The 144,179-nt window shown below is 46.6% G+C and overlaps 3 protein-coding genes across 5 annotated transcripts in view; 2 read left to right on the forward strand and 1 right to left on the reverse strand.

The window, feature by feature from the left end:
• Positions 1 to 9,023: 9,023 nt before the first annotated feature.
• Positions 9,024 to 18,098, forward strand: LOC140735841 (relaxin-3 receptor 1-like). Of its 2 annotated transcripts, none has more exons than XM_073061356.1 (2): positions 9,024 to 11,317; positions 16,045 to 18,098. In XM_073061356.1, the coding sequence occupies exon 1, from the start codon at positions 9,696 to 9,698 to the stop codon at positions 10,866 to 10,868; it is 1,173 nt and encodes a 390-aa protein (XP_072917457.1). In that variant the 5' UTR covers positions 9,024 to 9,695; the 3' UTR covers positions 10,869 to 11,317; positions 16,045 to 18,098. The 2 variants fall into 2 exon arrangements, with proteins under 2 accessions (XP_072917457.1, XP_072917458.1); XM_073061357.1 differs by having other exon boundaries at positions 17,703 to 18,098.
• Positions 18,099 to 20,671: 2,573 nt separating this feature from the next.
• On the reverse strand, positions 20,672 to 99,818 carry smg5 (SMG5 nonsense mediated mRNA decay factor). Its single transcript, XM_073061358.1, has 22 exons — positions 99,635 to 99,818; positions 86,464 to 86,562; positions 80,833 to 80,956; positions 79,656 to 79,812; positions 75,795 to 75,884; positions 74,993 to 75,082; positions 71,909 to 71,987; positions 70,395 to 70,520; positions 68,825 to 68,893; positions 64,699 to 64,910; positions 59,755 to 59,892; positions 58,908 to 59,546; positions 53,669 to 53,838; positions 52,225 to 52,300; positions 48,921 to 49,096; positions 43,617 to 43,775; positions 39,638 to 39,697; positions 37,635 to 37,794; positions 36,242 to 36,332; positions 35,326 to 35,400; positions 33,759 to 33,897; positions 20,672 to 22,638 (listed from the first exon to the last, which is right to left on the reverse strand). Exons 1-22 carry the CDS (start codon positions 99,709 to 99,711, stop codon positions 22,555 to 22,557), a joined length of 3,090 nt encoding a protein of 1,029 aa, XP_072917459.1. The 5' UTR covers positions 99,712 to 99,818; the 3' UTR covers positions 20,672 to 22,554.
• Positions 99,819 to 121,863: 22,045 nt separating this feature from the next.
• tmem79b (transmembrane protein 79b) overlaps positions 121,864 to 144,179 on the forward strand; it is a 23,829-nt gene continuing 1,513 nt past the window's right edge. Inside the window, exons 1-3 of one of the 2 annotated variants that reach the window (XM_073061360.1) lie at positions 121,864 to 122,013; positions 138,227 to 138,956; positions 140,305 to 140,518. In XM_073061360.1, the coding sequence (XP_072917461.1) occupies positions 138,242 to 138,956; positions 140,305 to 140,518 (929 nt within the window). In that variant the 5' untranslated portion in view covers positions 121,864 to 122,013; positions 138,227 to 138,241. The remainder of the gene's footprint in view (positions 122,014 to 138,226; positions 138,957 to 140,304; positions 140,519 to 144,179) is intronic. The other variant, XM_073061361.1, reaches the window with a different exon arrangement.

A 144,179-nucleotide genomic window follows, 5' to 3' on the forward strand; every position in this document is an offset into this window, starting at 1 on the left:
GTCACAGTGAGAGTTGTGGGTGTATCAGTGTCACAGTGAGGGGTGTGGGTGTATCAGTGACACAGTGAGGGGTGTGGGTGCATCAGTGTCACAGTGATAGGTGTCGGTGTATCAGTGTCACAGTGAGGTGTGTGGAGTGTATCAGTGTCACAGTGAGAGGTGTGGATGTATCAGTGTCACAGTGAGAGGTGTGAAGTCTATCAGTGTCACAGTGAGGGGTGTGCGTGTATCAGTGTCACAGTCAGGGGTGTGGGTGTATCAGTGTTACAGTGAGGGGTGTGGGTGTATCAGTGTCACAGTGAGAGGTGTGGAGTGGATCAGTGTCACAGTGTGGTGTGTGGGTGTATCAGTGTCACAGTGAGAGGTGTGGAGTGGATCAGTGTCACAGTGAAATATGTGGGTGTATCAGTGTCACAGTGAGGGGTGTGGTGTGGATCAGTGTCACAGTGAGGTGTGTGGAGTGTGTCAGTGTCACAGTGAGAGGTGTGGGTGTATCAGTGTCACAGTTAGGGGTGTGGTTGTATCAGTGTCACAGTGAGGAGTATGGAGTGGATACGTGTCACAGTGAGAGTTGTGGAGTGTATCAGTGTCACAGTGTGAGGTGTGGAGTGGATCAGTGTCACTGTGAGAGGTGTGGGTGTATCACTGTCACAGTGAGGAGTGTGGAGTGGATCAGTGTCACAGTGAGAGGTGTGGGTGTATCAGTGTCACAGTGAGGGGTGTGGGTGTATCAGTGTCACAGTGAGAGGTGTGTGTGTATCAGTGTCACAGTGAGGGGTGTGGAGTGGATCAGTGTCACAGTGAGAGGTGAGGGTGTATCAGTGTCACAGTGAGAGGTGAGGGTGTATCAGTGTCACAGTGAGAGGTGTGGAGTAGATCAGTGTCACAGTGAGGGTTGTGGGTGGATCAGTGTCACAGTAAGAGTTGTTCGTGTATCAGTGTCACAGTGAGGGGTGTGGGTGTATCAGTGTTACAGTGAGGGGTGTGGGTGTATCAGTGTCATAGTGAGAGGTGTGGGTGTATCAGTGTCACAGTTAGGGGTGTGGGGGTATCAGTGTCACAGTGAGGAGTGTGGAGTGGATCAGTGTCACAGTGAGAGGTGTGGGTGTATCAGTGTCACAGTGAGGGGTGTGGATTGGATCAGTGTCACAGTGAGAGGTGTGGGTGTATCAGTGTCACAGTGAGGGGTGTGGGTGTATCAGTGTCACAGTGAGAGGTGTGGGTGTATCAGTGTCACAGTGAGGGGTGTGGAGTGGATCAGTGTCACAGTGAGAGGTGTGGAGTGTATCAGTGTCACAGTGAGGGGTGTGGGTGTATCAGTGTCACAGTGAGGGGTGTGGAGTGGATCAGTGTCACAGTGAGGGGTGTGGGTGTATCAGTGTCACAGTGAGGGGTGTGGAGTGGATCAGTGTCACAGTCAGGGGTGTGGGTGTATCAGTGTTACAGTGAGGGGTGTGGAGTGGATCAGTGTCACAGTGAGAGTTGTGGGTGTATCAGTGTCACAGTGAGGGGTGTGGGTGTATCAGTGTCACAGTGAGAGGTGTCGGTGTATCAGTGTCACAGTGAGGGATGTGGGTGTGTCAGTGTCACAGTGAGAGGTGTCGGTGTATCAGTGTCACAGTGAGGGATGTGGGTGTGTCAGTGTCACACTGAGGGTTGTGGGTGGATCAGTGTCACAGTGAGGGGTGTGGGTGTATCAATGTCACAGTGGGGGGTGTGGGGTGTTATCAGTGTCACAGTGAGGGGTGTGGTGTGGATCTGTGTCACAGTGAGGGGTGAGGGTGTTTCAGTGTCACAGTGAGGGGTGTGGAGTGTATCAGTGTCACAGTGAGGGGTGTGGGTGTATCAATGTCACAGTGGGGGGTGTGGGGTGTTATCAGTGTCACAGTGAGGGGTGTGGGTGTATCAGTGTCACAGTGAGGGTTGTGGGTGTATCAGTGTCACAGTGAGGGGTGTGGAGTGGATCAGTGTCACAGTGAGAGTTGTGGTTGTATCAGTGTCACAGTGAGTGGTGTGGGTGTATCAGTGACACAGTGAGGTGTGTGGGTGTATCAGTGTCACAGTGAGAGGTGTGCAGTGTATCAGTGTCACAGTGAGAGGTGTGGGTGTATCAGTGTCACAGTGAGGTGTGTGGGTGTATCAGTGTCGTAGTGAGAGGTGTGGGTGTATCAGTGTCACAGTTAGGGGTGTGGGGGTATCAGTGTCACAGTGAGAGGTGTGGGTGTATCAGTGACACAGTGAGGGGTGTGGAGTGGTTCAGTGTCACAGTGAGGGGTGTGGAGTGTATCTGTGTCACAGTGAGAGGTGTGGGTGTATCAGTGACACAGTGAGGGGTGTGGGTGTATCAGTGACACAGTGAGGGGTGTGGAGTGTATCAGTGTCACAGTGAGAGGTGAGGGTGTATCAGTGTCACAGTGAGAGGTGTTCGTGTATCAGTGTCACTGTGAGGGGTGTGGGTGTATCAGTGTTACAGTGAGGGGTGTGGGTGTATCAGTGTCACAGTGAGAGGTGTGGAGTGGATCAGTGTTACAGTGAGGGGTGCGGGTGTATCAGTGTCACAGTGAGGGGTGTGGGGTGGATCAGTGTCACAGTGAGGGGTGCGGGTGTATCAGTGTCACAGTGAGGGGTGTGGAGTGTATCAGTGTCACAGTGAGGGGTGTGGAGTGGATCAGTGTCACAGTGAGGGGTGCGGGTGTATCAGTGTCACAGTGAGGGGTGTGGAGTGTATCAGTGTCACAGTGAGAGGTGTGGGTGTGTCAGTGTCACTGTGAGAGGTGTGGGTGTATCAGTGTCACAGTGAGAGGTGTTGGTGTATCAGTGTCACCGTGAGGGGTGTGGAGTGTATCAGTGTCACAGTGAGGGGTGTGGAGTGTATCAGTGTCACAGTGAGGGTTGTGGGTGTATCAGTGTTACAGTGAGGGGTGTGGGTGTATCAGTGTCACAGTGAGAGGTGTTCGTGTATCAGTGTCACAGTGAGGGGTGTGGGTGTATCAGTGTTACAGTGAGGGGTGTGGGTGTATCAGTGTCACAGTGAGAGGTGTTCGTGTATCAGTGTCACAGTGAGGGTTGTGGGTGGATCAGTGTCACAGTGAGAGGTGTGGATGTATCAGTGTCACAGTGAGGGTTGTGGGTGGATCAGTGTCACAGTGAGAGGTGTGGATGTATCAGTGTCACAGTGAGGGTTGTGGGTGTATCAGTGTCACAGTGAGGGGTGTGGGTGTATCAGTGTCACAGTGAGGGTTGTGGAGTGGATCAGTGTCACTGTGAGAGGTATGGGTGTATCTGTGTTACAGTTAGAGGTGTGGATTGGATCAGTGTCACAGTGAGGGGTGTGGAGTGGATCAGTGACACAGTGTGGGGTGCGGGTGTATCAGTGTCACAGTGTGGGGTGCGGGTGTATCAGTGTCACAGTGAGGGGTGTGGGTGTATCAGTGTTACAGTGAGGGGTGTGGGTGTATCAGTGTCACAGTGTGGGGTGCGGGGGTATCAGTGTCACAGTGAGGGGTGTGGGGTGGATCAGTGTCTCAGTGAGAAGTGTGGGTGTATCAGTGTCACAGTGAGAGGTGTGGAGTGGATCAGTGTCACAGTGAGGGGTGTGGGGTGGATCAGTGTCTCAGTGAGAAGTGTGGGTGTATCAGTGTTACAGTGAGAGGTGTGGAGTGGATAAGTGTCACAGTGAGGGGTGTGTGTGTATCAGTGTCACAGTGAGAGGTGTTCGTGTATCCGTGTCACAGTGAGGGGTGTGGGTGTATCAGTGTCACAGTGAGAAGTGAGGGTGTAACAGTATCACAGTGAGAGTTGTGGAGTGGATCAGTGTCACAGTGAGAGGTGTGGGTGGGTCAGTGTCACAGTGAGAGGTGTCGAGTGGATCAGTGTCACAGTGAGGGGTGTGGAGTGTATCAGTGTCACAGTGAGAGGTGTGGGTGTATCAGTGTCACAGTGAGTGGTGAGGGTGTATCTGTGTCACAGTGAAATATGTGGGTGTATCAGTGTCACAGTGAGAGGTGTGGAGTGGATCAGTGTCACAGTGAAATATGTGGGTGTATCAGTGTCACAGTGAGGGGTGTGGTGTGGATCAGTGTCACAGTGAGGTGTGTGGAGTGTGTCAGTGTCACAGTGAGAGGTGTGGGTGTATCAGTGTCACAGTTAGGGGTGTGGGTGTATCAGTGTCACAGTGAGGAGTGTGGAGTGGATCAGTGTCACAGTGAGAGTTGTGGAGTGTATCAGTGTCACAGTGAGAGGTGTGGGTGTATCACTGTCACAGTGAGGAGTGTGGAGTGGATCAGTGTCACAGTGAGAGGTGTGGGTGTATCAGTGTCACAGTGAGGGATGTGGGTGTATCAGTGTCACAGTGAGAGGTGTGTGTGTATCAGTGTCAGAGTGAGGGGTGTGGAGTGGATCAGTGTCACAGTGAGAGGTGAGGGTGTATCAGTGTCACAGTGAGAGGTGTGGAGTAGATCAGTGTCACAGTGAGGGTTGTGGGTGGATCAGTGTCACAGTAAGAGTTGTTCGTGTATCAGTGTCACAGTGAGGGGTGTGGGTGTATCAGTGTTACAGTGAGGGGTGTGGGTGTATCAGTGTCATAGTGAGAGGTGTGGGTGTATCAGTGTCACAGTTAGGGGTGTGGGGGTATCAGTGTCACAGTGAGGAGTGTGGAGTGGATCAGTGTCACAGTGAGAGGTGTGGGTGTATCAGTGTCACAGTGAGGGGTGTGGATTGGATCAGTGTCACAGTGAGAGGTGTGGGTGTATCAGTGTCACAGTGAGGGGTGTGGGTGTATCAGTGTCACAGTGAGAGGTGTGGGTGTATCAGTGTCACAGTGAGGGGTGTGGAGTGGATCAGTGTCACAGTGAGAGGTGTGGAGTGTATCAGTGTCACAGTGAGGGGTGTGGGTGTATCAGTGTCACAGTGAGGGGTGTGGAGTGGATCAGTGTCACAGTGCGGGGTGTGGGTGTATCAGTGTCACAGTGAGGGGTGTGGAGTGGATCAGTGTCACAGTCAGGGGTGTGGGTGTATCAGTGTTACAGTGAGGGGTGTGGAGTGGATCAGTGTCACAGTGAGAGTTGTGGGTGTATCAGTGTCACAGTGAGGGGTGTGGGTGTATCAGTGTCACAGTGAGAGGTGTCGGTGTATCAGTGTCACAGTGAGGGATGTGGGTGTGTCAGTGTCACAGTGAGAGGTGTCGGTGTATCAGTGTCACAGTGAGGGATGTGGGTGTGTCAGTGTCACACTGAGGGTTGTGGGTGGATCAGTGTCACAGTGAGGGGTGTGGGTGTATCAATGTCACAGTGGGGGGTGTGGGGTGTTATCAGTGTCACAGTGAGGGGTGTGGTGTGGATCTGTGTCACAGTGAGGGGTGTGGGTGTTTCAGTGTCACAGTGAGGCGTGTGGAGTGTATCAGTGTCACAGTGAGGGGTGTGGGTGTATCAATGTCACAGTGGGGGGTGTGGGGTGTTATCAGTGTCACAGTGAGGGGTGTGGTGTGGATCTGTGTCACAGTGAGGAGTGTGGGTGTATCATTGTCACAGTGAGGGTTGTGGGTGTATCAGTGTCACAGTGAGGGGTGTGGAGTGGATCAGTGTCACAGTGAGAGTTGTGGTTGTATCAGTGTCACAGTGAGTGGTGTGGGTGTATCAGTGACACAGTGAGGTGTGTGGGTGTATCAGTGTCACAGTGAGAGGTGTGGAGTGTATTAGTGTCACAGTGAGAGGTGTGGGTGTATCAGTGTCACAGTGAGGTGTGTGGGTGTATCAGTGTCATAGTGAGAGGTGTGGGTGTATCAGTGTCACAGTTAGGGGTGTGGGGGTATCAGTGTCACAGTGAGAGGTGTGGGTGTATCAGTGACACAGTGAGGGGTGTGGAGTGTATCTGTGTCACAGTGAGAGGTGTGGGTGTATCAGTGACACAGTGAGGGGTGTGGGTGTATCAGTGACACAGTGAGGGGTGTGGAGTGTATCAGTCTCACAGTGAGAGGTGTGGGTGTATCAGTGACACAGTGAGAGGTGTGGGTGTATCAGTGACACAGTGAGGGGTGTGGGTGTATCAGTGACTCAGTGAGGGGTGTGGAGTGGATCAGTGTCACAGTGAGAGGTGTGGGTGTATCAGTGTCACAGTGAGAGGTGTGGGTGTATCATTGTCACAGTGAGGGGTGTGGAGTGTATCAGTGTCACAGTGAGGGGTGTGGGTGTATCAGTGTCACAGTGAGGGTTGTGGAGTGTATCAGTGTCACAGTGAGAGGTGTGGGTGTATCAGTGTCACAGTGAGGGGTGTGGAGGGGATCAGTGTCACAGTGAGGGGTGTGGAGTGTATCAGTGTCACAGTGAGAGGTGTGGGTGTATCAGTGTCACAGTGAGGGGTGTGGAGTGTATCAGTGTCACAGTGAGGGGTGTGGGTGTATCAGTGTCACAGTGAGGGGTGTGGAGTGTATCAGTGTCACAGTGTGGGGTGTGGGTGTATCAGTGTCACAGTGAGGGGTGTGGAGTGTATCAGTGTCACAGTGAGGGGTGTGGGTGTATCAGTGTCACTGTGAGGGGTGTGGAGTGGATCAGTGTCACAGTGAGGGGTGTGGGTGTATCAGTGTCACAGTGAGGGGTGTGGAGTGTATCAGTGTCACAGTGAGGGGTGTGGGTGTATCAGTGTCACAGTGAGGGGTGTGGAGTGTATCAGTGTCACAGTGAGGGGTGTGGGTGTATCAGTGTCACAGTGAGGGGTGTGGAGGGGATCAGTGTCACAGTGAGGGGTGTGGAGTGTATCAGTGTCACAGTGAGAGGTGTGGGTGTATCAGTGTCACAGTGAGGGGTGTGGAGTGTATCAGTGTCACAGTGAGGGGTGTGGGTGTATCAGTGTCACAGTGAGGGGTGTGGAGTGTATCAGTGTCACAGTGTGGGGTGTGGGTGTATCAGTGTCACAGTGAGGGGTGTGGAGTGTATCAGTGTCACAGTGAGGGGTGTGGGTGTATCAGTGTCACTGTGAGGGGTGTGGAGTGGATCAGTGTCACAGTGAGGGGTGTGGGTGTATCAGTGTCACAGTGAGGTGTGTGGGTGTATCAGTGTCACAGTGTGAGGTGTGGAGGGGATCAGTGTCACAGTGAGGGGTGTGGAGTGTATCAGTGTCACAGTGAGGGGTGTGGGTGTATCAGTGTCACAGTGAGGAGTGTGGAGTGGATCAGTGTCACAGTGAGGTGTGTGGGTGTATCAGTGTCACAGTGTGAGGTGTGGAGGGGATCAGTGTCACAGTGAGGGGTGTGGAGTGTATCAGTGTCACAGTGAGGGGTGTGGGTGTATCAGTGTCACAGTGAGGAGTGTGGATTGTATCAGTGTCACAGTGAGGGGTGTGGGTGTATCAGTGTCACAGTGAGGTGTGTGGGTGTATCAGTGTCACAGTGTGAGGTGTGGAGGGGATCAGTGTCACAGTGAGGGATGTGGAGTGTATCAGTGTCACAGTGAGAGGTGTGGGTGTATCAGTGTCACAGTGAGGAGTGTGGAGTGGATCAGTGTCTCAGTGAGAGGTGTGGAGTGTATCAGTGTCACAGTGAGGGGTGTGGAGTGTATCAGTGTCACAGTGAGGGGTGTGGAGTGGATCAGTGTCTCAGTGAGAGGTGTGGAGTGTATCAGTGTCACAGTGAGGGGTGTGGAGTGGATCAGTGTCTCAGTGAGAGGTGTGGAGTGTATCAGTGTCACAGTGAGGGGTGTGGAGTGTATCAGTGTCACAGTGTGAGGTGTGGAGGGGATCAGTGTCACAGTGGGGGGTGTGGAGTGTATCAGTGTCACAGTGAGGGGTGTGGGTGTATCAGTGTCACAGTGAGGGGTGTGGGTGTATCAGTGTCACAGTGAGGTGTGTGGGTGTATCAGTGTCACAGTGTGAGGTGTGGAGGGGATCAGTGTCACAGTGAGGGGTGTGGAGTGTATCAGTGTCACAGTGAGAGGTGTGGGTGTATCAGTGTCACAGTGAGGAGTGTGGAGTGGATCAGTGTCTCAGTGAGGGGTGTGTAGTGTATCAGTGTCACAGTGAGAGGTGTGGAGTGGATCAGTGTCTCAGTGAGGGGTGTGGGAGTATCAGTGTCACAGTGAGGGGTGTGGGTGTATCAGTGTCACAGTGAGAGGTGTGGGTGTATCAGTGTCACAGTGAGGGGTGTGGAGTGTATCAGTGTCACAGTGTGGCTGTGCCATGCCGTAGTGAGGGGGGTGTGGAACGTATCTCAGTAACCTGAAAGTGGAATTAGGTAGGGTAATTGTTTTCCCCCTCAGGGATATGTCATATATTTTTCATATATTTTTCTTATACTAATTTAAAAGTATTTTTCTTATTAATGGAAAGTTAACAGTTAATATATTGCCACTCTGTAGAATACACACATCTCACTGTAACACAAGATACTCTATTCTCATATTGTAGCTTTCTGATGTGACTGAAGTGACTGTTACTAACTTCGGCACGGTTCCTAACTCCATCTCTCATGTTTGGGCTCCATTTAGAGAACATGTGACCATTACATCTGAGATATTCCATTGCCATTTGCCTCTCATTCCTATAGCTCCACGGGTTTTGTCGGTGTTTCCCTTAACAAACTGTTCTTGTCTCTGTCACGCTGGGGCACTCGGACCCCTCTCGCGCATCCCCTCCCACCTCTGACACGCCTGGGGGGTCGGTGTTTTTCTATTATTATTTTTTTCTACAAAACGCTTAGAGTTCAAAATAATATTGTTTCCTGAATTAATGCTATCTTAGTCAACAGACCAGGACTCGCCTTCAGACGCCTATTTGCTTGGCGAGATTAGCGAGGCGGTTTCAGCCGCACAGCAAAGCCGGTGATGGAGTCGGGTTCAGCCTTGGAATCTCGCGTGTAGTCCGCCATTTCTAACCTGCCGACTAGGTAAGGCCGAGCAATTAAACTGCCCCATCGCTCAGCCGGCGGACGTCAGCACCCTGGAGAGCTCTCGGTTTGGGAGGGCGGTGAGAATACAATACTTGGGCACCCTCGTGACTTCAGCACCGTCGACAGCGACTCGAACCCCCCCCCCCCCAAGGTGGGCGCAGACTGAACCTTTAATGTTGTGATCGGCACAGCAAGAGGAGGAGAAACTCACAGATACACTGCATCCCGGTCGCTCTGATGCTAACCTACAGCACAGACAATGACATGAGGGACGGGATTACTAACTCCCAGTGCTATTTCGACCAGTGAGCGGACTCCTGGTGAGTAAGTCGATGTGGAGAGAGAGAATGTAAGTGAATGCCGAAGCCGCCTTTTGGCGCAGAATGCTGTACCGGGGGAATAGTTTGCGTGACATTCCTTGAAATTCTCCTGGGGAATCCAACGCGGGCGGGATGATGTCAGTAATTAACGGGAAGATTTTCCAAACCGCTCCTGATAAAGGAATTGGGGACTCGGATCCGAGGATTCATAGCCAGTAGAGGATTAAGCGTTGTTTACAAGACGCCGCGGTATTTACGACCAAGAATAAAGAGGCGGCATTACCAGAGTATTGGAAACCGTGTGAACGACGATGTGACACTGGCCAGTGCGGTTGTTTTGACCCGGCGACTGTGGGATAAATACTGAACCCGGAGCTCCGGGAAGGATTCCCTGCCCTTCCGTATATCCGACTGAGAGGACGAACAGGCGCTGGACCCGTATCATGAGAGTCAGACCATCGCAGCGTCTGCCCGTGGGTCCCGTGTAGTGCGCTACAGTGATGGACGACTGGGATCTGGAGCACGTTCGGAACAGCAGCTACTTGGAAGAATTGAACAACACATTCCCTTACGACCTGACTGAGCTGAGACCCGCCGGGCCGGTAGACGCCGCTTTGCGGATAGTGACAGTGCTTCTGTACTCGGTATTGTGCGCCGTCGGACTCTTGGGAAACGTTCTCGTCATGTACCTGGTGCGGGGAGGCAGCGGACGCTCCCAGCCCGCCATCCATGTCTTCGTCTTCAGCCTTGCTCTGACCGACTTCCAGTTCGTACTCGTGCTACCCCTGTGGGCGGCCGAAGTGGCCCTAGACCACCAGTGGCCCTTCGGTGACGGCATGTGCAAGATCGCTCTCTTCCTCACCTCCCTCAACATGTACGCCAGCGCCTTCTTTCTGGCCGCCATGAGTGTCAGCCGTTGCTGCTGGGTGTCGCAGACCGTCAGAGCCGGCAGGAAGCCGCAGCGAAGGCGCACTCTGAAGTGGGTGAGCCTGGGCCTGTGGGCGGCGGCCGCCCTCGCCAGTCTACCCCCTACCATTTACTCCCGGACTGTGGACTTCAACGGCGAGCATGTGTGCATCCAGAGATTCCCCGATGGACAATATTCTTTGGCGCTTTACCATATTCTGAAGGTCACTGTGGCCTTCCTATGTCCCCTGGTTATCATCTCCGTCTGCTACCTGTTAATCCTGAACTTTCTGCGGCGACATAATCTGCGGAGCAACAACTCCAGAAGACATTCCAAAGTCGCCAGGTCCGTCACGACACTGATCCTGGTTTTCTTCCTGTGCTGGCTCCCGAACCACTCCATAACCTTCTGGGGGGTTCTGGTGAAGCTGGACATGGCGCCGTGGGATGCGTCCTTCTACATCGCCCACATCTACATCCACCCCCTGAGTATCTTGCTGGCCAACACCAACAGCTGCCTGAACCCCATCATCTACTGCCTAGTGACCAGGCACTTCAGGAAGTCCCTGAAGACCCTCCTGCGGAGGATGTGCTCCGTCGGCCGCCCATGGCTGAACCCGGCCGCCGCCCGCAGAGCGGACCCGAGTGAGGATAGCCAGGTTGCAATCCCTCTGAACCAGGTGGACGCTCAACCGGTCTCCGGCCCGCAGGAGAGAAGAGGCGACACGCTGCCTGGAACCAGCACCAGTGTGGTGCAGAGGAACTGATCACAGGCTTTTCCGTCCCCCTTACCTCGCCCTCCTCTAAACTCGGCTACCCGAAGAACGCATGGTGCATTCTCCGGGCCAGAGAAGCAAGTGGTTCCAGCCTATGGTACTCCTCACTGGGCCTCTGCTGTATCCCACGGTTCACCCCTTCATTCCTCGCCAGTTTACTCAGCTTTTCCGGACATTTATGCCCCCTCTCCCCGCGGGAAAGGTTCTTGCCACCGGAGAGGGTTGGCAAGCCCGATTTCCCCATTGCATTTATCAGGAACTGCTTTATATTTGTTGAGCGGGACAGGTCACCCCCACTTCTGGGAGGATGATCCCCAAACACAGCCCGTCGAGGACTTTCATGGACTGTCAAGGATCGCGAGGCACGCCGGCGAGACCCGTGTTCGATCACCACTCCCGGCGCCGACCGCGTGCAGTTTGCACGTTCTCCCTGTGACTGGGTAGGTTTCATGATAGAGGTGTACAAAATGATAAGAGGCATAGATCAAAGCTTTTTGCCCAGGATAGAAATTGCCGAATCAAGTGGGCAATCAGGGTGTAGAACACCCTGCCAGGAGTGATGATAGAGGCAGATACATTAGGTACATTTAAGAATCCCTTAAATAGGCACATTATGGAGGACTCTGTGGGAGGGGAGGGTTAGATCTTGGAATGTGTTAAAAGTTCAGCACAACACCGTGGGCGGAAGGGCTGTAATGTTCTATGAATGTGTAGAGAATGGAGAGATATAGACATTGTTTCGGTAGAAAAGATTAGTTTCATTAGTTAACTAGATTTAATTGACTAGGCACAACATTGTGGGCCGAAGGGTCTTTTCCTGTGCTGTACTGTTCTACGTTATATGTCGAACTAAAGAGGTTCCCTTGAGATACCGCAGTGAAAGGACAAACAATATTTAAAACAAATAGATACCCCACTTAAGAAATTCTGTCCGAAAAATGTATAAAGAGAGTGCTTACGAGGCCATGACGTCACACAGTTCTAGGGCACAGTCACACGCCCTTCAGCCTATCGATTTGCGCCGACATCTAGCACTCGATGCCGCAGTCGCTAGCCTTATTTAGAAAACTTAAAAACATAGAAAAACCTACAGCACAATACAGGTCCTTCGGTCCACAAAGTTGTGCCGAACATGTCCCTCCCATAGAAATTACTAGGCTTACCTATAGCCCTCTATTTTACTAAGCTCCGTGTACCTATCCAGGAGTCTCTTAAAAGACCCTTTTGTATCCGCCTCCACCACCGTTGCCGGCAGCCCATTCCACCCACCCACCACCCTCAGTAAAAAAGCTACCCCTGACATTTCCTCTGTACCTACTCCCCAGAACCTTAAACCTGTGTCTTCAATCTGGCAACCATTTCAGCCCTGGGAAAAAGCCTTTGACTATCCACACGATCAATGCCTCTCATCATCTTATACACCTCTTTCAGGTCATCTCTCATCCTCCGTCGCTCCAAGGAGAAAAGGCCGAGTTCACTCAACCTATTCTCACAAGGCATGCTCCACAATCCAGGCAGCATCCTTGTAAATCTGCTCTGCACCCTTTCTATGGCTTCCACATCTTTCCCGTAGTGAGACGACCAGAACTGAGCACAGTACTCCAAGTGGGGTTTGACCAGGGTTAGCTCTTAAACTCAATCCCACAATTGATGAAGGCCAATGCAATGTATGCCTACTTAACCACAGAGTCAATCTGTGCAGCTGCTTTGAGCGTCCTATGGACTCGGACCCCAAGATCCTTCTGATCCTCCACACTGGCAAGAGTCTTACCATTAATACTACATTCTGCCATCATATTTGACCTACCAAAATGAACCACTTCACACTTATCTGGGTTGAACTCCATCTGCCACTTCTCAGCCCAGTTTTGCATCCTATCAACGTCCCGCTGTAACCTCTGACAACCCTCCACACTATCCACAACACCTCCAACCTTTGTGTCATCAGCAAACTTACTAACCCATCCCTCCACTTCGTCATCCAGGTCATTTATAAAAATTACGAAGAGTAAGGGTTCCAGAACAGATCCCTGAGGCACACCACTGGTGACTGACCTCCATGCAGAATATGATCCATCAACAACCATGTCTTTGCCTTTTGTGGGCAAGCCATTTCTGGATCCGCAAAGCAATGTCTCCTCGGATCCCATGCCTCCTTACTTTCTCAATAAGCCTTGTATGGGGTACCTTATGAAATGCCTTGCTGAAATCCATATTCACTACATCTACTGCTCTTCCTTCATCAATGTGTTTAGTCACATCCTCAAAAAATTATTATCAGGCTCGTAAGGCACGACCTGCTCTTGACAAAGCCAGGCTGACTACTCCTAATCATATTAAACCTCAACAAATTTTCATATATCCTGCCTCTCAGGATCTTCTCCATCAACTTACCAACCACTGAGGTAATACTCACTAGTCTATAATTTCGTGGGCTATCTCTACTCCCTTTCTTGAATAAAGGAACAACATCCACAACCCTCCAATCCTCCGAAACCTCTCCTCTCCCCATTGATGATGCAAAGATCATCGCCAGAGGCTCAGCAATCTCCTCCCTCGCCTCCCACAGTAGCCTGGGGTACATCTCATCCGGTCCCGGCGACTTACCCAATTTGATGCTTTCCAAAAGCTCCAGCACATCCTCTGTCTTAATATCTACATGCTCAAGCTTTTCGGTCTGCTGCAAGTCATCACTACAATCACCAAGATCCTTTCCATAGTGAATACTGAAGTACAGTATTCATTAAGTACCCTTGCTATTTCCTCCGGTTCCATACACACTTTCCCACTGACACACTTGATAGGTCTTATTCTTTCATGTCTTATCCTCGTGGTCTTCACATACTTGTGGAATGCCTTGGGGTTTTCTTAATCCTGCCCGCCAAGTCCTTCTCATGGCCCCTTTTGGCTCTCCTAATTTCCTTCTTAAGCTCCTTCCTATTAGCCTTATAATGTTCTAGATCTTTAACATTACCTAGCTCTCTGAACCTTTTTGTAAGCTTTTCTTTTCTTCTTGACTAGATTTATTACAGCCTTTGTACACCACCATTCCTGTACCCTACCATAACTTCCCTGTCTCATTGGAACGTACCTATACAGAACTCCACACAAATATTCCCTGAATATTTGCCACATTTCTTCTGTACTTTTCCCTGAGAACATCTATTTCCAATGTAAGCCTCCAGTTTTCTGCTTGATAGCCTCATAATTCCCCTTACTCCAATTAAACGCTTATCTAACTTGTCTGTTCCTATCTTTCTCCAATGCTATTGTAAAGGAGATAGAATTATGATCACTATCTCCAAAATGCTCTCCCACTGAGAGATCTGACATTTGACCAGGTTCATTTTCCAACACCAAATCAAGTATAGTCTCTCCTCTTGTAGGCTTATCTACATATTGTGTCAAGAAACCTTCCTAAGCACACCTAACAAACTCCACCCCATCTAAATCCCTTGCTCTAGGGAGATGCCAGTCTATATTTGGGAAATTAAAATCTCCCACCACGACAACCCTGCTATTATTACACCTTTCCAGGATATGTTTCCCTATCTGCTCCTCGATATCCTTGTTACTAATGGGCGGCCTATAAAAAACACCCAGTAAAGTCATTGACCCCTTCCTGTTCCTAACCTCCACCCACAGAGACTCTGTAGACAATCCCTCCATGGCGTCCACCTTTTCTGCAGCCATGACAATATCTCTGATCAACAGTGCCACGCCCCCACCTCTTTCGCCTCCTTCCCTGTCCTTTCTGAAACATCTAAAACCCGGCACTTGAAGTAACCATTCCTGTCCCTGAGTCATCCAAGTCTCTGTAATGGCCATCACATCATATCTCCAAGTACTGATCCACGCTCTGGGCTCATCTGCTTTGTTCACAACACTCCTTGTGTTAAAATAGACACATCTCAGACCTTTGGTCTGAGCGCGTCCCTTCTCTATCACCTGCCTATCCTCCTTCTCGCACTGTCTAAAAGCTTTCTCTATTTGTGAGCCAACCTCCTCTCCCCCAGTCTCTTCTGTTCGGTTCCCACCCCCCAACAATTCTAGTTTAAACTCTCCCCAATGTGTTATTCCCAACAATTCTTACCTCATAATTCTACGCACTGAGGCCCATGAACCTAAGTGCGGAATATAAAATATATATGGTACCGACTTTATAATCTACTCTAAGATCAAACTAATTCTCGCCTCCCACATAGCCCTCCATGTTTCTATCATCCATGTGTCTATCTAAGAATTCTTTAAATGCCTTAATGTATCTGCCTCTACCAGTGCCCCCGGCAGGGTGTTCCATGCACCTAACATACTGTGTAAATAACTTACCCCTGCCATCGCCCCTCCACACTTTCCACCAATCGCCTTAAAATTATGCCACTCCCATTAGCCATTTCCACCCTGGGGGGGAGGGAGTCTCTAGCTGCCCACTCTATCTATGCTTCTTATCACCTTGCACCTATCTATTAAGTCACCTCTCATCCTCCCTCGCTCCAAAGAGGAAAAACTCCTAGATTGCTCATTTTTTTCCTAATCGGATATGTTCTCTAATCCAGCCAGCATCCTGGCAAAGCTCCTCTGCATCCCCTCTAAAGCTTCCACAACCTTCCTACAATCTGGAAGAACTTTTTTTTTTAATTCCAAACACGAGGGATAAAGTATTAGAAAGACTCAACGTGGACAGGTCTCTAGAAGCCAATAGTTTTGAGGGAAGTACTAATGGAGGTTGTGCCTCAATATATTCCAAGAGGGTCACCCATTAGCTCACCAGCTCCAACGTGGGGCACGACACGTGAAACGTGGAAAGAGGAGAAGGTGATGAGATCAGTCACGTACAAACAGAAAAGTAAATGGAAAATGGGCCCAACCTCAATGCCTCTCTGAATTGAGGAAGGCGAGGTTTGGATTCGGCGACTGAGTCCCTTTGAACCCACTCACACTGGTAGATCACAGGAACTTCCATGCCATCCAAATTTTCCTTAGTCCGGGGAATGTGGACCTCGCAGGAGAGAAGCACTTCCTGCCATTCCCGACTTTTGGGTCATTTCCAAATCAAAGACATTTCCACGGGATTGACGTCACGCAGTCGCCCGCGTCTATTGGTGAGCCCGGTGTTTAAAATCAAGATTGCTTGCCTGCCATTATAGAAACTTTGGGTTTTGTTTAGTTCCAGATGTTCAGATAAGTGGATGTGAACGTTTCCGGTTGTCTCAATGGGGCGGTCGACTATCTCCAAACAATCATTCCACTGCCCTGGCGTTCTGTTCCGCAGCAAGTCCTCACCTTCGTGGTCTTCTGATTTACTGATATTAAATGTGGGACACCGACACCAATAAGAACTGCCTGGATTTTTTTACTAAAGTTAATTCGGATGGTGGGGAGGGGCAACGTAAATTCTTATAGGTATCGTCGTAGACGTTCCCCTACGACGATACAGGGCTCCGGACAGAGTGATGGAGGGTGTGTCCACCGGGTCACCCTTTTCCGAGATTCAGCCCCACGACCTCAAAGGTACAGACTGCCGAGCCGCTGAATGAAATGACCAGTGGAATTGTTATAGTTAGTTACCATGAGATGAAACGTTGTCAGAGAGTCGGAAGAGGACAGGTTTTTCGGCCCATGTGGCTATGCCCGGCAAGCGAATGACAGTGCCAAAATTGACAAAGTTGGTGATCCGAATCTTCGCAGGTTATCAGGCAGAGCAATTATTTTGTAGTTAGATCTCTTCTCCTGACCTGCCTATTACTCTCTCTGCCTCCCCTCCTCCTTCCCCTTCTCCTGTAGTTCACTTCTCTCTATCAGATTATTTCTTCTTCAGTCTTTTACTCTTCCACCAACCCCTTCACAGCTTCTCACTTAATTCCCCACCCCACTCCCACCCCCAACAAACATGGTGAATGAGGGAATAAAGACTAGGTGCGGACTGGGAACAATGTATCGGCGGTAACTGCATCCGAACTTCGAAGCAATCGGTATCTCTGAAGTATGTCGTGACACTGATATGTCGTCGGGTTACTGGTGAAGGGAAATGGATGAATATAATCATGGTTGCATTCTTCTAAAACTAATACAATATTTCAAAGTTCCACAGCGGCACTGCGCTCTCCCTTTAAGTAATAAAAACAATTTAAAATTAGGGCAAAGGGTTAATCTTATCTTAGTCTTAATTTGCAACCGGATAATGTATGCCTGAGCTTTCGATGAAGGTCTTTCATTTAAGTAGCGCCTACACAACATGGAGGAAAATTAATACACAGAAAGCTTCTACGAACTAGATATGATAGAACTAGATAACGTTAGAAGTGTTGATTGAAGGATACGCATTTGTTTGCTAATTATACTTATTTAGAAATTCAGCACAGGCGACGCCACCCAATTACCATACTAACCTGCAGATATTTGGAATCTGGGAGGAAACCCACGCGGTCGCAGGTAGAACGTACAGCCTGCGGTGGAATTGAACCCACGTCGCTGTGGCTGTAAAGTGTTTGCTACACTAAAGTGCCGCCCCCTAAACTCAAGCTCACGAGCGTGGAGACGCTGGGGAGTAAACGCACTGGCATTCCTGACTGTTCTAAAAGGGTCTAATCTCACTGACCTAGATGCCATGCACCACTCCCTCAGATACTGGAAAGAGACCAACCCATTGGCAAAGACCATAAGACATAGGAGCATAAGTAGGCCATTCTGCCCATCCATCATGGCTGATTCATTTTCCCTCTCACTCCCATCCTTCTGCTTATCCCATGAAACCTTTGACACCCTTACTAATCCAGAACCTATCAACCTCTGCTTTAAATATACCCAATGACTTGGTCTTCACAGCCGTTCGTAGCAATCAATTCCACAGATTCACCACCCTCTGGCTAAAGGAATCCCCCCTCATCTCTGTTCTAAAGATAGGAGTGACTCACACACCTAATGAGAACCGCTGCTTCAATGGGTTAGGAAGAAATCAATGCCAATACAGAGACACTCCGTCTTCCTTGGAAACTTCATGGACCAACCTCAACCCCACCTTGATGTCAGGATGAGTCAACATTAGAAATGATCACAGACGGGCAGTCTGGTGTAAGTGAACCATGTGGGGTTTAACAGGATGTGATGGGGTCAAAGTAAACTTATTGTTGAAGTACTGTACATAAATGTACATAGATCCATTTTCTTGAAGGTATTTACAGGAAAATAAATTCACAAAATATTACACATAAACAAGACCGACAAGCAACTGATGTACAAAAAATAACAAATTATGCAAATAAAAAATAAATAAATAATACTGAGAACATAGGTTGCAGAATCATTGAAAGAGTCCATAAGTTGTGAAGTCACGTTCACCATTGAGGTGAGTGAAGTTATCCCCACCGGTTCAGGAACCTGGTGGTTGAAAGGTAATAACCTCCTGAACCTGGTGGCATGGGACCTGTGTGTTGCATACCTCTTGCCTGATGTGAGTAGCAAGAGGAGGTCATGTCTTGGATGGAGGAGGTCTTTGATGATGGATGTCGCTTTCTTGTGGTCACACTCAGTATGGGTGGGTGCCAGAAGAGGTGTTGATGCAAATTCGCCATGCCTTCCACCTCTCACACTAAATGTTGAAATTTCATCGCAGAATATCCGATGAGATGAACATCACAGATCACGTTGGTATATGTGCATTTAGTCCTTGGTCCCACATCAAGGACCGCTTGGTAATGGAGTTGGTTCCAGGTTCTGCCCTGACAAACTGCCTAGCATGTTCACACCCATGTAATTCCAAACTCCAGCACTCGGCCGTAACTTTGTGCCGGGAGATCCGAGGCCTCTTTTTGACACTTCATAGCTGTTGTCATCTCCCCTGCTTCCACCTGTTTCTGTATTCCACGTACACACCACTCTCTGGGTGAAAACAGTCACCCCTCAGATGCATCTGAACCTTTCCCCTCTAAATGCTCTGTTCTTATTTACCTCAATGCACATAGGCTTGCTGCAGTCTACCCAACCTGTGCCCTGCAATTTTATACACACCAGTCTCAACCCCTCTGAGCCTCCTGCAGTCCCGGGAGAACACACCTAGCTTCTGCAGTTTCCCACCATATCTGAAACATTCCATCCAAGGGAACATCTCTGCACCCTCTCCAGCACTACCACATCCTCCATGCAGAGCTCCAGCTGAAGTTTGACCAATACTTGATATCGTCGGAGTATAACCCTCTCTTCTCATGTCCATCAATTCCACCTGACACCCTCCTACTCCCCCCGCAGTCCTCTTTCCTCTTATCAGAATTTTTTTTCAGCCTTTGACCTCTTCCACCCGTCACCTCCCGGCTTCTTCTCACTTAGACCATCCCCCACCCACCTACCAGCTTGTCCTCCTACCCCTCGCACCTTCTTCTCCCTTCCTTTCCAATCCTGGTTAAGGGTCTCTACCTTAAATGTTGACTGTTCATTCATTTCCATAGATGGTGCCTGACTTGCAGATATCCCCCTGCATTTTGCATGGTTTCTTTATTTATTTAGAGATACAGCACGGAACAGTCTGCTCCAGTCAACAAGCCATGCTGCACAGTGATCCCCAATTTGGGCCTAACCTCATCACAGGATAACTTAGAGTGACTCTGGAACCTACTAACTGGTACCACCTTTGGACTGTGGGATGAAACCGGAGCACCTAGAGGAAACCCACATTGGCACAGGAGACTTCTATCTTATAGAGGGGTATGCTTGCGTGAGTGTGCATGTGTGTGTGCTGTTGTGCATTTCCAGCATCTGCATGAGAGTGGCAGGAATTCAATCTGTTTATGATTCCTATATAGAAGGCCTGTGACTTTGCTCCTTGGGGAAACGTCTATCTTGATCGGCAAGGATAAACAGTTGAGCTGCTCCCCAAGGCTGTACCCAAACTAGCGAGTTTGTTCCCTGCAACACAGTGACCTCAAGGGCACAGGAGGTCAGGAACACCCCAACAGGCAGAAAACTTACTTTCTCCATGAAGTTCTGGCACGGGTGCCACGTTTGCCATCCTGAGTCACACAATCTTACAGACGCACAGACAGATGGCTCTAGTTGCCTGTCAACAATCCCATTAACAGAAATTTATTTTATGATATTTTTTCCTGCCTGGTCTCTCATTTCATTATCAGGAACTATCATTGCTTTGTTGCTGCTCAATTAAGACTTGATAAATATGAAGGGCCAAGGCAGATTAACATAATTTCATTCATCAGTCTGATAGACTAACACATTTAATGGAGAAGTGAGCATCGTCAGCACTAACAGCTGCTCCAGTGAAATCACACTGTTGCAAAGGTAGATCTAGCAGACATTTTGCACTCAGCAGTGTCCCACACTCAAGTGTTAGGACCCTAGCTCCTGTCTCACATTATTTTTAATTTTTGTTTTATTCAGAGATAGAGCGTGGAGTTTGCAGATGATATAAAAGCAGGTGGAGAGGCAGATAGTCTTAAGGAAGCAGGGAGTCTGCAGGACTTGAACAGATTAGGAGAATGGGCAAAGCAGCAGCAAATGGAATACAGTGTCAGCAAGTGTATGGTCACAGACATCGGTAGAAGAAATAAAGACAGTGAGCAAATTCAGAAATCAGAGGTGCAAGGAGTCTTGTGAGTCCTCACGCAGGAAGCTCTGAAGGTTGAGTCAGTGGGCAGGAAAGCAAATGTTAGCATTGATTTTGAGAACTAGAATACAAGCTAGGATGCAAAACCAACACTTTACAAGACATTGGGGAAACCTGTAATCGGGTCACAGGGCAACAGAATGTACACATTCTCATGAACAAACCACACAGGAGTCACGTGTTCCTTTCCCACAATAATTCCAAGACTTTATTGCCTTTTTTTTTTAAAAACTGGAATTGAAAGATTTCTTGAAATTTCTTTTTAAACTTACGCTTGAGAAACACTTTTTGGATCATCTTTTGTTTTCACAAGAGAAATGACGCTTCATAAGACAGTGAAAGCAGCGCAGCTTGGGGCGTGGGTACCTCCTGAACCAGTGCCCACCCTCAGCCTAGCACCACTTCAAGCTGCCAGCGCCCTGACACCAAACTCTCACAGTAAGCTCCCAAACATCAGCCACACTCCACATCACAACAGCAGGCAACACCAAGCAACAGAGCACAAAGAAACACAAACCAGGTAGGAGTAATACCAGAGGCCCCCTCTTCCCAGCAATCTACCCTTTTCCTCTCCCCCTGCCCCATCTAAAAACACTCCTCACTCAGCCTGAGATTTACAGAGCCTAGTTTCTAGGTTTCTATTGGCCCCACTCTCTGGACCAGCCCCAAGCTGTGAAAGGAGGAAGGTTATGCATGGGGCTGGCAACCCCATCCCATTAAAAAAACCCAGAGCCACAGAAATGCCAACAGAAGCTCCAAAGACCTCAACCCTGGGAGAGGAAGGATCTTAACCAAGATGATGAGCTACAGCTAGGGACAATTTGAAAGACTGGCCCAAGACAGAGGACTCTGGCGAGCTACTGTCAGTCACCTCTGCCCCAGTAGAGTATTCTCTGAACAGAGAGTGTGAAACACTCCTGAGTACAGGGTGAGGTGCTTCTCCCATCAGCAAATGGTGGCCCTTTTTCAGGTTGAGTTTGCTTCAGAGAACCAGAATCTTAAAAGTGCAGAACAATTGGCTTCGGGCCCAGATCACAGTAACGCCAATCAAATGAGACTCCCTTTACTAAACAGCGAACTCATCCCTGCCTCCTCCTCTTTCAGCGAGAAGCTGAGATACCTCCTCATCTCTGTCTAGGAGGAGGTGGCAGGGACGAGTTCTGGAGGAATTTTCACAGGGATCTAGGCTGCAGGAAGCTTCAAGGAAGTTCTTGGGCCAAGAGTGGTACTAGAGCTGGGTTGTTCCTCAGGATGGGAGGGGGAAATACTGTCAAAGGCAGAAGCAACAGAAAGGTGAAAGGACCCCCACCTCAATCACATTTCTCTTTCCTCTAAAACCCTCCCCTTACCCTTACACTCAGCCCTGCACTCTCCACCCACTATCAACTCCCCACACCTGAACTCCCCCAGGAAGTGGCTGCACTTGACCCTCAGTGAGCAGCATTGCAAGAGGGGTTTCAGGAGGAGGGGAAGGGGTCCAGCCAACAAGGCAACCCAAACGTGAGGGACAACCTACAGCAGTGCAGTGATCAATGAACACACTGACCGCAAATGGTTGGGATGTGGGATGAGACCAGGGTGTGGAGAGACACCCGGGTGAGGAGGGAGTGGACAGCGAGGTGGGGTTGGGGAAGAGCACCGGAAACAAAAGGGGCTCAGTCTACTGAGCCCAGTACCCTTATGGCTGGGACGCTGGAGAAGTTGCTTCCAGAGCCCAGGATGGGAGATGGCAGCACCATGTCAGCAGGGCAGAGGGGCCCCATTCTCCCTCCACTGTTTCTCTGCAGGGCTCTGTGTTTAAAACGAGGGGGCAGAGGTTTCCAGCCTTTACTACTCCACCCTTCACATCATGGATTTCTTTTTTTTTTAAAGTTTGTTTCCCCTCACGGGTGCACGGTCTCCGCTCGATTTTCGTGCCGCGTAGATCGGGCAGCGGGTGACGGTGAACGCCACAGCAGTTCCAGCGAGCTTCCCTCAGGCACCTTTGCTGTGTATGCGTGGTTTTAGATTTTGTCTGAAGACGATCTCCCGAGGTCGTGAGTCCCGAAGTTTGCCGTCTCTACTTCAGCCCATCTCCTTCCACTGCCTGTAGAAGTCCAGGACGTTCCTGACATCCACTCCGGAATTGTGTGCAGCTTGCAGGGCAGCCTGGTGGGGATCAGACAAGGAGACAATTATCAGATGGATTACATTAACAACATGCTCCTTTAGTCCTAACTCTATAAACCCTTGCCCTCTTCCTCAATGTTAACAAGACAACGGAGATGGTTATTGACTTCAGGAGAACAAGCAGTTTCAAACTCGTGGGAGTGTACATCTTACACAACCTCTCATGGTCCCAAACATAGACTGGACAATCAGAAAGGCTCATCAACTCAATTTCTGAGGAGGCTGAACAGAGCTGAACTACAGATAGATGCACAGTAGAGAGCATCCTAACATGCTGAATCACTGCATGGTATGGAAACTGCACTGTGATGAACAGGAAGACCAAACAATGGGGAGCCAAAACTGCCCAATGCACCATCAGTACCAGCCTAACTCTAACACGGACATATATACAGCACAATGTCGGAAAAGGACCAGTAACATCATGAAGGATCCCGCCCTGCTCATGGACTGATTTGTCCCACTCCCATTAGGGAGAAGGCTACATAGCATCCACGCCAGGACCACCAGAAGGCTGATCAACACTTCCTCCCATTAATCAACATCCCACCACACTATTTTATCATTTTCTGTCAGAGTCACCTTGGGTACAGACACTACTGGGCCTAATATCACATTATGGACATAGAATCAATCTATGTATATAAGCTATATTATGTATTTATTGCATTTTTATTAAGTTCTTTATCAATTATTTTGATTTTTTTGCGTTGCATCAGATTTGGACTAACAATTATTTACACTTGTGTACTGAAATGACATCAAACAATCTTGAATCCATGTTCAGACCCTTCCTATGCACAACCTCTTTTTCCATCCTACCACTTTCCTCCTTTTATCTGTCCATTTAAGGAACAGGCTCCTCTAACCTAACAAGCCACACCACCCAGGTATTTAACACTATCCTAATCACAGGACAATTTACAATGACCAAATAATCCATTAATACATCTTTGGACTGTGGAAGAAAACTGGAACCCAGAGAAAACACACACAAGTTCTCAGAGAGGACATACAAACCCCTTACAAACAGCGCTGGATTTGAACTCTTATCTCTGATGACCTAAGCTGTAATATCATCACACTAACCTCTACACTACCATGCACCCTGTATATCTTCGTTTTGGGCAGCACAATGGGTAGAGCTGTCACCTCATGGCTCCAGCAGCCTGGGGATGATCCCAGGTCTGTATGGAGTTTGCCACACTCTCTGTGGTTTCTCCCACGTGCTCTGATTTCTTCCCACATCCCCAACACATAGTGTGTGGGTTAATCGATCACTGGACCACTTTCGGTTGCCCCTGATGTGTGGGTGAAGGATTACATGGTTGTGTAAAGGTTAGTATAGCGTTTTACAGCACCAGCTGTGAATCAATTTTCTCCTGAGCTTTTCAACCTAATCGAGGGATCAGAAGTGGGAAGGGTGAGCAATTTCACATTCTTGGGTGTCAACATCTCTGAGGGCTCAACACACGGATGCAGTTACAAAGACATGACAGAGCCTATATTTCATTAAGAATTTGAAAAGATTTGGTATGTCGCACGCAAATTTCTACAGGTGTACCGTGGAGAGCACACACACACATATGCATACACACACACATATATACACACACACACACACACATATATACACACACACATACATACACACACACACACATACTCATTCAGTCCTTCACAGCCGGGGCCTGAAACCTTTCCTCAGCCCTACCATCAGCCCTTAACCACTGTCTGTCTTGTTCTTCAATTTAACATTATCCATGACCTCCATTGTCACCCACCAATTGTATCCCTCTGTATAACTGGGATAAACTCCTGCTACAGACCAGCTATCGAAAATCTGATACTGCTAACTACTGACATGTCCCAGTTCACCTTTGTGGCTGGTGTAACACTATTAAGGCACTAGCACCCTGGGTTCAATTCCCACCAATGTCTGTAAGGAGTTTGCATCTTCTCCCCATGACCAAGTGGGCTTCCTCTGGCTCCAGTTTCCTCTCATACTCACCAGTGGTTAGCATGATGCCATTACAGCTCGGGGCGTCAGAGTTCAGAGCTCAATTCCAGCATCTTCTGTAAGGAATCTCTTTGCGTCCTCTCCGTGAAATGCGCGAGTTTCTCCCAGGTGCTCCAGTTTCCTCCCACAGTCCAAAGACGTACGGGGGGAGGTTAACTGGTCATTGTAAATTGTCCAGTGTTTAAGTTAGGGTTAAATCGGGATTGCCGGGGCAGCAGGGCTCGAAGGGCTGTGAGGGCCAACTCTGCGCTGTATCTTTGAATTCCAAAGACGCACGGCTTAGGGGTAGCAAGCTGAGATCAAGCTGCTGCTTGTGATAATTGTGGGTCGTCACAATTTCAGTAAAGCAGCCTGAGACCTACTGTGTAATCGCGCTGTAGAGATGCAACTGCCAGAGCTGTAGCTCTTTAATGAAGTCTCCATTTAACATGGGAAGCAGTTTCTTTGTGTATCAGATTATACACATTAATTTAATGAACAGCCAGCACCTTTTTCCCCAGAACATCAATGTCCAATAAAATTGGGCTTATTTCAGTGTTCCTCACAAGTTCACTCAGTGGAAGACCAAGCTGGACCAGGGCAACGTCCCGTGCACCATCATCTTCAGCCGTGCCCCTCATGGTCTTGGGCTACATCATCATTGTTTGTGACATGTTTTTCTGCTATTATATCTGCTATGTGCTGTTGGTAGAGTGTTTTGCACCTCGGTCCCAGGGGAACACTGTTTCATTTGGCTATATTCATTTATAATTAAACCTGAACTTTTAAAGTGAGTGGAGGAAAGTCGAGGAGAGGGATCTCAGTTTTTTTTCTAACAGAGAATGACAGGTGGATAGAATGCACTGGTAGTGGAGGCAGATACATTCGGAACATTAATCATTTTTATTTAGAGTAGGGCTTCCCAACCTTTTTTTTAAAGCCATGATGCCTATCATTAACCGAGGGGTCCATGAACCCCAGATTGGGAATCCCTGATTTAGAGATACAGCATGTTAACAGGCCCTCCGGACCCGCACCGCCCAATTACCCCCATCTGACCAATTATCCTACTAATCCGTGCATGTTTGGAATCTGGGAGGAAATCAGAGGACGCGGAGGAAACCTACGTGATCACGGGGAGATCATACAGACTCTGTACTGACAACAGTGGGAATTGAACACGGGTCGCGTACCAAGATACAAAATTCTGCAGATCCTGGAAATCTTGAGCAATACACACAAACTGCTGGAGGAACTCAGTAAGTCATACAGCATCTATGGACTTCCATCAGGAATGGAAAGGAAGGGGGTAGAACTCAGAATAAGAAGGCAGAGGGAACAGAAGGAGGCTGGCTGGTGAGGGGAGAGGGGGGTAGACATTTAAGACTTAGATAGGCATCATGGGTGACGAGTTGGGAGGAAAGGGTTATATTGATATGATAGAGTCATAGAACACTAATCACAGAAATATGCCCTTCTGCCCAGCTGAATCTGCCAAGTCCCATAGACCTGCACCTGGACCACAAGCCTCCATACCCCCTCCCATTCATTTACCTATTCATATTTCAACATGCAAGAGAAATCGACCTCACCATTTGTGCTGGTAGCTCATTCCACACTCTCATATCTTTAGTGAAGCTCTCCTCTCATGTTCTCCTTAAACATTTCACTTTTCACACTTAACCCATGACCTCCAGCTCTAGTCTCACCCAACCTCAGTGGAAAAAGCCTGCTTGCATTTTCACTATCTACGTTTATCACTCATAATTTTGTATACCTCATCAAATCTCCCTCAATCTTCTACATACGATGGAATAAAGTCCTAATCTATTCAACCTTTCCATATAACTCAGGTCCTCAAGTCCCAGCAACATCTTTGTAGATTTTCTCTGCACTCTTTCAATCTTATTTACACCTTTCCTGTAGGTAGGTGACCAAAACTGCACACAATACTCCAAATTAAGATTCACCAGCATCTTATAGAATTTTTCAACATAACATCCCAATTCCTGCTCTCATGCATTAATTTATGAAGGCCAACAGTTTTCTTTACGACCCTATCTACCTGTGACGCCACTTTCAATGAATTAGGGATCTGTACTCTTTGTTCTACCGCACTCCCCTGTGCCCCACTGCTCACTATGCAAGTCCTACCCTGGTTGGCCCTCCCAGAGGGCAATACCTCACATTGGTCTTGTAGGAGTGTTGGCAAAATTTGACACGAGTGTAATTATTCCTTACACTTTATTCTACTTGCAAACAAATGGCATTTTATACAAGAGAAAAATCCACCTCCAAAACGTAATAACGTAGAACGTAACACGTAACATACACGGCAAATTTAACCCTTAACAGTCTGGGTGAAGGCTGCCGAATGAAATTAAGGAGTCCCTACACATGCTCTACCCACAACTCCTCCCCCCCCCCCCCCCCAGAATTCACCCTACAGACAAAATCAAACAAGCAGGGCCCCACAAAACCCAGCCGAACCTAATCCTTTGCACTGGCAGGTGCCAGGGAGGAAGAACAGTCAATGTCGGAAGGTCTGGAGGTGGGAGGCCAGCCGCTCCATGAGGCTGTCCACTGGAGAGTCCAAGTCCAAATGGGCAGGCTTAAGACGATCCACAGAAACGCTGTCGGGGATAACCCCAAAGTCCAGTGTAAAATAACTTACCGCAGCTTCTAACATGCGGAACGGGACGTCATAAGTCAGCAACAGGGGACCCGATGTCCATCATGACGCACAAACACATATTTCGCCTCCCGCAGACCCGGCAACAGGCCGTGCTGTGTCGTGGGCACCGGAGTGAAAGTTTTGGCACTCTCCATAAAGGCTGACCGCTGCTGTGAAGCGGACCATGGGACCGTGGATGTTGGGAGACACACTCCCGGCACCCGCAGGAGTTGCCTAAAAACGAGCTCCGTAGAAGAAGACTGAAGGTCTGCCTAAGGGGCTGTCATCAGGCCCATCATAACCTACCATAACCTGTCCACCCAACAACCATCACTGAGGCACGTATGGAGAGCGGCTGTCATTGAACAGTGGAACCGCACACACAGACCGTTGGCCTGACGGTGATAAGCCATGATCCAATGCAGTTTGACCCCCAGATCACGAGCAGCCACACACCAAAGCTCTGATGTTAACTGCGTCCCTCAGTCTGAAGAGATGTCCAATGGGACGCCAATGAACACTCGCGCCACCTCCGCAGCTGAAATGGACGACAGCGGCACTGACTCCGGTCAACGTGTGGTCCTATCACCAATGGTGATGAGCTGAGTAACCCGTGGGATGGGGGCAACAGGCCAACCAAATTCACAATCACGTGGTCAAAGCACCACTCAGGGACCGCGGTAGGGGCCAATGGAGTGTTGGTGTGTTGATGCACCATTGCACGCTGACACATCCAACAAGCACTAGCCCAGTCCCAGACATCATTAAGCCCGTGCCGCACAAACTTTTCTGTCACCAGTTTCTGCGATACACTCTGGCCCGTGGACCGCAGTGGAAATGCACTGCTGCCAGCTCGCTGGCACAACTGGCCTGGGTTGCCCCATTGACGCATCACACAGCAATGAAACGCTGCTGTCAACATCCACCAATTTCAACCGTGTCTGCCGAATGCAGCGCCTGCACGCTTGGGTCCGAATCCCAGTCCACGCCCAAATGGGCAGCACCAGTGAAGGACCGGGAAAGGCAGTGAGCCAGAGGTTATGCTCCCCCACAACATGCTGGACGTCTGTGGTGAACTCTGAAATAAAAGAAAGATGGCACTGCTGTTGAGCAGACCAAGATTCAGAGCCTTAGTCATGGTGAATGTGAGGGGCTTATGATCCACAAACGGACGGCTCTCTAGGAGAAAGTGAGAATGCTGCACTGCCAAGCACAGGCCGAGAAGCTCACCGTTGAACGTGCAGTACTTGTGCTCACAGGGACAAAGCTGACGACTAAAAAAGACGAGAGGCTGCCAAAAGCCGTTAAACAACTGCTCATGCACCGCGCAATCCAACGCATCCGTGGTGAGAGCGATCGGCTCATCTGTGCGCCAGAGCTGCATGAGACAATACTTGATTAGATTCTGAGAACGCCTTGGACCTTTCCTTCGTTCAGCCCACGACTTGCTTGGCTCCTTTGCCCTTAAGGGCCCCGTAGAGTGCGCACGAGGTGAGCCGCTTTGGGAACAAAACTATGATAAAAGTTCACCATGCCCAAAAGCTCCTGAAGGCCCTTGATAGTGGCCAGCTTAGTGGCCTCAACTTTAGCCAGCAGGGAACTGCCCCTGCTGCATTGACATGGTGTCTGAGGAAATCAAACACAGACAGTCCAAAGCTGGCACTTCGCTGGGTTGACGGCAAGACCGTGCTGACTAAGGAGTTCGAAAAGGGTTCTCAAGTGCAAGAGCTGCTCGTCTCTAGAAGAGTTGGCTACCAAAATGACATCTAGGCAAACATACAGGAATGGCAAATCCCTGAGGACACAGTCCATGAGGCGCTGAAAGGTCTGGGCCACCTTCTTCAGCCCAAATGGCATTCGAAGGAACTCAAGCAAACCAAACGGTGTAATAACAGCGGTTTTAGGAATGTCACTCAGGTGGATGGGAACCTGGTGATAACCGCGATCGAGGTCCACCTTCCAGAAAGTAATTTTCCCTGCCAGGCAGACAGGGAAATCCTGCATGTGCAACCGTGAACAGACCAGCCCAGTAGTGAGGATGTGGTGCTCCACCCCGTGTTTAGCAGTAAAGGAGGAGAAGGTGGGCTTGGTCAGGTCCGGGAACTCAGTGAGGAGGCAGAGGAAGTCAGAAGAGGAAGGGGCACTATAAAGGGAGTAGAAAATCTCTGCATTGACAAGACACCGGTTCTGTACTTCAACAAAAAATCTCACACTTACTAAAAGTCCAGATGGCGCTGCAATTTGCAGCCTCGCGAGACACTCCATATTCCCCAGTTCATATGTCCAATTTAGACATGGGCAGGACGCTCACCTGAGGGCCCATGTCACAGAGGAAACAGCGCCCAGAAACAGAGTCTGTAACGAACAACAAACTGTCTGATCTGCCAATGTCCATAGCAGCTAACGGGCACCAGCCATGACACACTGACCTCGCAGGGCGGATGCCAAGAGTGGTAGAAACACAAGATAGGAGCCTCGGTGATTGTCTCGTTCAGGTGGCAGCAAGACGGCAAAATCATCCAGCCACATGGTCGCCCAGACCCTCTTGGTGACGGAAAACACCTCATCAGCCTCTCTCGCTGGAGCCCAGATGTCTCTTAAGGGACAGCCAGCCAGAGCCGACTGCACCCCACCTAGTAGTTGCTGCAGGAGAAGCTCTCTGAAGATGAAACACGGCTGATGTCCGCCTACGAGGGACAACGTGTGGTCCATTAACTCCAACATGTGGTCCATCAATCCCCTGGAGTCGCCCAGGCTGGGCAGTAAGAGGAGCCAATGGGCGCGCTCAGACTCGGAAAGTTCGAAAATCTCTAGAAGGAGCTGCTTAGGAGTCTCTTATCTGCTGACCTCCAGGGCAGGGAGTTGCTGTACAATGCTCTTTACCCAGGCCACCACAGAGCTGTCTAACACTGCGACAACATAGTAATATTTTGTGGGGTCTTGTGAGACTCCCACACTGCAAATCGGGCCTCTGCCTGAGCAAACCAAACAGTGGCATGTTCCTACCAAGATTCAGGGAGTTTGAGAACAGCAGCGTTTGCAGTCAGGATTGTAAAATGAGCAAAATCACTCTGGAATCATCTGGAGTAGTGTCGGGGTCACCAATGTTTGAGTGTCGACAAAAATCAGCACAAGTGTAATTACTTCTAATGTATACATTATTCTACTTGCAAACAAATGGCAGTGTCGCATATACAAAAAAAAACCCCACCCCCCAAACGTAATAGCATACAATGCAACACGTAACATACACGGCGAACTTAACGCTTCACAGTCTGGGTGAATTCTGCCTAATGAAATTAAGGGGTCCCTACAGTCTGCACTAAATCCCATCTGCCCATTTCACCAGGTGGTCCAAATCAAATCTTCCTTGCACCACACCTCCAATCTTGGTGTCATCCACACATCTGCTGAACAAGATCACTGATATGGATGATGAACAACAACTGACCTAGTACTGAACCCTGAGGCACACCACTAGCCACAGGCCTCCAGTTACAGAGGCAGCCATCTATAACCTCTCTCTAGCTTCTTCCAAAAAAGCCAATATCAAATCCAATTTACTAACTCATCTTGAATGCCGAGCAACTAAACCTTGGCCAACCTCCCATGCGGGATCTTGTCAAATGCCTTGCTGAAGTCCATATTTACAATAGTCACTGCCTTGCCTTCATCAACTTTCCTGGTAACTTCCTCAAAAAACTCACAGACTGGTTTGACACGACGTACCATGCACAAAGCCACCTTGACTATCCCTACCTAATCAGCCAGTGTCTATATATCCGGTCCCTCACAATACCTTTCCCACTACTGATGTCAGGCTCACCGGCCTATAATCTTCTGGCATACTCTTAGAACCTTCCTTAAACAACAGAACATTAGCTACCCTCCAATCCTCTGACACCTCATCCGTGGCTAAGGACAATTTAAATACTCTGCTAGGGCCCCTGCAATTTCTACACTTGCCTTTCACAGGGTCCAAAGGAACAAACTGTCAAGCCCTAGGTATTTATCCACCTTAATTTGCCTCAAGACAGCAAACACCTCCTCCTCTGTAATCTGTACAGGGTCCATGACTTCACTGCTGCATTAACTCACATTTATAGACTTTTTCCATCTTCTGAATAAATACAGGTACAGATCAATTCAATTTAAGAACTCGCCCATCTCTTTCGGCACCACGCAGAGGACCAATTTTGCCCCTTGCTATCCTTTCGTTCTGAATATATCCGTAAAAGCCCTCAGGATTCTCCTTCATATCGATAGCTCTATTGTTTTCTAATGCCTTCCTATAGCCCTCCTGATATTGGAGGTTAGAAGGTCAGTAGAACATCACGGGCCACAGGGCCTGTAATGTTCGATGCTTCCACATTTGCTGCCATCTTCTGCGTGAAGATGAGCAACTGAACTGGCCTGCATACAATGCCTTCCATTCCGCTACCCATCTGTTAACAGGACTGGTGAACCTTACACTTGTAAAATCCCTTGTCAACACGCATTAACTATGTATCTCAATCAGTAAGGTACTGATGAAACCATACTAACACGCACTATGAAAACCTATATCAGCAGTGCCAACCAAGGAGCTCACAGGATTGTATAACTGAATGGTAAAAGTGAGGATGCCTTTATATGGGATATGAGATCCAACAGGTGAACTGACAAGGTGCTGAAGGAACTCAGCAAGTTGCAGCATTCATGGAGGGGAATACACAGTCAACTCTTCAGGCTGAGACCCTTCATAAACATCGACTGGCCATTTCCTTCCACGGACAGAGTTGGCCAGAAAGAACTGCAATCTACAAATCAGCAAACAGGAATGATGCAAGGGTAGTTCAAACAAACAAAGCTCTTTGTTCTGGCCAAGTGGTTACAGGAATGGAGGCGGTCATTTTGTCACACTGTCCTTGCAGCTGCTATTTTGTGAACTGTTTGGTGAACTGGCTCTTGGTCAGGGATAGCTTAAGCAAAGCAAGTGATGCGGACACAATAATTTTTCTGCTCATGATCTGCTAAACCTGAGGACCAATTTGAGAAAAGAAGCTGTTTATTATGTAAAATCGCAGGCTTGTAATCACAGCCTGCAATCTGGTTGTCTGGGCCCAGTGCTTGGCTAACCTGGCTGAACTGGTTTGAACCAGTCTGAGTTGGAAAAAACAAAAGAAATTACCTCAGAATCAGATTTAATATCGCCAGCATATGGCATGAAATTTAACTTACAGCAGCAGTACAATAAAATAAATCTTAAGTAAATAGAGGGGAAAATATGGGTGACATTAAGTATATATACATCTATTTAATAGTTAAATTAAGTAGTGCAAAATAACAGAAATTAAAAGTAGTGAGGTAGTGCTCATGGGTTCAATGTCCATTTAGAAACAGGATGGCAGTAGGGAGGAAGCTGTTCCTGAATCACTGAGTATGTGCCATCAGGCTTCTGTACCTCCTTCCCAACAGTAACAGGGTATGTACTGGGTGGTGGGGTCCTTAATGATGGACGCCGCCTTCCTAAGAAGCCACTCCTTAAAGATGTCTTGGATACTGCGAAGGCTGGTACCCACATACAGCTGACTAGTTTTACAAGTTTCTGTAACGTATTTTGATCTTGTGCAGTGCCCCCCCAACCCCCACCCCTGTACCAGACAGTGATACCTTGGGCAACACACACCAAATTCTTGAGGAAATCAGCAGGGCAAAGAGCATCTGCGGAAACGAATAAACACTCAATGTTTCAGGCCGAGACCCTTCGTCAGGACTGTTCATTCATTTCTATAGATGCTGCCTGACCTGCTGAGTTCCACCGGCATTTTGTGTGTTTCTCTGAACTTCCAGCATCTGCAGAATCTTGCGTTTAGAAATTACATCGGGGACAAGACTGAGCGAAAGTGCCTTAAAGCAGTGGTGCTTTTAACCTTGGGCCAAATCCAGTAACGTGGGTCAGTTTGATGACCTTGAGTAGGAAACCTGAGTAGGGGAACATCGCACAGAGCCCACTTTCCACTAAGAAAAGACTCAGAAGCACTTTATCTTGCTGCGACTTCCACACTCTACAATCCACAGAGATTCTAAGTATGGACCTAAAGCAGGCAAGAGAGTTAGTGTGGATGGGCAAAGAAAGAGCCAGCCTGGATGTGGTGGGCCGAAGGGCCTGCTCCTGTACGAACCTAGCACTTTGCTCTTTATACAAGCCACTCCAGAGGGCAAGGAGTTGTTCAGTTCCTGGAATGTCTGCCAGCAGACAGCGAGTTCACAATAGACCAATGTCAGCCACGCTCTGCCACAAACCTTCACCTTCTTCACAAGTAGAACACACACACCTCATTCTCTGACCAATAACAGCCCCATCCACCCAGCCCTATATCAGCAGCGCGAGGGGGTTGGGGCATGAGAGGAGGAGTGTGACAAGCCTCCTACGGGGCAGGTTACCTGCACATTGCTGGAGAGCGATCCGGGATCATCCGGAGAGAATTCCGTCAGGATGGTGACCATTCCTGCCACCTCTTCCTCACCACTGCCCTGAGACACCGTCAACTGTTTGCAGCTGTCCAGGATTTTATACAGGTGCCTGCAAAAGAAGATGCTTTACTGGACAAGCTCACCGACTTCGTGCAAGGCCTTTCAGTGGCAGTGATTGGGGTTCATTCCCTCCGGGTGCTCCAGATTCCCCTCACTTTACAAAGATCTACGAATTGCTCGTGGACATACTATATTGACACCAGAAGCATGGTGACACTTGTGAACACATCCTCAGACAGGTTGGTCATTGATGTAAACAACACACCACCATGTTTTGATGTACCTCTGACAAATAAAGCATACAAAGCTTAACTTTTCCTCAAAAAAAAAGGAATTTGTAGAATTTGCAGCGGGTTGATAAGAACATGGGGAGTATTTGAAAATGGCATTAATGTGGAGTTAGTTATAAATGGGTGGCTGAGGGTTGGGTAATTGTGGGTGGGTTAAAGACCACATTCAGGGATGTATGACTCTGCACTGTGCTGGGAGACAGTGAATGTCCCAGCTGGGATTCTGGGTCAGGTGATGTACATGGCTCGCTGGACGGCCCTAACTTCAGCAGTCTCTGGGACTGAATCTGCAGTGACTCTAACAGACATCACAGAGGGCCGGAGCCCCGTGGCAAGACAGTTACATGGTGAACATTCTCTATCCCATTCCTTGCCCAACCACATTCCGCTGGAGCTTCGCTCATATAGCTGGTATTGGTGGGTTAGAACATAGAATAGTACAGCACATTACAGGCCCTTCAGCCCACAATGTTGTGCCAACCCTCAAGCCCTGCCTCCCATATAACTCCCGTTATAAGAGTTCAGAGGAGTTTCACAACAATGATCCCAAGGATGAAAATGTTAACACGTGAGCCACATTGGATGGCTGTGGGTGTGTAGTTATTGGAGATTTGAAGAAAGATGAGGGGAACTCATTGAAATCTATTGAATATTAAAAGCCCTGGATAGAGTGGACATTGGGAAGATGTTTCTTATAGTGTTTGAGTCTATGACCAGAGGATACAGCCACAGAATAGAAAGATTATCAATTTCTTTGGCCTGAGGGTGGTGGATCTGTGAAATTTATTGCCATAGAAGGCTGAAGTCTAAATCATTGGGTTTATTTAACGCAGAGGTTGATGGGTTCAGTAAGGGCATCAAAGGCTATGAGGTGAAGGCAGGAGACAGGATTGAGAGGGATAATAAATCAGCCTTCCACATTCCAAAGATGTACGGGTTAGGGTTAGTGAGCTGTTGGTGCCAGAAACATGGTGACACTTGCAGGCTACCACCAGCACATCCTTGCATAGCGATGGTCCAACTCTCGGACTCCATTGGCACAACCAGGCTGGTCTAACAGGGCAGGGAGCCAGCTTTGTGTGGAAACTGGTCCCTTGCCAACTGCGGTGCAGGAGGTGGGCGTAGTGAACTGCTGCCCTCGTGGTTTGGGGAAGCAAGGACTAAAAACTCATTTGGCAGGGCCTTACCAGGCATCCAGATCCTGCCTCTTCAGCTTGTGCCTGTCCACGGTCTTGCCACTCTCCCGTTGGCAACGGATGTAACTGTGACAGAAATCCAGACAAAGGTGTCAATGGCTCACGTGTTCAAAAATAATCGACACCACCTTAATTCTGCCCACAGAAGACAATCATTTATCCCATTCTACCTTTCTACTTTAAATATTACAATGGGAAATAGACACAGAAAGCTCTGACTTGACCACAGAAATGGACGTGGTAAGGTCTTGACTACAGTCCTGCCACTCTCCCACTGGCAGTTTACATAACTACGACAGACACCCAGACAAAGGTGTCAACATGCATTCAAAAATTATCTTCTGCCCACAGAAGACAATTCTGACTCCCACCTCTATAATGGGAAATGGCAGCAAGGTCTCACTAAAGCTACAAGTGCTGCTTTAGCGCTATGGTTAGCTTTCCAGCCACTGCACTGCTCCAAAACTGTCAAATCATTTGCAGGGAGAAATACCTAAAAATGAATTACTTCAAGTAATAAATCACAGCTTTAAACCCTGATCTGATTACTGCTTCTCCCAAGAAGTAACTGGGGTGTGTCTTTGAGCTGAGGGGTGCAAATCACAACACACAAAATGCTGGATGAACTCAGCAGGTCAGGCAACATCTATGGAGAGGAATAAAACAGTCAACGTTTCAGGCTGAGACCCTTCATCAGGGCTGGAAAGGAAGAAGGTGGGAGGGGAGGGTATGGAAGTACAAGCTGGCAGGTGATAGGTGAGACCAGGTGAGGGGGTGGGAGGAGATGAAGTGAGAAGCTGGGTCCTGCTCAGCAGAGTTTCTGTGTCGAGGGAGAAGGGAAGGAGGACCCCTGACTAATACTGCACACCCCACCCAGCTCCAATCCACCCATGAAACAGCTCCATACCGGTTTCCCTTCTTGAACTCAGATTCCAGGAATCGGATGGCATCGCGCGCTCCTGAATTTTCTTTCTTCAGGAAATCCAATCCATCGATCACTGTAGAAAGGAGAAGAGGACAACAGTGAAGGTCACCCGTTCTCTGAACTCAATGGATCCACCATGTCAATAACACTCCAGTACATGGAATACACAGACTGAAGCTCCTTTCATACCGTCCCATCACACACTCCCAGGGTCAGGCACAGAATGAAGCTCCCTCCACACCGTCCCATCACACACTCCCGGGGTCAGACACAGAGTGAAGCTCCCTCCGCACAGCCCCATCACACACTCCCGGGGTCAGACACAGAGTGAAACTCCCTCTACACCATCCCATCACACACTCCTGGGGTCAGACACAGAGTGAAACTCCCTCCACACCGTCCCATCACACACTCCCGGGGTCAGACACAGAGTGAAGCTACCTCCGCACCGCCCCATCACACACTCCCGGGGTCAGACACAGAGTGAAACTCCCTTCACACCGTCCCATCACACACTCCCGGGGTCAGACACAGAGTGAAGCTCCCTCCACACTGTCCCATCACACACTCCCGGGGGCAGACACAGAGTGAAACTCCCTCCACACTGTCCCATCACACACTCCCGGGGTCAAACACAGAGTGAAGCTCCCTCCACACTGTCCCATCACACACTCCCGGGGTCAGACACAGAGTGAAACTCCCTCCACACTGTCCCATCACACACTCCCGGGGTCAGACACAGAGTGAAACTCCCTCCACACTGTCCCATCACACACTCCCGGGGTCAGACACAGAGTGAAGCTCCCTCCACACTGTCCCATCACACACTCCCGGGGTCAGACACAGAGTGAAGCTCCCTCCACACTGTCCCATCACACACTCCCGGGGTCAGACACAGAGTGAAGCTCCCTCCACACTGTCCCATCACACACTCCCGGGGTCAGACACAGAGTGAAGCTCCCTCCACACTGTCCCATCACACACTCCCGGGGTCAGACACAGAGTGAAGCTCCCTCCACACTGTCCCATCACACACTCCCAGGGTCAGGCACAGAATGAAGCTCCCTCTACACTGTCCCATCACACACTCCCAGGGTCAGGCACAGAATGAAGCTCCCTCTACACTGTCCCATCACACACTCCCGGGGTCAGTCACAGAGTGAAGCTCCCTCTGCATCATCCCCCTTACACACCCCTGGGGTCAGACACAGAATGAAGGACCCTTTACAAAACATCCAATTACACATTCTTGGGACCAGATGCAGAGTGAAGTTCCCTCTGCACTGTCCTGTCACACTCTCCCTGGATCAGGCACAAGATGAAGCTCTCTCTATATCATCCGATCAGACACACCCGAGGTCAGACGCAAACCCACCTGTGCGGGGAATGATGATGATGAACCGGCTGCTGTTTGCCAGCTGCCTGATGTTGGCCAGCTGTTGGCAGATGGCCTGTGTGTTGGGGATCAGGTATGGAGACATCGTGGACTGGCCCTTCGGCTGCTGTAGGCTTCCCTCCAACTGAGACACCTCCAGCTGGGGGTGGGGGGGGGGGGGGGGGGAGTGGAAAACGAACACAGGGAAAGGGGCGAGGGCAAGGTTAGGGGGGAAATACAGGACATGGAGAGGGAAGAGCAGCAAGGAGAAAAAAAAGTTAACAAGTTATTAAGGTGTCGTCCACTTTTGCCATCCAAGAGAGTTCAGCCCTAAAACACAAACTCAGCCTGTCTTTCCACTGATGCTGCTCGACCTGTTGAACGTCTCCAGCATTTGTTGAGTTCCACCCAGGCTTCTATACTTGTGCAATCTTGCTGTGCACAAACCAGCTCACAGATAACCCACTGTAAACCAAGGACGTGTCCACGAAGGCCCAAAAGTCATGAAGCATCCTCTGGGCAGGGACAATCCACTCCCATCTTCATGTATAAAGAGTGTTTGATGGCTCTGGGACCGCATCCGGAGTTCACAAGAATGAGGGGGATCTCACTGAAACCTATCGAATATTGAAAAGTCTAGATAGAGTGAACATGGAGAGGATGTTTCCTACAGTGTGTGGGTCAAAGACCAGAGGGCATAGCCTCAGAATAGGACATGCTGTTAGAACAGAGATGAAGAGGAACTTCTTTAGCCAGAAGCTGCTGTAAATCTGTGGAATTCACTGCCAGAGATGTTCTATTCTGAGGCTGTACATTCTGATCTTAGACTCTCACTCTCACTATTGTATACATCCTCTCCACATTCACTCTATCCAGGCCTTTCAATATTCGATAGGTTTGAATGAGATCTTCCCTTATTCTTCTAAACTCCAGCAACCACTGGCCCAGAGCCATCAAACACAGCTCATACATTAACACTTTCATTGCCAGGATCGTTCTCATAAGCCTCTTCTACACACTCTCCAATGCCAGCACATCCTTTCTTATATGCATATGGAGGCCAAAACTGCTCACAACACCCTTTGCCGTCACACCAATGCCTTATAAAACCTCAGCATTACATCCTTGCTCTTCTATTCTAGCCCTCCCAAAACGAACGCTAACATTGTATTTGCCTTCCTTACACTGACTCAACCTTTCGGAAATCCTCCACGAGGACTCCCAAGTTCTCCAAGTGCCAGCACAAGCTGCAGGAGAAACTCAGTAAGTCAGACAGCTGCCAGAGGGCAACAAACTGAATATTTTGGGTGGACAGTGAATATTTTCCCACTGTCCACCCCTCCCTCCTCACCCCCTACAACCTGCTGAGCTATCCAGCAGCCAGTGCACTGCTCCAGGAGCAACACTCAGTGACTCAGAGCTAAAGGGTGAGTGACAGACTTGGGTGCGAGATACACGGTTCTTGACTGCTCTCTGCTGGCTGACACACAGAACTGCAGTCGGCGGTACTAGCACTGGAGTGGGTCCAGAGGAGATTTATGGGAATGATCCCTGATTAACATGAGGCCCAGTACTCATTGGAGTTTAGAACAATGAGGGGAGATCTCAGTGAAATGTATCAAATATTAAAAAGACCTACACAAAATGGCTGTGCAGAGGATGTTTCCAATAGTGGGAAAGTCTAGGACCAGAGGACATCCCTTTAGAACAGAGATGAGGGGGAATTTCTTTAACCAGAGGGTTGCAAATCTGTGCAATTCACTGTCAGACAGCTGTGGAGTGCAAATCACTGGGCATATTTAAAGCGGAGATTAGTAGGTTCTTGATTAGTAAGAGCGTCAAAGGTTACAGGGAGAAGGCAGGAGAGGAATAATAAATCAGCCATGATGGAATGGTATAGCACAGTTGATGGGCCAAGTGGCCAAATTCTGTTCCTATACCTTAAAGGTCTTGTGTTTTATCCGCTTCACACCATCACCCTGGGCAGCAAAACCCTCACTTACCTGGAGACGGAGTTGAGCCATGTCCCTCATCAGACGATTCCTACGAGCCTCTTCCTCGGCCTAGGGTTCAATGCACACAAAGGCAAATCACTCTGCCTGTCAGTGCAGCATTGGGTAGTTTGCAGCGGGGAGCACGGCGCTACGTATAACGGAACGGGGGTGGGAGGAAACGGTGTTCAGGGCAGCGGCTATGATTACAGCCACAGGTTGTAGATTACCATTCGGAGCTGGACTTGCAGTGGAAAGCACAGTGCTGCGTACAACAGGAAGCTTGCAGTGGAAAGCACAGTGCTGCGTACAACAGGAAGCTTGCAGTGGAAAGCACAGTGCTGCGTACAACAGGAAGCTTGCAGTGGAAAGCACAGTGCTGCGTACAACAGGAAGCTTGCAGTGGAAAGCACAGTGCTGCGTACAACAGGAAGCTTGCAGTGGAAAGCACAGTGCTGCGTACAACAGGAAGCTTGCAGTGGAAAGCACAGTGCTGCGTACAACAGGAAGCTTGCAGTGGAAAGCACAGTGCTGCGTACAACAGGGAGCTTGCAGTGGAAAGCACAGTGCTGCGTACAACAGGAAGCTTGCAGTGGAAAGCACAGTGCTGCGTACAACAGGAAGCTTGCAGTGGAAAGCACAGTGCTGCGTACAACAGGAAGCTTGCAGTGGAAAGCACAGTGCTGCGTACAACAGGGAGCTTGCAGTGGAAAGCACAGTGCTGCGTACAACAGGGAGCTTGCAGTGGAAAGCACAGTGCTGCGTACAACAGGAAGCTTGTAGCAGGGAGTGCGGCACTGTGTACAACAAGGCAGGTATGGCATACCAGACATATTCTGTTATTACAGCATCAGGCAGCATCTCATCATTCAGAAAAAGTATTCTAAAGGCAAGATGACACAACTGTGGCTAACATGAGAAGTCAAAGCCAACATAAAAGCTAATGAGAGAATATAATAGAGCAAAAAATAGTGGGAAGTTAGTGGAATGGGAAGCTTTTAGAAACCAACAGAAGAAATCTTTAAAAAGTTATAAGGAAAAGATGGAATACAGAAGCTAGCTAGCCAGTAATATTAAAGAGGATACCAAAAGTTTCTTCAGATACATTAAGTGCAAAAGAGAGGCAAGAGTGGACATCAGACTGCTAGAAAACGATGCTGGAAATGTAGTAAAATTACATACAAGAGAAAATCTGCCGATGCTGGAAATCCAATGCAAAATGCTGGAGGAACTCCGCAGACCAGGCAGGATCTAATGAAAGGAATAAGCAGTCGATGTTTTGGGCCAAGACCCTTCATCAAGACTGGAAAAAAAAGATAAGTCAGAGTAAGAAAGTGGAGGGAGGGAAGGAAGAAATGCAAGGTAGTAGGTGATACCTGAAACCAGGAGAGGGGGAGGTGGGTGAGGTAAAGAACCAGGAAGTTGATTGGTAAAAGAAATATAGGGCTGGAGGAGTGGGATTCTGACAGAAGAGGGTTGAAGACCATGGAAGAAAAGGAAGGAGGAGAAGCACGAGAGGAGGAGTGATGTGTGAGGAAGGAGAAGTAGAGTCCAGTGTGGAACTCGATCTGCTTGCAAGGATGCTACCCCCATTCCCATCATTTCCATTTTACACAAGTCTGCCCTCACCCCATCTTCCCACAATACCAGGGATAGGGTTCCTCTTGTCCTCACCTACCACCCATTAGCCTCCATGTCCAACACAATTCTCTGTGACTTCTGCCATCTCCAACATGAGCCACCATCAAGCACATCTTCCCCTCACACCCCCCCCCAACTTTCCGCAGAGTTTGCTCTCTACACGACTCCTTTGTCCGTTCATCCCTCCTCACTGATCTCCCTCCTGGTATTTAGCCTTGTAAGTGGAACCAAGCGTCACATCTGCCCCTACACCTTCCTCACAACCACTCAGGGCCCTAAACAGTCCTTCCATGTGAGGCGACACTTCACCTGTGAGTCTATTGGGGTCATATACTGCATCTGGTGCTGCCGGTGTGGCCTCTTGTACATCGGTGAGACCCAACATAGATTGGGAGACCACTTCGCTGTCCACCAGAGGAAGTGGGATCTCCTGCTAGCCACCCATTTCAATTCTTCTGCTCATTTCCATTTCGACATGTCATTACATGACCTCCTCTACTGCCACGATGAGGCCACACTCTGCTTGGAGGAGTAACACCTTCTATTCCACCTGAGTAGCCTCCAACCTGCTGGCATGAACATAGAATTCTCGAACTTCCCGTAATTGCCCCCACCCCACCCCCACATTCCCCATTCCTGTTCTCACCTTTTCCCTTACCTGCTGATCAACCACTCTGGTGCTGCTCCTCCTCCCCTTTCTTCCATAATCTTCTACCCTCTCCTATCCAATTCCCCCTCCTCCAGCCCAATCAACTTCCCAGCTCTCTACTTCACCCCCTCACCTCAGTTTCACCTATCACCTACCACCTCTTCCTCTCCTCCCCTCCCTCATCTTCTTACTTCCTATCTTTTTTTTTCCCAGTCCTGATGAAGGGTCTTGGCCCAAAACATTGACTGTTTATTCCTTTCTGTAGATGCTGCCTGGCCAAGGAGGACAAGGAAATGGTGGAAGAACTGAATAAGTAGTTAGCATCAGTCTGCACTGTGAGACACCAGCAGCAGGCCGGAAGTTCGAGAGCGTCCAGAGTCAGAAGTGTATGATGTTGCTATTACTATGGAGAAGATTTTTGGGAAACAGAGGTCTGAAGCTCAATAGTCACGTGGACCACAACATTCACCAATGTGTACACCCTAGAGTTCTGAATGGAGTGGCTGAAGAGATTGTGGACACAATAGAAATGATCTTTCGAGAATCAAAAGATCCTGGAATGGTTCTGGAACATGAGAAAATTGCAATGTCACTCCACTAGGCAAGAAGGGAGAGAAGCAGAAGAAAGGAAGTTATCGGGCAGTAACTCTGACATCAGTGGTTCAGAAGATCTTGGAGTCGATTGTGAAGGATGTGGTTTCCAGGTACTTGGAGACACATGATAAAATAGGCTGTAGTCAGCAAGGTTTCCTCAAGGGAAAAACTTGCCTGACAAATCTGTTGGAATTATTTGATGAAATAACAAGCAAGATAGACAAAGGAGAATTGGTAGACGATTTTCAAAAGGCCTTTGGCAAAGTGCCACACACGAGGCTGCTTAACAAGAGCCCATGGTATTACAGGAAAGATGCTAGCATGGATAAAGCAGTGGCTGATTGGCAAAAGACAAAGAGTGGGAATAAAAGGAGCCTTTTCTGGTCGGCTGCCGGTGACTAGTGGTGTTCCACAAGGTCCGTGTTCAGACTGCTTCTTTTTACATTATATGTCAATGACTTGGATGATGGATTTGATGGCTTTGTTGCAAAGTTTGCGGACGATACGAAAATAGGTGGAGGGGCAGGTAGATATGAGGAAGCAGAGAGGCTATAGAAAGACTTGGATAGATTAGGAGAATGGGCAAAGAAGTGGCAGGTAGTGTCAGGAAGTATATGATCGTGCACTTTGGTAGAAGAAATAAAAGGGTAATGGGGAGCAGAGGAGAACAAAGAACTCTTTCCAACAGGCAGCTTGCAGAGGGCTGTGTGGACCGGCGTACAACAGACAACCTGCACGGTGTTGTTTGCAAGGGCAGCCTGCAGTGGGGAGCACAGTGCTGCTTTCAATAGGCAACTTGCATCGGAGTGCATGGCGCTTCCAGCAGAGAGCACGGCACCATGAACAACAAGCAGCACGGCATGTGTACAGCAGGACAGCTGCAGTGTACACGACACCAGCTGATAGTACAGCCTAGGCACCGGCTCATTATTCAGAACTGTGCTTGCAGCAAGGAGCATGGCATTGCATTAAACAGGCAGCTTGCAGGATAGTGCACGGAGCTATGTACGCTGGGCAGCTTGCAGCTAGGACCATGGCACTGCGCACAGCGGAACGGGGAAGTGTACAGGATACTGGCTGTGATTACAGCCTCAGGCGGCGGCTCACCATTCGAAACTGGGCTTGCGTCTGCTCCAGCAGCGTCTCCTCCTCACACTGACTGATGCTGATGAAGATCCCCAGTTCCCGGTTGTACTGCAGAACGTTCTTCTGGAGGCGTGTGAGGAAGTGGCCAAAGCTTCGGATGCAGCAGACACGGACCACGGACTGTAATGGATGGAGAGAGATGAGGGAGAAAGTGGGAGGTGGAAGGGAGACAACCGCACCCACCCAGCCCAACACAGTGTGACAATGGTTCCACTTCAGCTCAAAGGCTAACTCACTGGTTTTGGGGGTGCTGTCCAGCCTACATGGCGCAGACTGACTGCCACTGGGAACGGTAACACCCACATTGCAACCGAGAAAACACAGCATCCTGGAGTTCAGATCCAACAATAAACCAGGTCTGTGTGCATCCCCTGCTCTTCAATGATGTCAAAATATATTCAGCATTATATTCACTAACTACATTATCCTAAGTATATTCTATAATATATTCACCTAAATATAAAACTACGTTATGATTTAGTGAATATTTTGAAGGATGTTTAGTTTAAATTTATTTGGCGATATATTTGTTCAACATTACACTATATTCCACAGTATCTTTGCTAAATATTATACTATATTAACATATATTTCAGCAAATATATTATGTAATATATTTAGTATAAATATATTTTCCCAATATAGTCACTAAATATTACACTACACTATACTAGACTAAATATCAGGTGCCACAGTAGCGTAGATGTTAGCGTGCCACTATCCAGCTCACGGCATCAGAGTTCTGTTCTGACCTCATCTGTAAAGAGTCTGTACATCCTCCCTGTGGAATGTGTAGGTTTTCTCCACGTGCTCTGTTTTCCTCCCATAGTACAAAGACGTACCAGTTAGTAGATTAATTGGTCATTGTAAATTGTCCCACAATTAGGCCAGGATTAAATCTGGGGTTTTTGGGCAGCGCAGCTCGTTGGGCCAAAGGGCCTAATCCACAATGTATCTCAGTCAATAAATGCCATGGTACATTTGCTAATTACACTATATTTTCGTGTAATACATAACAAATAGTATGGATTACAGTTAAAGTATATTTGGCAAAATATTCACTAAAATTACACTGTACCGAACTATGCTAAAAGTATTTGGCAAATGCCCATCCCCCAGATTCCATGAGTTCTGCCCTGATCTCAGCCCTCAGATGTTGCCTCACACACAGAGTTCCACCAGCACTTCAATGACTGATCTAGACATTACCATCCTGCCATTTGTAGGAGTTTCAGTTTTCAACATAGGAGACTACAACTCAGCCCACTGGAACTCAGCGGAGTAATGTCTCCAGTCCTGGTCCCACAATCATCCTCTCCAATCCATCCTCTACTTTATCTTTGGCATATAATCCCTCTGTACCTCAGTGATATAAAGGAGTCTGCCATTAACTGTAGTATACTTTCTCCTTCCATTTGATCTCCCACAGTGCAATACCTCACAACACCTGGATTATTTTATATAAAGATACAACATGGAACAGGCCCCTCCAGCCCAACAAGCCTTGCCACCCAGCAACTCCCGATTTACCCCAGCCTAATCACAGGAAAATTTTAAATGACCAATTAACCTACTAACCGGTACATCTTTGGACTGTGGGAGGAAACCACATTACCTGAAGGAAACCCACACACTCACAGGAACAACATACAAAACTCCATTACAGATGGTGCCGGAATTGAACTCCAAACTCTGGGATGTCCCAAGCTGTAATAGCATTGTGCTAACCACTACACTACATCTGCCTCTTTTCTGCCCATATCTGAAACTAATCTACATACCACTGTATTCTTTGATAGTCCTTTACACTGTCCACAATTCCAACCTTATACTCAACGTAAGACCAAAGAATTGATTGTGGACTTCAGAAAGGGTAAGATGAGGAAACACACACCAGTCCTCATTGAGTGATCATCAGTGGAAAGAGTGAGCAAATTCATGTTCCTGGGTGTCAATATTTCTGAGGATCTATCCTGCGCCCAACAAAAAGGTGCAGCTACAAAGGTATGACAACGGCCATATTTCATTCGGAGTTTAAGAAAATTTGGTACATCACCAAAGACGCTTGCAAATTTCTACAGATGTACCATGGAGAGCATTCCAACTAGCTGCATCACTATCTGTTATGTGGGGGGGGGGGGGAGTGGAGGAGAGGGGGGCACTGCACAGGATCGAAATAAGCTTCAGAATGATCTGAACTTGCTCAACTCCATCATGGATATTAGCCTCCCCAGCATCCAGGACATTTCCAAGGAGCATTGCCTCAGAAAGGCAGCATCCATCACCAAGGACATGCCCTCTTCTCATTACAATCATCAGGGAGGTGGTACAGGACTGTCTGTGTAAATATACATGTTGCTGGTTGACCGTCGTTTCCAACGATGAAGTAACCTGTGTGGAAGAGTTCTATAGTGAAAAGGCCATTATTATAGGCATCCGTTAGTCTCAAGAGACCATGGATTTGCACCTTGGAAAGTTTCCAGGGCGCAGGCCTGGGCAGGGTTGTGTGGGAGACCGGCAGTTGCCCATGCTGCGTCTCCCCTCTCCACGCCACCGATGTCCAAGGGAAGGACAAGGGCTGATACAGCTTGGCACCGGTGCCGTCGCAGAGCATTGTGTGGTTAAGTGCCTCGCTCAAGGACACAACATGCTGCCTTAGCCGAGGCTCGAACTAGCAACCTTCAGATCACTAGACCAACGTCTGAACCACTTGGCCACACGCCAAAAGGCCATTACACACACATATACATGCTTCTTATGGTAATTTACAGTTTTTATTATATATTGCAATGTACTGCTGCCGCACAACAAATTTCACAAAGTATGCCAGTGATAATAAACCTGATGCTGATTCTCAACCTTGGTGTCATCCAGAAACATGCCAATCCTCCCATCTACATTTTCATCCAAATCACTGATATTTCAGCAAAGTAAAGGTTAAACTGTGTGATAACCAAACAGAGCCAAGGCATTCTGTATAGCGTTTCTCCGTGATAAGCTGACAGAGACAGTGTGCAGACATAGTGCAGTCATCCAGGTTGAACACAGGCCTTGAAAAATCAAACTCTGGTACAGCCCTTCTGCTCAAGCCTGGAAAACCAGCTCCTGAGACAAGGCAAAGAAGCAAACCAAGGATTCTAGGGCAACACTTACTATTGGACAGTTTATCTTACTAATTCTCAAGCATTATTTGCCTTTAACACAGACTTAATTGGTTATTAATGCCTGAATTATGATTGGTACTTAAATATGCAAATGCCAGGATTCAGAAGTACACAAACTTTCTCTATCAATACAGTAGATTTGGTTAATCAGGGAAGCTGCTGATATGGGACAACCCTTGAAGAACAAAAGCTAATTGAGAAAATAGCCAGGATTTATTTTATTTGGGACACTATGCCACTTAATTAGGACAGGAGACTGGTGCCAAACAGTTTCTAACTAGCATCAATTGTTGTGGCCATCAGACACTACACTATACTTAGAGCAGTTTTTAAATCGTGTCAGTTGTGTGTGCTTGCATTGCTACCCATTTGGGCCAACAGACACCGTTTCAAAAAGCAGTGATCTTTGATCATTTTGGGTTTTATTTTAAAGAAAATGGAGGAAAGTGATGAAGGTGAAACATCTGAACTTGAGCTAGCGACTACACAGGATGCCAGGAAATGTATTGATCAATTACAACACTATTTCATGCAGGAGGGCAACAGAGGCAGTCCATTATTTGCACTAGGTGTCCACACTGATTTTCCTCATTTATAGTCATGCCAGCATACAGTGGACAAATTCCTCCACTGATAACTATTAGGAACTAATACACAGTTTGATGGTACTATAGTAGAACTGATAGTGTTCCAATTCATTCTGTTTTTCATTTAAATACATAATTTGTTACTCAGTTAAATGTAAGTTTGTCATTTAAAGACCTTTTTAAATTTTGTCCATGAAAGGTTTGCTATTCAGGATAGCCACTTAATTGGGCCAAAATGTACTGGTCCCAAAGCATCCCAACTAATTGGAATCCACTGTATTTGTGTACAACTGATCAAGTTCTGTATAAAAATGACATTTCTTTGATCAATCTGCAGAGCAGTGTGGTGATAGGGTTAATGCTGTTCACTTTGTGAATTAAGTGTGATTGAGGAATGAATGCAAGTTGTCAGAGTCCAGTTAATCAATGACAACAATATACCATAACAACAGAGCCCGGCACTGATCCCCAGAGACCACCACTGGTCAGAGTAACCCTTCAACCCCTTCCCTGTCATCTATGGGGCAAGCCAGTTCAGAATCCAAACTTGCAATTCACACTGGATCCCATGCATCTTCAGCTCCTGAATCAAACTACCACGAGGAACCTTATCAAATGCTTTACTAAAGTCCACACAGATAATGCTCACTGTCTTACCCTCATCAAGCTCCTTTGTCACCTCTTCAAACACATCGATCAAGTTTATAAGGCCCTGTACAAAGTCCTGCCAACTGTCCCAAGCAGGTCGTGCCTTTGCAAATATGCATGGATTGTACCTCTCAGTATTCTCTCCGACAGCTTCCCTACTACTGACCTATATTTACCTGCATCAGCCCTACTTCCCTTCTTAAAACATAGAACTGCACAGCACAAGAACCGACCTTTTGGCCCATAATGTTGTGCTAACCCAATTAAATTAGTAATCAAATGGCCAACTAAACTAGTCCCTTATGCCTCCACAATGTCCATATCCTTCCACGTTCCTGTCATTCATGTACCTATCTAAATGCCTCTACCACAACAGGCACCCCATACCTTGTGTAAAAAACTTGCCCCTCACATCTCCTTTGAACTTACCTCCTCTCACCTTAAATGTGTGCCCTCTGGTAATCCTAGGAAATAAATATTATCTGCCTGCTCTATGCCTCAACCTTATGAACCTCCATCAGATCTCCCCTTGGCCTCCACCAAACAACCCACGTTTGTCCAACCTCTCATTATAGCAAATGCCTTCTAATCCAAGCAGCATCCTGGTAAACCTCTTCACCTTCTCCAAAGCATCCACATCCTTCTTACAACAAAACTGTATTCAGTACTCCAGATGGTCCAACTGGAGTTTTACAAAGCTGCAACATAACTTCCTTGAATGAAGGAACAACATTTGTTACTCTCTGGTCCTCTAGGACCTCACCTACTGCTGCTATTACAGATGCCCCCTAACCCATTTGGCATTGTCAGAGTTCAGTGTACATCAATAGAAGTATCTGCTGTGCCCACTTTCTCCACTCCCTCACCTCTTCCAGTGTGCCTGTGGCCAGGCTGATTTGCTCTGGCCCGAGCTTCCGATGCACAGTCCGGAGAACGGGAAGGTAGCGGAGTGCCATGTCTTCGGGAAGCAGCACGACCTGGGCCAGATCTGGCTCCTCGCAGTGGCTCAGCAGCTGGGCGACCTCATCACTGACGCATACACCTGGAGATCAGTATGGGTGAGGAAAAGCAGGAAGAGGACAGGGAGACCAGAAAAAGCAAGGAGAGGCTCGCTGAATATATTTGGGTAAATTGCGGTACAGTTACGCAGCAGCTGGCACAACTCTTTACAACGCCAGCAGCCAGGATTCAATTCCTGCCTCTGTCTGGAAGGAGCTTTTATGTTCTCCCCCTGACTGCGTGGGCTTCCTCCGGCTTCCTCCAATATTCCTAAGACATATGGGTAGGGCTTAGTAAGTTGTGAGCATGTTCTTTTTCCAATCTTTTTATTAAATTTCAAATTAATAAACATAACAATATTGATAATGGTATATAGAGATCAGGATTACATTAATGACAATTAACATATAAAAACACATATTTCAGTAACAAATGGAGTTGAACCGCCCAATCTCTTAGTAATTAACCATGAAAAAGATATTTATAAGAGAAAAAAAACCCTAAACTAAGAAAAACTAAACTAAAAAAAAACAAAGATTGGGCTGCCAGTTGTGAGCATGTTATGCTGGTGCCGGAAGTGGGGCTGCTCTTGCGGGCTGCCCCAGCACATATTGGGACTGTGTTAGCCATTCATGCAAACAATGAATTTCACTGTATGTTTCGATATACATGTGACAAATAAAGCTAATCTTAAAAAAAAATTTATATCAGAGAGGGGGGTAACCAGTGTCTGCAGCACCAGTGAATTCCACCTCAGTGTTTCTGACTGCCCCCCACTTTCAGTAACGCCATTGTGCTCCAGCCTGGTTATTGATCCTGTCGGTGGTCAACAGTCAGGTAACTGACCATGAGTTTAGTTTGGCTTAAACTTGTTAACTGATCCCATGCTCAGTTCAGTCCTCCACCTGGTAATTACCCCCACCCTCAGCCTGTGTGCTGATAGCCGTTCCCTGTTCATTGCTGCCCCCTTCACCCCACCTTAGTGTGAACTGATCCTGCGTGCAGTCCCACCTCCAGATTGACACTCAGTCTGGTACAGTTAATAACAAGTGGATAATCACTGCAAGTGCTCATTCTGAGAGAATGTGACATCTCCCACAGCAACCCTGTCACAGACCCCTGTGTGCAGACCCCCTTCTTAGCCTCCACTGGTTGATCATGGATGTTGCATCCTAGCTGTCAATACGTGAGCCAGCACACAAGCCAGCGCAGTAGGACACGGAGAATAAGCTGTTTCCCATGCAGCAGACTCCCCCTCTCTACACAGCTGATTAACGGCAGAGACCAATACAGTTTGGCACCAGCGGCGTTACAAGAGTTGCTGGTCAGCATTGACAACCTTAGAGACTCCAGCTCCAGACTTTTCCCCTCTGGGTTTACTCCCGAAGATTTCCCCATGAGTGTGTGTAGCCACACGGCAGCAGAGGTTTAAAAGCAGTTTTCCTTCCCCTAGATGAGCTGCCATCCTTGGTTGAGGAGCCCCATCTGCCCGAAGCGACTGGTTTTAAGGCACCAGTAACCCATCTTTGCCCCTTCTCCTGTCAGTAGAAATGGTTCTGCAGTTCAATGCTGATTGGCAACTCTTGCTAAGCCACACATGAATGCTAGGGGCTGCACTTGGCTGTCAGAGGCTATTTGGAATGCATGCCATTGAGAGCATTTAATAGGTAGTGGAACCTATTATCACCACTATGCCCTCTCAGCTATGATAATCCCACACTGTGTATTAAGACTGTTTTCATGTGCAGTTCCATTCCTTACGGTGCACAAGAATCTTGCCTTTATGTGCTTTTCTATAGACGTTCATTGCATTTCTAGAACAAGACCTTAATAAATTAAAGGTCTTAGTTTTAAAAGAAAAAGAGCCACCCTTCTCTGATGGAAGGATGGAACACAGGCGGAGAACTTTTGGCTCTCAACATCTGTGCTTAACATGATGCCAAATTAAACTAAACCTGCCTACACAAGATCCGTATCCCTCATATTCATATGTCAATCTAGAAGCCACAAACTTCACTATCTTATCTGCTTCTACCACTGCCCTGACAAGCATTTCCACGCACCCACAAAGAGCAGAAGATCAAGAGATGCTGGAAATCCTGAGCAACATAAAATGCTGGAGGAATTCAGCAGGTCAGACAGCATTTATGGAGAGGAAAAAAAAGGCTTAGGTTTCAGGTCGAGACTTTTCACCAGCCATGATGGTTCCACCTACCTGTCTTTTCTACTTAACCCTCAATTCCCCTGCTATGCAAAAATCTATCTAACCGTGTCGTAAATATATTTAATGAGGTGGCCTCTATTGCTTCCTAGGCAGAAAATGCCACAGATTCACCAGTCTCTGGAAAAAGTTTCTCCATCCTAAATCTATTCCCCTGAATCTTGATGCTACGTCCCCGGTTGTAGTCCCACTTGCCAGTGGAAACAACTTTCTTGCCTCTATTTCTATAAGATCCCCATCTATAAGCTCTCCTTTCAGCTTCCCCCCTCACCTTAAATGCTCTGTTATTTGACATTTCTACCCTGGGAGAAAGATTCCAAGCACCTATCACATTATGCCTCCCTGAAGTTTATAAACATCTGGTTTAAGTTCATTTATCATTCAATCACACATGAAAACCCATCAATAAAACCAAATGAAACAGTTACTCCAAGGTGTAAACCATAGTACCAATAATCACACACAACACTAGGCACATATAAGCACATACAAGATATCAGTAAAATACAACCACACAACAAAAATATAGTCTATGAATGTTGCTGGTGTCTGCAATCGAACACAATACAGCTTGTCTTCTGCCAAGCGAACACTGGGAGGCAGCACCAACTCCAGCTATCAAGTCTCCCTATCAGTCTTTGCCACTCCACGGTAAATACCCCAAGTTTGTCCAACCTGTCTTTGTTCCTCACACCCTGTAATCCAGGCAGCAAACTGCATCCTCCCCAAAGCTTTGACAACCAGAACTATACAAATCCATGGCTTTAAAATCCCTGCCCAGGAAATCTGTAGAGGCTGAACCCTCATGTGCATTCAAAGCTCAGAGAAACCACTGATTAGTCATGGAACTAAGGGTTATGAAGCACATGGAGCCATGGATAAGGGGAAGTTGAAATAGACACAACCTCACTGAATAGCAGAGCGAGTTAAGCGAGCTGAAGGATACACACCTGGCTCTCTCATCTTCCTTCCTTCAGGCAACATGTTCAACAGCATGGACAAGCGATTCCACAGACTCTGAGAGCTCTGCAAAAGAAGGAGTCAGATCACACACACGGAACTAAAGTAACTCTAGTCTGGTGTCACAATTGGGAGACTGGGCAAAACGACTTGCAGGAAAAATACAAAGTTAAATGCAGGATTCTTAACAGTGTGGAGGAAACAAAGGATCTTGGGGTTCACAGCTATAGATCCAAGTTGCTGGGCAAGTAATAGGGTAGTTAAGGAAGTGTATGGTGTGTTGGCCATCATTACTCAGGGACTGAGTTCAAGAGATGGGAGGTAATGTTGTGGCTTTATAAAATTCTATTTAGCCCACACTTAGACCATAGGACAACAGAGCAGTTAGAACATTTGGCCATTGGAACTTGAAGTACTGTGTTCAGTTCAGGTCGCCACAGTATAGGAAGGAAGTGGAAGTTTAAGAAAAGGTGCAGAGCAGATGTACCAGGATGATGTATGGATTACAGAGCATGTCTTGAGGATAGGATAAATGAGCTAGGGTTTTTCTCTTTGGAGCGAAGAAAGTGAGAGGTGACTTGATAGACGAGTACAAGATAATAAAAGGCTTCGAAGAGCCAGAGACCTTTTCCCAGGGTGGAAATGGCTAATAAGAGGGGACAGAACTTTGGGCTTGGAGGAGATGTCAAGAAGCGATGTCAGAGGTAGAAAGCTGTGAATGTGTGGAACATCCTGCCAGGGGTCACGGTGGATATATTAGGGACATTTAAGACCCTCTTTAATAGGCTTAATAACAAAAGAAAAATAGAGGGCTATGTGGGAGGGAAGAGTTAGATTGATAGTACAGTAGGTTAAAGGGTTGGCACATTATCATGGGCCGAAAGGCCTGTAATGTCATGTACTGCTCTATGTAGAGCGAGTAAGTGACTGCACATTTTATTAACCCCGCCGGAGACTTCTATTGCTCACTTCATCAGAGGGATGGTGCAGGAGACAAGACATGGGGTCAAGCAGGAAGGTGTCCTGCAAAGCCGGGGGTCTGGAGTATGGAGGGATTCCAGAGCTCAGGACCCAAGTAGCTGGAAGAAGGGAAAAGCATGGGAAGGATACCGGGGGAAGGAAACTGCAGAAATTGACAGCCAGGCGGAAGAAAGGAGAATGAGCTGATCTCCACTGGTAGTGATAGGGGGTGGACATCTCCATAAGGAGAGATTTCCACTAGAGGAAAGAGGAGGGAATTCTAAAGAACGTAACAAAAGGAGGTCACATTGAAAGCCTGTTCACAAGTGGTGGTTCTACCGACCATCAAGCCCTCGGCGCTAAGGAGGGGGTGGGTGGAGGGGAGCCGAAGGGGGAGAGCGGGGCAGAATTAGGAAGAGGGAGGATGGAGGTAGGGTAGGTTGGGGATGTCACACTGGCCCGGAGGTCCCACACCTGTGCACACATGAGGATGATGTCGGTGTTGTTGCGCAGCCAATCCAACAGGATCTTGACGGTGGTCAGCAGCCCCTCGTGGGATAGGATCTCCAGCTTCTCCAGGGGCGTCTTCTCCCTCCGAAGTGACTTGTTGCTGGCATCACTGGCCTCCGAGTCCGAGCCTGTGTCTGCAGGGGGAACAAAACATTAGCCAAGGTAAATCCAGTTTCCCGCTGCAGAGTCAGCAAGAACCACTCTCTCTACCAAGCAGGGGAACATGGTAACGCAGAGAGAGAAAGAGTATCCACATCAAGACCGTAAGACAACGGAGCAGAATTAGGATTACTCTCAATTCCATTGTCCTGCCTTCTCCCTGTCACCTTTAACATCCTGACTAATCAAGAACCTATTAACCTCTGCTTTAAGTATACCCAAATGACTTGGCCTCTACAGGTGTCTGTGGCAATTAATTCCAGATTCACCACCCTCTGGCTAAAGAAATATCTCATCTGTTCTGAATGGATGTCCCTCTATTCTCAGACTGTGGCTTCTGGTCCTAAATTTTCCCCACGATAGGAACATCCTTTCCAAATCCACTCTACCTTGACCTTTCAATATTCAATTGGTTTCAATGAGATCCCCCGCACCCCCCCATTCTCCTACACTCCAGTGAGTAGAGGCCCAAAGACATCAAATGCTCCTTGTACGTTAACCCTTTCATTCCTGGAATCATATCTTGAACCTCCTCTGGACCCTCCTCAATGCCAGAACATCTTTTCTTCGGCAAGGAGCCCAGAACAACTCACAATAATCCAAGTACGGTCTGACCAATGCCCATTAAATCCTCAGCATTACATCCTTGATCTTTTCAAAATGAATGTTGATACTGCATTTGCCTTCCTTATCACTCACTCAGACTGCAAAAACAACATTGAACAGCAACAGGCCAGCAGACCAGCATTGTCAGAGGACCCTGCCCTTCCCTGTCAAACATCCCAGAGCCCACGAATTTCTTTCAACAGCACATTCACTGGGAACGTAGTGGTGAATCACAAACAACAAGATCACAAATGACAACTTAATGACAACTGCTTTTTAAAGAGTAAAAATAGCTTTCTTTGTCACATGTACATGAAACAGACATTGAAATGCATTGCTTGCTTCATCAAGCAACAGTCCAAGGATGTGTAGGGACACAGTTCCGGCACCAACATAGCATACCCACAACTTACCAGCTCGAACCCTAGATTTGGAATGTGCAACTGTAACAGGCCCTTCTAGCCCAATAAGCCCACACCCAAGTGACAAATTAACCTACTAACCAATATGTCTTTGGACTGTGGGAGGAAACTGGAGAACCCAGAGGAAACCCATGCAGTTACGAGGAGAAGGTACAAACTCCTTACGGTCAGTAACAGGAACTGAACCCTGATTACTGGTGCAGCAAAGTGTTGCACTAACCGCTCAGCTACCCTGCTGCCTGTTGTTGAGGGCAGATATAAAGGACAAGATGTTAAGGAGACCACCACAGTTGTTCTCCAAAATGAGACTCCTGAAATCCTGTCTGAGCAGCTGAGAGAGAAGGGGTTTTACTTTAACTCCTCAGGTCAGCCACCATGAACCAAGTACAAAGGGTGGTACATTAGCATGTGCGTGTGTGTGCCCTTAACTCCTGGTGGAGCCGTCGGGGCGCTGTCATGACAAGCTTTTTGCACCGATCTTTTTGGTGACTGCTCATCATACGGTGTGTCTTGGGCATCTGAAACCTGGTGGAGCCCATCCCTCTCCAGGTTTTTTTTTTTACGAGGTCCAGTTGCTAGCTCGACACTCAACCCAGGCATGCAAGGGAGCTAGCCGGATTCGAACTCGGACCTCTCGCCCTGAAGTCCAACACTGATGCCACTACGCAACCAGCCCGCCAACAGTAGTGTAGCAGTTAGCATAATGCTTCGGAAGGTCCAACCAAGGTAGAACATACAAGGTAAATGGTAGGACACTGAGGAGTGCAGTAGAACAGAGGGATCTGGGAATACAGATACATCATTCCCTAAAAGTGGTGTCACAAGTAGATAGGGTTGTAAAGAGAGCTTTTGGTACATTGGCCTTTATAAATCAAAGTATTGAGTATAAGAGTTGGAATGTAAAGGTGAGGTTGTATAAGACATTGGTGAGACCGAATTTGGAGTATTGTGTGCAGTTTTGGTCACCGAATTACAGGAAGGATATTAATAAGGTTGAAAGAGTGCAGAGAAGGTTTACAAGGATGTTACCGGGACTTGAGAAACTGAGTTACAGAGAAAGGTTGAATAGGTTAGGACTTTATTCCCTGGAGCGTAGGAGAATGAGGGGTGATTTGATAGAGGTATATAAAATTATGATGGGTATAGATAGAGTGAATGCAAGCAGGCTTTTTCCACTGAGGCGAGGGGAGAAAAAAAACCAGAGGTCATGGGTTAAGAGTGAAGGGGGAAAAGTTTAAAGGGAACATTAGGGGAGGCTTCTTCACGCAGAGAGTGGTGGGAGTGTAGAATGAGCTGCCAGATGAAGTGGTAAATGCGGGCTCACTTTTGACATTTAAGAAAAACTTGGACAGGTACATGGATGAGAGGGGTTTGGAGGGATATGGCCCGGGTGCAGGTCAGTGGGACTAGGCAGAAAAATGGTTCAGCACAGCTAAGAAGGGCCAAAAGGCCTGTTTCTGTGCTGCAATGTTCAATGGTTCTATTGGGGTACACTTCCCACTGCCATCTGTAAGGAGTGTGTATGTTCCTTTGTGAACCTGAAGGTTTCTGCCGGGTGCTCTGTTTTCTTCCCACATTTCAAAGACGTAGGTTAGGGTTAGTAAATTGTGGGTATGCTATGTTGGTACCAGAAGCAGGGCAACACTCGTGGGCTGCCCCCAGCACTGTATTGCTGACGCAAGCAACGCATTTCACTGTTTTGATGATTTGATGTACATGTGATAACTAAAGCTAATCTTTAATCCAATTAGCTTATAAGTGGGGTATACTGCCCTGAAGGGATCAAATGTTAATTTAATAATCCACTTGGGGGTGGGGATCAAAGTGAAGGGCCTTCAGCAACAAATCAAACAGGGACCTGGGAATACAGATCCATAATTTCCTGAAAGTGGCATCAAAGGTCGACAGGATTGTAGAGAGCTTTTAGCACATTGGCTACTGGCCTTCATAAATCAGAGTACTGAGTACAGGAGTTGCAAACTTATGTTGAAGTTGTACAAAACATCAAAGAGGCAAAATTTGTATTGTATGCAGTTCTCGCCACTTACCTAATGGAAAGGTATCAATAAGCCAGGAAGAGTAGAGAAAATTTACAAGGATGTTGCTGGGACTTAAGGACCCGTTGTAGAGAAAGGTTGAATAGGTTAGGATTTGATTCCCTGGGGCATAGAATAATGAGGGGAGATTTGATAGAGGTATACAAAATTATGAGGGGTATAGATAAGGTAAATGCAAGCAGGCTTTTTCCACTGAGGTTAGGGAAAGGGAAAATACTTAAGAGGAACGAGTGTGGAATATGCTGCCAGTGAAAATGGTGGATGCAGGTTTGACTGCAACATTGAAGAGAAATTTAGATTGGAGGGGTGTGGAAGTCTATGGTCCAAGTGCTGGTCAACAGGACAGCAGAATAGACTTGGTACAGACTAGATGGGCCGAAAGACCTGTTTTGAAGCTGTTGTGCCACAGAACTCTAATTCATTGCTTCCATCACTTTGCACGTCAATGCCCATGATATCTCAAGGCCATCTATAGGCACTGAAGTAATTCTGGTGACCTCTGTAAAGCAGGACAAATGTACAACAGCAGGGTGGCAAGAGCAGCATTTGGCATGCTCCCCTTCAACTGTCGGGGTGCTGAGTGTAGAGCTCGGATATTATGCTGCAGTTGTATCCCATTTGTGAAGCCACACTTAAAGCATTGGTCACCTTGTTATAGGAAATATGTGGTTAAACTGGAAAGAGCGCTGCAAAGATTTACCAGAATGTTGTCTGGACTTGTGGAACTGAATTACAAGCAGTGGCTGCATACACTGGAACTTCATTCCCATGAGTATAGGAGACAGAGGGGTGAAATACACTGGAATTTAGAAGGATGAGAGGGGATCTGATTGAAACATATAAGATTATTAAGGGATTGGATACGTTAGTGGCAGGAAACATGTTCCCGATGTTGGGGGAGTCCAGTAACTGAGGCCACAGTTTAAGAATAAGGGCTAGGCCATTTAGAACGGAGTTGAGGAAACACTTTTTCACCCAGAGAGTTGTGGATCTGTGGAATGCTCTGCCCCAGAAAACAGTGGAGGCCAAGTCTCTGGATGCTTTCAAGGAGCTAGATAGGTATCTTATGGATAGGGGAATCAAGGGATATGGGGACAAGGCAGGAACCGGTTATTGATAGTAATTGATCAGCCATGATCTCAAAATGACGGTGCAGGCTCGAAGGGCCGAATGGTCTACTTCTGCACCTATTGTCTATTGTCTATCACATTGAATGGTGCTGCTGGCTCAAAGGGCCAAATGGCCTACTCCTACACCTATTGTCTATTGAAATTATAGAGGTATACAAGATCATGAGGGGCAGTGACAGTCTGAAAGCACAGTCTTTTTCAGAGGGGGATGCTAAAAAAAAAGCCAGTAATAAAAGAGCAGCGCAGCGATTAGCACAGCACTACTACAGCTTGGAAAGTCAGATATTGTACAATGGTGGCTTCCTCTGAAAGGAGTTTGTACATCCTCCCCATGGAATGCGTGGGTTTCCTCCGGGTGCTCCAGTTTCCTCCCACAATCCAAAGATGAACCGGCGAGTAAGTTAATTGGTCTTTGTAAATTACCCTATGATAAAGGCTAGGGGTTCAATCAGGGGTTTCTGGGCAGCATGGCTCAAAGGACCAGAAATGTGTGCATCTCTAAATAAATAAATCAGAGGTGAAAGGGCAGTGTCTTCACACAAAGGGTGGTATGTACTTGGAATGATCCGCTAGAAATAATGGTTGAGGCAGACACATTAGGAACATTTAAAAGCCATCTTGAAAAGTGCATGGATGGAAGAGGTCAAGATCAGAATCAGGTTTAATATCACTGATATGTTGTGGAATCTAGCTCACTGGGCAATACAGCCAGCATGCATGAGTTAGACTCTCAAACTCTGCTTGATTGTTATGGATTAAAGGAAAGACACTGGCAGGAGAGCACAGGACAGTGCCGGGGAGGTTTTAGCCCAGGCTGAGGTAAGCTTACCGTGTTCAGTGACCCCGGGGCTCTGGAGGACGCCGTTGGCACAGGGTTTCTCCTGCTGTGTGGCAGGGGCCTGGTTCTCCGCTGGAGCCCTAACCATCACATTGGTGAAGGTGGGGGCCAGGCGGAAGCACCTCTTGGGCTGGAACATCTGGGAGGACAGGGCCTGGAGGTTGCTGGCGATGGTGGCGTCGTTGGCAGTGCCCGGCCCATTGGCCGGCGGCTCGGAGACATCAGGGGAACGAGCAGGGAGGGGGCCAGTTTCGCCTCCCCTGCCGGGACCCCGGGGCCCTTCCTCGATGTCCTCCAGATCGGAGCGGGACTCCTGACTATTCATGTCAGAGTCAGACTCCAGATCGAAGGCAGCCTCAGCCTCCTCATCCTCCTCCTCCTCCTCCTCTTCATCCGTCTTGTCGGAGGCGGAGTCGGAATGCTCGCTCTCCTTGACTGAATCCTCGCTGGGGTCCGAATCAAAGCCCTCACTCAGGTCACTCTCGTCGGCCTTCTGCCGCAGCCGCCGCCGTCGCAGCTGCCACATCCGTGAATACTTCCGGCCCTTGGGCTTGCCATCAGGCTGCACCGGCCCGTTCAGTGCCTCGGGCTCCGGGCCCCTCAACGGCACCTCCTTCACCTCCGTTTCGTCTGGGGGTTGTGGGGGGAGAGAACAGAAAACACACGGTCAGACATATCATAGCCCCCTTGGCTGACATGAGGAACGTCACAGGAATGTGTTGAGAGGAAGGAGGAAGGGAGGAGTGGAGGGAGCAGGTGTGGGGTGGGGAGGGGGTTGTGTGGACCGATTGAACCAGGACTCCCTCGACAGAGACGGGAACAGATGAACACAAGTTACCTATGTGCTCAGGATGCAAGGAAGGAACGGCATTGTCACCGTCTTCCAACTCCGCCTGCAGCCGGATGTTGACGTGGTTCACCAGGTGGGAGAAGAGGGCGAGAGTGAAGGCGATGGCTGCACTGTACTGCTTCAGGCCTGCAATACATGAAAACAGTTGGTGAACTACTGCTGTCGCCCCCAACCCATGGAACAGAGGCAGCCAAGTACATGTAATACCCCACCTGCACAGGCACAGCTCAAATGTGAGTTATTCCAGCAATACTGACTAACGCTCTCCTGCAATCACTCATCCACAGAACCAAATAAAGCAGTGGCACATAGCCATGGTGGCAGGAATGCAAGGATTAGAGTTAGGTTTAATATCACTGGCACATGTCTTGAAATCTGTGGTTTTGCATCAGCAGTACATGGGAATACATAATAATAACCATAAATTACAAAAATATTTTTTTATTAAATAAATTAAATTAGTGCAAAAGAAAAGAGCAAAAAATATTGAGGGCGTATACATGGGTTCATTCAGAAATCTGATGATGGAGGGCAAGCAGTTTTTGTTAAAATGTTGAATGTGTGTCTTCAGGCTCCTGTACCTTCTCCTGGATGGTAGCAATGAGAAGAGGGCCTGTCCTGGGTGATGGGGAGTCCTTAACGATGGACACCGCCATTTTGAAACATCGCCTTTTCAAGGTATACTGGCTGCTGGGGAGGCGAGTGCCCGTGATGGGAGCTGGTTGAGTTTACAACTTCTTCTGATCCCGTGCAGTGATGACTTCATACCAGACGGTGATGCAACCAGTAAGAATGCTCTCCACAGTACAACTGTAGAAATTTGCAAGAGTCTTCGGTGTCATACCAAATCGCCTCAAACTTCTGATGAAATATAGCTGATGTCATGCCTTCTTTGTAACTGCATCAATATGTTGAGCCCAGGATAGATCTTCAAATGCTGAACCCCGGGAACTTGAAAATGCTCACCCTTTCCTCAATGAAACTGGTGTGTGTGTTCCCTTGACTTCCCCTTCTGAAGTCTCAGCTGCTGTAGACCATCGAATAGATCATGGCCAACACAACCCCTCCAGCCCCGATCTCAGTGAACAAGCAGCTGCCTATCCCAACCTTGAGAATACTCAACACTGACCTCAGTCCCAAGAGAAAGATTACTAAGGATTCTCAGCCGTCCACAAGAAGGAATTTCTTATCATTCTAAATATCAGCCTCTGCTCTATATTTATGCAAAATACATAACATAGTTATGATGCAAAATACTTATGCAGTCTATCTGCTAATTCTTTTCCCATTACTATCTCTCTAGCATCATTTTCCAGTGGTCCAATATCTACTCTAATCTCCCTTTTACTCTTTATATATTTGAAAAACTTCTGGAATCACTTTTGATATTATTGGCTAGTTTACCTTCATTATTTCATCTTTTCCTTCTTTAGAGTATTCTTAGTTGCCTTCTGCTGGTTTTTAAAATGTTCCCAATCCTCTAACTTCCCACTAATTTTTGCTCTATTATATGCCCTCTCTTTTGCTTTTATGTTGGCTTTCACTACCCTTTTAGAATACTTCCTCTTCTTTAGAATGTATCTATTCTGGGTCTTCCGAATTGCCCCCAGAAACTCCAGCTGAGGTCAGAAAGCAGCTCCTGTACTTCAGCGGTTCCCCCCCACCTCTCGATCCTCAAGACAGGGGGTTTAGAGAAGCAACATGGAAGATTGTAACATCGGAACAGCAAGTTGGCTGGTCTCTGCTCTCATTGTTGCAGGAGTGACCTCTCTCCCCCTCAGTGGACTGAGAGAGCTCTGCTGTCATCCCTGCTAGTATCCCCTTCCAATCAACTTTGGTCAGCTCCTCTCTCAGGCCTCTGTAATTCCCTTTACTCCACTATAACACTAAGCTTCTCCCTCTCAAACCACAGGGTGAATTCCATCATGTTAAGATCACTGCCTCCCAAGGGTTCCTTTGCCTTAAGCTCCCTAATTAAATCCAGTTAATTACACAATAGGAAGTGAGGAAAGCTGCCACTGGTGGAATCTGCAGTCTCGGGCAACTTCTCCCAGTTTGTCCACAAAACAGCACATTTCTGGTCTTTCTTTTCAAGGTGGTTGTGGTTCCTTTGAAGTCCGTGATCTGCGGTTCAAACTATAGTTATTCACAATTGGTGGACTGACTGTGCAGACTTGCTTCACACTCTCCAGGAATGGCCTGGAAGAGGCACACCCTCTGTTCTGGGAGGCTGCAAGTCAGGAAGCAGTCCTGTGGGCGACCTGGTTCCTCATCAATCCCACCAACTGAAGCATCGTGGGACATTGAAACATTGAGACAGCAGACAATGTGCTTGCTAATCACCGGCTGAGGTCAGAAGGCGGCTCCTGTACTTCAGCGGTTTCCCCTTCAAGACAGGGGGTTTAGAGAAGCGACATGGAAGAGCGGAACATCGGAACAGCGAGTTGGCTGGTCTCTGCTCTCGTTGTTGCAGGAGTGACCTCCCTCCCCCTTGCTGGACTGAGAGAGCCTGTCTGAGATACCAAAGTGCTGGCTTGTGGACTGTATGTAGTTTGATGGACTCTGGATCAATGGGCTCTGCTGTTGCTTGTGTGGTGAGGGATGGGGGAAGAGGATCGGTACTTCTGCAGGTGCAGGTGGGGTGGGGGGGGTTGATGTTTTTTGTTGTTGCTTCTGCAAAGGGAGGGGGAAGAGGGTATTCGCGGATTTGATGGTTCTCTCGTTCTAGGGGGTTTCTTTGTTTCGTGGAAGTCTGTGAAGAGGACAAATTTTAGGTTGTGTAGTTTTTAAAACTGCATACTGTAGTTTCTAACATACTTTGAACTTTGAAATATCCAATCCAGAATTGCTGGTACCCTAGTGAGCTCAACAACAAGCTGTCATCTCAGAGGCATTTCACAAATTATCTCTCTTGGAATCCAGCATCAAACTGATTTTCCCAATATACGAGGGGTGATTGATAAGTTCATGGCCTAAGGTAGAAGGAATCAATTTTAGAAAACCTAGCACATTTATTTTTCAACATAGTCCCCTCCTATATGTACACACTCAGTCCAGCGGTCGTGGAGCATACGGATCCCTTCTTTGTAGAAGTGGTCCACAGCAGGGGTGATTGATAAGTTCGTGCCCTAAGGGAGAAAGAGATGAGTTATTAACTTCAAACTTTCTGCATCATCACTCAAAGAGTTGAACTGCACATGCATGTAACAAGACCATTTTGGACCACCAGGTGGTCCACAGCAAGAGTGATTGATAAGTTTGTGGCCTAAGGTAGAAGGAGATGAGTTATACAGCTCTTGTTACATGCAAGTGCAGTTCAACTCTGAGTGATTATGCAGAAAGTTTAGAGTTAATAACTCATCTCCTTCTACCTTAGACCACGAACTTATCAATCACCCCATGCTGTGGACCACGTCTGGAGGTCCAAGACGCCGACTTCTACAAAGAAGGGATCCGTACGCTCCACGACCGCTGGACTAAGTGTAGGAAAAGTAAATGTGCTAGGTTTCTAACTGACGCCTTCTACCTGAGGCCACGAACTGATCAATCACCCCTCGTATCTGTATGTTGAAATTCCACATGAGTAATGTAACATTGCCATTTTTACGTACCTTTTCTATCTCCAGCTGTAATTTGTAGACAACATCCTAGCTCTCCTATATACAATTCCCATCAGGCTTATTACCCTTCCAGTTTCTCAACTCTACCCACAAGGATTCTACGTCATCTCTTTCTTTGAGGCTCTAATGCACAGAACCAGATAAAGCTGTAGGGGGTTGTAGACTCTGCCAGCTCCATCATGGGCACAACCCTCCTTGCCATCAAGGACTTCTTCAAAATAAGATGCCTGAAGATGATAAGGACCCTCACCATCCAGATCACACCCTCTTCTCATTACTACCATCCGGGGGGGGGGGGGTGGTACAGGATCATGAAGACCCACACTCAACATTTCAGGAACAGCTTTTTCCCCCTCTACCATTAGATTTCTGAACTAGGTGTTCTTGTACATCAGTCAATGAAAGCAAGCATGCAGGTACAGCAGGCAGTGAAGAAAGCTAATGGCATGCTGGCCTTTGTAACAAGAGGAATTGAGTATAGGAGTAAAGAGGTCCTTCTGCAGCTGTACAGGGCCATGGTGAGACCCCACCTGGAGTATTGTGTGCAGTTTTGGTCTCCAAATTTGAGGAAGGACATTCTTGCTATTGAGGGAGTGCAGCGTAGGTTCAGAAGGTTAATTCCCGGAATGGCGGGACTGTCATATGTTGAAAGATTGGAGCGACTGGGCTTGTATACACTGGAATTTAGAAGGATGAGAGGGGATCTGATTGAAACATATAAGATTATTAAGGGATTGGTCACGCTGGAGACAGGAAGCATGTTCCTGCTGATGGGTGAGTCCAAAACTAGAGGCCACAGTTTAAGAATAAGGGGAAGGCCATTTAGAACAGAGATGCGGAAAAACTTTTTCACCCAGAGAGTGGTGGATATGTGGAATGCTCTGCCCCAGAAGACAGTGGAGGCCAAGTCTCTGGATGCATTCAAGAGAGAGTTAGATAGCGGGGTCAAGGGATTATGGGGAGAGGGCAGGAACAGGGTACTGATTGTGTATGATCAGCCATGATCACAGTGAATGGTGGTGCAGGCTAGAAGGGCCGAAGGGCCTACTCCTGCACCTACTGTCTATTGAACTGTGATGAATCCATGAACACTACCTCACTACCTTCTCCTTGTGCAGTGAGAAATAAGAAATGCTTTAATATATTTCCCATTGTAAATAATAGTAATGTTTTTACATATTGCACTGTACTGCTGCCACAAAACAATAAATTCCATGACATATGTCAGTGATAATAAACCTGATACTGATTCTGTGTGAACCAATCACCTACCTTCCTTCCAATCCCACCAGGAAGGTAACCTTCTACCTACCGGTCTTTTTGAGACTGTGCACGCTCATTAAGCAGATGAGCGTCATCCGGAAGATGAGGAGGTCAGGCAGGAAGCTGCAACCCCGGTCATACTCCTCCTCCTCCTCGCTCGAGCCGCTGTGATTGAGGTTGGAGGGCAGGTAGAACAGGCACAGGTTGAAATCCTCCAGGACCGACTGGCAGATGGAGGTCACCTCCACATCTGCAGTGTTACTGCGGAAGGAGAGAATGGGGAGAAAGATTCAGAATCAGCAGAGTGGAGAACTGCATATCCAACCAGGACCAAGGAGCAGTCTCGGAATATTAAGCTGGCCGTCAGCCACCCTCATTTAGTTCCCACTGTTTCCCCACAGCATTCTGGACAGTGCTCCCTAGGCAAAACTGAGTACACCCAGCCACACTGTCACACCTAGGGAGGGGGAGAAAGGTTACATGTCTGATCTATTCACTAGGATGCCGGTATTCTAGGGCAGCATGGTAGCATGTGGTTTGCGTAAAGTTATTACAGTGTCAGCTGTAAAATCAGGGTTTAATTCTTTCTGCTGCTTGTAAACAGTTTGTACGTTCTCCCCATGACCGCTTGGAATTCCCCCGTGCTCCAGTTTCCTCCCACATTCTGCGACGTACAGGTTAGGGTAAGTTGTTGGCACCAGAATGTGGCATCAATTGCAGGCTGCCCAGCACAATCTTTGCTGATTTGATTTGATGAAAAATGACACATTTCACTGGATGTTTCAATGTCCGTATGACAATTAAAGCTAATCTTTCATTTTAATGCCCTTAACTGATGCTTTTTCTCTCTTAACCGTTCCTCCACACCCCATAAGTTCAATTTATTTATTTAAGAGATAGCACGAATAGGCCCTACCAGCCCTTTGAGCCATTCCACCCAGCAGCCCCTGACAACCCCAATTTAACCCTAACCTAATCATGGGACAATTGACAATGACCAATTAACCTACCTGGTACCTCTTTGGACTGTGAGGGAACCAGACCACCCAGAGTATTCTTCCCACGGGGAGAATGTACAGAGACTCCTTACAGAAGATGCCTGGATTGAATTCCAAACTTTTGACGCCACAAGCTTTCACTAACCACAATGTTACCGTGGCACCCAATGAATCCCCTACACTCCTCACACGGTGTTTAAAGCATAACAACAGGCCACTGGCCCAAGAACAGCTTTGCACAGTGACCACATGTCCCTCTCTATCACCATCCCAGTGAAAAGACAGCCCAAAATAGTGTGGAAGTTGTGGTTAAAGCAAGAGTTAACAAACTGTCCAAGCATGTAGACAGCTCAGGGAAGAAAGGCCATTTTAAAAGCATAGCTTGCCATTGCACCACAGGGGTCAGGAGACCAGAAAAGCAAACCAAGTGATAAATATCCTTCTGAGCAAAGGTCATCCTCCCTAGAAAATAGGTCAAAATCCTACAGCACAGGATCGGGGGGGTGACCTTTCAGCCTTGGAGCTGGTGACATGTTAAAGCCTGCTTCTGCTTTCTCGGACTAAAATATATCAGGAAGCATATAATGCTGAGGCTTTAAGGCATTGGTGAGACCACATTTGGACTGTTGTGAGCAGCTTTGGGCTCCATATACAAGAAAGGATGTGCTGCCATTGGACAGCACGTAGAAGAGGTTTTTGAGAAAGATCCTGGGAATAAAAGGGTTAATATATGAGGAGCTTTTAATGGCTCTGGGCATATACTGTCTGGAGTTTAAAAGAGTAAGTGGGTGGGGGGGAGGAGATTTCATTGAAACCTATCAAATATTAAAAGGCTTAAATCGAGTGGACATGGAGAAATCTTTTCTCCAGTTGGGGACACTAGGACTAGAGGCCATAGCCTCAAAGTAGATCATCTCTGGCCTCAGAATATAAGGATGTCATTTTCAAACAGAGACAAGGACAAAGTTTCTCCAGCAAGGTGATGGTGAACCTGTGGAATTCATTGCCACAGATGACTATGGAGGACATGTTGATGGGTATACTTAAAGCAGATTGATAGTTCTTGATTAGTCAGGGCATCAAAGGTTACATAGAGAAGGTGGAAGAGTGGGGTTGATAGGAATAATAAAACAGGCATGATGTGGTGGAGAAGACTCGATGGGCTGAATGACCTAATTCTGATCCTATGTCTTACTCTTACGTGCTGGGGGGTGGAGAGGCTACTCTGCAAGTTTTGCCACACGATCTGCTGTCAATATAGCACGGCCACAATGTTCAGCACATAATCAAACAACAGCAGGAAAACAAACCCTTTTCCCACCCACTCACTCACACCGACAGGCCTTTAAGCTCAGGGCAGACCACCTACAGACATCCAGTCGGGCCCATGGCCTCCAGTCCCTGGCCCATACCCTCAGACATCAGGCCCCTGACCTCTGGACAAGCTTCAACCTCTGGACACTTGCAGAGCTCTGGACTTTGACCTTTGCCCTCCAGTTTGCCGACCTCTGGGTACCTACCCCAAGACTTGCTGATCATGGGTTTGACCTTTAAGGCCTCTGCCTGATCACTGCTTAATTCCGCCACGGACAGATCCCAGCCTGGCTGCAAAAGGAGGTGTTGGGCATGGGGCTATCAACCTCATCTCATAAAAACCCAGAGTTACAGAAACACAAACAATAGTTCCAAAGACCTTATCCCTGGGAAAGGAAGGACCTTTGCCTAGATGATGTGTGGTGAAAGCCACAGGCTTATAAGTGAGGCCAGCCAAGTAATACATGGTGATGCAACCTGGAAGCTATCACCAAGGACATGGGCTACACGTGGGGACAACTTGAAGGACTGGCCCAGGATAGAAGACTCTGATGAGCTGCTGTTAGCAGCCTTTGCCCTGGTAGGGGTAATGGACTTAACACAATACAACACACTGGTGACACTTTCAAAGCACAGCAGTGGCATTGCCTCTTATTGTTGTTGTTTTACGGATAAACAACACGTAGCACAACATTTACAGCAGTTGTCAAAACAATATACAATGTATTCCACTTCGTTGGGTCATCAGTTAATCTGGGCCGCCGCTTATTTTGGACAAATCTTAAAGGACAAAAACTAATTGAGAAAGTAACCAGGATTCCCTTAGTTTACTTGGGACAACATGCCTACTAATTGGGACAGAAGAATGTTAATAAATAGGTTTTAACTGGAGACAGTCTCGTACACTTGTGTGGCCTTCAGACACTACACTGTGCTCAGAGTGAACAGTTTTTAAACAGCGTCAGTTGCATGTGCTTCTTTCAAAAAGCAATGATTTTTGTCACTAATAGTTGGCAAGAAATAAGCTGTAAAACAATTCAGAACTGTTTTTTGCTCACTGTAGTTTCAAGCATTCAGGCCTGGGAAGTTCACTACTTCAAGTCAGGAACTAATGAAGAATCTAAAGGCATCAACAATCACCTCCAATGTTACAATGAAAATGAAGATTTGGAGGATGCATGATGGCGGTCCACTATCTACGCAAGGCGCCTGCGCTGATTTTGTTCATTTTCAGTCAATCAGAAAGTACAATGCGTCATACACTGGATGAACTCCTCTGTTTTATAACCATTAGGAACTAATACAGTTTTATTGTACTGTAGTAGCATTGGTAATGTTCTAATTTGTTCTGTATTTCATAATGCGTTACTCGGTTAAACAGTAGTTTGACTTTTTTTTTAACTGGTCAAAATGTACTGGTCCCAATGTGCCCCAATTCACCCACTCTATATATCCAATTCCCCATTTTAAAAGTTATTGTTAAAAATACTTCTACATCCTTCCAGCCAGTGGGCTGCAGGTTACCATTCAACAGGTTATTGTACATTTAATGCCATTGCCTTGTACATGAATTCTCTGAACTGCAGAATGATGCTTCATAACTCAATCTTCACACACCTGCCCTGCTATGGATTGGACATCCCTTCTGGAGGGAATCGCAGACTGCACCATTTCCCATTCCCCTTTGTTGATAACCAGCAGCAAATCACAGTCTGTAACTCCCAACAGCAATTTGTCTTAGCAGCTCCTCGCTAACACAAAGCAGGAAACCCAGGCTGCGTGGCACTGAGCTGCTTTGTAAAGGAAATTCTGTCGCTCACAGACACACACTGCAAGAACCAATGAATGGGGTGAGAGACGTACCTGTTCTTGGGTTGAAGTAAACTCTGAAGGTACATGAAGCTCACTAACAAACGCTTGATGTCTCTCGTCCTGGTAGGAAACACAGAAGGTCAAAGTTACAGCCATAGCTGCTGCTCAAAACAAGTTCTAAACTTTAAACACAAGAGATTCTGCAGATGCTGGAAATCCAGAGTAACACACACAAAATGCTGGAGGAACTCAGCAGGCCAGGCAGCATCTATGGAGAGGAATAAGGAGCCAGCATTTTGAGGCGAGACCCTTCATCAGGAGTTATAACTTCTACATTTCTGCAGTACCAGTACATTCACCTCAGATCTATTTTTGTCAGATTATACTGCCTTGCTACAGGGTCCCAAAATCATGTCGTTCACAGGAAAGAGAGACATTGCCATCTACTACATCCACACGAAAAAGTAAATGCAGATGCAGAATTGGTTTAACATGATTTATGAGAAAAGGTTGAGCAAGATTGGGATTTTCTCTTTGGAGCAAAGAAGGTAGAAAGGTGACTTGATACATAAAGCATCAATCAAGTAAACAGTCAGAGACTTTTCCCAGGGCAGAAATGGCTATTATGAGGGGCTGAGTTTAAGGTTATTGAGTAAAGTACAAGGGGAATATGAGAGGCAATTTTTTTTTTTTTAACAACACAGAGAATGTATCTGCCTCTATCACCATTCTCTGCCAGTGGTGTTCATAGACACAGATACATTCCGGATATTTAGGAGAATCTTAAAGACAACAGGCATAAAGATGAAAGAAAAAGTGCAGGGCTACGTGGGAGAGAAGGGTTAGAATAAATCTTGGAGTAGATTAAAAGGTTGGCACAACATTGTGGGCCAAAGGACCTGTACTGTGCTGACTTTTCTATGTTCTAATAATATCTTGACCAAAGCAACACAGAGGGCAGAGGGTATATCAAATGAGCTGCCAGAGGAAGTGGTAGAGGAGGTATACAAAAGATACTTGGATAGGAAAGGTTTAAACGTACAATCCAAACATGGGCACTTAGGTCCAGCTTATGTGAGCATGCTAGCCAGCATGGACCAGTTGGGCTGCAGGACTTTTACCATGCTGAATATCCCTGTAACTACACACTGGCTCAAGAACCCAGGTTAAAGAGAGACATCAGGCTGTAATCCTTGGCTGACTGCAGGAAGACACTCCCAACATCAACACTACAGATTCTGCAGATGACTGGAAATCTTGAGCAACACACCATCACTCTGAAGGGTCTCAACCCAAAATATTGACTGTTTATTCCTCCCGATAGATGCTGCCTGTCTGTCTCTCTCAAGCTCAATGAAGGGGCAGGGGACTTCATGCCACATATTTGGTGGCACCTCCAAATAGGGAGTGATTTGGTTGAGGACACTGCATTAATAACCTGCTGAGATGCAGTGCCACTGCACAGGTATTAACTGACAACACTGATCCAAAACTACCTGTGGCATTACTAACATCACAGGAGGTATCAGCGTTAGTCCCATCACCAGGCACCAAAACAAGCTGGCTCCCAGCTTACTGATAAAATGAGTTCAGTGTTGGAACAAGCAGCAATATACCTCACCTTTGCCTACTCACTGACAGCTTCTTCGTGTCTGTCCTGCGGATCTGGTGGTAGGCCTTGGCAGCTTTCTCAAAGAGCCGGTTCAGGTTCCCATAGGCTCCTTCGAAAGGCATTTCGGAGTGGATGCTGTTGGTGGGATGGTGAGGAGTGCAAAAGAGATGCAACAGTAAGTCAAGGTGAACAAACAGAAGAGGAGATGCCCTTTAAATCACACACACACCAACTGCAATGCAGGCTCCCTGAGCGTAATGAGCAACTTGCTAAATGCTGTGTTCAGATTTCAGGTCCAGCACACGTACATCAAAACAAACTACTGAAATGCATTGTTTGCATTATCTCCACCATGGAGCCAGGTTGCACGAGGAGGGTAGGGAACAGGGATAGTAACCCCACCCCTAGAAACCCAGAGCTACACAATTGCCAACAGAAGCTCCAAAAACCATATCCCTGGCAGAGGAAGAATCTTCAAAACTGAGCTACACCCGGGGACAACTTGAAAGACTGACACAGGATAGAGGATTTCAGTGAGCTGTGGCCGGCAGCCTATGGCCAAGTAGGGGTGATGGTCTTAAGTATCGTTAGCATTAACAACCAACACATGCAAGGATGTGCTGGGGTCAGCCCACAAGTGTCGCCACACATTTCGGCGCCAACACAGCATGCTCACAATGTTAAGCAACAACAACAAAACAGTAACAGAACAAGCTTCCCACCCACCCTCAGTAAACAAACTATAGAAGTATAGACCAACACACAAACTGCTGGAGGAACCCAGCGGGCCAGGTATCATCCATGCAGGGAAATGCACAGTCAACGCCACGGGGCCAAGACCATCCATCAGCATGAGGGGAGGGTGTCTATGTGAAGCATTGACTGTTTCCTGCCACATATGCTACCCATCTGGCTGAGTTCCTCCAGCAGTCTTTATTCAACACAACCAGAAAGCAGTGTTTATTTAAACATGGATGTGTTCTGCTGTGAATTCCTGTAAGAAAATGAATCTCAGGGTAGGATATGGTAATGTATAAATTTTCTTTTAACTTCTAATATTTACTGTGCCAGAGGTACACATACTATAGAAAGCCTAACCACACTGTGGACAAGACAGCACTCCTTCCTTCCCAAACCCCTTTCACCCTTGGCCAATGTCGGTGTTTCGAGCCAAGCCCTTTATTAGGGCTGGAAAGGAAGCGGGGGAAAAGCCAGGAAAGGCCAGAATAAGGTGGCAACAGGGGTGAAGGAGCTGGCAACTAATAGATGAGACCGGGGAAGGGGTTAGGTGTGTGGTGGGGTACAGAGATTAAGAAAGAAGCTGGCAGGGTACAAGCAGAAGAGGCAATGGGATGAAGAAAGCAATCTGATAACAGAGGAGAGGAAGGAGGAGGCAGGAAACCAGAGGGAGGAGCTGCAAGGGGAGGAAATCACCTACACCTTCCTCCACACATCTACCCCAGACGTAACAGTAAATCAGAATTATGAGGGCTCTGCAGTTACAAACTCTCGGTACAACCTACCATCTGAGGTAGTAGTAAGTGGCCTCCACGTTGTAATATTTACTCCCAGCCAGTGTCCCAAGCTGGTTAAAGGGCATGCCTGGAAAGAAAGAGCACAAAATAAATTAGAGGCAATACTGAACCTAGAGCAGCTACACAATTCAGTAACAAAAGCAATCAGGGGCTCCAGATTCACCTTGCGTTTGCAGTAACCACAGAGACTGCCTGGGAAGCTGCATCATTCACTTCCTTTCACTGATATTACACACAGACTAATGCTGGTAGCAAATTATTCCTCCCTCATCCGAAAGCACTTGCCTTCTCTCCCAAAGCACTCGCAACCTTCTCCCTTTCACACTGACAAGCCGGGAGCCTGAAGCAATCTGCCCTCTCCGACTTCACGCTACGTGCTGGCACATTGTTCGCATAGGACAGCAGCCTCCAGTGCTTTCTTGTGTGTCAGTAGAAAGAGACAAGTGGCACAGTAGTGAGCAGCTATTACAGTGCCAGAGACCCAAGTTCAATTCCACCGCTTGTATATAAGGTGTTTGTACATTATCCCCATAACCATGTGTTTCCACCAGGACTTACAGTACGGGTTAGGGTTAGGGTATGCTGGCACCAGAAACATGGCGACACTTGCTGATTGCCCCCAGAACATCTTTGGACTGTGCTGTTGTTGATGCAAATGACGCATTTTACTGTATGGTTCAATGTAATGTGACAAATACAGCTTATCTTTCCAGCAGCAGTACAGAACTAAGACAGAAGTACTAGAAATTACAAAATAAATTGTGCAAAAGAAATAAGGGACAGTGTTCATGGACTGCTCAGAAGTCTGATTACAGAGGGGAAGAAGCTGTTTCTGAATGGAGTGTGGGAATTTAGTACCCACAAAGTATTTATTTGTTTTATTCACTACTCTAAAGCCTTTGACAGTGTGGACCATAATAAACTATGGCAAATCCTTAAAGAAATGGGGATACCTGGACATCTGCTCTGCCTTATGAGAAACTTGTACAAAGATCAAGAAACAACAGTTAGAACTGACCACGGAACAACAAACTGGTTCAAGATAGGGAAAGGAGTACAACAAGGCTGCATACTGTCATCCTACTTATTTAATCTATATGCTGAACACATAATGAGGAATGCTGGTCTAGAGACTCAAATGTTGGAATCAAAATTGTTGGACAAAATACAGGTTTCCCCCACTATCTGAAGGTAGAGTGCTCCTATGAAACCATTTGTAAGCCGAAATGTCGTAAAGCAAAAAAGCAATTACCATTAATTTATATGGAAAAAAGTTTTGTGCGTTCCCAGACCCAAAAAAACCTACCAAATCAAACCAAATAACACATAAAACCTAAAATAACACAAACATTTAGTAAAAGCAGGAATGATATGATAAATACACAGCCTATATAAAGTAGAAATATTGTTATAAAGTAGAAATATTGTATGTACGGTGTAGTTTCACTTATCAAAATCGGGAGGACAGCGAACCAAAATCCATTTGGAGAAAAAAAAATCGGCACGTACACGCATGCGCATGTACACACCAAAAAATAAAAGAAATACAATTAATAAATAAATAAGCAATATATATCAAGGACATGAGATGAAGAGTCCTTAAAAGTGAGTCTATAGGTTGTAGAAACAGTTCAGTCATGGGGCAAGAGTGAAGTTATCCCTTTGGTTCAAGAAGTTGATGGTTGAGGGGTTAATAACTGTTTCTGAACCTGGTGGTATATGTCCTGATGCTCCTGTTGGCAGCAGCGAGATGCTGAATGGTGCAGGGCCTTGATGATGAAAGCTGCTTTCCTGCAACAGTGCTCCATGTAGAAGTACTCTATGGTGGGGAGGGCTTTACCCATGATGGACTAGGCCATATCCACTACTTTTCGCAGGTTTTTCTGTTCAGGGACATTGTGTTTCCATACCAGACCACGATGAAACCAGTCAATATGCCATACATCTATAAAATTTTGTCTAAAGTTTTAGATGACGTTGAAACTTCGCAATCTTCTAAGAAATTAGAGGCACTGCTGTGCTTTCTTCGTAATGTCACTTAAGTGCTGGACCCTCTGTCTGCCGAAGCAAGAGGTTAAAGATATTGGCGAACACTCCAGCCAGTTGATCAGCACCCTGTCTAGTCCAAATGCTTTCCATGGGTTCAGCCTCATGAAGGATGTTCTCACATCAGCTTCAGAGACTGAAATCACAGGGTCATCGGGGCTGTGGGAGTTCGTGAAGGCATCACCACATTTTGGCAGTCAAAGTAAGGATAAAACCTGGGAGCAAAGTTGGTAGGAGCTGATAGCATTCAAGCCCCACCACAGTTGTCAAGCATTCTTCAGTGATTTACGTTTGGTCCAAAATTGGCTTTCCAAAGATTGTACTTGGACCCCTTGTATTTTACTTGGTTCCCAGACCTGAATGCTACTCATCTGGTCCTCAGCAGACTGCAGATCTCATGGTTTATCCAGGTCATCTGGTCAGGGAGAACTCTAAATGATTATTGTTGGGACACACTCATCTACGGCAACCATGGTGAATTGATACAGATGAGTCCATGAACACTGCCCAGTCCACTGACTCAAAACAATCCAAGAAGCCACTCCTTTGCCTCCTGCAACCACCTCTTTGTGGTCCTTAACTCTACAGCCTTGCTGCTTAGCCTCTGTCATATGCAGGTAGGAGTAACACAGCCAAGCAGTCAGATTTTTCAAAATGCAGTCTGGACATGGAACAGAAGGTGTCCCTTAGAATATATGGCAGTGGTCAGGTGTGTTGGGATTCCTTGTGCTGCAGGTTAAATGCTGATGATAATTGGGCCAAGAGTTATTTTCAAACAAGTCTGATTGAAGTTCCCAACAATAATTTGAAAGGCATCAAGGTAGGCTGTTTCTTGTTTACCTGTACTGTAGTAATGAGAAGAGGAAGACAAGTGTACCCCTAAGATCACCAGTTGGCAAAATTCAAGCTCGTGTCAAGGAAATGATTTGCTTCCCCCTCATGCTGGCCTGCTACTACGAACAGGCCTCTGCTGGAGACTCCCCGCACCACCGACAAGCCCATTCTCCCAGCCAGTATTGTACTCACCCACATGAGGTGCCACCGAGAGCGACTGGTAGTAAAACCGCTCGGCCAGCTGCTCAGTATCTACGCCCGCCAGCTCATTCTGGTACCGTGCTGAAAGGCAGGATGAAGTACACATGAAGGTATGGCAACGACCCTGCTATTCCACAGTCAGATTTAGTGGAGGCAGACAGTGATTGAGGAACAGTGGAGGATGGTGGGGGTTGAGGGAGGACGAGGGGAGGGTGGGGGGTTGAGGGAGGACGAGGGGAGGGTGGGGGGTTGAGGGAGGACGAGGGGAGGGTGGGGGGGTTGAGGGAGGACGAGGGGAGGGTGGGGGGTTGAGGGAGGACAAGGATGTACATCAAAACACAATCTTAGTAGAGAACCCTTAGTAAACAGGTGTCTCCAGGCCAGTAACTCACAATGTAATCCCTGACCGTTTGGCCTATTTCATTCTAAGCCCCACCCTTCATGCACTTGTTAATTGATACCATTATACCTGTATCAACCACTTCCTCTAGCACTCATTCCACATACTCTCCAAACTATTTCGAAAAAGTTACCCTTCATGTCTCTTTTAAATCTCTCCTGCCTCACCCTAAATCTATACCCCACTAACTTTGCACTCCCCTACCCTACAGAAAAGACTGGAACCATCCAAACTTGTTATTACATATTAACATATTATACAGCCACAGTGTAATAAAAATTTTGCCCCTCAGTCCTCCTTTAAAATTCCTTCCTCACACAGAGAACAGAACAAATTCAAATAGTATTCCTTTGTTGCAAGCAGATTGCAGGCTCATGCTCAGTCAGCACTTACCAAGGTCTCCCAGGTACATCAGGCATCTGTGACAAGCCATTTGAGCCCATTCCATTTCCTTGCCTGAGGCAGTAACCAGCTTCCTACGACCTGTCCAGGAGAGAGGGGCAAAACCTTTAAATCTTCAAGATGGAAGAGACACTCAAAGTGTTTTTAGACTCTCAGCATCAACAGGATAGGAAAGTAGAAAAGTTACTTGGAAATATCGTCACGCATTATAGGAAGAATGTCGAGGCTTTGGAGAGAGTACAGAAGAGCTTTAATAGAATGCTGCCAAGATTAGAGGATATGTGGTAACACGCGATGTTGGACAAACTTGGATTGTTATCAGTGGAACAGCAAGGCTGAGGGGAAATCTAAGGTTTGTAAAAATGAGAGGCATAGAGAGTAGACAGACGATATCTTTTTCCAAGGGTTGAAATTTTAAGACGAGAGGGAGTAATTTCAAGGGAAATGTGAGGGGCAGGTGTTTGCACAGGATGGAGGGTGTCTGGAAGGCGCAGCCTGAGGTGGTGGTACAGGCAGAAACATTGGAGACTTTTAAGAAACATTTAGATAGACATATGAATGCAAGGAAAAGGAAAATGGAAGGATACAGACATTGTGTAAGCAGGAGAGATTAGTTAGACATTTCATTACTAATTTAATTGGCTCAGCACAGCACTGTGGGCTAAAGTGCCTATCCTTACGATGTACTGTTCTATGTTCTATCAGCCCAGGGTGATAGACTTGCCACAGCAATAAGGCATGCAGTGTGACTAATGGAGTGCCAGGGGGATCTGTGTTAGGTCTGTTACTGTTTGTCATCTATATCAACGATCTGGATGATAATGTGGTTAACTGGATCAGCAGATTTACAGAAGACACCAAGATTGGGGGTACAGGTGGCCCCCGTTTTTTGAACGTTTGCTTTACGACAACTCGCTGTTACGAAAGACCTACATTAGTACCTGTTTTCACTAACCAAAGAGGATTTTTGCTTTTACGAAAAAAGACGCCTGCTTTATACGTGTGTTTACCCCGAGGAAGACTACAATGACCGTGAAGCCTTGTGCGGGCTGTTGTTTGCCCGTGTGTGTGCATGCCGAATTTTTTTTCTCAAAATCGATTTTGGCTCGCTGTTTTCCCGAGTTTCATAAGGTGAAACTACACCGTACCTACAATATTTCTACTTTATATAGGGTGTGTATTTATCATATCATTCCTGCTTTTACTATATGTTAGTGTTATTTTAGGTTTTGTGTTATTTGCTTTGATTTGGTAGGTTTTTTTTGGGTCTGGGAATGCTCAAAAAATTTTCCCATATAAATTAATGGTAACTGCTTCTTCAATTTATGACATTTCGGATCACAAATGGTTTCGTAGGAACGCTCTACCTTTGGATTGCGAGGGGAACCTGTATAGTGGACAGCAAGGCAGACTACCATGGCATGCAGCGGAAGCCAGGTCAGCTGGAAAAACAAGCTGGAAAATGGCAGGTGGAATTTAATGCAAACGTGAGGTATTTTACTTCAGTAGACCAACCAGGGTAGGTCTTACATAGTGAAGGGTAGGGCACTAGAACAAAGAGAAGGAGAAATAGTGCAGTAGAACAAAGAGATCTGGAAATACAAGTCTATAATCCATTGAAAGTGGTGTCGCAAGTAGATAGGGTCGTAAAAGACATTTTGGCTCATTGGCCTTCATAAATCAAAGTATTGAGTACAGTAGATGGGATGTTACATTGAATTTGTATGAAACATTGGTGTTGCTTAATTTAGAGCATTGTGTGCAGTTCTGGACCTGCCTACAGAAAGATGTACATAATGTTGAAAGAGTACAAAGAAATTTACAATGATGTTGCCGGGACTGGAGGACCTGAGTTATAAGAGAAGATTGAATGGGTTAGAACTTTATTCCTTGAGATGCAGAAGATTAAGGAGAGATTTGATAGAGGTATACCAAAATATGAGGGATATATGTCCACTGAGGCTGGGCGAGGTCATAGGTTAAGGGTGAAAGGTGAACATGAAGAGAAACTTCTTCACTTGCAGCGTGGAATGAGCTACAAATGCATGTGGTGCATGCAAGCTCGACTTCAACATTTAAGAGAAGTTTGGATGGTATAGGCATGGAGGGGCATAGTCCCTGCGCAGGTCGATGGGAGTAAGCGTTTTAAATGGCTCAGTACACACTAGAAGGGCAGAAGGGCCTGTTTCTGTTAATAATCTATGACTACGACTCTAGCGTACCCTGTGTTAACCTACTACTGTATAACACTATACCCTAATGTACTTCACACATCACTACTGTATAAATACACCTCAATATACTTCCTTAAGGTTGTTATAGCTAGGCGGGGAGCAGCATAATGGTAGTGGGATAAGCTCCCACTACTTATTAAATGCTCCCAATGGTGTGCATCTCAAATAGCCTCTGACAACTGAGTCCAGCTCCTGGTCTACACATGCGGCTCAGCTACCAAGTCCAGCGGTTATTGATGCCTCAGTACCAGTCACTTCAGGCAGCTCGTCTAGACGGAAAACTGATTTCAAATCTCTGCTGCCTTGGAGCTACACGCATTAGGGAAGGCTTAGGGAGTAAACCCCAAGTTAAAGTCCAGAGCTAGAGTCCTACATTGAATTCAACGCTGACTGGCAACTCCTGCAACACCACTGTTGCCAAACTGCATCGGCCTCAGCCGTTCCTTTGGCTTCATCAGCTACGTGGAGAGAGGAGCCTGCAGCATGAGTAACAGCTTGCTCCCCACATCATACTGCCCTGACTCGTATATCATGTAGACAGCTAGGATGCAAATCTTTAGTCAACTCCAACCAACAAAGGGCCTCAAACCTCAGTATTATTCAACAGATTGTTCCTATATAACAATCTTCTGGAGGGTACAAACACGTCCCCATCAGTACTGTACCCAAGATGGGTCATTGTACCAGTGTTGAACAATGACAGACCCATCAGCACCGGTACTGTACCCAGGTATTATACATCAACAGACCTACCTCCACTGTACCCAAGTATTATACACTGACAAATCCATCCCCACTGGTACTGTATGCCAGTGCTATACAACGACAGACCCATCCCCACCGGTGCTATACGCTGACAGACCCGCCCCCACCGGTACTGTACCCCAATGTTATAGTGACAGACCCATCCCACCGGTACTGTACTGTACCCAAGAGTTATACAGCAACAACAGCAACACACCTGTACTACGAACACAATTTTCAGGTAATTCACTTTGAGTGTACTTCAAGACCACCTCACATTCTACCAAATCACGGGAAAATCCTTGACTCCTTCAGACCCAACACTAATACTCCCACCAACCACCTACCATCCCCAGACACACAGCGTGAGTCACTGAGAGTCCACAAGTGTGATCAAACGCCTGGAGCCATTTGCACAGCCACTGTGGTTGCATTCAGAACCAAATCAAACAGCAGGGCTCCCTGATACCAGCACCAGGTGTCGATGGCATGGCAGCACAGGGATTAGCACAACTCTTCAGAGCACCAGCAAACGGGGTTCAATTCCTGCTGCTGTCTGTCAGCTGTTGTACATTTTCATCGAGAATGCACAGGTTTCCTCCCACATTGCAAAGACATACAGGTCATGGTCAGTGCCAGAGGTGTGGCGGCACTGCGGAAAACACCCAGCACATCCTCGGCCTGTGTTGGTCATTCACTCAAAACAACATATTTCGATTTACGTTTTGATGTTCCTGTGACAAACACAGCTAATCTTTAAAAAGTCCCAATGATAGAAGAGTAAGATACCCATCCCACCAACTCAGCCCACCACCTCTCCCCCCCCCCCCCCCAACTCCCTTCACCTACATTCTCAGTGGGTCAAAACACTGACCTATCAGGGGGTCGGTGACATGGGTCCAGTCAATGGAGCTGTGCAGTTCCAGTTGGTAGTGGGACTGGACGTACAGGAGGAGGTGCTGGTAGAAGCCAATGCCCGCAATCAGGTGGGTACGGTAGGCACACTCCAGGGCACTCCGACTGTGGATATGCTGCAAGAGAGAACACAAGACAGTGAGACCGGGACAGAGTCACAGTGAGGGTTTCAAAAGAGAACTGCAAGTGAAACCCTGGAAATTTCTGTGTTTTCCACAACCATTCCTTAGCTAACTTATGCTTGTAAAGTTCTGTGTTGTTGCTACAAAAAGCTAATCATTTGCAGCACATATATGTACATTCATTTACTTTGATCTAGAGCACAACAATTGGCCATTCTTGTCCAACAAGCCCACGACGCCCAATGTGACCAATTAAACTACTAACCCGTTGGTCTTTGGAAAGTGGGAGGAAACCAGAGCACCTGGAGGAAACCCACACAATCATGGGGAGAATGTACAAACTCCTTACTGACAGCAGCAGAAATTGAACCCGGGTCACTGGCACTGTAATATTGTTATGCTAACCACTACACTACTGTGCTGCCCACAATTTCTATGACAATGAATTTGAGCTAAAAATATCAAGACTTTGAAAAACTGCTTGATATAGAGTTAAATAAACAGTTCCAACAGATGAGTGAAAGCTCAGGAATCTGAGACACTCTTCCTAATAAGGTTATGGGGAGATTTAGTAGGTGCTCAAAGACATGGTGGTTTTAACAGAATGATAAACACAGTTTGAAACAGAATCTAAACACCCAGAAAGGAGAAGAAAATTGTTTATTCTGACACAGCAAGAAGTTGTGATTTGGGATTAGCTAGCTGATAGGCTAGCAGAAGTGCATTTGGCAAGAATCTTCAAATTGGTTAACTGCTTCAAGGGCAAGAATTGCAACAGGAGGCAAGATTATGGTATCAACTCCCCAGGCCGAGGGCCAGTCCCCTCAGCTTTTATGATATAGAACACTACAGCACAGTACAGGCCCTTTGAGGTGTGCTCCTCCAACCTGACAGTGGCCTCATTCATCATGGCAGTAGCAGAGGCCACGGACCAAAATGTCAGAATGGGAATTTAAATGGAGGGCTACCAGGAGATGCTGCCCTCTGCAGAGGACAGAGTGAAATCAGAACTACCTTCTTATTGGTTTTGACAAGCTGGATGACCTCGTAGTAAACCTTCCTCCACAGCAGCTCCTCCGCCTTGCGGCCGTACTCTGCCGGGTGCAGAAACATGAGCTTCACGCAGAGCTCCCTCAACCTGTGGGCGGAGAACACAAACACGGCTTTGTCAGCAGCACAGGATAGATGGGCCAAATGGCCTAATGCATTACCTCTTACGGTAGATACACTTTACTCTTCATTATTGTTTTACCTCAAAGCGCTATGTAATGATTTGATCTGTATAAGCAGTATACAAAAGTTTTTTTTTAAGTTTGGTAAATGTACTGTAGATGTAGATGTACTCAATAACGTACTGGTTAGACACAGGATTACATTCAGCCAGAGACTCATTCCACCGAGATGCAACACTGAGCGTCATAGGAAGTCATTCCTGCCTGTGGCCATCAAACTTTACAACTCCTCCCTCGGAGTGTCAGACACCCTGAGCCCTGAGCCAATAGGCTGGTCCTGGCATAATTTACCTATTACTATTTAATTATTTGTGTTATTTATTAATTAATTAATTGTAATTCATTGTTGGTTAATTAATTAATTATTAAATGGTTGATTATTGCTATATTTCTACACTATTCTTGGTTGGTGCGACTGTAACGAAACCCAATTTCCCTCAGGATCAATAAAGTCTGTCTGTCTGTGACAATAAACCAATACCAACAGCACTTACCCTCAGTGCCTGTAACTCTGACCCACCTCACCTTACATTCACAAGCCAAGAGGACAAAATGACCATGAGATAGAGAACTACATGGCAAGTTCTCTGGTGTAGCCTTGAGCAGAAAACTGTCGCATCTCCTGAGTATGGACTTCAAGAGCCAAAATAACAAGAGCAAGACAGCACTGGGGGATGCTGGGTACATGGAGAGAGATCAGTACTGACAACTGCGCTTCGCGGGATGCTCTGGACGACAACTCGGTTTTTTGGAGATAAAACATTTATCACAACATTTAAAAGATGTCTGGGTTAAGGACTTGGATCAGAAGGGTATGGAGGGCTATGGCCCAGGTGCTGGTCAATGGACTAGGCAGAATAACAGTTCAGCACAGACTAGGAGGGCTCAACAACTCTCTACAGCACAGTAGCAGGTCCTTCCGGCTCAAGGAGCCCACACTTACACTCATGTAACCAATTAACCTACTAACCTGCATGTCTTTAGAAAGTGAGAGGAAACCCATTGCAGTCACAGGGAGAATGCACAAACTCCTTACAGACAGCAATGAGAACTGAACGTGGGTCACTGGTGCTGTAAGAGCATTATGCTACCCGCTACGCCACCATGCTGTGCCTCTTTAGTAACTCCTTCGCCACCTCCATCAGAATTTCAATTCCCAGTGCAGACGGTGGCAAGGAGGCATACAGGAGTGAGCTAGATGAGCTGGTTGAGAGTGGTGTCACAACAACATTGCACTCAACAATAAGACCAAGGAACTGATTGTGGACTTCAAGAACAGCAAGTCAAGGAACAGGGGTCAGAAGTGAAAAGGGTGAGCAGTTTCAAGTTCCTGGGTGTCAACATCTCTGAGGATCTATCCTGGGCCCAACAAATTGATGCAATTACAAAGAAGGCATGATAGTGGCTATATTTCATTGGGACTTTCAGGAGACTTACTATGTCACCAAAGCCACTCCCAAATTTCTACAGATGGACCGTGGAGTGCATTCTAACTGGTTGCATCATTGCATAGGATCGGAAAAAGCTGAACAAAGTTGTGAACTCAGCCAGCTCCATCACAGGCAGTAGCCTCACCAGCACTGAGAACATCTTCAAAAGGCAATGCCTCTAAAAGGTGGCATCCATCACCCACTCAGGATATGCCCTCTTCTCATTGTTACCATCAAGGTGGTGGTACAGGAGCCTGAAGAAAATCACTGAACATTTCAGGAACAGCTTCTTCCCCTCCAGACTTCTGAATGGACAATGACCCATGAACACTTTCTCAGTATTTTTTCCTCTCTTTTTGCACTACTTATTTAATTTTTTAATATACATTTCATATTGTAATTATAGTTTTTATTATGTATTGTAATGCACTGGCTGTCCCTCAGTTTTGTGCAGCTTATCCAATGAGTTTAGAGGTGACTGTTGAAGCCAATTCTTGAACAGCATAGATGTTCACAGTGGAGAGGAGGGAGTTGCCCCAATCCACAGGCATGGATGTCGCTACTGCCTTCCTCTTCTGTCGGGCAGTCTCCAGCTTTACATGACGCCTATTTACCAAGTTGCTGTCAGCAAGTTTAACTAAGGCTCACCAACCAGTTGTCTCTTGCCCTCTGCTCCTGATGCGAGGGAGCAAGCCCACTATAAGCAATACGAGCTTTCATACAGTCTCTTACTAGATTCCATCACGGTTTCGGCTTCCCCGTGATAACTGGCCATAAAGCAGCTGCTTAGGGAATCTGGAGTCCTCCATGTGTATAATGTGTCCAATCCAACAAAGTTGTGCTTTCAGGATCACAGTTACTATAATGGTAGTCTTTGCCCTATTGAAGACTTCCAGGTTTGTGATATGGTCATGCCAGCGGATACCCAAATGGATATCAGGCAGTTTGAGTTACCTTTTGAATACAGTCCACGTTTCACAACCACCCAGGAGCCAGTGAGGACAACGGTCTTGTATAGATTGATCTTAGTGGACATCTGGATATTGTGCTGGCTTAGTGCACGTGATCACAGGCGGCCCAGGCTCTGACTAGCCTTACAAATCCTGGCATCAATTTCTTTCTGCAAGGAACCCTCACTGGAGATGACACTGCCGGAGTATTTAAATTCCTTTTCTACTCTCAGTTTTGTGCCTTCTATAGTGATGGAATGTGGCACAGCGACACCTCCAAGAGCAGGCTGAAATAAAGCCACTGTTTTGTCCAGACGAATAGTGAGGCCAACCAGACGTGAGGCTTCTGCGAACCTGTCAATAACAAGACTGGACTCCATGCAGGCCATTAGAGCGCGGTCATTGCGTAGAGTGCTTTGAGGATAACTCTTTACAGTCTTAGATTTGTATTTTAGGTGATGCAGATAAAAAATGATCCATCAAGTCTGTACTGTAAGTACACTACATGTTCAAGGTTACTGACCATGTGGTTATGTACATATGTGAAAGAGGCCAGCAAACACACTTGCTTTATGTCATTTGCGATATTTAACAGTTCTGAGGCTTCTCCATTTGAGAGAAAATGGCCATCATATTCATCTTGGAAGTGGCAAGTAAAATTGACAAAGTTGCGTGTCCAACTTTAATAAGATTGTCCAGAGAATATAGCACAGAACAGGCCCTTTGGCACACAATGTTGTGCCAAGTTAGCTAAAAAGTAAATCAAAAACATCCAAACACTAATCCCTCCTAACTACCCCATGTCCATATACGTCCATCTTCCTCACATTCATGTGCCTATCTAAACATCTCTTTAAAGCCTCTAACATATTTGCCTCAACCACCATACCAGGCAGCATATTCCAGGTATCCACGACTTTGAGTAAAAAAACTTACCCCCTCGCATCCCCTTTGAACATACCTCCTCTCACCTTCAATGGATGCCCTCTAGTATTAGACACTTGTACCCTGTGAAACAGATATTCCGCCTACTTTGTCAGATCTCCCCCTCAGCCTCTGCCGCTCCAGAGAAAACAACCCAAGTTTGTCCAGCCTCTCATGATGGCACATGCCCTCTAGCATCCTGGCAAACTTCTTCTGCAGCCTCTCCCAAGCCTCAACATCCTTCCTACAGTGAGGTGACCAGAACTGTATGCACGCCCCAGATGCGGAGTATCTAGAGTTAACCTCTGTTAACCATGTCAAAGGCCTTGGCTAAATCTATGAAGACAAGGTTCTACGCAACACTTTTTTTAAAACTTGATGGGTAGCGATCAGATAGATGGTGCATTTTCCAGGGCTGAAACAGCACTGTCTCGGGCAGGTTCTCTTCTGATTTGGTGGTGATTAGTCAATTAAGAATGACATGGACCAGGATCTTCCCAGCAATCAATAGCAGCAAGACGTTGCAGTAGTTACTGCAGTCAGCTTTGCTACCTTTCTTCCTGAAAAGAGGTACAAAGTGTCTCTGAGTTCATTGGGCATGTATTGCAGTGTACTGCTGTCACAAAACAACAAATTTCACAACATATGCCAGAGATTTTAAACCTGATTCTGATTCAGAAATTTGAGAAAGCAAACTGATAATCCGCAGCCAATCTACCCCAAGACCTACTCCTTAACTCTGTAAACTCTTTGCAACTTCTAACCAAGAGTTCTTACAGACCATTTGCCTCAGTGTCTACAACATCCGACAACCCCTCAGTACCCACCCTCCATTAACGGAAAGCATTAGTGAAACAGACTCTACCATGGATGGTCCCAATCCTGGCTATGACGAGGAGGAGGGTTGGGCATGCGGCTAGCAACCCCATCCCGTAAAAACCCAGAGATACAGAAGCTCGAAAGACCTCATTCCTGGGAGAGGAAGGATCTTTGCTTAAAAGACACTACTGTTATAGGCCAAAATGGTGAGGAATCTGCATACAAGAGGAGGATTGAAAATCTGGCTGAGAGGTGCTATAACAATAATCTCTTAATCAATGTCAGCAAGACCAAGGAGCTGATTAGTGACTTCAGCAGGAAACCAAAGATCCAGGAGACAGTCCTCATTGGAGGATCAGAGGTGGAGAGGGTCAGCAAGTGTCAATTTCCCAGTGTTATCATTTCAGAAGACCTGTCCTAGGCCCAGCATGCAAGTGCAATTACAAAGAAAGCATGGCAATGCCTCTACTCCCTTAGGAGTTTGCGAAGATTCAGCATGACATGTAAAACTTTGACAAATTTCTACAGATGTATTGTGTACAGTATATTGATTGGCTGCATCACAGCCTGGTAACGGAAACACCAACGTCCCTGAATGGAAAAATCCTACAAAAAGTAGTGGATACAGCCCAGACCATCGGGGTTAAAGCCCTCCCCACCATTGAACACATCTACGTGAAACATTATAGCAGGAGGCAGCATCCATCATTGGGAACCCCCACCAGGGCATGTTCTCTTCTTGTTGCTGCCATCAGGAAGAAGGTACAGGAGCTTCAGGATCTACAGCACCAGGTTCAGGAATCATTATTACACCCCAATCATCAGGCTCCTGAACCAGTGGAGAAAACATCAGTCAACTTCACTTTATCACTGAAATATTCCCACTACCTATGGATTCACTTTCAGGGACACCATCTCATTTTCTGAACATTAATTTATTTTTTTCTCTTTATATTGCACAGTTTGTGTATTTTTCACACTGGTTGAATGCCCAAGTTGGTACAGTCTTTCATTATGGTTATAATTCCATTATAATTATGCCCACCAGAAAATGAATCTCAGGGTTGTATATTTAGTCTGATAATAAATTTACTTTGAATTTTGAAGATGTATAAAGTTGTGTGGTGAAAGCAGAAGCCACGGGATCGATCGACCTCCAGGCAGGACAGAGAACTCTGACGAGCGATAGTTGGCAGCCTATGCCCCAGTAGGGGCAATGGGCTTAAGAGGTTGGTAAAACAAGCCACTGGATTGGACACAAAGACTGAACTGCTTCCTACTCACACTCACCTGTTCCTCAAACTGATGTTTTCAGGTTTGAATACCTCTCGGTACGCCATCTTGTTGCTAACAATCACGTCCAATCGATGAACTGCATCCACCACAGCCCTGCAACACAGGTCAGAACAGCTTAAAATAATGTATATTTCTACAAAATAACATGTAGATCTACTTGCACTCAGCAAACTCCCACCAACAGCCGGGTGACAAGTTCAAACTAAATTTACTATCAAAGTACATATGTTACAATATACTACCCTAAGAGTTAATTGCAGGCATTTACAGGATGAAAAAGCAACACAATAGAGTAATAGAGCACTTCAGCACAGAAACAGCTCTTCAATCCATCCAGTCTGTGCTGAACTATTATTCTGCCTAGTCCCATTGACCTGCAGTTGGACCAGAGCCTTCCATACCCCTCCCATCCACGTACTTATCCAATTCCTTTTTAAAGTGCTGAAATTGAACCCGCATGCACCGTTTTCACTGGCGGTTCGTTCCACACTCTCACCACTGCTAGCGATGGTTCCCCTTAAATATTTAATCTTTCTCCCTTAACCTCTAGTTTTAGTCACACCCACCCTCACTGGAAGAAGCCTGCTTGCATTTACAAACTTTACGAAAAACTATAATTCTACTGTACTTCTTTTTTCCCCTTGTAAGAAAATGAATCTCAAGGTAGTAATTGGATGGAGGACATAAGGGTGACCATGGAAATATTGAGTTGAAGTCCCAGACAAGCCTCAAGCCCAGAATCCAATTTGGCGTACTGTGTAGAAACCTGTGTAACATCTCATCTTGATGGGGTGAAATATTTGCCATGTCACCTTTCACAAATTTGTGGAGATTTCACTCCGGTGAACCAGGACCTATAATTCTTCCTGAGCTACAGTGAAATGATGACACGGGGTCTCAGACTGAATCAGCCGTCACTGTTGCTGCCTGATTTACTGAGTTCTTCCAGATTCTGCACCCAATGAAATTGAAATAACCTGGTGATCAGCACAAAGTGTGGTGGGGGGCTTACTGCCCACAATGTCTGTGCTGAACATGTCAAAGAGAGCTGAATATCTACTGTCTGCACGTAGTCTATATCCAGCCATTCCCTGCTTGTTCATCTGTCAGTGTAAATGTCCCAACCTCAATCATGTCTGTCCAATTTCCTCAAAGGTTCAAGTTCAAAATAAAATTTATTATCAAAGTATATATTCAAAATAGTTTAATATCATTTCCTATACACAAGTGTAAAGGCAAAGGAAATAATTGTTACTCCAATCCGATGCAGCACAAAAGCAAAAGATAAAGAACACTTAAGTATAAATAAATAAGATAGTTTATATACTTAGATTGTTTGTCCATAAAAGCACAGGAGTGTCTACACAGATAGTACCTGACAGGAAATTCTGAAGCAGTGGTGAAGGTGGGCTTACGGGGTGGAAGTGTTGAACAGCCTTACGGCTTGGGTTTTTGAGTCTGGTGGTCCTGGCGTGGATGTGATGCCTCCTTCCTGATGGGGAAGGAGGCAACACATATAGCACTGACAGTCATTTTCTCACAGGCATTTGCAGTAGAAATACAATAGAATCCATGAAAAACTACACACAGACTCACAAGCAACCAATGCACAAAAAAGACAACTGTGCAAATACAAAAAATAATAGGAATAATAAATACATAAATACTGGCCAGCATGAGTTATAGACTCATCCAAGCCTTTCAAGTTTATAAAACATAGCCTTCCCTGTACAAAGCAATGCTGGCAATCCCTAATAAGTCTGATCTTCCACATAAGAGTAGATCCCATTCCCAAGAACCTTTCCAATAACTTCCATCACTGACGTGAGATTTACCGATGATAATTTCCTGCCTTGTTTCATTTAAAGAAGGTAAAACCTCGGCTCTCTCCAGACTGTGGGACCATGTCAGAGGCTAAAGAAGATACAAAGATCTCTATTAAGGTCCCAGAGGTCATCAGTCTTAATAATTCTCCATTCAATACCACCACTGTCTGTAAAGAGATTGTGTGCTTTCCCTGTGACCATGTGGTTTTACTCCGGGTGCTCCAGTTCCTCTCCTTATTCAAAAGATATGCAGGCAAGACAAATTGGTTACATGGATGTAATTGGACTCCACAGGCTTATTGGGCCAAAAGGACCTGCTACCATGCTGTAACTCTGAATAAATAACATCTATCACTGCAACAACACTTCATTGGCTGTGGAGCAACACTCCGGTCACTGAAGGTGCCCGACATTGGTCCACCCTTTTTTTCCTGGTAAACAAAAAACAAAATCAGAAATGTAAGCTCATAAACACAAGAGATTCTGCAGATACTGGAAATTCAGCGAAACACACACACAAAATGTTGGAGAAATTCAGTAGTTCAGGCAGCATCTAGGGAAATTACTAAACAGTTGACGTTTCTGGTCAAGACTCTACTTCAGGACAGGAAAGGAAGTGGGTAAGACACCAGAATAAAAAGGAAGTGGAAGGGGGACTAGCTAGGTGGGTGGAAAAGGTCAAGGGCTAGAGAAGGAGGAATCTATAGAATTGTTACAGATTATTTTACTTATTTAGGTATTAAAATTACTAAAAAACATAAAGATTTATTTAAAATTAATTTTCTACCTTTAATCGATCAAATTAAGCAACTTGCTAATAGGTGGTCTCCACTATCTTTGTCTTTGGTAGGCAGAGTTAATGCCATTAAGATGATGATACTACCTAAATTTTTATATTTATCTCAAGCATTACCAATTTTTATTCCTAAATCTTTTTTTGATATGGTTGACTCTAAAATATCTTCTTATTTGTATAAAAGTCCTAGACTAGGCAAAAAATATTTACAGAAGCCTAAGAAGGAGGGCGGCTTGGCTCTACCAAACTTAAGATTTTACTATTGGGCAGTTAACATACGGTATTTAATATTCTGGACACAAGAATCGACTACAGCTGCTTGCCCACAATGGGTAAATTTGGAATGTAAATCTGTGCAAGATTTTTCACTGATCTCAATCTTAGGATCTTCACTTCCTTTTTTGTTATTCAAAATGAATAAACAGTCAAGTATACATTACGAATTTGGTTTCAATTTCGTAAATTTTTTGGCTTGAATAAGTTTATGCTGTCATGTCCTATAATATCTAACTACTTCTTTCGGCCTTCATCTATAGATCAAGCTTTTTTTTTATGGAAAACAAAAGGTATAACATGTTTTCGTGGTCTGTTTTTGGATGATAACATTATGTCCTTTGAACAGCTATCTAATAAATATAATTTACCTAAAACCCATTTTTTTTTAGATATTTGCAAGTCAGAAATTTTCTGTATAATGAATTAAAGTCTTTTTCGAAAGAATGTCCATTGGACATTACAGAAAGAATTTTAGCCCTCAATCCTTGTCAAAAGGGTTTAGTAGCTATCATTTATAATATGATTATGAGTGTACAGCCAGATGTATCAGAAAAAATTAAGAAGGAATGGCAAGAAGAATTGCATTGTCCTATATCTACTGAGCAATGGGAAAAAATTTTATCATTGGTAAATTCGTCCTCTATTTGTGCTAAACATGCCCTAATACAATTTAAGGTTGTACATAGAGCTCACATGTCTAAAGATAAACTTGCTCGATTTTATTCTTATGTTAATTCAACCTGTGACAGATGTCATTCTGATGTTGCTTCATTGACTCATATGTTTTGGTCTTGTCCTTGTTTACAAAATTATTGGAAAGATATTTTTAATATTATTTCAAGAGTTTTAAATATCAATTTCCAACCGCATCCTTTTACTGCAATTTTTGGTTTACCAATGATAGATAATAATCGTCTATCCACTTCATCTCAATGAATGATTGCATTTGTTACATTTTGGCTAGAAGATCTATTTTACTGAATTGGAAAGAAATTAACCCTCCAACTGTATTTCAGTGGTTTTCTCAAACTATTTCTTGTTTGAGTTTAGAAAAAATTAGAAGCGTGGTTTTTGATTCTTCAGTTAAATTTGAGGAAACTTGGAGACCATTTATTCAACATTTTCATATGAGTTAAATGGTCTGATCCTAAACCTTACTGTTATTATCCTTAAGTATTTGGATGGAGGTTCGGAGTTATCGGCACTACTGTATGTATTTAACATTATGCAATTGCCCATGTTGGTTAGTTTTTTTTAAGTTTTCTTTTAGTTTTTTGGGGGTTTTTTTTCTCTTTTTTGATTCTTTTACATTAATACTATGAGTTTGGGAGGCCTTGTATATTGATTATTACATATCTGATTGTCTATTTAAACTATTAATTATGTACTCAAACGTTTTGTATTCATATTTCACTTATGTTTTTCTTAAAATTAATAAAAAGATTTAAAAAGAAAAGAAAGAGAAGGAGGAATCTAATAGGAGAGTGGACCATGGGTAGAAGAGGAGGGGCACCAGGTGATAGGCAGGTGAGGTGAAGAAATAAGAGGTCTGAGTGGGGAAGAAGAGGGAAGGGGTGAGGGGAAAAAATCAATGTAAAGGGGCAGGTGTAGTTTTTCTGCTGCTTTCACTATTTGCCAGGAGGGAGATTAGTGAGGAAGGATGAAAAGTGAGGTACGGGGAGGTGTGGAGGAGTGACATCAGCTCATTACCAGCCAGTGAACAGCAGGAAAAGCACTTGGCCCCTACGTGACCACATCTATGGTGGAATGCCACACACTCTCAGGTTGTAGGAGCAACTCCTCATTCTATCTGGGTAGTCTCCAACCTGACAGCATGAACGTCAATTTATCTATCTGTAAATCCCCCCTCTCTCTTTTTCTATTCCCCATTCTGGTTCCCCGTTCTCTTCTCTTTCCTTTCCCCTACAGACCATTCTCCTCGCCTATTAGACTCCCCCTTCTTCTGCCCTTTACCTTTCCACCTATCACCTCCCAGCTTCTTAGGCTACGTCCACACTAGACCGGATAAATCCGTAACCAAAGCTTTTTTCCTTTATTTTGACCCTCCATCCACACTGAAACGGCATTTTCCTCCCCCAAAAACAGAGCGTTTCTAAAACGCCCTCCAGAGTGTGTAAATTTGAAAACGCTGCTTGGGCAAGAGTAGTGTGGACGGGATAACCAGAGATTTCTAGAAACGCTGTCATGACGTGCCAGAACAGATGGCAGCATTTCATTGCTTTCCTGAACGCAACCCCCCACACAACCTAACAATTTCAGAACAGACGGCAACAAGACTGAAGCCAGAAGAGTTAGAAATGTACTCACCAAACACTTTTACCCATAATTTACTGAATAAGTATAATCACTTTGCCCTGTTTTCTGTCCTTGCTTGTATGAAGGTGGTTTACCGATTTATGAAAGTACTTCTCTGACAATAGGTGTGTAACAGCCTAATGTACCATTGTATGGAAATACAAGATAACACTGATGCAGACATGTTTTATACATTTAACAAGGTGCTTTATTAATGCAACAGAGTTAGTCAGTTTTTCAATGTTCGTCGTCAGCCGAGTCATACTGTCCGTGATCTCCCTGTCGGTCGCCTCCATACACTCCTGTTTTGTTTTTTTTTGTTTTAAGTCCTCCTGCGCGAGAGCCAACAGCTGTCCATCGTTTGGCAATTTCCTTTTAAGTTTTTCCAGTCTGTAACTGCACAAACGCGCACTTTCACAGCGAGATTCGACACCAAACATGTCAGTTGTTTTCTGTAGATGTGTCCTGCGCATGCCCAGTAGGAGGGGAGCAAATCGCCCAAATACCCGTTTTAATGTGGACGGAGGTATTTTCAAAAATGGTTGGTGTGGACGCCCATTGTTTTTACACGAAACCAATGTTTTCAAAATTATCCGGTCTAGTGTGGACGTAGCCTTACTTCATGCCAGCTTGTAAACCTTCCCCTCCTCCCACCTTCTTATCCTGTCTTCAGCCCCCTTCCTTTCCAGTATGATGACCGGTCCCAGCCCAAAATGTCAACTGTTTATTTCCCTCCATAGATGCTGCCTGAGCTGCTGATGTTCTCCAGCACTTTGTGTTTGTGGCTGTTTAACAGATATTGGGTTCACCGATGAACAAACAACAGTGCACAGCAGTGCTGGCAAAAGAAACAAGCAGGGAGAAAACACAAATATTTCAATCTGCAAACTAATCTTCCTTCAAATAAATCCAACCCAACGCTAAACCTCACAGGGGTTTCCCTACCATATTGAATAATAAAACCAGCACATGCCCGGAACATCACTATGGAAACAGAAAGTTCCTGTTTCTCAAAAGAAAGCCTGATTTCTAAGAATACCACGACCACTTCTCATTGTTACACTCAAGGTGGTGGTACAGGAGCACTCAACATTTAGATAGATAGATAGATAGATAGATAGATACTTTATTCATCCCCATGGGGAAATTCAACTTTTTTTTCCAATGTCCCATACACTTGTTGTAGCAAAACTAATTACATACAATACTTAACTCAGTAAAAAATATGATATGCATCTAAATCACTATCTCAAAAAGCATTAATAATAGCTTTTAAAAAGTTCTTAAGTCCTGGCGGTAGAATTGTAAAGCCTAATGGCATTGGGGAGTATTGACCTCTTCATCCTGTCTGAGGAGCATTGCATCGATAGTAACCTGTCGCTGAAATTTCAAGAACTTGTTCCCCTCCGCCATCAGATTTATGAAAGGAAAATTAATCTATGTACATTACCTCAATATTTTTACTCATTTTTGTACTAGTTAATTTTATATACATCTATTTCTTACTGTAATTTACATTTTTGTTATGTATTGCACTGTACTGCTGCTGCAAAACAACAGACTTCATGACATATGCCAGTGATATTAAATCTGATTCTGATCATTTGCCATGAGTACCTCAATGATTTGGACGTGGAATAACTCAATCAGGTATAAGCTGACCAGAGTCCACAGTGACTGCTCTACCAATCCCTTTGCTTCCAGGCTCCACCTACTAACCTCCTTTGCCACTGGATCTTCTTGAGCTAGCTAACTACCATGATGAATATTAAGAGGGTTAATGGGATTCTAATGGGCCCTCTGTTGGTCGGATGTTGCATCCTCACTGTCGATGTTCAGTTGATAAGCCAGGGCAGTATGATATGGAGAGCAAGCCATTGCCAATGCAGCACTCCACGTGGCTGATGAATCCAAAGGAATGGCAGAAACTGATACAGTTTGGCACTAACAGCATCACAGAAGTTGCCAGTCAGTGTTGAACTCAACGTAGGTCTGCCTTAGACTCCAGCTCCGGATTTTTCCTAGGTGTTTACTCCCAAAACCTTCTCCTTGAGTGAGTATAGCTGCAAGGCAGCAGAGGTTTCAGATGAGAATTTTCCTTCTCCTAAATGAGCTGCTGGCCACAGCTACGAGCCCCATCTACCTGAATCATCAACACAGAATCGGGAACAAATACGTAATGTGTGGCTTACAAGAGAGAGGGGCAGAATCTATGGAATAAACTGGCAATATTTCGGGCCAAGAGTCTTCATCAGGACTCTAAAGCAGAATAAACACAAGAGATTCTCTGAGATCCATAACAACACACACAAAACATTGGAGGAACTCAGTAGCTGAGGCTGCATCTATGGAGGAGAATAAGCAGTCATGGTTTCAGGCTGAGATCATCAGCTTGAAGTCCTAATGAAACATCTCAGCCTGAAACGTTGACTGTTTAGAAACCAGAATGTAAAAGGACAATCTTATTCTGGCTTCTGCTCATCTTCTTTCAAGACTTGATGAAGGGTTTAAGCCCAAATCATCAACCGTCTATTCCCCTCCAGAGACGCTGCCTGACCTGATGATTTTCTCCAGCGTCTTGCGTGTGTTGCTCTGGATTTCCAGCATCTGCAGAATCTCGTGTTTTCCATTTTTCTCCCAATTCACTTGCTTATCAAGAACCAACTGAATCAAAATCAATTTTCTGAATCTAAAATAATTAAAGAATTTCCCTCAAAGAGATATGGAGAAAGGCTTTTAGAGACTCTCAACCCTAATATTACTGCTTCCTCCATCTAAAATTGGCACCCGGTATTTCTAAAGAGTCTCCCATTTCTAGATTCCCCAGAAAAGCAGGCTTACAATATATTAAAGACCTATGGCATGGTAGTGTAGTGGTTGGCATAAAACTATCACAGGCCAGTGTTCATCGATCAGGATTGAATTTCTGCCGCTACCTGTAAGGAATTTGTATGTTTGTTCCATGACCACACGGGGCTCCTCCAGGTACTCTGGTTCCACGTTCCAAAGGGTTAGGGCTAGTGTGTTGTGGTCATGCGATGTTGACAGTGGTGGCACTTGCAGGTTGCCCGGCGCAATCTTTTCTGATTTGATTTGACACAACAATGTATTTCACTGTATGGCGAGGTATGTAACAAATAAAGCTTTTTTCCAAATATTTTGTCTTCACAAAAATCAATCCAAGTATAGAAAAAGGTAACCATATATTCCCCACAACAGGATAACAGCACCGAATAGAAGTCTGCAGACAGTCCCGACTTGAGTGTGAGTCAATGCCTCCCTCCTTTCCTCAGGGAGCGAACATTTAATTATTTTATTTGGAGATACTGCGTTGACAGACCCTTCCACCCCAATGAGCACAGCAACTCCTGATTTAGCCCTAGCCTAATCACAGGACAATTTACAATGACAGGTTAACCTTCTAACCAGAACTGTGGGAGGAAATCAAAGCGCATATGGGAAAAACATACAAACTTTCTTACCGAGGACATTGGAATTGAACTCTGAACTCTGACAGTGTGAGCTATAATAGTGTTGTGCTAACCGCTAGGACACTGTGGCACCCTATTCTTCACTCACTCCCTGATTCACTGTACCCTTCCATAGGACTATTTTCTCTCCAGATGAGTTTCCTTGCCTTCACTACATCTCCCTCCAAAATCATTCAAAGCATGGTACATTTCCTCTGTCCCAGGGCCCATCAAACATCCCTTCACCAAACCCCAAGGCATTCTTCAATTATGTGAAGAACAAAAGGATGACAGGAGTGAAGGTAGGACCGATTAGAGATAAAGGTGGGAAGATGTGCCTGGCTGCTGTGGAAGTGAGTGAGGTCTTCAATGAATACTTCTCTTCAGTATTCACCAATGAAAGGGGAACTTGATGACGGTGAGGACAATATAAGTGTGGTTGAAGTTATGGACCTGTTGATATTAAGGGAGAGGAGCTGTTGGGAGTTTTTAAAATAAGTCCCCAGGACTTGACAGAATATTCCCCAGGCTGCTCCACGAGGCGAGGGAAGAGATTGCTAAGCCTCTGGCTCAGATCTTTATGTCCTCGTTATCCACAGGAATGGTACCGGAGGATTGGAGGGAGGCGAATATTATCCCCTTGTTCAAAAAAGGTAGTAGGGATAGTCCGGGTAATTATACACCAGTGAGCCTTTTGTCTGTGGTGGGAAAGCTGTTGGAAAAGATTATTAGAGATAGGATCTACGGGCATTTAGAGAATCATGGTCTGATCAAGGACAGTCAGCATGGCTTTGTGAAAGGCAAATCTTGTCTAACAAGCCTGTTAGAGTTCTGTGAGGAGGTGACCAGGCATATAGATGAGGGTAGCGCAGTGGATTTGATCTACATGGATTTTAGTAAGGCATTTGATAAGGTTCCACATGGTAGGCTTATTCAGAAAGTCAGAAGGCATGGGATCCAGGGAAGTTTGGCGAGGTGGATTAAGAATTGGCTTACCTGCAGAATGCAGGGGGTCGTGGTGGAGGGAGTACATTTGGATTGGAGTGTTGTGACTAGTGGTGTCCCACAAGGATCGCTTCTGGGACCTCTACTTTTTGTGATTTTTATTATCGACCTGGATGTGGGGGTAGAAGGGAGGGTCGGCAAGTTTGCAGATGACACAAAGGTTGGTAACGTTGTAGATAGTGTTGAGGATTGTCGAAGATTGCAGAGAGACATTGATAGAATGCAGAAGTGGCAGATGGAGTTCAACCCGAAAAATGTGAGGTGGTACACTTTGGAAGGACAAACTCCAAGGCAGGATACAAAGTAACTGGCAGGATACTTGGTAGTGTGGAGAAGCAGAGGGATCTGGGGGTACATGTCTACAGATCCCTGAAAGTTGCCTCACAGGTAGATAGGGTAGTTAAGAAAGCTTATGGGGTGTTAGCTTTCATAAGTCAAGGGATAGAGTTTAAGAGTCGCGATGTAATGATGCAGCTCTATAAAACTCTGGTTAGGCCACACTTGGAGTACTGTGTCCAGTTCTGGTCGCCTCACTATAGGAAGCATTGGAAAGGGTACAGAGGAGATTTACCAGAATGCTGCCTGGTTTAGAGAGTATGGATTATGATCAGAGATTAAGGGAGCTAGGGCTTTACTCTTTGGAGAGGAGGATGAGAGGAGACATGATAGTGGTATACAAGATACTAAGAGGAATAGATAGAGTGGACAGCCAGCGCCTCTTCCCAATACAAAAGGACACGGCTTTAAGGTAAGGGAAGGGAAGTTCAAGGGGGATATTAGAGGAAGGTTTTTTTACTCAGAGTGGGTGGTGATTGGAATGCACTGCCCAAGTCTGTGGTGGAGGCAGATATACTAGTGAAATTTAAGAGACTATTAGACAGGTATATGGAGGAATTTAAGGTGGGGGGGATATATGGGAGGCAAAGATTAAGGATCGGCGTAACATTGTAGGCCAAAGGGCCTGTACTGTACTGTGCTGTACTATTTTATGTTCACCCCTACCCTGCTCTCCCCATACCTTTCCACCTCCCTCTGTCCCTCCACTTTCCCATTCCCTCCACTGTTAATTGGGTGGTTCAGCATTGTGCACATGCTATGTCGCTGCTGGGATGCGTGGCAACACTTGCAAGCGGCCCCCAGCACATCATTCAGTTCAAGTTTGTTACTCAACTGTACACATATACACGGCCAAAGGAAACAATGTTCCTTCAGACCAAGCTGCACAACACAGTACATACCACAATGCACAAAGTAATATTACCACAAATTAATAAATAATAAGGTGCATTTATGATACAAGTTTAATAGTAAACAATATAACACTACTGTGCATCATTGTGTGATGAGACCTCAGCGGTGGCAGGGAGTTCTGTAATCTCACAGCCTGGGGGAAGAAGCTGTTTCCCATCCTAACTGTTCTTGTCCTCATGCTACGATACCTCCTGTTCAATAGTACAGGTCAAAGAGATAATTGTACAGATGGTAGGGATCATTGATAATGCTCATGCAGTGCTCCTGATAAATATCTCAGCTGGGTGGAAGATGACTGTTGTGTTGGTTGTAAATGCAAATGACACATTTCACTGTACAGGTGACAAATAAATGAATCTAAATCTGTACTTCTGAGCACACAGGAGTTGACTTGAATTAGGACACGGGCAGTGGAGTTTTGCAGACTCGAGAGAACAAAGAGCAAAATAAAAGTCGAAACCCCACCTCCAAACTTACTGTCAACTCATCAGATTTACAATTGTTCATTCTTGGCACCATTGTCTCCCTGACGATTTTATTCTGTGCCTTAACTATGAAGGTCAAACAAAAAAAATTGTGGCTCCCGAGATCGTCAGCCCAGGCTCAGTGCAAGTGCATTCACTGCTTGCTGCAATAGAAGTTGAAAGTATGTTCCACTGTCAGAGAGACAATGTGAGGGAACAAAGGCTCATGCTGACACAGGAAGCAGGAAACAGGTCACTGACACTCCGTCTATGTGGGATGTTTCTGTGGCCTCATGCAGTGAGCAGGAAAAGGACACAAACTCCAGACCCAGCAGTTAAATAGGCACAGTATCATATTACTGTTAAAATCAAAGCTCTCTGACCTCTAACATTTCCTTTCAGTGGTACCAACCTCCTCCTCATCCTATACACCATCATCTCTCTCCTCCACACTCTCTGAATACCCCCCCCTCCCCATCATCCCCAACACTCATCCCACCTCCACTCCCACTTGCATACCTGGCCTGGAGACAGATGCACAAACACAAGAGGTTCTGCAGATACTTCAAATCCAAAGCAATACACATGAAATGCAGGAGAAACGCAGCAGGTCAGGCAGCATCCACGGAAATGAATAAACAGTCAATATTTCAGGCTGTTCACCCTTCTTTTCTAGTTCTAATTAAGGCTCTCAGCCTGAAGAATCAACTGTTTATTCATTTCCCATAGATAATTCCTGACTTGCTGACCAGTCACCCTCCACTCCAGGTACTAGGTCTCCTGTTCCCCACACCCAATCCACCTTGAGACAACAGTTTAAACCACAGGAGCTGGATTGTATTCAATGCCTCCCTCCTTTCCTCAGGAAGGGAGCATTTTTCTACACCTCCTCCACCCCCAAAATTGTTCAAATCAGAATACATTTTCTCTATCCCACTGCCCATCAAATGTTCTCATCCCTTCCCACTTCCCTCCTCAGTTTCTTTCCCCTTGTTACTTCCATTCCCCCTCCCTTCTCTCCACTTCTCCCCACCCCGGCTCTCCCTTCACTCTGGTCTCCTCCACCCTCTCTCGCCCTTCTCCCTGCTCTTCCCCACCCCGCCTCCCCCTTCTCCCTGCTCGTCTCCACCCCTTTCCCCCTTCTCTCTGCTCTTCTCCACCCCCATTCCCCCTTCTCTCTGCTCTTCTCCACCCCCTTCTCTCTGCTCTTCTCCACCCCCTTCTCTCTGCTCTTCTCCACCCTTTCCCCTTTCTCTCTGCTCTTCTCCACCCTTTCCCCTTTCTCTCTGCTCTTCTCCACCCTTTCCCCTTCTCTATGCTCTTCTCCACCCTTTCCCCCTTCTCTCTGCTCTTCTCCACCCTTTCCCCCTTCTCTCTGCTCTTCTCCACCCCTCTCCCTCTTCTCCACCTCTCCCCCTTCTCTCTGCTCTTCTCCATCCCTCTCCCTCTTCTCTCTGCTCTTCTCCACTCCCCCTTCTCCCTGCTCTTCTCCACCCCCTCTCCCCCTTCTTCCCCACCCTGGCTCCCCCTTCTCCCTGCTCTTCTCCACCCCCTGTTCACGTTCTCTCCACTGTTCTCTATGCCCTCTCCCCTCCTTTCTGCTTTTCTCCACCCCTCTCCCCTTGTTTTCTCCACCCCTTCTCCATTTCGCCTCCTCCCTGTTCTCTCCCTTTCTCACTATTCCCACTCTTTTCTCTCTCACGCCCGACCATTCCTTCCCTCTCATGCTCACCCACTCCTCCCGCTGCCTGCCCCGCTCACCGGTACAGCCGCTTGGTGTGGAGCAGCTTGGCGTCGGGCTCGCCCTCAGGCTGCCCATCGCCATCGGGGTGACTCATCTTCAACCACCACTGCCGCCTCAGTCTCCCGGGCCCCCCACCACCACCGTCGCCGCCATTCCGGCCCTCAACACGGCCACCCTCGCGAGATCTGCACCCGCTACCCAGTCTCGCGAGACTCCGGCTACGGGACGGAGTTTCGGAGCAGACCGCGGAGGTTGGGGGTGGGTAGGCGGGACAATGAGGAGACAGCATGTGACGAGCACGGGCCAATCCGGAATATCTTCTGGATAATTAACCCGCCCCTGCCTCTTCCTTCGGCTGCATCCCCTGCCGTCCGTGTGACCCTCACCTCCCTCCGGCCTCTGCACAGTTCCCCCTGTCTGTGACCTTACTTCCGGCTCCTACACTTTTCCCTGACTCTGTGACTCCCTACACCCTTCCCCATCTCTGTGACTTCCTCCAATTCCTACACCCCTCCCATCTCTGTGACCCCCTCCTGCCCTTGCACTCCTCCCATCTCTATGACCCTCTACAACCACCCCCGTCATTGTAACCTCCTCCATACTATGGTGGTATTCTTCATTAAGATGGACAGTGACATAGTTAATTCAGAAACAAAGGTTCTGAACTTAAAGAAGGGTAACTTTGAAGGTATGAAACGTGAATTAGCTAAGATAGACTGGCAAATGATACTAAAGGTTTGACGGTGGATATACAATGGCAAGCATTTAAAGATCGCATGGATGAACTACAACAATTGTTCATCCCAGTTTGGCACAAGAATAAACCAGGGAAGGTAGTGCACCCATGGCTGACAAGGGAAATTAGGGATAGTATCAAGTCCAAAGAAGAAACATAAATTAGCAAAAAAAAGCGGCACACCTGAGGACTGGGAGAAATTCAGAGACCAGCAGAGGAGGACAAAGGGCTTAATTAGGAAAGGGGAAAAAGATTGAGAGAAAGTTGGCAGGGAACATAACAACTGACTGTAAAAGCTTTTATAGATACGTGAAAAGAAAAAGATTGGTCAAGACAAATGTAGGTCCTTTACAGTCAGAAACAGGTGAATTGATCATAGGGAACAAAGACATGACAGACCAGTTGAATAACTACTTTGGTTCTGTCTTCACTAAAGAGGACATAAATAATCTTCCGGAAATAGTAAGGGACCGAGGGTCTAGTGAGATGGAGGAGCTGAGGGAAATACATGTTAGTAGGGAAGTGGTGTTAGGTAAATTGAGGGGATTAAAGGCAGATAAATCCCCAGGGCCAGATGGTCTGCATCCCAGAGTGCTTAAGGAAGTAGCCCAAGAAATAGTGGATGCATTAGTGATAATTTTTCAAAACTCCTTAGATTCTGGATTAGTTCCTGAGGATTGGAGGGTGACTAATGTAACCCCACTTTTTAAAAAAGGAGGGAGAGAGAAACCAGGGAATTAGTCTGACATCGGTGGTGGGAAAAATGCTAGAGTTGGTTATGAAAGATGTGATAACAGCACATTTGGAAAGAGGTGAAATCATCGGACAAAGTCAGCATGGATTTGTGAAAGGAAAATCATGTCTGGCGAATCTTATAGAATTTTTTGAAGATGTAACTAGTAGAGTGGATAGGGGAGAGCCAGTGGATGTGGTATATTTAGATTTTCAAAAGGCTTTTGACAAGGTCCCACACAGGAGATTAGTGTGCAAACTTAAAGCACACGGTATTGGGGGTATGGTATTGATGTGGATAGAGAATTGGCTGGCAGACAGGAAGCAAAGAATGGGAGTAAATGGGACCTTTTCAAAATGGCAGGCAGTGACTAGTGGGGTACCACAAGGCTCAGTGCTGGGACCCCAGTTGTTTACAATATATATTAATGATTTAGACGAGGGAATTAAATGCAGCATATACAAGTTTGCGGATGACATGAAGCTGGGCGGCGGTGTTAGCTGTGAGGAGGATGCAGGGTGACTTGGATAGGTTAGGTGAGTGGGCAAATTCATGGCAGATGCAATTTAATGTGGATAAATGTGAGGTTATCCACTTTGGTTGCAAGAACAGGAAAACAGATTATTATCTGAACGGAATTAGGAAAAGGAGAGATGCAACGAGACCTGGGTGTCATTGTACACCAGTCATTGGAGGTGGGCATGCAGGTACAGCAGGCGGTGAAAAAGGCAAATGGTATGTTGGCATTCATAGCAAAAGGATTTGAGTACAGGAGCAGGGAGGTTCTACTGCAGTTGTACAAGGCCTTGGTGAGACCGCACCTAGAATATTGTGTGCAGTTTTGGTCCCCTAATCTGAGGAAAGACATGCTTGCCATAGAGGGAGTACAGAGAAGGTTCACCAGATTGATTCCTGGGATGGCAGGACCTTCATATGAAGAAAGGCTGGATCGACTAGGCTTATACTCACTGGAATTTAGAAGATTGAGGGGGGATCTTATTGAAATGTATAAAATTCGAAAGGGATTGGACAGGCTAGATGCAGGAAGATTGTTTCCGATGTTGGGGAAGTCCAGAACGAGGGGTCACAGTTTAAGGATAAAGGGGAAGCCTTTGAGGACCGAGATGAGGAAAAACTTCTTCACACAGAGAGTAGTGAATCTGTGGAATTCTCTGCCACAGGAAACAGTTGAGGCCTGTTCATTGGCTATATTTAAGAGGAAGTTAGATATGGCCCTTGTGGCTAAAGGGATCAGGGGGTATGGACAGAAAGCAGGTACAGGGTTCTGAGTTGGATGATCAGCCATGATCATACGGAATGGCGGTGCAGGCTCGAAGGGCCAAATGGCCTACTCCTGCACCTATTTTCTATGTTTCTATGAACCCTTCTCCATCTCTAACACTCTCCTGTCTCTGCACCCCTCCCCGTCTCTGTAATTTCCTCCAGCCCCTACACACCTCCCATCTCTGTAACCCATGTTGCCCCGTACACCATTCCTGTCTCTCTGAACCCCTATACACCACCCTTTCTGGCTCCTACACCTTTCTCTGACTCTGTAACCCCTCGACCCCTACATCCTCCCCAACAGAGTTTTACAAGGTGGCAGTCAGTTCAGTTTTGTCTCATGGCCAGGGAGAATTGAGACTCAGTCTCACAATAATAATATCAACCCTGTTTACAGATAATTTTTCATACAGATGCTGCAGTTTAAACTGTTTTACAATAGGATAAAAGTACAAATATGAAAATGAAATGAAAAAAATAAACATGAAGATAAAAGATTTAAAAACTTAGTTAAAAGCAAGGTTACATAAAAGGATTTTATTTAACATGCAGGAGACGGGCAGAAGACCTGAAATGAGCAGAATTATAAAATGAGAAAGATTCAAAGAAAGCCACTCAGCACATGAAGGGCTAGTAGATTTATACTGTTGACTTTATAACTTGGATCATAAACACATCTTCTGGAAAATATTTTATATTTGTTAATGTATTTGTGGTAATATTCATTTATGTGTTGTGTTAGTTATGTGTATGTGTCGTGCAACTTGGTCCTGTTTCATTTGGCAGTATACGTGTATCGATCGAATGACAAACTGAGCTTGAATCTGAATTCAAGATTATGGGAAGCGTAGATAGAGTAGACATCTTTTCCCCATGGTCGAAAAGTTTAATACCAGAGGCATGCATTTGAGGTGACAGGAGCAAGTACTGTTTGAAGAGAGTGGTGGGTGCCTGGATTATGCCACCAGGGGTGGCAGTGGAAGCAAACACGATAGCTCAGTTAGGCATTTCATAGTGTAATTCATTTGGCACTACACGGTAAGATCTGTTCCTGTGCTGTTTTGTTTTACGTTCTCTCACCTTCGATCTGCATCTTCTTTTACCCTCCTATACACTAAGAACAAAATGTTCTTTGTGGTGGGGGGGGGGGAGTTGACCCTCAGATCCATTCCAATTTTCCTATAACTCACTTAATAGTAATAAATTATTTACAGAGCACTTTTCATGTAGACGGTGCAATGGGATAAAGTGCAAACTTGAAAATAAAACATAAAAAGATGTTGGTTAAAATAAAGATTAATTAAATATTTTTGAGCTGGTATTTAAAAGTATTAACCGAGTCTGCATCCTTTATGGTTTTAGGTATCAATTTCACAGTGTAGGAGCGCTGTTCAAAAAAGCTGACTTGCCAATTATTTTCTGAGGGAGATAGGTTATATATAAGAGACCTGAGAGCTCGGGGAGGATTATAACACGATTCTGTGACGTACTCTGAGCCCAGATCATCCAGACCTTTAAAAGCAAGTAAGAGAAACTTAAAAAACAATTATGCTTGGTCCAGAGGGCATGTGCTATCACGACAGGTTGGATAAACTTGGGTTGTTTTCTTTGAAGCACCAGAGGCTGAGGGGAGATCTGATTAAGGTTTACAAGATTATGAGAGGCATCGATAGAGTGGACAGAGAGTATCTGTTTCCCAGATTTGAAATGTCTGATATCAGACGGCGTGCATTGAAGGTGAGAGGGGCTAAGTTCAAGAGGGATGTGAGGGGTAAGTTTTTTTACTCAGAAAGTCGTGGATGCCTGGTAAGGTGGGAGAAGCAAATACATTAGGGGCTATTAAGAGAAGTTTGGATAGGTACATGGATGTAGGAAGATGGAGGGATATGGACATGGTACAGGAAGGAGAGATTAGTGTTTGGCTGCTTCTGATTTGCTTTTCAGCTGGTTCGGCACATCATTGCGGGCCAAACGGCCTGTTTTTGTGCTGTATTGTTCTATGTTCAACATCCCTCTTATTTTAGACATTCACCAGCAAGGGAAAAATTATTTTTACTATCTGTCCCCCTTATAATTTAGTATAACTCTATCAGGTCACCTGTGAGCTGGTTCAGTCGTGATCCTCACAGCAGTAATAAGGAAATTATTGCAAACCTTTCCGAGGGACAGGATTATTATTTACTCGGTAAGGTGGGGACTAATCAGAAAACATAATAGCTGTTTGGACAGTTAAATCAGATCTTACACTTTTTGATGCGGTAACAAAGTACAGTGGATTCTGGTTGATTGGGGCACATCGGCACCAGTACATTTTGGCCCCGTTAAGCAGCTGCCCCATTTAGCCAAAGTTCAACGGGAATAGTTATAAAAGTATAAACAAAGACAAACTAATATTTAACTGGGTAACAAATTATGTATTTAAATGAAGTACAGAATAAATTAGAACACTAGCAACACTACTACTGTACTATAAAAGGGTGCAACACCACACAAAATGCCGGAGGAACTCAGCAGGCCAGGCAGCATCTATGGAAATGAATACTGTTGACATTTCGGGTCGAGACATTTCAGCAGGACTGGAGAGAAAAGGATGAGTAGATTTAAAAGGTGGGGGGGAAGGGAGGGAGAAACATGAGGTGACAGGTGAAACCAGGACGGGGTGGGGTGAAGTAACGAGCTGGGAAGTTGATTGGTGAAAGAGATACAGGGCTGGAGAAGGGGGAATCTAATCGAGGAGGATGAAGGCCATGGAAGAAAGAAAAGAGGGGAGGAGCTTCAGACAGAGGAGATGGGAAGGGTAAGGAGATAAGGTAGAGAGGGAAATGGGGTGGGGAATGTTGAAGGAGAGGGGTGGGGAGGCATTATTGGAAGAACATGCCATCAGGTTGGAGGTTACTCAGGCGGAACATAACATGCTGTTCCTCCAACCTGAGTGGAGGAGGCTATGGGAATGGGAAGTGGGATTAAAATGGGTGGTCTCTGGGAAATCCTGCTTCTTCAGGTGGACAGACTGTAGGTGCTCAGTGAAGCAGTCTCCCAATCTACTTTGGGTCTCACCAATTTTCAGGAGGCCACACCGGGAGCACCAGATACAGCAGACGATTCCCAACAAACTCACAGGCAAAGAGTCGCCTCACCCGTTTGGGGCCCTGAATGGTAGTGAGGGAGGGGGTGTAGCATTTGTTCCACTCGCAAGGATCAGTGCCAGGAGGGAACAAGTGTGGAGGGATGAATGGATAAGGGAGTCGCGTAGGGAGCGATCCCTGCAGAAATGCAGAAAGGGGAGGAGGGAAAGGTGTGCTTGGTGGTGGGATCACTCTGGAGATGGCAGAAGTTACAGGGAATTATGTGCTGGATGCGGAGGCTGGTGGGGTGGTAGGTGAGGACAAGAAGAACCCTATCCCTGGTAGGGTGGCAGGAGGATGGGGTGAGGGCAGATGTATGTGAAATGGAAGAGATGCAGTTGAGAGCAGTATTGATGGTGGAGGAAGGGAAGTCCCTTTCCTTGAAAACTGAGGGTATTTCCTTCGTTCTAGAATGAAAAGCCTCAGCAGATGTGGCAGTGACAAAGGAATTAGAGAAGGAGATTGTGTTTTTACAAGTAACGGGGTGGGAAGAGGTATTGTCCCGGTAGCTGTGAGAGTCCGTGGGTTTATGATAGACATCAGTAGATAAGCTGTCTCCAGCGTTAGAGACAGATCAAGAAAGGGAAGGGAGGTGTCGGAAATGAACCAGGTGAATTTGAGGGCAGGGTGGAAGTTGGAGGCAAGGTGGATGAAGTCAATGAGTGGGTGCTGGAAGCAGCACCAATGCAGTCATCAATGTAATGTTGGAAAAGTGAGGGACAGTCACATGTGTAGGCTTGGAACATAGACAGCAGGCATAGCTGGGACCCATGACTACACCTTTTGTTTGAAGGAAGTGGAAGGAGCCAAAGGAGAATTTATTTAGAGTGAGGACTAGTTGCGCTAGGCAGAGGAGAGTGGTGGTGGAGAGGGACTGGTTAGATCTGGTATGCAGAAAAACAGAGAGCTTTGAGACCTTCCTGGTGAGGATGGAGGTGTACAGGGACTGGACATCCATAGTAAAAATAAGATGATGGGGGCCAGGGAACCTGAAATCACTGAAGATCCAGAGCGTTTGAAGTGTCATGGATGTAGGTAGGAAAGGACTGAACTAGGGGGGATAAAACCAAGTCGAGGTATGCAGATGTGAGTTTCAGTGGGGCAGGAACAGACTGACACAATGGGTCTACCTGGATGAGCAGGTTTGTGGGCCTTGAGAAGGAGGTAGAAACAGGAGGATGGGAGATCACCAGAGCTAATAAGGTCAGTGATGGTATGGAGATAATGGCCTCAGAGTGGTCCTCTCCAAGGGGTAAGTAAGAAGAGATGTCTCGAGCTGTCACTGAGTTCCAGCAAGGTAATCCAAGAAAACCCCACACCATCACCAACCTTATTAGCTCTGGGGATCTCCCAACAATCTCATAGTTCCTGCACCTATGTGACTCCCTTGTCCATTTATCCCTCCCCACTGATTCTCCCTCCTGGCACTTATCCTTGCAAGTGGAACAAGTGCCACACCTGCCCCTACATCTCCTCCCTCACTACCATTCAGGGTCCCAAACAGTCATTCCAGGTGAGGCGACACTTCACCTGTGAGCCTGTTGGGGTCAGTCCAGTGCTCCTGGTGTAGCCTCCTGTATATCAGTGAGACCCAATGTAAAATGGGAGATCAATTCCCCAGCACACATTCCATCTGCCAGAAGAAGAGGGATCTCCTAGTGGCCACCCATTTCAGTTCCACTTCTCATTTCCGCTCCGATACGTCAGTCCATGCCCTCCTCTATTGTTGCGATGAGGACACATTCAGTTTGGGGAAGGAACACCTTATATTCTGCCTGGGTAGCCTCCAACCTGATGGCATGAACATGGATTTCTCAAACTTCTGGTAATGCCCCTCCTCACCATTCCCATCTGTTTCTCTCTCTCTCTCTCTCTCTCTCTCTCTCTCTCTCTCTCTCCCTCTCTCCCTCTCTCCCTCTCTCCCTCTCTCCCTCTCTCCCTCTCCCTCTCCCTCTCTCTCCCTCCCCTTACCTCCTTGCCCACCCATCACCTCCCTCTGGTGCTCCTCCCCCCCTTTTCTTTCTTCCATGGTCCTCTGTCCACTCCTATTAGATTCCCCCTTCTCCAGCCCTGTATCTCTTTCACCAGTCAACTTCCCAGCTCTTTATTTCACCCCTCCCCATCCCGGTTTCACCTACCACCTTGTGTTTCTTCCTCCCCTCCCCCCACCTTTTAAATCTACTCCTCATCTTTGTTTCTTCCATCCTGCTGAAGGGTCTCAGCCCAAAACGATGATTGTTTACTCTTTTCCATAGAGGCTGCCTGGCCTGCTGAGCTCCTCCAGCATTTTGTGTGTGTTGCTTGGACTTCCAGCATCTGCAGATTTTCTCTTGTTTTTGAATGGATTACTGTAAAACTGTGTATTAGTTTCAGCTAAATGGCCCCATTGCCCCGGGAGAGATGAAGGCTACGGGAGTAAACCCAGATAGCAAATCCAGAGTGGAGCCCCTAAAGCGGCTGGACGTCATTGAACACACACAAAATGCTGGTGGAACGCAGCAGGCCAGGCAGCATCTATAGGGAGAAGCACTGTCGACATTTTGGGCCGAGACCCTTCATCAAGACCCTTCTTCCTATAGATGCTGCCTGGCCTGCTGTGTTCCACTAGCATTTTGTGTGTGTTGTTTGAATTTCCAGGATTTGCAGATTCCCTCATGTTTGGACGTCATTGAACATCCTTCCGGAAGCTCCTGCAGCCAAGCTGGTGCCAAACATATTGCTTCATAGGCTTTCCTTTGGACTGCGCAGGTGAGGCCGAAAGGGGGATCTTGACGATTGGGCATCTCAGGATCTCCATACCATCCACCTAGGCTAGTGATGATGATCATCATCACCCATTGTCCTTTGAGACAAACGGATGCCAACCAGTTGCTTATAGTTATAGGCAAAAGAATGAATTCAATCGATGCTGATGTGTTCCTTTAATTGATGGTAAATGAACAAAATCAGTGCAGACACCAAGTACAGATAGTGGACTGCCTTCAGACAGCTACATCCTCCAAATCTTCACTTTCATTGTAACATTCGAGATGATTGTCAATACCTTCAAATTCTTCGTAGTGCCCAACTTGTCGAAGTAGTGAAATTGACTCTGGACTCTCCAAGCCTGAATGCTTGAAACCGAAGTGAACAAAAGTAGTTTAGGATCAGCTTACCGTTTATTTCTCACCAACTATCAGTGACAAAAATCACTGCCTTTCCAGCACGAACACACAACGGATGCTATTTAAAAACTCTTTGCTCCAAGCACCGTGTAGTGTCTAACAACCACACAAATACACACAACTGACACGAGATAGAAACTGTTCAGCAATAATCTCCTGCCCCAATTATGCAGCATAGTGTATAAGATATAGGAGCAGAAGTATGCTATTCAGCCCATCGAGTCTACTCTGCCATTCAATCATGGGCTGATCCAATTTTTCCAGTCATCCCCACTCCCCTGCTTTCACCCCATACCCTTTGATGCCCTGGCTAATCAAGAACATACCTATCTCTGCCTTAAATACACCCAATGACTTGGCCTCCACAGCCGCTCATGGCAACAAATTCCACAGATTTACCACCCAATGACTAAAGTAATTTCTCCACATCTCAGTCCTTCAATCCTGAAGTTGTGCCCTCTTGTCCTAGACGCCCCTACCATGGGAAATAACTTTGCCATATCTAATCTGTTCAGGCCTTTCAAAATTCAGGATGTTTCTGTGAGATCCCCCCTCATTCTCCTGAACTCCAGGGAATACAGCCCAAGAGCTGCCAGACATTCCTCATACGGTAACCCTTTCACTCCTGGAATCATTCTAGTGAATCTTCTCTGAATCTTCTCCAATGTCAGTATATCCTTTCTAAAATAAGGAGCCCAAAACTGCACACAATACTCTGTGTGGTCTCACAAGTGCCTTATAGAGCCTCAACATCACATCCCTACTCTTATATTCCATACCTCTAGAAATGAATGCCAACATTGCATTCGCCTTCTTCACAACCGACTCAACCTGGAGGTTAAACTTTAGGGTATCTTGCACAAGGACTCCCAAGTCTGCACTTTTAAATCTCTCCCCATCTAAATAATAGTATGCCTGTTTATTTCTTCCACCATACTTGGTAAAACGGTATGGGGTATTACATTTGCCACTTCTTTGCCTGTTCCCCTAAACTATCTAAGACTCTCCGCAGGCTGTTTCCTCAACACTACCCGCTCCTCCACCTAACTTTGTATTATCGGCAAATTTAGCCACAAATCCATTAATACCATAGTCCAAATCATTGACATACATCGTAAAAAGCAGCGGTCCCAACACCGACCCCTGTGGAACTCCACTGGTAACCGGCAGCCAGCCAGAATAGGATCCCTTTATTCCCACTCTCTGTTTTCTGCCGACCAGCCAATGCTACACCCACGCTAGTAACTTCCCTGTAATTCCACAGGCTCTTATCTTGCTAAGCAGCCTCATATGCGTTACCTTGTCAAAGGTCTTCTGAAAATCCAAGTACACCATGTCTACTGCATCTCCTTTGTCTACCCTGCTTGTAATTTCCTCAAAGAATTGTAGTAGGTTTGTCAGGCAGGATCTTCCTTTCAGGAAACCATGCTGGCTTTGGCCCATCTTGTCATGTGCCTCCAGGTACTCTGTAATCTCATCCCTAACAATTGATTCCAACAACTTCCCAACCACTGATGTCAGGATAACAGGTCTATAGTTTCCTTCTGCTTCCTCCCACTGTTCTTAAATAGTGCAGTAATATTTGCAGTTTTCCAGTCATCTGGCACAATGCCAGAATCTATCGATTCTTGAAAGATCATCGTTAATGCCTCCGCAATCTCTCCAGCTACTTCCTTCAGAACCTGAGGGTGCATTCCATCAGGTCCAGGAGATTTATCCACCCTCAGCCCATTAAGCTTCCTGAGCATCTTCTCAGTTGTAATTTTCACTGCACAAACTTCACTTCCCTGACACTCCTGAATGTACAGTATACTGCAGATGTCTTCCACTGTGAAGACTGATGCAAAATACACATTCAGTTCCTCTGCCATCTCAGCATCTCTCATTACAATATCTCCAGCGTCATTTTCTATTGGTCCTATATCTGCCCTCGACTCTCTTTTACCCTTTATATACTTAAAGCTATAAGTATCTTCTTTGTTATTAGTCACCAGCTTCCTCTAATAATTCATCTTTTCCTTCTGAATGACCTTCTTAGTTTCCTTCTGCAAATTAAAGCTCTCCAATCCTCTATCTTCCCACTGGCTCTGGGTCCCTTGTATGCCCTCTCTTTTGCTTTTACTTTGGCTCTGACTTCACTTGTCAGCCACTCTAGTGTTCTTCTTCCCTTTGAAAATTTCTTCTTATTTGGAATATATCTGTCTTGTACTTCCCTCACTTTTCGCAAAAACTCTGCCATTACTGCTCTGCTGTCTTTTCTGCAAATGTCCCTTTCCAGTCAACTTTGGCCAGTTCCCCTCTCATGCCATTGTAATTTCCTTTATTCCACTGAAATACCGACACATTGGATTTTATTTTTCCTCTCAAATTTCAATGTGAACTTGATCATATTGTGATCACTGTTCCCTAAGGGTTCCTTAACCTTAACCTCTCTTATCACCTCTGGATCATTGTACAACACCCAATCCAGCACAGTCAATCCCCTAGTGGGCTCAACAACAAGCTGTTCTAAAAAGCCATTCCTTAGACATTCTACAAATTCTCTCTCCTGAGGTCCAATACTGGCCTGGTTTTCCCAATCCACTTTCATGTTAAAATCCCCAACGGTTGTCATGACATTGTCTTTCTGCCACGCCTTTTCTATCTCCTGCTGTAATTTATAATCCACATCCCAGCTGCTGTTTGGAGGCCCGTATACAACTGCCATTAGGGTCCTTTTACCCTTGACATTTCTTAACCCAACCCATAGAGACTCTACACCTTCCAATCCTATGTCATCTCTTTCCAATGATTTAATGTTATTTCTTACACACAGAGTCACACCACCCCCTCTGCCTACTAACCTATCTTTCCGATACACTGTACATCCTTGGACGTTCAGCTCTCAAAGGCAGCCATCCTTCAGTCAAGTTTCAGAGATGGCCACAATGTCACATTTGCCAATCTGTACCTGAATTTCAAGATCATCCATTTTATTCCTTATGCTGTGTGCATTCAAATATAACACTCTTAGTACAGTATTTGTTGATTTCTGCATCATGCCTCTATTGCCCTGTAACATGCTTTGATTAAACTTCATCTCCTGCCTGTTCTTTCTATAATCTCTGCTGCAGGCTATCTTTATTTATTTCTGTTTTCTCCTTCCTCCGCTCTATCACTCCGGTTCCCATCCCCCCTGCCAAATTAGTTTAGACCCTACCTCTATTAAATGTACCCACTAGGATGTTGGAGCCCTTTGGGTTCTGGTGTAACCTGTCCTTTTTGTACAGGTCGTACATCCCCCAGAAGAGGTCCCAATGATCCAGGAATCTGAATCGCTGCCCCTACACCAGTCTCTCAGCCACACATTAATACGCCTGATCACGCTATTCTTGCACTCACTACCACGTGGCACAGGCAGTAATCCTGAGATTACTACCCTAGAGGTCCTGCCTTTCACCTTCTTACCTAACTCCCTGAATACTCTCTTCAGGACCTCCTCCCTCCTTCTACCTATGCCATTGGTACCAAGACTTCTGGCTGTTCACCCTCTCCCTTCAGAATACTCTGCACCCAATCCGAGACATCCCGTACCCTGGCACCTGGGAGGCAACGCACCATGCAGGTATCTCTATCCCCGCACTTTAGATACAACACTGAGTCATGTCATCTGCAGAAATGTTCTGATGACTTAATAATAGTTGTGTGTATAAAGGGAGGACCGGAGGATGAATACAGGGCTCTGGTGGAGGACTTTGTCAAACGGTGCAAGCTGAATCATCTGCAGCTCAGCATCAGTAAGACAAAGGAGATGGTGATGGACTTTAGGAAGACTAAGCCCGCACTGCTCCCTGTTACGATTGAAGGTGAGGACGTGGATGTACTGAGGACCTACAGGTACCTGGGGTGTACTTGGATGACAGATTTGAGTGCAGCACCAACTCAGAGGCTGTGTACAAGTAGGTCCAGAATTACCTCTACTTCCTGAGGAGACTGAGGTCCTTTGGAGTACGCAGGCCTCTCCTTCACATGTTCTACCAGTCTGTTGTCACCAGTACAATCTTCTTCTATACAGTGGTGTGCTGGGGCAATGGCATCAACACATTGATGGGAGGGTGGGGAGATTGTGATGCCAACAGGCTCAATAAACTTTTGGGAGGAGTTTAGGAGGGTTAATGGTGCCTAACGGCAACTCCTTTGTTTGCATCTTCAGAAACAGCTCTATTTCCATCTTTAGTATCTCTATTCTTCCCTTTCAGGGTTCTTTTGAAGACCCTGACCGAGAGTTACACACTGACTACGGTTCTTTATTGGAATGGGACCCGCTCTCGGGGTTTGACGAATGGCCGTCGTTCGGCACGCCAAGGGCTCAGCCTAAGAGCTTTGCTTGCCTTCGGAGGACCGAGATTCCGTGGCTCTGGAGGCAGGGTGATCGGAGGTTGGTGCCTCTACAGGAGATCGGTGTGTCGTTGGAGATAGAAGATCTCTGGCTGTTGCCCAGAGACCCAAGATCTTTGGGCACAGAGCTCGGAAAAAGCAACGCAACAGACTTTTAACATCGTAAACCAGTGAGTTGTTTGTTATGTCTCCCCTCTCGTTGTGAAATGGAGACGTCTCCCTTGTTAGGGAGAGGGAGAACAAGAGATCCTGTGGTATGTTGAATACCGGGTGAACAAACAGTCTTTGGGGTACTGCAAGGCTGTGTCTTTGCTCATCGTGTTTGAGTCCTCGGTGGTGGGTGCCGATGCTTTTTTTTGCCAGTTGGGGGGGGGGGGTGGGGAGATTGTGGCTTACTGCCGCTTACGTGAGGGAGGGAGGGGAGCTGGGGGGTCTCTGGGGTTCTAACATTTAACTGTCATTCACTCTTTGAGGACACTCCTCTGTTTTCGTGGATGGTTGCGAAGAAAAAGCATTTCAGGATGTACGTTTCTCTGACATTAAATGTACCTTTGAAACCTTTGAGAGAGGCTGGCTCTGTTACAGGAGTCAAACTGGACACACCGGAGGCTGTGCTAGGACAAAGGACCCTACAGAAAATCCTGGCAATTCCGGACAATGTTTCTCACCCTCTGCATGCCACCTTGGCTGAGCAGAGGAGCATTTTTAGTAACAGACTAAGACAATGGCACTGCTCCAAAGAGCAGTGTATGAGGTCATTCTTACCCTCGGCCATTAGGGTCTATAATGAGTCAACCTATTGTAGGGGAAGTGATGACCCCCCCCCCCCCCCGTTAGACTGTCTGAGGTAACTTATTTTTTATTCTTTCTTACTTCTCTTCTAATATTTGTGTATCTGTGCACTTGTCATGCTACTGTGACACTGTAATTTCCTTTGGGATCAATAAAGTATCTATTTATCTATATATATACAGATTAATAGATACTTTATTGATATATATATATATATATATATATATATCTCACATAGCATTATCAGCAGCTTGCACCAGAAATACATAAATTAAACACATAAAATAATATTTTGCATGAAAGAAAACAATTAGAACAAAAAAATCAAACACAAGGAAATCTGCAGATGCTGGAAATTCAAACAACACACACAAAATGCTGGTGGAACACAGCAGGCCAGGCAGCATCCATAAGGAGAAGCACTGTCGACGTTTCGGGCCAAGACCCTAAATCAGGACTAACTGAAAGGAAAGATAGTAAGAGATTTGAAAGTCCTCCCCCCACTACTTTCACCAGCATTTTGTTTGTGTTGTTTAAAAAAAATCAAAGTCAATTTTATTGCAAAGTGGTCACAGTGTTACTCAACTGTAGTGCTCAGCAATTTGTCAATTGGTTCAAGAACCGGATGATTGAAGGGAAGTAGCTGTTCTTAAATCGGTGGGCAGAAATGGACAGTTGACATTTTGGACCAGGACCCTTCATCTGGACTGAAAGGTGACAGGGAGGTAATTTCCAAGTTCATGTCCTGGCTGAAATCTTGACTCTTTATTCCTCTCCATAGATGCTGCCCAACTTGCTGAGTTCCTCCAGCATTTTGTGTGTATTGCTAGGGAGATAATGTATATGCTATTAAGCATTCTCTCTTCTCCTTCATTTAATTGGGCAAAAGATTTTAAAAACGGACTTTATTCATGATTAAACAAATTTGCAGAGAAAGAAACAGTGCAGAATGAAAATGGTATCATTCACGGTCATTACGTTCAGTAATGTAAACACTAAAGAAAAGCCACAAACACACGTACAGCCCCATTGTCACTCATGTCTCTCTGAGGTGACACACCTGTCATTATTTTTTTTCATTTATTTTTATTGAAGGAATGACACAATACAGAATACATAATGGATTACATTTTCCTCCATTTTGCTTTCATATCTTACCCCTAAACAAACCTCCCCTCACCCTGCCTCCCCGAACATACCATGGCAGCTAATGTATTTACAATACAACAATTCACAAATACAAATACAGCCATACCCCCACACTACTTCAAGACGAATATCTACAACATGTCAGATGATCCAGAATACACTCATATTACAATTCATCAGCCACCCTGTGAGGTAAACCATATGCTTGTTAAAAGAGAGGCAACTTCCCAAGTACAATCAGATGCCCTCAACTAGTAGGTAATTCCTTAAGACTCCCAAAATATGACAAGAAAGGTCCCCATTTCGAATAGAACTTTTTCACAAACCCCCTCAAAGTGAATTTAATCTTTTCTAATTTCAGAAGAAACATTATGTCCTCTGACCAAGCAGCAGCAGATGGGGGAGTGGCAGATTTCCAGACCAGCACCTTTCATTGTTGGCGGAGCTTCCCCACCTAACTCAGTCCTTCCACTTGCAACAGTGAAAGAAGCCCAGACTGCTGTCACTCCCTCACAGAGGCTGCACCGAGATCCAGCAAGTCCCTCAGCACTCCCTCCTGCATCCTGGACCGTGCCACTTGGCAGCATTCCCTTACAAACGCCTCGCCGTGCTGGAAGAACAAGAGGGCCAGGCGGGTTGATAATCTTCCAGGATCACTTGGTGTGTGTCCCCTGGATCAATCCCTAGTTCAGAGACTCCTCTTTTACCCAGCCGCATGGGATTTAACCCGGACTCTGAACCTTGCATCTGTCTCTCTGCCCAGTCAGCAAACCCAGGGTCTGCAAGGAGGTGGGTGGCTGTCTCTGACACTCGAGGTCAGTGTGCAGTGGGAATGAGATTCTGTCTGCACGGGAGAAATCTCGCAGGGAGGGCCCCTTTCACCGCAGGGTCTTGGTGCTCTTTGGTTACATCTGATGACAAGGCGTTCTGCCAAATAGTTTGCTTGGGGAACATAGTTCAAAGTTCAACATAAATTTATTATCAAAGTACATATGTGTCACTATATACAACCCTGAGATTCAATGTCTTGTGGGCATTCATGGTAGATACAAAGAAACAGAATAGAACCAAAACTGCATACAGCAAAGACAAACAAGCAACCAATTCGGAAAAGACAACAAACACAAATAAATAAATAAACAAACAAACAAACAAATAAATAAATAAGTTGCTGGGACTTGAGAAACTGAGTTACAGAGAAAGGTTGACTAGGTTAGGACTTTATTCCCTGGAGCATAGAAGAATGGGGGGTGATTTGATAGAGGTGTATAAAATTATGATGGGTATAGATAGAGTGAATGCAAGCAGGCTTTTTCCACTGAGGCTAGGGGAGAAAAAAAACAGAAGTCATGGGTTAAGGGTGAAGGGGGAAAAGTTTAAAGGGGACATTAGCGGGGGGGGGCTTCTTCACACGGAGAGTGGTGGGAGTGTGGAATGAGCTGCCAGATAAAGTTGTAAATGTGGGCTCACTTTTAACATTTAAGAAAAACTTGGACAGGTACATGGATGAGAGGTGTATGGAGGGATATGGTCCAGGTGCAGGTCAGTGGGACTAGGCAGAAAAATGGTTCGGCACAGCCAAGAAGGGTCAAAAGGCCTGTTTCTGTGCTGTAATGTTCTATGGTTCTATGATTCTAAATATGCAACAAATATCCAGAACATGAGATGAAGAGACCTTAAGTGTGAGTCGATAGGTTGTAGGACAATTGAATGTTGGGTTGGGTGAAGTTATCCCCTCTGGTGCCAGATCCTGATGGTTGAGGGCTAATAACTGTTGCTGAACCCGGTGGCTCCTGTACCTCCTCACAACAAGAAGAGAAAATGGTGGGGGTCCTTGATGATTGATGCAACACTACTCCTTGACAAGCCCACAGGATCCACAGAGCCCCTATCCCACAGTGTCTGCAGGACATCCGCACTGACCACTGCCCAATGGACGTGATCAAAGGTCAAAAAAGCTCTTCCACAAGGACAGGTAATGCGGCAACTTCCAGCTGACTGGGCCGTTGCGTGGTAACGGGGCCAGGTCTATCCTCAGCAAGACCGAGGACGCAGAGAGCCCTCAGCACGTGGTGGTACTTCGAACAGAGAACAGGAACAGGCCCTTCGGCTCCCAATGTAGGATTAGACCAACTAGGTTAGTAATCAAATGGCCAACTAAATTAATTTCTTCTGCCTACACAATGATGTCCACATCCTTCAATTTTCCTCACATTCATGTGCCTATCTAAATGTCTCTCCAATGCCTCACCCCAGGCAGCACAGTCCAAACACACACCACCCTGTAAAAAACTCTTGCCTCTCACACCTCCCTTGAAATTAACTCCTCTCACCTTAAATGCTGCCCTCTGATATTAGGCAGTTCAACCCTTGGAGAAAAGATATTGACTGCCTACTTTGTCTATGCCTCTGATAATCTTATAAATCTCTATCAGATCTCCCCTCAGCCTCTGCCACTCCAGCGAAAACAACCCAAGTTTGACCAGCCTCTCGTGATAACACATGCCCTCTGATCCAGGCAGCATCGGTAAACCTCTTCTGCACCCTCTCCAAAACCTCAACATCCTTCCTATAGTGGGGTTGGCAGAACTGGATGCAATACTCCAGGTGTGGCCGCATTCTCTCAATTCCTCCATCTCTGCTACATCTGCTCTCAGGATGAGGAGATGCCCTCCTCTTCAAAGAAAGGGGCTTCCCTTCTTCCACCATCGATGCTGCCCTCAAACACATCTCTTCCATTTCACACATGTCTGCCCTCACCTCATTCTCCCACCACCCCACCAGGGGTAGGTTTCCTTTTGTCCTCACCTACCACTGCACCGGCCTCTGCGTCCAGCCCATAATTCTCCAAAACTTCTGACACCTCCAATGGGATCCCACCACCGAGCACATCTTTCCCCCCACCTTCTGCTTTCCACAGGGATTGATCCGTATGCGACTTGTCCATTCATCCCTCCCCACTGATCTCCCTCCTGGCACTTATCCTTGCAAGCAGAACATGTGCCACACCTCCTCCCTCACTACCATTCAGAGCACCAAACAGTCCTTCCAGGTGAGGTGACACTTCACCTGTGAGTCTGTTGGGGTAATCTACTATATCTGGTGCTCCCTGTGTGGCCTCCAGTATATCCATGAGACCCTTTGCCGAGCATCTAGGCTCAATCCGCCAGAGAAAGTGGGATCTCCCATTGGCCACCCATTTTACTTCCACTCCCCATTCCCATTCCGACATGTCAGTCCATGGCCTCCTCTACTGTCGCGATGAGGCCACACTCAGGTTGGAGGAGCAACATCTTATATACGTCTGGGTAGTCTCCAACCTGATGGCATGAACATCGATTTCTTGAACTTCTGGTAATGCCCTCCCTCACCATTCCCCAATCCCATTTCCCTCTCTCACCTTATCTTCTTACCCACCCATCACCTCCCTCTGGTGCTCCTCCCCTTCCCTTTCTTCCTTGGCCTTCTGTCCTCTCCTAACAGATTCCCCCTTCTCCAGCCCTGTATTTCTTTCCCAGCTCTTTACTTCACTCCTCCCCCCCCCTCCAGTTTCACTGATCACCTTGTGTTTCTTCCTGCCCTCCCCGCTCCTCCTTACTCTGACGCCTCATCTTTTTCTCCCAGTCCTGGTGAAAGGTCTTGACCCAAAATGGTGACTGTACTCTTTTCCTTATATGCTGCCTAGCCTGCTAAGTTCTTCTAGCATTTTGCATATGTTGCTTGGATTTCCAGCATCTGCAGATTTTCTCTTTGTAGAGTTTTTAAAAGCTGCAACATAACTTCCTGACTTTTGAAATTAACGCCCCAACTAATAGAGTCAAGCATGCCATATTTTTTCTTTTTCTTAACCACCCAGTCAACCTGAGCAAAGCACTTGTTGCCTACGAACTCTACATCCACACACTGACTGACACACGAAGGTGGTCATCGGGAAGAGGTAATATTGGGCACACTTTTGCCCCCCAGTCTCTGTGGATTTATGCATTGTGACCCATTGGACTCACTCCATCTTGGACCCCTAGATAAACTGGAGGACCTCCCAGGTGATAGCTGAGGCAGAGCATTGGGGAACGGGCCACAACTGCACCAGGTGCAGCAGCCCTGAGACCACAGGAACTTCATCATTTCCTGTCAGAGTCATTTTATGTACAGACAATCCTGTGCCTAGCATCGCTTTATGGACATACACTCTGCCTATGTATATAAGCTTTCTTATGGATCTATTTAGTATTTATTGTGTTTTTATTATTGTGTTTTTTGTGCTGCATTGGATTAGAGTAACAATTATTTTGTTCTCCTTTACTCTTGTGTACTGCAGATGAAATTGATCGATCTTGAATCTTGAGTATAGTACCTGATGACTAGGTCCTTCCCAGTTATTGACAGAGTGTTGTTTTCACAGACCCATTTTTAGTTTCACCTTTTCAATGTGCTCCAACCCATTCTCGGTCAACACCTCAACCACTCCAAATCAGATCCCCAGTGCCCTCAGGTACTTGAACCTGACGGTGAAGGGGGCACTTGATCAGTTTGGCCATTTGCTGAAGAACTTGGCCTGTCTCTGGCCCCCTGATGCCAACTCACACTGGTTGCAGGTTCTGATCAGTCTGAGAACTGATGAAGGATCCAAGCAGAAGATGTCGACATTGTCCATGTACAGGGAGGTTTTCTCCTAGATCCCTCTACTGCCTGGCAACATCACGCCTATTACCTTCTCATCCTTCCTGGTGGCTTCAGCAAACTGTTCTAAACAGCAAACAGACAAGAAAGGGAGAGTGGGCAACCCAGTTTGTCTTCTTTTGCACATTGGTTCTTGGTCTGTCTTGTGTGCGGTGTTTCATTGACTCTGTTGTGTTCCTTTGTATTGACTGTGAATGCTGGCGAGAAAATGAATCTCAGGGTAGTATATGATGACATATATGTAATTCGATAATAAATTTACTTTGAACTTTGCACCATGCCTGACTCCAGACGCAATGTGGAAGCTGTCTGTATCCCACCTGTTAATCTTGACTGCACTAAAGACATCTGAGAGGGCACCCCTCACTGAGGAGTGTTTGGATCCACGGTCCTCTTCCTAATCCTGATGGAGAGGGTTGATTATGGCAGAAGATATGATCGACCCTGACCAATTATTTAACAATGCACCATAGAAAGCATTCTGTCCGGATACATAACAGGTTGGTTTGGGAACTGTTCTACATGGACACAGCTTAGCACATCATGGAAACCAGCCTCCCCTCCCTGGAACTTCACTCACCCCACCACTGGACATTTCCTACAACCTACAGACTCACGGTTAAGGACTCTACATCTTATGTTCTCAATAATAATTGCTTATTTATTATTATCATTTTTTCCCTTTCTTTTTGTATTTGCACAGTTTGTTGTCTTCTGGACGTTGGTTGTTTGTCCGTCCTGTTGGGTACAGTCTTTCATTGATTCTCTTGTGTTTCTTCTATTTCTTGTGATTGCCCGCAAGGAAATGAATCTCAGGGTTGTATATGGTGACAACCTATATAATAACTTTGATTAATAAATTTACATTGAACTTCAAACTTTGTTAGATTTCTTAACAGCCTGTTGCCACCCATCACACATGTACACCCTGTCTGAATGCTCCCAACTCCTCAAACACACTCTCATCCTGAACTGGTCACTTTTCGTCTTTTAATACTGAGGTTTGCGAGTTTTGTTTGTTTTTCCTTTTCACGTGGGGGGGGCGGTGGGTGCCTTTTCTTTCAATGAGTCCCGTCATTGTTTTTTTTTATTTTTAAAGATACAATTCAAGATAGAGTGGATGTTTCCTTTCTTGGGAGAAATCTAGGACCAGAGGGCACAGCCTCAGAATTGAGAAACATCCATTGATGAGGAAAAATGAATCATCCATGGTGGAGTAGACTCGGTGGAACGAATGGTCTAATTCTGCTCCTATATCTGATACAACAACCCCCGAATTAACCCTAGACTAATCACAGCATGGATTACAACGATCAATCAACTTACTAGCCAGTATGTATTTGGACTGTGGGAGGAAACCGGAACATCTGGAGAAAACCCATGCATTTCAAGGGGGATGACATACAGACTCCGTAAAGATGACGCTGGAATTGAACTCCAAATTCCTAGGCCCTAAGCTGTAATAGGATTGTGCTAACCGCTACACCACCATGGGACCATTTTGCCATGGGGGGGGGGGGGGGTTGAGGGTTTGATGTTATTTTTACTGATTGTTTTTCACAAGGCAGGGTGTTCCAGCCACCGCTATCCGTGTGGGTGATCGGTACGCTTTGTGTGAGGGAGGGGGTGGGCGATTGAGGTTTGCCAGTTTTGTTTTCTTTTTCCTTTTCATGTGGGGGGGGGGGGGTGGATGTCTTTTCATTCACTGAGTCCTGTGGGGGTTTTTTCATATTTCGTGACTATCTGGAGCAGATGGATATCGGAGTTGTATTGTACCTGCATACATTGACAATAACCCTTGAACCTTTGATTTTGTTATAATAGCGCCAGTGACATACTGTCTGACATAATCACGCAGCTTGCATTTATGTCAACCTGTCAATCTTCAGGCCATACCACTCAGGGAGTTGTGTTAATATTATTTTGTGACTGTATGTGCTGGATCATAACTATGTGTGTTGTGTGTGACTGTGTATATTGTGTCTTGCGCTTTAGCCCCACAGGAACGATATTTCGTTTAGCTGTATACAAGTGTATGATTGACAATGAACTTGAACTTAACCCGCAAAGAAGTAATCACTACACCGTCCTCCCCATGTTGCATTAATAATTATAAATACACATATCCCTTTCAGAGTTCCCTGTCCCTTTAAATTGCATGCCCCTCCCCTCTAAGGTGATCGATTACGGTTCTGGTCCAACAGGTTTGTGGACTACAGGAAGTAAGGTATGAAAATAGGACAGTTTTTTTCGATGGAACGCAGTGATGTCGTTTATTAGAACGCGCTGAATGTCGGAACAAGGTTTGAAGTTAATCTAAATTCATCAGTTTCGGTGTATCTGCTGGAGGATTAAGGTAAGAATTGTTTCCCTAAAATCGCTTCTGGTTTCGCTGCGACGTTCAGCAGAAAGTTTTCGTTTCCTGACGCCTGCCATTGGTTCTTCCCCCGCTGTTTTATAATTAGCAGCAACAGGAGTCAATCCGAGTGGGGGTCATGGGGAAGGTTCACCAATGAAACGGTCGGGTGTGGAAGTTGCTGGGCGAGAAGGCTATCCCGGAGTTGGACAGTGAGCTGTGTCTCTTCACGGGAGACAGTTCCCGCAGGGTTCTCCCACCCTTGGGTCCCAATTTACCATCTCACCTGAGAGATGTAATTTCCGACGCGTTGCGCTGCCCCACCCTCTCAATCCTCGCCTTTCGCAACGAGGAGCTCCCTCAGTTCTCTAAGTACGGATGTCGACCTGAGTCGGACCTAAGTCGAGGAGCGTGAAATCTCACGGGAAGAATGTGTAGGTTCACGAATCTATCCCTCTCTCACCCTCCCCATAGAGTAACGGAATAGTACAACACAGAAACAGGCCTTTCTGCCCATCTAGTCCATGCCGACACCATTTAAACTACCTACTCCCATCGACCTGCACCTCTACCTGCTGCTCTCCTCCCTTCACCCCCCTCTTCCCACGTCCCCCTCTTCTTCCTCCAACCCCACTCACCTCTTCCCCTCTCCCTTTCACCTATTCCTTCCCTTCCCTCCTCCCCATCCCACTCTCCCGCTCATCTCCTTCTCCCACCACCCCACACTCCCCTCCCAATCCTCCATCTATCTCTCTCTCTCTCTCTCCCCTAATTTATTTAGTGATACAGTGTGGAACTGGCCCTCTGAGCCTCACCGCTCAGCAAACCACCTATTTAACCAGGATGAAGAGGACAGGATGAAGAGGTCAATACTCCCCAATGCCATTAGGCTTTACAATTCTACCGCCAGGACTTAAGAACTTTTTAAAAGCTATTATTAATGCTTTTTGAGATAGTGATTTAGATGCATATCATATTTTTTACTGAGTTAAGTATTGTATGTAATTAGTTTTGCTACAACAAGTGTATGGGACATTGGAAAAAAAGTTGAATTTCCCCATGGGGATGAATAAAGTATCTATCTATCTATCTATTTAACCCTGGCCTAATCACAGGACAATTTACAATGACCAATTAGTCTACTAACTAGTACGTCTTTGGACTGTGGGGGGAAACTGGAGCACCCGGAGGAAATGCACGCAGACACGGGAACCATAAAGATGGTGCCAGAATTGAACTCCGAACTCGGACACCCTGAACTGTAATAGAATTTCCTTCACCCCTACGCTACCCTGTTAGATTGCCCTCCGTGCCCTGAGCTTTGCGCGAACCGCCCTGACATGTTCTGCATCGGGGCCTGTTGAACGGTTGACTGAATGACTGCCGTCCTTACTGAGGAATCGAGCGGCCTCATTCCAGCACTTCAGGGCAGCGCCACATCACAACCTCGCCTCGAGAAGATCCGTGGGCTACGAAAGCCCCGCGGAAACGTCAGACTCATGCCCAGGAGCCAATGGCCCGCTGGGCAGGCAGCTGTTGACCTGTCGAGGGCAGACATCACGGGAGGAGGGGTGTGGAGCAGAATCAGGTTTAAACCACGGGCACCTGTTGTGAAACTTGGTGTTTGGTGGTAACAGTACATTGCTATACATTAAGTAGTGCAAAAATACTGAGATAATGTTTGCAGATTTATTGTCCATTCAGAAATTGGATGGTAGAGAGGAAGAAGCTGTTTCTGAAACATTGAGTGTGTGTCTTCAGGCTCCTGTACCTCCTCCCTGACAGCTATGAGAAAAGGGCATGTCCTGGGTAACGGGGTCCTAGCAGATAGATGCCGCCTTCTCGAGATGTCCTCGAGGCTAGTGCCCATGATGGAGCTGGCTGAATTGTGATGGTATGATTCTTTTATGGAAGGGAATAAACACTTGATGTTTCAGGCCAAGAACCTTCATAAGGATATTTTGGTCTTGGCCCAAAACGTCAACTGTTTATTCCTCTCCATAGATGCTGCCTGGCCTGCTGAATTTCTCCGGCATCTTGTGTGTATGTGTTGCTCTGGTTTTCCAGCATCTGCAGAATCTCTTGTGTTTATAACAAGCTTCTTTACTCTGGGAGAATGCTGGGAAAACGGAGGAGGAGGGGGCAGAGGAGGGTTGGGGAGAGGCAGGAGAGAGCAAGGTAACAGTGGTGGGGAGTCTAGAATGGAGAGAGGGGGAAATCATTCTCACTGTCTTTTATGACATGAAATTTCCTATTTTGCAGTACAGTGCAAGTCATAAAAATTACAATAAATTACGAAGTATAGAGATAATGCAAAAAAAAGTGTAATTAGGGTTTAGATAACATCCAGAAATCCCATAGTAGAAGGGAAGAAGCTATTCATGAAAAGTTGGGTGTGTGCCAACTTTAGGTCTGTAGGTCTTCAGGCTCTTGTATCTCCTCCCTGATGGTAGTAACCAGAAAAGGGTATTTCCCAGACGGTGAGGGTCCTTAATGATGGGTGCTGCCTTCTTGAAAATGCCCTCTCCTCATTACTACCATCAGGGAGGAGATACAGGAGCCTGAAGACCTACAGTCAATAAATAACTTCTTCCAATCTGCCATCAGATTTCTGAATGAACCATGAAACTTACCTCAATATTTTTGTTATTTTTGCAGTATACTATGGTATATAATACATATACAGTGTGAGTGTATATGTATATATACTGTGTGTGTGTATATATATGTGTATATATATATATATATATATATATCTTGGCACTAATTTAATTTTATACAGCATATATATATTATTGTAATTTATAATATATTTTATTCATTGCATATATTGCAATGTACTTCTGCCAAAAAAGAACCATCAAATTTCAGGACATTATCAGTGATAATAAAACTGACTCTTGTTCTGATGATGTGGTAGGTTGAGGAGGAGATGGTGAACCGAGCGTGGATCAGAGTAAGTAAGGAGAAAAACAGGAACTCCTGGAAAGACTCAGCAAGTCAGGCGGTGTCTGTGGAGAATGAAACAGCTACTGTTTTAGGAGCAACAAACTACCTGCTTCCCCCGCCGACCTGACTTGCTCCAGGCTCCAGCATCTGTTGTCTCTTGCCTCTCCAGCCGAGTCCGCAATCCTTAAAGTCGTACAGCTGGGAAACAGGCCCTTCGGCCCGACTGGCCCATGCTGACCAAGATGCTCATCAGAGCTAGTTCCACTTGACCACATTTGGGCCATATCCCTCTAAAGTTCAAAGTAAATTTATTATCAAAGTGCACATATGACACCCACTGACATTCATATAAAAACTCTAAACCTTTTTTTTCACTTTTGAAAGATTCTAAACTTTTCCTTTCCACGGTCCTGTCCAATATCTTTTAAATATTATTTTAGCTGCCGCTACTACTTCCCTCTGTCAGATCTATGCACATCTGCATGACCCTGTCGCTCAGATCCCTTTTAAATCGCTCCCCTCACTGGTTAAGCCCAGTGCCCTTTGGGTTTTCATTCCCTTCCACAGTACGCAATCCTTGGTCATTTAAGGCAGGGAAGTGGGACTGAGGAAGACTGTGTCTTTGTGTGTGTATGCCTATCTGTGTGTGTCTGTGTTCATGTATTGCACCCTGGTCCTCAGTCTGGGGTCTCCCTTGCCCTGGCACATAGTTTCAGACCACATAATACTGATGTCCACCAGTATTAAAATAATTTATTCTGAGGACCTTCCTCTTTGTAGTTGAAGGGAATTCACTCGGAAACCCTACAATAAGATGAAGATTTGCTTTATTTATCACACGTACATCGAAACAGTTAGTGAAATGCGTTGTATGCAACAATGCCCAACAGAGAACGGGGGGGGGGGGGGGTGTTGGGGGCAGCCCACAGGTGTCACTACACTTCTGGCACCAGCATAGCAAGCCCATAACTTATTAACCCTAACCCGTACATCTTTGGAATGTGGGAAGAAAGCAGAGCATCTGGAGGGAACCCAGGCAGTCTTGGGAGAATGTACGAACTCCTTACAGAGAATGAAAGGGATTAAGCCTGGGTCACCTGCAGTGTAAAGCGTGTGGCTAACCACTACACTGCCTTGGGCCAACTTCAAAATCCACAACAATCTTCGTTATCAAAGTCCATTGTTAAGCTCCCTCTCCCAATCTTGCTCCTCATTATTAGGAGCTCCTCTGCCTGTACAACTGGCCAAAATTACTAACTTAAATTTATATCCTGTGATTAAGCAGTCATTACAAACTTGGTTCCAGTTTCATAATTTTTTTAATCTTAAAAAATTTAAACTTTTTAGCTTAATTTAACGAAATTATTTATTTAAACCTTCATTAAGTGATCCTACTTTTCTTCTTTGGAGGAATAAAGGGGTTTATTCCTTCATGGATTTGTTCCAAGATGGCTGACTGGTGTCTTTTGAGAAATTAGTAACTAAATACTCTCTCTCATATTCACATTTCCTGCAATATCTTCAGGCCAGACACTTCTTACAAAAATACTTAAGTAATTTTCCATATATACAAGACCCGTTAGATATTATTTTAAAAATTAATCCTTTAGTGAAGGGTTTTATTGGGAAAACTTATAATTTATTGTTATTGTCACTTTCCTATCAGCTTGAACCAGTCTGACCATTCTCCTCTGACCTCTCTCAACAACAAGGTGTTTTCACCCACAGAGCTGCTGCTCACTAAATGTCTTATTTTTCACACCATTCTCTGTAAATGGTGTTATCCGTGAAAGCCCCAGGGGATGAGATACTCAAACCACCCCATCTGGCACCGACAATCATTCCGTGGTAAACACAAAGTACACTGCAGATGCTGTGGTCAAATCAACACGTACAACTTAACAACCAGTCACTTAGATCACTTTTCTTCCCCGTTCTGATGTTTGGTCTGAACAACAACTGAACCTCTTGACCATGTCTGCATGCTTTTATGCAACGAGTTGCTGCCACTTGATTGGCTGACTAGATATCTGCATCAACAAGCAGACATACAGGTATATCTAATAACGTGACCACTGATTGATATAGAACCTAAAGTACACAATTGCAAGATCGGTATAAAAGGAGGGAAGAAGTTATACTTACATGTTTGTGTATTGGACGTACTCGGTTGAATAATACCTTATTAAGAATTAATATGCATGATACAGGCATTTGTAAGGAGTGTACTTGTCTAGAACTTGTTTGAATGCAGTTTCTATGAAGAGCAAAGGAAACATCTAATTGCTAAATTGAGATCTTTGGGACGAACGAAGTTTCACCTGGAAAGTTTCATAGGATATCCCTGCCATCTCCCCATTTAGAAAACAGTCCACACCTTTATTCCTTCTGCCAGAGTCCATGATCATACATTCCCTGACACTATATTCCACCTGACGCTTCTTTCCCCATCCCACCAGCCTAAGTCCCACTGCAGTCTCCCTGCTTCCTTAACACTAGATAGATAGATAGATAGATACTTTATTCATCCCCATGGGGAAATTCAACTTTTTTTCCAATGTCCCATACACTTGTTGTAGCAAAACTAATAACATACAATACTTAACTCAGTAAAAAAATATGATATGCATCTAAATCACTATCTCAAACAGCATTAATAATAGCTTTTAAAAAGTTCTTAAGTCCTGGCGGTTGAATTGTAAAGCCTAATGGCATTGGGGAGTATTGACCTCTTCATCCTGTCTGAGGAGCATTGCATCGATAGTAACCTGTCACTGAAACTGCTTCTCTGTCTCTGGATGGTGCTATGTAGAGGATGTTCAGAGTTTTCCATAATTGACCGTAGCCTACTCAGCGCCCTTCGCTCAGCTACCGATGTTAAACTCTCCAGTACTTTGCCCATGACAGAGCCCGCCTTCCTTACCAGCTTATTAAGACGTGAGGCGTCCCTCTTCTTAATGCTTCCTCCCCAACACGCCACCACAAAGAAGAGGGCGCTCTCCACAACTGACCTATAGAACATCTTCAGCATCTCACTACAGACATTGAATGACGCCAACCTTTTTGTTTTTATGCTGTCTTTGATTTCCCTCGTCATCCTCGCTTTACAATACTTCTTCATCTTTGGGATGTATCTTTCCTGCGCCTTCCAAATTCCCCCAGAAACTCCAGCCATCCCCGGTAGTGTCCCCTTGCAAAACTGTGGCCAACTCCTCTCTCAAGCCTCTGTAATCCCCTTTACTCCACAGTAATATTGATGCATTTGATTTTATGTTCTTCTTCTCAAACTGCAGTGTGAACTCTCTCATATTATGATCATTCTCTCCTATGGGTTCTTTTACCTTAAGCCTCCTGATCAAATCTGGGTCATTACACAACACCCAGTCCAGAATTGCCATTGCCTGCTGGGCTCAACCTCAAGCTGCTCTAAAACGCCATCTTGTGGCATTCTACAAACTCTCCCTCAAATCCAGCCCCAACCAGATTCTCCCAATCCACTTGCGTATTGAAATCCCCCATGATAATCGCAACATTGCACTTTTAACATGCCTTTTCTATCTTCCGTTGTAATTTGTAGCCCACATCCTGGCTAAGGTTCGGAAGCCTGTAGGTAATTCTAATTGGTTTTACCCTTGCAGTTCCTTAACTCTGCCCACAAGAATTCTGCATTTTCTGATCCTATGTCACCTCTTTCCAAGGATTTGATTTCACTTTTTAGCAATAGAACCACCCACTCCTCTGCCTACCTGCCTTTCCTTGGATGTTAAGCTCCCAGCTGTGATCTTCTTTCAGCCATAACTCAGAAATGCCCCCAACATTGTACCTGACAATCTAACTGACCGCGAGACTTTATTCTGTATCCTGTGTACATTCAAATATAACACCTTCAGTCCTGTATTCATCACCCCTTTTGATTTTGATCCCCTGTTACACTTTAACTCACCCCACTGCCTGCAATTTTGTCCTATCATTTGCCCGTCCTTCCTCACAGCCTCACTGTGTGCTGCACCTAGTTGTAAACCAACCTCAGCCCTATCACTCCAATCCCCATCCCCAGCAGTTTTAGTGAACCTACCCATAGTGCACCTTTTGTTGGTCACTAACTGCATTAAACTTTACAAGAAGAATAAGTAGAAGGTAAAATATTGGGGCCTCAGCTGCGCAGAGATCTCTCAACACTTTCATTGCTTGGAAACCATGACCTCAGAAGAAAAATAATGACCTGACATTGAACTGTTCTGCATTGTAAGTGTTGACAATTCATTGGAGTTCAAGTTCAAGTTTAATTGTCACTCAGCCATACGTGAATACTGCCAAACGAAACAGGGCCGAGGTGCACACATCCATACACGTAGGGCACACGTACCACATATAAGATAGCAGTAAAATGCAGCGACACAAAAAAATCGTCCGAGTCCATGATGCTGCAGCAGTTTGCAGTCCAACACAGTACAGCTTGTATTCTGCCAGGTGAACACTGGGGGGCAGTACCAGCGCTGCTCACCTGGATGTCTGCAAACAAGCGACACCTCAGCTTGAGGCCTAGTCCTCGCTCCCCACTGCCTGCACAGCTGGGTTGGGCATTTTTTTAAATACGAAGTATCGAAAGTATTTTGGGCAGCTCGGCAGTGTAGCGGTTAGTGAACCAGCGACTGGGGTTCAATTCCTGATGCTGTCCGTGAGGAGTTTGTATGTTCCCCCATGACCACTCGGGTTTCCTCCAGGAGTCCCGCTTTCCTCCCACATTCCGAAGACGTCTGGGTTAGTAAGTTAATCAGTCGCATGGGTGTAATTGAGCAACGCCGATCGTTGGGCTTCAAGGGCCTGTTACTGTGCTTTGTTTCGAAATTAAAATTAAAACAGAATGTGTGAGAGGCATGCATCCTTCCTCCTCTGGTAAAGTTTGGATCTGAAGGCTGCTTGCCCCCTGTTGCAATTCCTTGGCTTGGCTTTGGCAGTGGGAGTTTCCGGTCTCTCGTCCAACCAGTTGAACGAGCTCTCGCTCTGTGGCGAAACTGTCAATGAGAAAGTTCTGCCAGCCCTGCCTGCTGTAGGTATGTACAGTGGACACACCTACACCACCTACAGCAGCCAGGAACTCACCCAACACTTCCAGGTAGACGCGGTGTTGTGTTAAACTGTTGGTTCACTCACTTCATCATTATTATTATTGAGTATGCCCACAAGGAAATGAATCTCAGGATTGTAGATGTACTTTGATAATAAATTTACTTTGAACTTTCATGTCTACGGATAGTGCTTAGCTGTAAGGTGATGAGGTTTCAATTCCCACTGCTGTCTTTAAGGAGTTTTCTCCTTGAAACTGTCTGGGTTTCCTCGGGATTCCCCCCACTTTCCCAAGGCATAAGGGTTAGGATTATTAGATTGTGGGCATGCTACACCGCCAGAAGCATGGTGACTCTGACGAGCTGTCAAGCACAGTGTTAGCTGCTTTGATTTGACACTAAAAGCACTTCACTGTGACAAATATAACTAATATTAGTTATGACCTAACATAAGAAGGGATCGCCGTGCGGTGGTGAAGAAGTCTTGGTCCTCCACATCTCACGGTCCTCACCATGCGATGTTCCCTCCTTGCTGTCCCCTCCTCACCGCCGGTCCCGCCCCCCCTCCTCACCGCGCGGCCCCCCCTCCTCCTCACCGCCGGTCCCGCCCCCCCTCCTCACCGCGCGGCCCCCCCTCCTCCTCACCGCCCGTCCCGCCCCCCCTCCTCCTCACCGCCCGTCCCGCCCCCCCTCCTCCTCACCGCCCGTCCCGCCCCCCCTCCTCCTCACCGCGCGGCCCCCCCTCCTCCTCACCGCCCGTCCCGCCCCCCCTCCTCCTCACCGCCCGTCCCGCCCCCCCTCCTCCTCACCGCCCGTCCCGCCCCCCCTCCTCCTCACCGCCCGTCCCGCCCCCCCTCCTCCTCACCGCGCGGCCCCCCCTCCTCCTCACCGCCCGTCCCGCCCCCCCCTCACCGCCCGTCCCGCCCCCCCTCCTCACCGCGCGGCCCCCCCTCCTCCTCACCGCCCGTCCCGCCCCCCCTCCTCCTCACCGCCCGTCCCGCCCCCCCCTCCTCCTCACCGCCCGTCCCGCCCCCCCCTCACCGCCCGTCCCGCCCCCCCCTCCTCACCGCCGGTCCCGCCCCCCCTCCTCACCGCCCGTCCCGCCCCCCTCCTCCTCACCGCCCGTCCCGCCCCCCCTCCTCACCGCCCGTCCCGCCCCCCTCCTCCTCACCGCCCGTCCCGCCCCCCCTCCTCACCGCGCGGCCCCCCCTCCTCCTCACCGCCCGTCCCGCCCCCCCTCCTCCTCACCGCCCGTCCCGCCCCCCTCCTCCTCACCGCCCGTCCCGCCCCCCTCCTCCTCACCGCCCGTCCCGCAGCGCGGCCCCCCCCCTCACCGCCCGTCCCGCCCCCCCTCCTCACCGCCCGTCCCGCCCCCCTCCTCCTCACCGCCCGTCCCGCGGCGCGGCCCCCCCCCCCCTCACCGCCGGTCCCGCCCCCCCCCTCCTCACCGCCCGTCCCGCCCCCCCCCCTCACCGCCCGTCCCGCCCCCCCTCCTCACCGCCCGTCCCGCCCCCCCTCCTCACCGCCCGTCCCGCCCCCCTCCTCCTCACCGCCCGTCCCGCCCCCCCTCCTCACCGCGCGGCCCCCCCCTCCTCCTCACCGCCCGTCCCGCCCCCCCTCCTCCTCACCGCCCGTCCCGCCCCCCTCCTCCTCACCGCCCGTCCCGCCCCCCTCCTCCTCACCGCCCGTCCCGCAGCGCGGCCCCCCCCTCACCGCCCGTCCCGCCCCCCCTCCTCACCGCCCGTCCCGCCCCCCTCCTCCTCACCGCCCGTCCCGCGGCGCGGCCCCCCCCCCCTCACCGCCGGTCCCCGCCCCCCCCCTCCTCACCGCCCGTCCCGCCCCCCCCCCCTCACCGCCCGTCCCGCCCCCCCTCCTCACCGCCCGTCCCGCCCCCCCTCCTCACCGCCCGTCCCGCCCCCCTCCTCCTCACCGCCCGTCCCGCCCCCCCTCCTCACCGCGCGGCCCCCCCTCCTCCTCACCGCCCGTCCCGCCCCCCCTCCTCCTCACCGCCCGTCCCGCCCCCCTCCTCCTCACCGCCCGTCCCGCCCCCCTCCTCCTCACCGCCCGTCCCGCAGCGCGGCCCCCCCCTCACCGCCCGTCCCGCCCCCCCTCCTCACCGCCCGTCCCGCCCCCCTCCTCCTCACCGCCCGTCCCGCGGCGCGGCCCCCCCCCCCTCACCGCCCGTCCCGCCCCCTCCTCCTCACCGCCCGTCCCGCCCCCCCTCCTCACCGCCCGTCCCGCAGCGCGGCGCCGCTTTCGACAGACAGACTTTATTGATCCCGAGGGAAATTGGGTTTCATTGCAGCCGCACCAAGAATAGTGTAGAAATATAGCAATATAAAACCATAAATAGTTAAATAATAATAAGTTATTATAATAATAAACAATAATACGTTTCTTATTCTTTTTCAATATTTTTATTTATTTTTACATAAAAGTATATAGTACAATATATACAGTGCAGTATGTAATACAATATATAATATACATATGATATACACACATTATATTACATGTATTGTATATTGTATTATATATTGTATATCCATATAATATACAATTCCAATTACAATATATTGCAATCACATTATCCCATAGCCATAGAAATTAAATTTAAACATAATACTAAAAAAAGATAATTTTATTATACAAAAACATCTAAACGCACTACCAGAAGAAATTTAGTTTAAAAAAAATGAAAAGGAAAAAATCCGTATCATATAGCAAAACATATTATTAGCTGTGCTTAATAGCAAATCAAAGATTTTGAAAATAATTCAAAATGTTAAAAAATCTTGTCTGGGTTCAGAAATTGAACAGCAAATCTTCTCTAAATTTCAGCAAGACAGAACATCATGTAACCAATGAGTATGAATCGGCGGAGTGGCATCCTTCCACTGAAGCAACAATTCCCTGCTGGCTGTAAGAGAAATAAAGGGCAAAATATGCAAATCGTGTGTCTCCAAAATAATAACATTTCCTCCAACAATACCAACTAAGGCAGTCAAAGGATTAGGTTTAAAATTTACTTTAAAAAGCACAAAAAAGTTTGGAATACTTCCTTCCAATATTGTTCAAGACTCGGTCAAGTCCATCACAATAGAGAGATATATCAGAATAAAAATGAGACAGTTTATCTTTAGTCATGTGGACACTATGAACCACTTTAAATTGTAGAACGGAATAACGGGCACACAACGATGAGCTATTAACCAATTTAAAAATCTCATTCCAAGCATCCTCAGAAATTGGAATCTGTAAATCTTGTTCCCAGAGATTTTTAATTTTGTCTAAAGGAATATTTCTCATTCCCAACAACATACCATAAATATTAGGTATAGGTCCATTATGGGTGGGTTTCAAATTTAAAATTGTATCAAGTAAATTCTTATCTGGACTCTTAGGAAATGTATGTACTTGAGAATGCAAAAAGTCTCAAATTTGTAAATATCGCAAAAAGTGGGTTTTGGGTGGGCTATACCTAGCTGACAGTTGTTCAAATGAAGAGAGACTATCTCCAACAAACAAATCCTGAAAACATTTAACACCCAATCTATTCCACACTTTAAAGCTGTATCAGTCATACAAGGTTTAAAAAAAGTTAGAACAAATGGGACTTGAAAGTGAAAAATTCAATAAACCAAAGTATTTTCTAAATTGTACCGAAATCCTCAAAGTGTGTTGAACTACAAAATTATCAGTTAAATTACTTAAAGATAAAGGAATTGAGAATCCGAGAAGAGAAATGATAGAAAATTTATTAACAGAGTTAGCTCCTAAAGAAACCCAGACCAGACAGTCCTCTCGATTAATATAGCCAAAACGTACGATTCAGTATATTGACTGCCCAGTAATAAAACCTAAAATTGGGTAAGGCTAAACCTCCATTCTTTTTAGCTCTTTGAAGATTAACTTTATTTAATCGAGAGATTTTATTTTTCCATATATATGAAGTTATAATAGAATCCAGAGAATCAAAAAAGGATTTAGGAATGAAAACAGGTATGGCCTGAAGTAAATATAAAAATTTAGGCAAAATATTCACTTTAATAGAATGAATTCATCCAATCAACGTTAAAGGGAGGGGTGACCAATTTGATAGTGCCTTCTCAACATAATTCAGAAGTGTAAAAACAATTTCTTTAAAAAGGAATTTATAATTCCTAGTAATTGTTACGCCCAAATAAGTAAATTGATTTCTTACAATTTTAAAAGGAAAGTTAGTATTAACTAATACCAAATTATTCAAAGGAAAAAATCACTCTTATGAAAGTTAAGTATATATCCTGAAAACGGACTAAAGCAGGAGAGTAAAGAAATTATGGAAGGTAAAGAAGACTCCACATTAGAAATGTAGAGCAAAAGGTCATCAGCATAAAGCAAGTCTTTGTAAATACCAGTGATATCATTAGATTCCCAGAAAGCAATAGTTAAAGGTTCTAAGACCACATTAAAAAGCAAAGGACTCAAAGGACAACCTTGTCTAGTTCCACGCTGAAGTTTAAAAGGTTTAGAATTCTGAGAGTTAGTAAGAACCTGAGTGGAGGGAGATAGAAGGATATCACACATTTTGATAAATCTTTAGAAGGAGAATAAATAACATTCAATAAATGAGGAATATTTAATATTTATCGATTCTTGTTAAGTCGATGTTGGTCATCAGAAATAATAGATGGCAAAATATTTTCAATCCTATGAGCCAAAAGTTTAGTATGAACTTTAAGTAAGAAAATTGGTCTTTCAGAGGAACATTCAGATGGATCCTTATATTCTTTTTAAGAATAAGCGAAATAGAGGCTTCATAAAAAGATTGTGGCAACCTACCTAATTTAAAAGAGTCTATAAGCAAAGAGGAAAAAGCCTTATAAAACTCTTCAGGACCCCGAGTGCAAAGAGTGAACAACCTCAGCAATTTCCTCATAAGAAATGTGTTTAATCGATCTAAGAAATTATTCATTAAGAGGATCAGAGCCACCGCCGTCCCGCAGTGCGGAGCCCCCCCCCTCACCGCCGTTCCACCCCCCCCTCACCGCCGTCCCCCCCCCCTCACCGCCGTCCCGCAGCGCGGCGCCCCCCCCCCCACCAGCATGCTACAGATTCCTGAACACTCCCTGTATCCCCGCAGTTAAATTCAAATTTATTGTCATTGAACACACCCAAATGAAAGTGTTCCTCCAGGGCCAAGCATAACTAGAAAACAAGAATAAGAATAATAACCTGAGAAGCTTGACTGTAGATTGACAGATTGTCTGTTTTTTGGTCAAATTGTCTCGAATTTGTCTGGGAGAAGAACGTTCCTCCTTTCCTCCCTCAGGCCAATCTGCACAAATCCCCATATTCCCACAGGCTAGTTTGCAAACCAACAGCTGCGTTCTGGCCTCAAAGCAGAGTCGCACCTCCAACTCTGCCTGTCCAGGTCATCGTGACCAGGAGAGTGTTGGAAACCAGCAGGGAGTGTCACACTGTGACTCTATTCCTCAGGGATTCCGGGAGTTCCCAAAGGAAAGACCCTATCCTTTGGATGCTCCCGCGGGATACAGACAGACTTTATTGATCCTGAGGGAAATTGGGTTTCGTTACAGCTGCACCAACCAAGAATAGAGAAGAAATATAGCAATATAAATAATAATAAGTTAATCACGCCAAATGGAAATAAGTCCAGGACCAGCCTATTGGCTCAGGGTGTCTGACACTCCGAGGGAGGAGCTGTAAAGTTTGATGGCCACAGGCAGGAATGACTTCCTATGACGCTCAGTGTTACATCTCGGTGGAATGAGTCTCTGGCTGAATGTACTCCTGTGCCTAACCAGTACATTATGGAGTGGATGGGAGACATTGTCCAAGATGGCATGCAACTTGGACAGCATCCTCTTTTCAGACACCACCGTCAGAGAGTCCAGTTCCACCCCCACAGTTTCACTGGCCTTACAAATGAGTTTGTTGATTCTGTTGGTGTCTGCTACCCTCAGCCTGCTGCCCCAGCACACAACAGCAAACATGATAGCACTGGCCACCACAGACTCATAGAACATCCTCAGCATCGTCTGGCAGATGTTAAAGGACCTCAGTCTCCTCAGGAAGTAGAGACGGCTCTGACCCTTCTTGTAGACAGCCTGTGTTCTTTGACCAGTCCAGTTTATTGTCCATTCATATCCCCAGGTACTTGTAATCCTCCACCATGTCCACACTGACCCCTTGGATGGAAACAGGGGTCACCGGTGCCTTAGCCCTCCTCAGGTCCACCACCAGCTCCTTAGTCTTTTTCACATTAAGCTGCAGATGATTCTGCTCACACCATGTGACAAAGTTTCCCACCGTAACCCTGTACTCAGCCTCATCTCCCTTGCTGATGCATCCAACTATGGCTGAGTCATCAGAAAACTTCTGAGGATGGCAAGACTCTGTGCAGTAGTTGAAGTCTAAGGTGTAGATGGTGAAGAGAAAGGGAGACAGGACAGTCCCCTGTAGAGCCCCAGTGCTGCTGACCACTCTGTGTTGCAAGCGCACGTACTGTGGTCTGCCAGTCAGGTAATCAATAATCCATGACACCAGGGAATCATCCACCTGCATCACTGTCAGCTTCTCACCCAGCAGAGCAGGGCGGATGGTGTTGAACTCACTGGAGAAGTCAAAAAACATGACCCTCACAGTGCTCGCTGGCTTGTCCAGGTGGGCTTAGACACGGTTCAGCAGGTAGACGATGGCATCCTCAACTCCTAGTCGGGGCTGATAGGTGAACTGGAGGGGGTCTAAGTGTGGCCTAACTATAGGCCGGAGCTGCTCTAGAACAAGTCTCTCCAGGGTCTTCATGATGTGGGTGGTCAATGCCACCGGTCTGTAGTCATTGGAGCCACTGGGGCGCGGCGTCTTCGGTACAGGAACAAGGCAGGACGTCTTCCACAGCACAGGAACCCTCTGGAGACTCAGGCTCAGATTGAAGACATGGTGAAGTACTCCACATAGCTGGGGGGCACAGGCTTTGAGCACCCTGGGGCTGACACCATCCGGGCCTGCAGCCTTGCTTGGGTGGAGACGTTTCAGCTGCCTTCTCACCTGTTCAGCTGTGAAGCCCACTGTGGTGGTTTCAGGTGAGGGAGGGGTGTAGTCACGAGAGCAGGGTGGGGGGCTGTGAGGAGGGGTAGGAGGGGAGAGTGGAGTATGTGTTGATTGGGGGCCGACAACAAATGAATCATGTGGGGGATGGGCAGGGGCCACAAGGAGTGTCTGTGTTCAGGTCCAGTTCCCTCACTACAGTAAGAGTGAGGAAGCTTTAGAGAAGGTGCAGAGGAGATTTACCAAGACGCTGCAGGAATTGGGGAGCATCTCTAATGAGGATAGGTTGAGTGAGCTGGGGCTTTTTCTCTTTGGAGTGAAGGAGGATGAGAGATGACTTGACAAAGAGGAACAAGATGATAAAGGAGTAAAGGGGATAAAGGGGAAGCCTTTTAGGACCGAGATGAGGAAAAACTTCTTCACACGGAGAGTGGTGAATCTGTGGAATTCTCTGCCACAGGAAACAGTTGAGGCCGGTTCACTGGATATATTTAAGAGGAAGTTAGATATGGCCCTTGTGGCTAAAGGGATCAGGGGGTATGGAGAGAAAGCAGGTACAGGGTTCTGAGTTGGATGATCAGCCATGATCATACTGAATGGCGGTGCAGGCTCGAAGGGCCGAATGGCCTACTCCTGCACCTATTTTCTATGTTTCTGTGATAAAAGAAATTGATTGAGTGGGCTGCCAGGATAGAGAAGGCGAATATGAGGGGATATAATTTTAAGGTGATTATGGGGAGGGGGGTGTCAGGTAGATTTTTTTACACAGAGGCAGTGCTAGAGGCATTCATATTGGGGTCATTTAAGAAACTCTTAGATAGGCACATGGATGACAGAAAAACAGAGGGCTGTGTGGGAAGAGGGGTACGATTGATCTTGGTATAGTTTAAAAGGCCAGCACACCATTGTGGGCCAAATGGCCTGTGCTGTCCTATATTGTAAAAGAGCAGCACTAGAGGAGGCAGTGGGTTTCCTGCTTTGAGGAGTCTGGCTTAGATAGGCGTCATGGGCCAGATGGGCTGAATGGCCTGGTTCTGTTCTTTATGACTCTGACTCTGGGGGGGTGAGTCTCTGGGTGATGTGGGGTGGGGGAAATCTGTGTCCCCGGCTCCGATCCCTGCACAAACATCACTGTCTCTCCACAGCAGGCCCAGCTCGGAATGTCAGCCGTTCTGCCACTGGTCCGGATCGACCCCGCGGACCGAACGGACAAGGATGGGGACTCGGATTCCGGGCGGACGGGGAGCTCCACACCTTCGGAGGAAGCCAGCAGCCCCCTGCACAGCTCCGAAACCCTCGAATACCCGAGTGACAAGCAGCGCCCCAACTTCCTGGAGGTTGTCCTGTCGGCCGGGGAGGAGCCGGGCGAGGCCCCTCCCCTGCTGGAGGAGAAGTCGGAGACCCCACCCCCACATCTCTGCGACCCCAGTGTCCACGTGCGGGTGGTCCCCGGAGGGTCGCTGCTGAGGACGCAGAGGAGCAGTGAGGAGGAGGAGGAGGAGGAGGAGCAGGAGGAGAAAGTGTGTGTCTTGGCCAACGGAGGTGGGGGCTTGGAAGGGGGCAGCACCCCTGAGCACCGGCCCTTCCTGACGTTCCGGAGCCGCAGCCGGGCTGCGATGGACAGGGAGAGGCCGGACGAGGAGGCGGCCTGGGAGGCCCAGGGGGACGGGGCGGAGAGGGGCTCCTGCAGGTGCTGCAGCCGCTCCAGTCTAAAGGGCACGGCGGCCCTGGCGGGCTCCCTCCTCATCTACCCCTGCTTCCTGTACGGCGCCTACGTCTTCCTGCCCTTCGACGTGCCCCTGATGCCCGACCTCAGCGCCCGTCTCATCTACACCCTCCGCTGCAGCATCTTCGCCACCGTCCCCATCCTGATGGGTAAGAGCAAAGGCCCTTTGGCCCATCTCATCCATGCTGGGCAGCTGGGTCGGGCAGCATCAGGTGTGGGTACGAGCTATGAACCGGCGTTTCGGGAGGTAGTCAGAGGTGGGGTTAATGCAGATGGGGGGAGAGTGGGAGGTGGGGGGGGGGGGTGACCATGGTAGTAAGAGCACCAAAGTTTACAAGAAGGCAGGAGATTGGGATTGAGAGGGAAAATAAATCAGCCATTACGAATTGCTGGAGCAGAGTTGATGGGCCAAATGGCCTGGTGCTGTTCCTATGTCTTATGGTTCAGTGGGTGTTTCACAGAGAGGGGCAGAGATCTCGGGGGGGTGGGTGGAGGAGGGAGTTGGGAATGCAGGCTGATGATGTGGCCGTCAAGGGTTGTGGAGAGGTGGGACTGGAGGAGGGAAGCTGTGACAGGGTGGGGTGTCGTGGCCCGAGGGAGGTTGATGCAGAGAACACCGAGCCCTGCCCAAGAGAAACCAGCTGCAGCTCCCCCCCCCCCACCCCCAGCTGATTGACAGCCCACCCAGAAACCCTGCCTCCGGTTCTGTTCACTACCTGGGCTTTGGTTACAGAGCTAACCACCTTCAATCTGCACTCTCTACCTGCCCCTCTGCACCCCCCACCCCATGTGACTCCCACACCGCTCGACGGGCAACGCTTCCTTCCCCTCCCCGGGAGGTCTGGGTGGTGTGAGGACCTATGCTTCGCACGAAGTGGAATCCCATCGACAGGTTACGGCCAATGCCCCAATAGTCCAGTCCGAAGGGCAGTTATTGACCATGTTGCCGAGAGTGCAGAGGGAGAGGTGACTGTCACCACGGATCCAAAATACTCCACATCCCAATAATGCAGCATGCATTCACTCCTGACTCCCGCGTGGCGCCGAGCTCCCTCGCCCCCTCCCACACAGCGCCGAGCTCCCTCGCCCCCTCCCACACAGCGCCGAGCTCCCTCGCCCCCTCCCACACGGCGCCGAGCTCCCTCACCCCCCCACACAGCGCCGAGCTCCCTCAACATCTCCCCCACCCCACTCTTTCCTCATTGTCCCTGTACCCCCAGCTCACAGTGCAGAGCTCCTTCAGCACCCCCTCACACAGCGCCAAACTCCCTCACCGCCCCTCCATTGCACTGTTCCCTCAACCCCACCCCTCCCAATGCTGCAGAGCTTCCTCATGCCACACCTCCCACAACGTGCCCCTCCCACAGGGTGATGCTCCACCACCTTCTCCGCACCAGGTTGGTGTAGGTTGTACCCCCAGGTTTGTCTCCGGGGCCAGCTCACGGTGAACGGTCCTACAACCTCCGCTGACCCTTGTTCCCCCCCCCCCCCCCACAGGAATCGTCATGTACGGGCTGACGCGCCTGTGCTCCTCCTCGGTTGACCCGTTCGGTAAGCAGAAGGAGGATGTCGAGGTCCACCTGCGCTTCGTCACGGACTCCGTCCACCTCTTCCTGCTGTTCCTCGTGAACCTGCTGGTGCTCTCTACCTACCTGCCGCACGAGGTGCTGAAACTGCTGCCCCTCCTCACGGCCTTCTTCGCCCTGGCCAGGTGAGTCTTCCCACTCGACTCCCTCCGAATAGATGGTCAGGACAGCTTTCCCGGACAAGACCCAGGACACCAACAAACTGAAGTTCACGGTCATTCAACCATCTGTACGCATGCATACCGCCAAACAAAGCACCGTCCCTCCGGACCAAGGTGCACATGTAACTCACACGTAACTCACACACGTAACTCACACACGTAACTCACACGTAACTCACATGTAACAACTCACACACGTAACTCACACGTAACAACTCACACACGTAACTCACACACGTAACTCACACACGTAACTCACACACGTAACTCACACGTAACTCACACGTAACAACTCACACACGTAACAACTCACACACGTAACTCACACGTAACAACTCACACACGTAACTCACACGTAACAACTCACACACGTAACAACTCACACACGTAACACACGTAACTCACACACGTAACAACTCACACGTAACTCACACGTAACAACTCACACACGTAACTCACACGTAACAACTCACACGTAACAACTCACACACGTAACTCACACGTAACAACTCACACACGTAACTCACACACGTAACTCACACACGTAACAACTCACACACGAAACTCACACGTAACAACTCACACACGAAACTCACACACATAACAACTCACACACGTAACTCACACACGTAACTCACACACGTAACTCACACACGTAACTCACACACGTAACTCACACACATAACAACTCACACACGTAACTCACACACATAACAACTCACACACGTAACTCACACACATAACAACTCACACACGTAACTCACACATGTAACTCACACACGTAACTCACACACGTAACTCACACACGTAACTCACACACGTAACTCACACACGTAACTCACACACGTAACTCACACACGTAACTCACACACGTAACTCACACACGTAACTCACACACGTAACTCACACACGTAACTCACACACGTAACTCACACACGTAACTCACACACGTAACTCACACACGTAACTCACACACGTAACTCACACACGTAACTCACACACGTAACTCACACACGTAACTCACACACGTAACTCACACACGTAACAACTCACACACATAACAACTCACACACGAAACTCACACACATAACAACTCACACACGAAACTCACACACGTAACTCACACGTAACAACTCACACACGTAACTCACACACGTAACTCACACACGTAACTCACACACGTAACTCACACACGTAACTCACACACGTAACTCACACACGTAACTCACACACGTAACTCACACACATAACAACTCACACACGTAACTCACACACATAACAACTCACACACGTAACTCACACACATAACAACTCACACACGTAACTCACACACGTAACTCACACACGTAACTCACACACGTAACTCACACACGTAACTCACACACGTAACTCACACACGTAACTCACACACGTAACTCACACACGTAACTCACACACATAACAACTCACACACATAACAACTCACACACGAAACTCACACACATAACAACTCACACACGAAACTCACACACGTAACTCACACGTAACAACTCACACACGTAACAACTCACACACGTAACTCACACACGTAACTCACACACGTAACTCACACACGTAACTCACACACATAACAACTCACACACATAACAACTCACACACGAAACTCACACACATAACAACTCACACACGTAACTCACACACGTAACTCACACACGTAACAACTCACACACGTAACTCACACACGTAACAACTCACACACGTAACTCACACACATAACAACTCACACACGTAACTCACACACATAACAACTCACACACGTAACTCACACACGTAACTCACACACGTAACTCACACACGTAACTCACACACGTAACTCACACACGTAACTCACACACGTAACTCACACACGTAACTCACACACGTAACTCACACACGTAACTCACACACGTAACTCACACACGTAACTCACACACGTAACTCACACACATAACAACTCACACACATAACAACTCACACACGAAACTCACACACATAACAACTCACACACGAAACTCACACACGTAACTCACACGTAACAACTCACACACGTAACTCACACACGTAACTCACACACGTAACTCACACACGTAACTCACACACGTAACTCACACACGTAACTCACACACGTACCTCACACACGTAACTCACACACGTAACTCACACACGTAACTCACACACGTAACAACTCACACACGTAACAACTCACACACGTAACAACTCACACACGTAACAACTCACACACGTAACAACTCACACACGTAACAACTCACACACGTAACAACTCACACACGTAACTCACACACGTAACTCACACACGAAACTCACACACATAACAACTCACACACGAAACTCACACACATAACAACTCACACACGTAACTCACACACATAACAACTCACACACGAAACTCACACACATAACAACTCACACACGAAACTCACACACATAACAACTCACACACGAAACTCACACACATAACAACTCACACACGAAACTCACACACGTAACTCACACACGTAACTCACACACGTAACTCACACACGTAACTCACACACGTAACTCACACACGTAACTCACACACGTAACTCACACACGTAACTCACACACGTAACTCACACACGTAACTCACACACGTAACTCACACACGTAACTCACACACGTAACTCACACACGTAACTCACACACGTAACTCACACACGTAACTCACACACGTAACTCACACACGTAACTCACACACGTAACTCACACACGTAACTCACACACGTAACACACACGTAACTCACACACGTAACACACACGTAACACACACGTAACTCACACACGTAACTCACACACGTAACTCACACACGTAACTCACACACGTAACTCACACACGTAACTCACACACGTAACTCACACACGTAACTCACACACGTAACTCACACACGTAACAACTCACACACGTAACAACTCAGACACGTAACAACTCAGACACGAAACTCACACACGAAACTCACACACGAAACTCACACACGAAACTCACACACGAAACTCACACACGAAACTCACACACGAAACTCACACACGAAACTCACACACGAAACTCACACACGAAACTCACACACGAAACTCACACACGAAACTCACACACGAAACTCACACACGAAACTCACACACGAAACTCACACACGAAACTCACACACGAAACTCACACACGAAACTCACACACGAAACTCACACACGAAACTCACACACGAAACTCACACACGAAACTCACACACGAAACTCACACACGAAACTCACACACGAAACTCACACACGAAACTCACACACGAAACTCACACACGAAACTCACACACGAAACTCACACACGAAACTCACACACGAAACTCACACACGAAACTCACACACGAAACTCACACACGAAACTCACACACGAAACTCACACACGAAACTCACACACGTAACTCACACACGTAACTCACACACGTAACTCACACACGAAACTCACACACGAAACTCACACACGTAACTCACACACGTAACAACTCACACACGTAACAACTCACACACGTAACAACTCACACACGTAACAACTCACACACGAAACTCACACACGAAACTCACA

This window comes from Hemitrygon akajei, chromosome 11 (genome assembly GCF_048418815.1).
Source record: "Hemitrygon akajei chromosome 11, sHemAka1.3, whole genome shotgun sequence".
Lineage (NCBI taxonomy): Eukaryota > Metazoa > Chordata > Chondrichthyes > Myliobatiformes > Dasyatidae > Hemitrygon > Hemitrygon akajei.

Bases quoted from the DNA above. Each gene is read 5' to 3' on its own strand.
- smg5 (XM_073061358.1), bottom strand. From the start codon at position 99,711: ATGAGTCACCCCGATGGCGATGGGCAGCCTGAGGGCGAGCCCGACGCC. The intron at 59,547-59,754 runs GTAACTTGTGTT...CACAACCCCCAG, and splicing joins CTTGCATCCTGAGCACATAG to ACGAAACGGAGGTGAAGGAG. The intron at 35,401-36,241 runs GTATGGAGCTGT...TTTCTGTCACAG, and splicing joins GAGTTCAAGAAGGGAAACCG to TTACATCCGTTGCCAACGGG.
- LOC140735841 (XM_073061356.1), top strand. From the start codon at position 9,696: ATGGACGACTGGGATCTGGAGCACGTTCGGAACAGCAGCTACTTGGAA.